The following is a 144,179-nucleotide window of genomic DNA, read 5'->3' on the forward strand; positions in this document are numbered from 1 at the left end:
AAGTTAGAAAAACATCAAACTTACTAACCCTCTGCAACATGTACACGATGTACGTTTTCGTAATATTGTTTGAGTTGAAATTCAAACAAAACTTCCATAAAATAAAAACAAAAATCAACTTAGAATTTAATTCACTATCAAAAAGCTCTGAAAGTTTAAATAAATAAAAAACTACAAGTGATGTTTTAATTGAATTGTTTTTAAGATTTCTAAACTGATTGACTTAACGTTTACATGCAAAGGTTTTTGATAACTAAACTTGTTTGAAACAAATTTAGAATGTAATCTTTAATAGTATTGTTACATCATAATAACAAACAAAATTGTAGAAATTATAAAATCACTTAAAATTTTCTTACAGCATTAAGCTTAAGTATTTGTATATCATACAATGACTTTATTGAATAATATTGAAACTTTTTTGAATTTTCCTCTGACAGAAAATGTCTGGATAAGTGAGCGTCCGGATATTTGAATAAGCACTGTACAGTGCTTTCTTGCTAATCCGGTCCTTGATAATCCGATTCTTTGCTAATCTGGCCGGTTTTGGTCAAGAAGTCAACTTATTTACTTTAGGTTTTTTAGCGTTTAATTTCATTTTACTTCAAAAAGTATTCAATTTACATTTTATAAGTATGCAAGCAATATATTGTTACATCATAATAAAGTATCATTTGTATAATCTTAAGTTTTTTTTCATACTTTTCCCGCTCAGTTGTAACAAACTTGTTTATTATTCACTTGCAATTTTTCTGTCTTTGCTAAGCAAGTTACACTTTAATATACTACAATCAACATATCTGGTTAAAAAATGGATAAGACATCAAAGAAACAAAAACACGTTCAACTAACAATTGAAAACAAGTTAATAGTTTGGGAAATGGCAAACAATAATGTGCCTAAAGCTGTTATAATGAGCCAGTTTAACATTGGTAAGTCAACTTTAAATGACATTTTGAGAGGCAAAGAATAGTTCAAAAAGTTTAAAGCCGAAAAGGAGGAGCTGGGACTAATTGGAGCTGCTAAAACGGCAAAAAAAATAGAGGGAGGCGTCTTTGACAAGCTAGACAGCGCCCTTTACATTTGGTTTTGTCAGGAACGTGAAAAGGGTTGTCCAATAACTGGCCCAATACTATTAGAAAAATATAACTAAGATAAGATAATTTGTAAAAAATATATTTTGTTCTTATCTGGCCAAAGGCAAATCCGGCCATATTTTCAAAAAAATCTTCCCCAACTTGGCCGGATTAGCGAGGAAGCACTGTACTATATTTTTAGTATAGTTTAGTACAATTTAAAACATTTATACAAAGGTGTTTCAACCTAGGCTAGTTTAGTTTTTTTGCTTATACATGTTTTGGTTATAACCTAGGATGATTATATTAGATGTCTATTTTAATCATAATTTTAGGCTAAAAATTTAGTATGTGTTTAGTCTAAAACGATGATTTGTTTTAAACTAACTTTATAAATACACAAATAGAATTAAATTTATTTGTTACAAATATACTAATAAATCTTAAATATTTGATTGCTTTTATATTATTGAATTGTAATAAATATAAAGTATTGTATTGATTTTATTGATTTATATTGTAAAATGAAAGTGATTGAATATTCAAGTTTTATTGTTTTATGATAAATAAGTTTGATTTTACTTTTTATGTTTTTATAAATTGTCATTTTTATCCTAAAGTTATACTTAAAATAGACCTGGAATAAAATAGAAATTCAGTTCAATGTTGGTACGACATAATTCTAGGTAATTACCAAATTCAATTCTTACAATGTATTTATATAGCTTGTTTAAAACAAAGTATCTTTTAAGATTAAACATATTAGGCTTTAAACATTAATTTTTAGCCTTAAATTATAATTAAAAAAGACACAGCGTACAATATAATTTCAACTTGATATTGGTGCAACATCATTCTAGGTAATTACCTAAATTTTAGCACATCTAAGGAAGTCGCAGAATACATGTTTTTTTATCGTAAAAAAAAACACCAGTCTCAAACTCTACTACATGTTCAGCTCAGACAAGATATTAAAAGGTATCCAAATAGTGTATGAATCAATTAAAAAAAATTTTTTTTTGTACACCAGGTCCATGGACCAAACTTTTTGACCCTTTTTTTTGTTGTTCAATAAACTACCCTTTGCAACAATAAATATTTTCTGGGCTAAAGTCTGTTAAATCATGTACATTACCTGTACTTTTATATTTTACTTTCAACTAATCAAAAAAAATAAAAAAAATCTTTTAAGTAAGATAAAACCCTTTGTTGGTAGCACAGCATTTTGAGAACACTCACAAGGCTTAAACCTAAACAACAAAAGCCACAAAGTATATTTCTTTATTATTGCTCTGTAACGCCACTGGCTATAAATAATATAGCTCAAATTTTTTTTTTATAACCATCTTGTATAGTATAATTATAAACACATAACAGGGTCATAATTTAAACAAATCTGCAGCCTTGAATAAAAAAACACTCATGTTCTCAGTTTTCAATTTGAAAAGATCTTGCTGTTAGTTTTAGATTAAAAAAATAATTAAATAAATAAAAAATCTAAAGTACTATTTCAATAAAAATTTAAGCTGTGCAGATTCATTTAGTCTATGTCCCTGGTACATACTGTTATTGTGTGGTTTGATGGTGTAACAGCTTAAGAAATTTCTTTTATCAGAAAGTTTTAAGATCAAAACCCACTGGTCACAATATAAGATAAAAAGTATGACCAAAATATTCCATGTTAGTTTAATTCAAAGTTTAATGTTGCATACCAGCAATTTATTTCAGTAGTAACAATAAAACTTTTCAGTTTGCAAAATGCTTTTTAAAAGTTTTGGTCTACAAGGCAACAATTATAACAAAAAAAGAGTTAAGGCACTATAATGGCAGTACATGAGGTAACTTTAAAACCAGGTGGTATAATCACAATAATACCCTCAAATATAACAGCATAGAACTATCCAAATATTTATAAGATATAAAAGCAATAAAAATGATTGAAACATTAACTAGAGCACTCTCATTATACTGGAGAGATAAACAATTCTTAAGAATTTGCTAAACATGCATCTATGGAAAAAATAGAGATATTAAATGCAAATAGAAGAAAAATTTTAAATAAAAGGAAATAATTAATTTGCCTCTGTCTAAATTTTAAGAAAATTCACTTTAAAACTTATTTCCATTATGAAATCAATGTACTTATGATAAATTTAATCACATTAAATTTCTATAAATAACTGTAAAGCTAAATGCTTGCAAAACATATATCTGCATAATTTTATATATCCCAAGTCTACAACTAATTTCTTACAAAATTTTATTGAACTTTAACATGCATAACATGTATATTTATGCCATAATCTCTGAATACCTTTTTAATGCCTAAAACTATCATTAATAATTAGTCCAAATGTTAAATATGTTCATCAATATTAATTTATGAGTTTTTCTGACCATAATTAATAATTAATAAACTTTACCGCAAGATCAACAACAGCAACAGCATCCAAGACATCCTACGACCGTTTCGTCCTAATTAGGACTCATCAGGCAGGCATAGTTGCAAGAAACTGCTGTGTGATATTAACCAAGTGGCCTTAAGTACAAAGAACAGAAGCGACCGTTTGTGAGTAAAGTTGAAAAGATTGACATAATTTCCCACCTGCACAATTCCCACCCAATCAATTCCCACCTGAATCAATTTCCACCCAAATCAAATCCCATCCGATTAATTCCGACCTAAGTAATTTGTCACTTTTGAAAGATCTTTTTTTTTAATGTCATTTTCATACAGATTTCATTTTTGCACAAAATGGGTTTTATTTTTGCACAAAGCATCACTTTTAAATTAGTATCCACTTTTGCATGACATCACTTTTGCACAGATGACATTTTTGCACAATTTGTTTTATTTGATAATTTATTTTATTTATTTTAAAACTTATTTAAACTTATTCACATTAGATTCAATGTAACTTCTAAGATATTCTTACTTAAACATATAAAAAAACTTTTAAAATGACAGGCTAAAACTACTTGAACTTATTTATATTCTTTTTTAAAACTAATTTAACAAGTAATAACCTTAAAAAATGAAATTCAAACTAAGTTTAAAATATGTTATAAATTTTGTAGGTTAAATTCAAGGTAAAATAAAATTTTTTTTTTTTGCTTTTATTGTCAGCAGTTAAGTTGTCTTGATAAGCTATAAAGTTATCAGACTCTCTTTTGAAAAAGTTCTTGCTTTGACAGTGTATAATTAAGTGTGGATATTTGGACCTACTCTATTTTTACTCTACTTAAAATAGTTTTTAACTAGGTTTTAGTTATATTTAATTTAATTTTATTTTTATGTAAAAGTTATATTAATATATTTCAAAGTTTAGTGTTACATTAATACCTAATCATTGTTAAAATATGTAAAATTTATGGTTTACTATCATTTCTAACTCGCTATCATTTCTAACCCGATCATTTCTAACCCAATCACTTCTAACCCGATCATTTCTAACCCGATCATTTCTAACCCGATCACTTCTAACCCGATCACTTCTAACCCAATCACTTCTAACTCGATTACTTCTAACCCGATCACTTCTAACCCGATCACTTCTAACCCGATCATTTCTAACCCGATAATTTCTAACCCGATCACTTCTAACCCGATCACTTCTAACCTGATCACTTCTAACCCGATCACTTCTAACCCGATCATTTCTAACAAGATCATTTCTAACCAGATTATTTCTAACCCGACTTAACCAGATCATTTCTAACCCGATTATTTCTAACCCGATCATATCTAACCCGATCATTTCTAACCTGATCATATCTAACCCGATCACTTCTAAGCCGATCTAACCCGAAAAATATTAACCCGATCTGTATCAATATGTTTGTTTATTATTGTTTTAAAATTAGGGTTCGTTTTTAAAACAAACTAATCTCAACAAAGTTGTTTTTTAATGAAATTTAGTTATTTTTGTATAAATATAATTTTAATGTTCAGATAGCTTTTGTTAAAATTTAATTTTTTATATACATCGCTGTTGGAAGTTTTTTATTCTACGCTAGACCTAGGCATCAAAAGCTGAGCCATTTAAATTAAATGACACTTAACAAAGAGACGAAAATTTATGTACCATAAAATCAAAAACTATAGTTTTATCTAATATTTATAGATTAACAGCAAAAAAGATTTATACTTTAGTATAATACTAATTGACTTATTTATGATTTGAAGGAACAGGTTTTTAAAATATTTGGTTTTAACTCTATTATTAGAAAATTTAACTTCAATTCTTTTATCGATAGTGAGTTACAATAAAACCACACACAGTTGCACAATCTTTAATTTTAGAATTAACTTCCGATTTATTTTCAACAAAAAACATTCTCTTAAAAATTCAGCAACACATATTGAGACGATTTAGTAAATTATTTCAATGATTTTATTGTAGCAATCAGCAAAATAGTCTATATTACGCACTTCTTCAATAAAAGAAGCTACATAGATACTTTTATAAAATTCTTTTAGAACATACTATAATGTCAGAATTCAAACAAACTACAAAAGTTCATGAAAAAAATTTATTCTTGTTCAAACATCAACCGGGTATACACATCCTGACTTTTAAAGTTAGGTTCTGTACATTTGTGCAACCGTTTGGTATTTCATTGATTTTTTATCTATTATTTTTTTCGCTTTGCCAAAGCATAATCGATTCAATTTAAATAAACATTATTGGAATTAAGGTACAGAAAATTGTAAAAAAAAATTAAGTGCATTGACTAACCACTAAATTTAAAGTCCAAAACACATTAGGGATACAGGCTAAATAAATATCTATCGAAAATATTGAAAAACCTTTTATTATTTACATAGAAAAGGCGCTGCTATTAAGAGTAAACTATAGAATGAACCAAATTCTACATACTATATCAATGGTTTATAATGGTTTATTTTGGTTAGGTTTATGAATCAATGGTTTTGTTTTCGTGGTAATTAATTATCAAATATTAAAATATTAATAAAGTTTAAAAACGGATTATAAATTAACTGTAGTTAATTAGTTTTAAAATGAAATTCGGAAAAGTATAAGTCTTTTTTCTATTCTAAAGATTAAATATTAAGTTTTGATAGTCGTCAGTGTAACAAATATAGTGAGTATTGCAGCAGTTAAAGACTATTCTCTACTTTTTTTTGAAGATATTCTTAATAGTTAATACAAATTTTTAAAGTATTGAGACCAAATTGGCATGTTGCATTTAAATTTAGGGCGAATTTATATGAAATTTATATTTTTAAGAATAATATTATCAGTATCTATGGAACTTGAAATAATACACTTAATGAAATTTAGCAATCGTGTTTAGTATGGTGGTCTCATTTAAAATTATCATTATAAAATTTTAAGTTCTTAAAACGAAAATGTGTACTGTTTAATAAGTCAAAAGTAGAGGTAGACGTTTTTCAACATTTAGAACCCGTCATTTACTAGAACTTAAATTTAATTTTCTTTCTTTTAGCCATTGGTAAATTACATTTAAAGATTAAATAAGACATATTATATAATAAACTTAACTATAAAATTATGTCGGAATTAAATTAAACCTATGTTAAGCTACTACTAAAATTGAAGTTTATATTAACAACGTTTTTTACGTAACACATTAAAATCATAATATTTTAAGAAACTAATAATAAAATACTTAAACAATTTTATTAAGAGTAGTTTGTTTTTGAATGAAATCTAGATTAAAAAATAAAATAAACAAGTAAAATGGGTTAGAAATGATCAGGTTAGAACTGATCGGGTTAGAAGTGATCGGGTTAGTAATGATCGGGTTAGAAACGACTGGGCTAAATTGGGTTAGAAATAATCAGGTTAGAAATGATCTTGTTTGAAATGATCGCGTTAGAAGTGATCGGGTTAGAAATGATCAGGTTAGAACTGATCGGGTTAGAAATGATCGGGTTAGAAGTGATCGGGTTAGAAGTGATCGAGTTAGAAGTGATCGGGTTAGAAGTGATCGGGTTAGAAATGATCGGGTTAGAAGTGATCGAGTTAGAAGTGATCGGGTTAAGAAGTGATCGGGTTAGAAATGATCGGGTTAGAAGTGATCGAGTTAGAAGTGATCGGGTTAGAAGTGATCGGGTTAGAAGTGAACGGGTTAGAAATGATAGCGGGTTAGAAATGATCGGCTCCCAAAATTTATATTTAATACAATTTTAGTTTTTTTTTACCAATATATTAAGATAAGTTTTATCAACTTAGTTTTATCAAAATTTTAAAATAACATTGGCCTTTATATAAAGATCTGAGTACAAACTACCAGCCAGTTATTATAGAATTAATAATATTATTTAACTTTTGAGATATTGTTATTTTTGTAAAAAGTTTCTGATACAAACGTGTAGACTGCAAATTTTTTAAAGTCATTTTTCTCAGAAATTAAAAAAATACTATAAATCTATCTTCTTAATTTTTTGAGTTAGAGACCTCAAACTTTCAGGAAATGTTCCTTTTATAGATTAAACAACTTTGAATGATGCGATTTTAAAAATATCTAAAAATAGAAATTAAAAATTGATAAGAAAATTAAAAAAAAAACAATAATGAATCCTGCATTCAATCATTTTTAAATTTAATAATAGACTTTCTGTGAAAATTTGAAGAAGATTGGTTGAAAAATGAAGGAGGAGATAGGTTTTTTAATGAAATAGTCTTTTTTTGCGTTTTTGGTTTGTGCCTTCCATTAGGAACCTATTGAGGTCACCAACTTCAAATGCTTATATCTCAAAAGTTAACTTGATTTTTTTTAACCAGTTAGAAATTTTTGTTAGCTCAGATAAAACTCTACAAAATAAGATCAACTTGTAAAAGTCAAGATGGACCCCCCTATGCCCTTAACTTATTTCTAATGTATTTTACTATCAATTAACTGACGCAAGATCTGTTTTGTTCACCAGAACAATGAAAAAATTGTTTTAGAGAAAAACGTTTTATGAATAAATATATTTATATTCTATATTATGGTTGTCACACACTCAAGCTTATTTTACTTGAAGTTTAACAAACCCCAAGCTGACTAGATAAGTTTGAATTTTTTGTAAAGTTCAAGTTTGTAAAGTTTCATTAAAACCTTAAACTAGGTTTTGTTAGATTTAAAACGAGATTTAATTGATTATTTTTTAGATATTTAAGACTTTATTACTAATAAGGTTCTATATATAATATACTTTTATTTTTGAACACATTTTTGACTTTAAAACTTTTAAAACAGTTATTTTATCTTATTTATCCAACAATTAATTCAGTAATTATTTATTAAATTTTAACAAAAAGTCTAGATTTTAAAAAATTGACGGGTAAAAACTTATAAAATTTGTCAACATAATTTAATGATGTAAAAATTAAGGTTTTGGAAAGCTTACATACTATTTTTATAACTATGAGTGAAGTAATTTAAAAATAATAAGGCTATTTGCTAAAATACTTTTTTTATGTTGTCATCATAAATTACTTAATAGATCTACTTTAATTTTGAATAACAGGATGGTTTTCATTATTATGCATATTTACAAGGTTTTGTAACTATATGACAAAAATAGGGTTGCGACACACTTAAGATACTCAGGCTAGTTTGAAATATTTAAAAAGCTCATGCTTGTTTAAATTTTTTTGTAAAAGACATATCATTTTAAATATTTTATTTAAATTATAGGCTGTTTTTTATTTAAAGAGTGGCAAACCTACAAATTAAGATAATTAATCAGAATTGCACTAACTATAATTAAAAACTATTTATTTTCTAGTCTTTAGATCTTGTTCCAAACCTATATATTTTTTGTTTTACTGTCAAGTTTTTAAGAATATTTAGTGTTGAAGTCTTATACATAACTTCAATGTATATTGTATATGTTTTTTTTCAAATTTATTAACACCTCAGAGCTCATTGAGAACAGGGCTATTTACAAAACAAGCTTAGAAATAAAGTAAGTGTTAATATTAATGTTTATAAGAATACTTAAACCCATTTTCATTGAATAGATTTTTTATTTACGTTTATGAACAATGCTTAAAAAGTGGTTTCGTAAGAAGAAGCACGAAAAACCTACTTCACAAGGACTATATGTCAGCAGAGAGTGTTTAACACCAAATGTACAAAGTAAGTATAAGTCTAAGAAACAAAAAGTCTGCTAATAAGTGTATTAGTGAAAGGTAAAATAATCAAAAAATAATTTTTATAGTAAGTTCTGTTATGAACTTGAGAGAAAAAAATGCAAAAACTTTAAGATTAAAAGTTCTGAGTAGTACTTGTTTCTTTTATTTTGAAATTCTGTTTAGAAATCATAGTTATACAAAAAAAATTATTCTAAAGCTTTATATTAGAATAGATTAAAGCGTCTTTTACAGTCAAAAAATTGCCACAAAATATAGATAAAAATGATCTGTTTCTTTTCTATAATTATATTTAAGTATTTTATATTTATTCTTACAACACTTTTTTATGAAAACTAGTCTAAGTTTTTTATTATAAGTATTAAATATTTTTAATACTTTTAAAATTTATTTCAAAAGTTTAATCAAGAAATTAAGATCAGATTTTTGTAAAATGGTTAAAATATCAAGATTAACACTTCATTATTTAGTAAAAGGGAACCTTAATTAAGTTTGTTATAGTTTTTTTGAAGTTTGTATTTTTCATAATAAAATGAATGAAATGTTTTTGGTTTAACATTTTGATATTTGTTTTCAGTAAATAATATTTATAAATAATTTTTGATTATGATATAAAACTTTTAAAATATTTATTAAATTTTTCAGCAGCATAAGTCATGTAATACAAAACTTAAATTAAATATTTTACATTATTAATGGTAAATATTGATGCTTTATTATGATTATTTTTCTAGACTTTAAATTTTTTTAAAGATAAGTAACTAATATATTATTTTCTCACAGTTAGTTCTGGCTCTGAAACCAGATCTGATTCAGTACTAAGAAATCGTTCTAAGTCCACATTCAATATACTTAATGCTGATTATGCTGACAATAATATGGTAGCAAATGGTTTTGTCAGAACAAAGCAGTTGCCTAGTCCACCAAATAGGTCTTCGAACTTTCACAGCAGAATTAAAAAAGAGCCATACGTAAACAAATATTTGAGTGCCAGTAACTTAGAACTAAGAAATGTAAATTCAAATATAGAAAATGTAAGCTTATTTCCAACAAACGATCATAATATCAAAAAGAAAGATTTGAAAACTAATATATCATCTAACTCAAATAATAATGTTAAACTATCTCATTCAAATAGTCTTCAGCCTAAGCTCTTTAGCCATCGTAATGACAATATTTTAGATGCTAAAGCAAACCGTAGAGAGCCTGTTTTAGTAAAAAAGCAACAACTTGCTCCTAAAACTAAAAAAGATATAAATAAACTAAACGGCAACTATATTTCAAAGTATTTAAAATCTGATCAGCCAATTTTACCTCCAAAAATTTCTTCTCACAACATAACATCAATACAAGGGGGAGTTGCAGTAAAAATGAGAGCACCTAAACACAATAGACCCAAAATACAGCCACCTGTTAGACGTTCATACCATTCTGACCAAAAACAAAAAAATTCCAGAATGTCAAGGGAAATGAATGATTTTGAAAACCAAAGAAATTCAAGATGCTCAAGAGAAATATCAGATTCTGTTTCTTTAAGGTATTCACAAGAATTTAATGAAGATAAGCGTTTTAACTTAAGACATCGAGGCCAAACAAGGCATAACTACCCAATAGAAAGAAGAAACTCATCCCACAGTACAAAAATGTTTATGTTTGCTGATGAGTCTAGCTCCAGTTTTGTAGAACAAGTGATTGGCAATAGACCACAGCACATTAAAAAGATACATCGCTCATCTTACCCAAATAACTTAAACAAAAATCTTAAAACTAATCTAGAAGATCCTGAAATGCACAAAAGACAGACCATGTATGATCATAATCTGCAACAGGTAGTTTGTATATTTTATAGTACACAATCATTATTTATTATTAATAACAAAACTGCTTGAAACACTTTTTTTCTTTTAGTTTTAAATTTAAATGAGCGTAAAAATGATACATGAAAGTTTGTATAGTTTTTGTAAAAAAGGTGACTGTTTGGAAGTATTTTGTGAAAATATTGTATTTATTAAAGTTAAAGTACAAAAAGTACATTTTTAAGATTGTCAACCTTCCACCAGTTGAATGTTTTCTATATTCTAGCTAATTATAACTTTTAGTCACATGCTGTCAATGTTGCTTGTGTTCTAACTAATTTTATTAAAGAAGTTATATGAGTTTGGGAAACCCTGTTGTAATTTTTATTAGAATAAAAGTTTTTTTGATTGTTTCAGATAAATATAACGAATTGAAAGTAATGTACTAACAGGGGAATTTTTAGTACTCAAATGGCTTTAGTACTACATAATGTTAAGGGCATAGATTAGCGGGAGTTAAATCACTTTTTTAACAATTTGATCTTATTTTGTTAAGTTTTGACTAAGCTACAAGTCTTTTTTTACAGATATTTAAAGCTAAAAATTGTTATTGAGATAAAGCCAATCAAAGTCAGAGACTACAATAGGTTCCTTATGTGTGGCGCACTCTAAAAAGGCAAAAAAGACTATTTATTAAAAATCTTCTCCTCCCATGTTTTTTGAGATAATTGCCTCAAACTTTTAGGAAGTGTTCCTTGCAATATTTAGAAATTTCTGTTATGACGAAATGTAAAACAAAAAAAGTTATAATTTTTTTTTTTTACATTCAGTTTTGACAGAATTTTCTAAATATTGCAAAGACACTTCCTAAAAGATTGAGGTAATTATGTAAAAAACGCAGGAGGAGATAGATTTTCAGTGAAATAATATTTTTTCACCTTTTTAGTTTGCGCCTCCCATAAAGAACCTATTGTAGTCTCAGACTTAGACCCGCTATATCTCAAATTATTTTTAGTCTTTAAAATCTGTAAAAAACAACTTGTAGTATAGTTAAAACTCAACAACATAAGATCAAGTTGTAAAAAAATGATTTGCCCTTCTATGCCCTTTATAAATGGAATGCACCTTAAAAGTAAAAAAATATCCTTTTTTAAAATGTTTTAACTATTTCATTTCACTTATATTGTGTCAATTTTGAACTATAAAAACCCTTGAGTAGTTTTAGAAACCCTTAAATAAATTTCTAAAAGGTCAGTTGCAACTCAGCTATAACTGTTTTTGAAAAGTCTTCAGGTACAAACAACACAGTCTTTTAGTCATTTAACAAAATTCTTGGCTTTAAATCATGGTTTATTTTAATGTACTATTATATTACTAAATAGATTATAGTTTTTACTACTTTAATCATTTTAGGGAAGTGTTCAGCAGCGTCCTAGTAGTTTTCATAAACCCTGTGAACCACAAAATTTTGTGGTACGCAAGCACGTAGGACACTCAGATCCAATAGATGTAAAACAGCGTCGTAAAAAGAACATTCGAAATAAAAAACAGCAGATTATAAACCATCACAACATGGTAGTTGATCAACATGGAAATGAGAAACACAATAACATGTTTGACCATCATTGTGAAATGAATACTCACCAATCTAATTACAAACTTAAAAGGTCTAGCCAAATGAACATACATCAAAGCCATCACCAAACAGAAGTAGTTATGGGAGGTCGACAAAGAAGTGAAGATTATGATATTGAGCACTTAACCACTCACGAAGTAATTCCTCAGGCAGTTTCTGTTTACCATAAAGAAATTTCGCATCAGAATATAGTTGAAGATTTCAATATGGGCAAAGTATGCTTTTTTTTAATCAAATAATTTTTATAAGATAAAGTACTTTACTATTGCTTATTTATCTATAAAATTTAAATTATGTGTTTGTTCAATCATTAATGAAAGTATGATATTATTTTAAAGAAAGTATTGTTATAACCAAAGTAAATTAATAAATTATATCAGGTTATGGTTGTGCACAAAAATATACATCATCACCATTTCCATCCAAATGAGCATAGTATGATGCAAATAAGTCAAAACTTTCGATCAGAGGATGCTATGGTTAAAAGTTCTCACAATATGATTACGAGGGGTACTCAGCCTTTTCAACATGATTATGACCAAAGTAATTTTGTTATCTTACTGTTAATTCTTTATTATCATTACAGACATTTTCGAATAATTTTTGATAAATTTAGACTGTTACAGTTAAATGTACCTGTTTTAATACTATTCTTGCAGGCATAATTGCCATTGGGACATCTTTTTGTATGCTCTGACTTTTTTTCAAAACAGAGTCGCTATAAATGAAACTTTACTAAATCTAGCCATTCTAAAATTTCTTACTTTAATGTTTTAAATAAAGAACTTTTTGAATAAAGAACGTTTAATACTAAATTTGTTAAGACTAGACATATGACTATATAAGTCTAACAAGTTTTAAGGGCATAGGGGGTGTGAAACACTTATTTTCACAATTTGATCTTGTTTAATATAGTTTTTACTAAACTACAAGATGCATTTTACAGATTTAAAAAATTCAAAATAATTTTTGAGATATAGTTGGTCAAAGTCGGAGGCGACAATAGGTTCCTTATGGTGGGCACAAAATAAAACGGCAAATAACTAGAAATCACTAAAAATCAATCTCCTCCTACGTTTTTTGAGATAACTACCTCAAATTTTCAGGAAATGTTCCTTGCAATATTTAGACAATTCTGTCAGAACAAAATTTAAAAAAGTTGAAAAATAAAAAGTTATTATTAAAAAACAAAAAAACTGTTTTTTTTATTTAGTTTTTGTTGAAAATTTGTTATTTTTCAATTTCTTTGAAATTCTTTCCGATAGAATATTCTAAATATATCAAGGAACACATCCTAGAAATTTGAGATAGTTATTTCAAAAAACGTAGGAGAAGATATATTTTTAGTGAAATAGTCTATTTTTGCTGCTTAAGTTTACAACTCCTATAAGGAACCTATTGTTGCCTCTGACTTTGACTGGATATATATCTAAAAAATTATTTTGAATTTTTTAAATCTGTAAAAATCATCTTGTAGCTTAGTAAAAACTATATAAAATAAGATCAAATTGTGAAAAAAGTGTTTCACCCCACTATGCCGTTAGGTTTTATTTTGCTTATTATTCAGTAAGTTGTTATAAATTAAATTAAATAAATACATCTTAATTATTAACTTACCATACTCAAGCAAGAAAAAATCTTAAACGTAAAGAGAAAATGTTCTAAAATATTTGGTTCAAGTATACTTGCTCTGTTGACCAGTATAATGCTCATAATTTATATATATTATAATACATTTCAAGTAGCTATCAACTATAATGCAGTTTTTATTTTACAAACGAAAAGATGAGGTTTAAGAAATAAAATTTTATCATTTTAAGTGATATTTAATTTCTATAACTCCTAATAATTTTTTTTTTGTTCATAAAACAAAACTAAAATACTAAGAGAGTTTAAACACAATTTTTATGTATAAAAATATTTTAATTAATCAAAAAGCTGTTACTACTTAAAACATAGTTACTTTATTATAGACTTAAAGGGGGATATGTCATCACCATCTTTGGGCATTGAAGAGCTGCCTGATGGATGGAGAACAGAATATAATAAGGATGGTGCAGTTGTTTACTTTAATTTGCACACAGGAACTAGACATCTTAGTCATCCTTTAAGTAATGACAACCTACCTCCAGGATGGGAAATCGCTACTAGTAAGAATACCAGAAAAACTTTCTACGTAAATCACAAAACAGGACTTACTCAATTTAGTCATCCACTTCTTCCGAAAGAAAAGTAATTCGATGTTTTTTTTTCACACGACAAGTTATAATCTAAAAAGTTGTAAAAACTGGTGTAATTAGGTGCGCAAATACTTTTTATTTTCAGTTAAAAAAGTGATTTTACTGAACGAATAAATAATTACCAAGAAATAAACTTTTGCTCTTTAAACGGGGTAAACTGTATATACATTTTATCGTTTTGATCACAGTTTTTTTCACTCTACTAAAAACTTTAACATGAAGTAAAAGTTTAGGTTATGAAAACAAAAAAATATGTCATGCTAAAGTTTTATTTATCTTCATATTTATAATTGCTATTAATATTTGACGTATTTTAAGCTTACGTTTCATAAAAAAGTAAAAAAACGTTAACGATAATGTAAACTTGTGTATAACGAATAACTACAAATTATTAAAATGGTTTAAAAACATCAACAGAGATAAAAGTGAAGATAATTCTCAGCTTCCTTCATTACCTGCCGATACTGATAGTAGTTTTAACACCTGGAAGAAGAAACAAATTATTCCACCAAACCCATACACTGATGTCCTTAAAGAAAACATTTTTTTTAAAGAATACATGCTTAGTAAAATGTAAATGATTTGTAATTATGTAAAAACTATTACTACGTTGACATAAATAAATTAAGTAATTTAGATTATCAAATAAAACTAGTACTACTAATAAGTTATTTTAAATAAAACAAACAACTTATTACTTTTTTTAATATTTTTTCTTTAATTCTGGGTTAAGTTGATTATAAGCTTTCATTATTTACATTAATTAAAGAAATTATAAGCTCTGGTTTAACAAAAAGAGCATCATAATAGCATTGGCTTTTCATTTTAAATTAAATAGAAGGAAAAAAAAAGTTTTACAAATCAAAAATTTCACTTTCCAATTATTAAGTTAAAGCTTCAGAAGCTTAAAAAGAATTTTAAAATAGATATGTATAATAGTTTTTGCAAAAAATAAAGTTTTTTTTTTATAAAAGCACAAAATTCTGTCTCTAATAACATAGCAAAAGACTAAGTTGATTTTGCAGAATTGTTGTTATAGGTTTTATTTAATCATATTATTGTATTTCTTCTCTTTAGAATTATTGATTAGTGTTCAAATAATAACAAAAACGTTTTAAAGCACAGGTAAAATAGTTACTGGTCTTTTTATTGGTGTTTAAAAAAAATAACAATCAATTTCCTAACTTAGGACACTCTATTTAGAGGTTTAATCGCTTCAAGTAAAATTATTTACTTTTTTTTAGTTATTATGTTTTCTGCTGAAAAACTTAAGTAAAATTTAAGATGATACTTAAAATTTTATAATAAAAAGCTGTTAATGTGAATATGTTGTCTATAAAAAGGTTTTCAATGACTCAGGCTAATTTGAAATTTCAGAAAAACTAAGGACTGTTTGAATTTTTGTTGAAAAACTTAAGTTAAATTTAATTTCTCCTTAAACTCAGGCAAGTTTTTATGACTTAAAACTCAGAAAAGTTTTCTTGAAATTAGGCGTTTTCTTCTAAGTGAACGTCCTTTTTTTGCTACTATGATTTATAAGTATTTAGGTTTGGTTTAACGTTAAATTCAGTTTTCGGTTTTCATTAATTTTATAAACTTGTTTTAAGATTGGTAATCCTGTTAAAAATGTTTCATACAGTTTTTGTGAATTTCTTGAGCGAATGAATTTTAGAAATTTTAAGATACTTGTTTTAATAAAAAGATTTGAAATCTTTAAAGTCTTAATAATATTTTTGTGTACGTTTTAAAGATTAAAATATGTTTTAGAAATAGTGAAGGATCCATAAACTGGGATCGAATGAGTTATAGAAAATTGGAAGAATTTTATGATACAGTATCCATGCTAATGAAGCGAGATTTTGAACAGGTGGTGATGGCTTATGAAATTATTAGGCAGCTAGTTGGTCAGGCTTTTAGGTACAAAATTGATAACCATAATGATGATCATCCACCAATACACGTTGCTTCTATACAAGGAGTAATTGAGGTATGTAAATGCATTTTTTGCAAAAAAATTAAAATTATATAAGTACATATTTTAACAATTATTTTTAGGAAACAAACATGTATCTCTCTGTTGAAGTAAAATATGTTGATTAAAAGTACGTTTTTATAGTTCAATTTATAAGTTAATTACAATATAATAATATTTTAAAAAGCTAATTTTAATTAGCTAAAATAAACTATTAGGCCACGTCATTACAGTTGGTTATAATCCCACCTAGGAGTCGACTAACAAGGGTTAAGATAACTTCACGGGATATACAAATATAAAGTGATTTTTTTATATTAGGTTAGAATTAGGTAAGGTCCAGCGCCTGGTTAAAACTGGTGCCCATTTAAAGGCTATACGATAAACTAAGCTTTCAAAAAGTCAGGCTAAATTAGAGCATTTCAAGAAAATACATTTAAAAGGTCAGCCTTTTACTTTCCAACAAGACTAAGCACCAACAAAAGTCTCAAAACTTGTAAAAAACATTTTTTTTTAGATTTTTGAGTAAAGAGACAATAGCTTCCTGTATTGAATCTAGTACATATTTAGGTGTGTTTTATGTTAAAAAAGGATCTTATTAATTCAAGTGTAAATTTTAAAAAACATCTTTTTTGAAAGAATAGTCTATAAAACACCCAAGAAAGATGCGTACCTCGGTCGATAATTTCAGGAATGAAGTATACATACTCTAAATTATAAAGGATTGACTTGACATCACAGTAAAATTTGATAGTTTTAAATTATTCTTAATAACTATAATTTTCATTGAGTTTTAATTTTTGTTTGGTATTTTTTGCGGGTTAACTGGTTTTGAATTAGCCTCAGAACTTATGCCGAACCTTGAAAAATGATCTTTTTAACTAAAAAATTTATCAAAAAAATATAAGATTAAGCACATTTTGATACAATTATTTGTTTTAATTATAAAACCGTTTGACTTTTAAAATTCCACTTATTGTTTAAAAAACATGTGAAATGAAAAAATACGACTAAAGTTTTAGGCATACCTATTTTTGTTTAAATGTTAATTGAAACTACTTTTTTGTTTACAACCAATTCGCAATAGTTAAGTTATAACAAAAAATTATTTTGTTTGCATGTAAATATACTAATCTATAAAAATCTATAAAAATGAGTGTTTTAGGTAAGTTTTAACAAACACTAAATGTTTTTCTAAAATATGTATAAAATAGTTATTTAGATTTAATAGTAATTTTAACAAAAAATATAATAGTTCATTTATTAAAACTTAATTTATAACTTTAAGTTATTTTCACGAGTGATATACAAATTAGGATCCGGCCAGATAGTTTAAATTATCAAAATTAATTGATGCTAAATACACTCCTGATACAATTTGGTTTTTTGTCTATTTTTATGTTCTAGCTGGATAATAATTGAATGATATTAGATTCATAACGCTTGGTTTATTGACTTTAAATTCAATTAACTTTTTAGAACATTGTATAAGCTATACAAATATTAATTATTATAAAATAAAATAAATCAATAAAACTTAAAGAAATACAGAAAACAGATATTAAAATATGTATTTTACTATGTCGTGAAAAGAAAGAATAAAATATCTTAATCAAGATGATTTATCGATCCAAATAAGACACAAGTTGAAAGTTTATGTTTCAATTTTTAATTTATTAGTTTTGTAACTACAGGGTTGCCACTTTACCTGGAATTTGACAATTTATGCAAAAAAAACCTGGAATTTGGGAAATTTCAAAAAAAAAACTTGGAAAAATCTGGAATTTTGAACAAAAATCACTAAAAAAACCTGGAATTTTAGCAATTTTCACATGTTAAGTAGTAAAATTTCAGTTTGACTCAAAAGTTTATCATATAAATAGAAAATTTTTGTCATCATAAATTTTTTTTTATTAATAAGCATATTTAAAGTACCTTTATAGTATCGTTTCAATGTTTTTATACTATTTAACACAGTTTCTTACCTTAAACTTAACTTAAAACTAAAAATAGACCCAAAAATGTGTGCTTTTAGAAAACATGGAAGAATTTTGGAAAACCTGGGATTTTTTTTGAAAAATCGAATGGCAACCCTGTAACTATTATAGTAGGGGTGGGCAATGAAAAGCCCGCGTCTGTCCCCCTGTGTGAAAAAGACTGGCCCGTAAATGCTTACAAACTTTAAATGGAATCCGGCTCGCGAAAGGTAAATTGTGGCCCGAGATCATGAAAAATTTTAAAAACTTGCACAAGATGTTACGGAGCTTGAATTAAAAAACAAAATAAAAGTCTAAACTACACATTTTGAAGTTACACTAAATAAAGTAAAAAAAAAGTCACATAGAATTTGTAATTTGTCAGAATGAATTGATTAACTGAGTAGTTTTTGAAATTGAAATGCTCCGGCCCGCCAAGTACTAGATATTTCCGCGTCTGGCCCGCCAACTAAAACATTGCCACCTATATTCTATAATAACAAGATTTATATAAAGTTTTTAAATCAGTCCAAAACACAGTAAATTTTTTATTTGTGATTTTCTTCTGCATCAGTAACTAGAAAAGATCAAAAGATAGTTAAGAAAAATCTACAAATTTTTTGCATTTCAGTTTGGTTCAAAACGTTTTGAACTTAACTAGTATGCAATAAATTTGTAAATTTTTCTTAACTATCTTTTGATTTTTTCTAAAGTAACAAGAAAAGGTTTACAATTGTTTGTAAATTTTCTAAAATACGTCATTTACTCTTTGTATAAACACCTAGTACTGTAAATGTTTTGCTTAGACATTATGTTTATTTTTTTGGTAGGTTAGTGTGATTACTTTTTAAAGCTGTACTTGTTTTATTTCGACAAAAAACTTAACTTAATGCTATTTCAAACTAATAATTACAAAAATTTTCTTTAAATCATGATCGTAAAAAAGAACAAAGGTATATAACTATTTTTTACATAATAAAAAAACTCATTTAGTTTTTGACATTTAGTCAATCTTGTTGTACACAAACATTAAGCACAGGTTTTTCATAGTCAAATGTTTTGGCAATTGAAAAATTTATCTACTTTTTTGTTTTTGAGCTAGAGACCTTAAATTTTCAGGAAACATTTCTCAAATACTGTATAACATTTCACTTGAAATAAAAAACATATATATCAAAATGGGTTGCTTTTTAAAATTTTCATTGATTATTAATTTTTTCTTTGGGTAAATGATTTAAAAAAAATTGAGCCTATTGTAGAAATTTAAAGAAGATTCATTTAAATTAAAATAAAAATTTACCTGTTTAGTTACCGTTCCGCAAGGAATTTATTATGATTTGTCTTCTGTCATTTTAACTTTTAAGCTATATAAACAATGAACTTCATCGCACGATTTACAACAACAGCATCCGAGACAATCCTACGACCGGTTTCGTCCTAATTAGGACGAAACCGGTCGTAGGATTGTCTCGGATGCTGTTGTTGTAGATCGTACGGTGAAGTTCATTGTTTATATTCGATAGCATAAAACCTCAACTTGTTGATGATGGCCGAAATAAATACTGACTAAAACTAAGCTATAAATATTGCATATATCATCTAGTAATTTTTTTACTATCATAATCTTTAACTATTTGACGGTCTGTATTTTTTAAATTTCAAAATATTTAAGAGATATGGATAAAAAGTTTTAAAACTGCCTAAGGATGGTTATCTTTTACAACTATGAATTATCGCTATTAAGTAATATTTTTTTAAGTTATTTGTTGTCATAGTCTTTATTACTCGTATCTTTTGGTACACTTTTTTTTTTAATTACAAGTTATTTTTCAGATATAGCCCTTAAGTTTTTTATAATAATTTAAGTAGTTGTAATTTGTAAAACTCAACTAACTATTGAATTCACCAATTTTGATCCCCTGTATCACAAATATTTCTTTCAACTTTTTTAAGCAGTAAAAAAATGTGTTGAGATAAAATGAAAGTTATCTTGTATTCACAAGCTTTATATGTTCTAACAAAACAGGTTAACTTTTTTATTAGTTATTTATTATTCTTTTCAAAAAGCCAACTTTGTTACAGACCATTGAGAGCGAATTTACACATCACTACACACAATGTCGAGTATTCAAACAAACTCTCGAAAATGCAGAAAACAAAATGAAGAAAGATCCTTTTACACCTTGGTAAAGCTAAATTGGTTGATTATGTATTAGTATATTTGAAAATTATGTACATATTTTTTGATTAATTAAAATCAGTTTTTGACTATACTGTTTTATTGTTAAGCTTTTTTATTCAAAATTTGTTCTTCCATTAACTTTTTTGGTTTTATATAAACAACTTTAAATCATTTTTTTAATTTTTTTGCCTTTAAAGGAGAAACTCAACTTGTCTAGAATATTAGGTTTTCTAGATATACATTTAAATCAAAAAATCAAATTTGTTCAAGCGTTTTCACTTTAAGAGATTCTCATTAATAAAAATGAAAAAAGTTTTTATTTCACATCATTTGATAAGTTGCACTTGAATAACCTTTAAATATTTCTAAACGCCATATACAGTTTAACTATAATTTTTTTGAATTATAGAGTTTTTAGTTTCGAAAATAGCGAAAAATAGTAATGAGACTTTTATTAGGGCTCTTACTTTAGTTCATTTTGAACATGTTTAAAGTAAAAAGTTTGAGGTTTAAATCCATACACAATTGTTCAAGCATACATGTTTTATGTTATAAATGTTTATCGCATTCTTGCTGTTTTTAATAAAATTAGTCTGATTCGTTTGTATACTTTATTTGATAAAACTCAATAAATAACAAGAACTGCTATAAACAATAAATTAAAATTTTGAAATAAACTACATTGCCAAAAATGTAGTAGCAACACAAAAACATTTTAAAGAATTTATAAACTTTTGGAATAAAAATCAAAGCGTCACAGTATAAACAAAAAATGCACTAAAACTACATTAAACATTGTCCCCTAAAACTTCTTGTTTTGTATGTTCTGTCGTATAATCTTCGGAGTTCTTTATTGACTTATCCGTACCGTTTTCAGAAATACTAGGCTCTGCTTTTTAATACATTAACTTTAATTTAAATTCATTATTCGTTTGATATTTAACATAAACTTTAAATAATAAGTATTAAGAAATTAACTGTGATAATAATAAACTTAATAGCATATAAGGTAGTGTTTAAAATTTTAACTTAGTTTTACAGAATTATTATATTATAATTGTTCAAATGTAGGGTAGTAACAACATATTTTTTGATCCTGTACTTATTCACAAGTTAAAGTTCACACGTGTTGTAGTTGTTCACATATGTTCACTGTTCAAGTGTAGTTTTAAATCAAGACTAACTTTCTAAAATTTTTGCTTTTTCCACGTCAAATATGGTTATATCAGTTAATTTTCCTGCTTTCCATTTCGACACCACTGTAGTTTCATCCTCTTCTTCATCTTGCATTGCATCCTCCTCTTCCTTAAAATTTTATGAGAATTTTTATCAATGAAAACAATTTGTTATTACTTTTAGTGATTTTTCGAGGAGTTTAATACCAAATTTTTATACACTTTATAACAGAAATGACTATAAAAGTTGTTAATACTGTGTTAATAATAGTAGGTAATCGGCTTAAACTTGTAAAAGATATTTTGTGTATCAAATACTTTTAAGAGCTTGAAAAATCTGTATTTATTGAATTCATTTTAATTTACTTTTTACTTAATCATTTAATAAACTCTCAGAAGCTAGTTTAAAACTAAAAAAAATAAAAGTTTTTTGGACACAAATTATTAAATGCCTATTTAAGAAAAAAAAAACTATTGAGTACATAAATTATATAAAACTTAACAAAGAGTATACTAAGGATAAAGTTAAACAAACTTTTAGAAGATTAAAAACCTGTACTTATTTATCATTACTCAATAAAACTTCTATACACAGTAAAATATTAAATGCCCGAAAACAATTTTACAATCTAGCAAAAATTTTTCAGCTTGAAAACTAGTAATAGTTCTAAACTTAGTTGCATCAATGTCACTGGAAAAATTTGTGCCAGCAAAATCTACTATTCATCTATATATTTATTTTTGACTAAAATTGATCTCGTTTTTAAACTCTATTCAGCAGTTTTAAAAGTAAACTTAATAAAACCGAATTTTGATATTAAAACTAATAAAAACAAGAATTACTTTAAAGTACGTTTATCTTCAAATTGATATCACAAACCTGCTCAACAGGGATATACTCCCCATGTTGTTCACAGCCAATATCAAATATGTACTTTCCTGGACCTCTCATCTAGAAAAAAAATTAATTTGAGGTTGTAAAGAAAAACCTATTTTTGGTTAAATATATATTTATGAAGAGTTTCGTAGATATAAACTAACTAACATAAACAAAAGTTTTACTTTCTTGATTATTAAAGCTAACAGATTCAATAAAACTTTTGTTTTAGTGTTTGCAAACAGTTGAAAAAAACAATACTAATTTCAGCTAACAAAAAATTTATATTAGTATAAAACTAATAAATCAATCATAATTACTAAACTCGAGTAAATGTTAGAAAACAATGAGATCAATATAAAAAAAACTGATAATTCAATAGTTACAGCGTTTTTAGGTATTTCAGATAAAAATATACACATGTTTCTTATTTAAGGAAAAACAAACTGAAGAGTCTATCCAGGAACCCTGGTATCTATGGTTGGTATGCACAAGTTCTCCTGCACCTTCAGGACGTCCCATTACCCAAGTACCCACGTATTTTGAGCCTAAACAAAAATTAGAAATAATGTTATACAAAGTACAATGTATTTTCCATAACTTATGAACTTTTCCATAACTTATATTTAAACTATTTTGTCTAGGAGTTTGTAAAACATAGCATTTAGAAAATTTTAATTTAGACTCGATAAATTTTGGGCAACATAGAACTTCTATAATTTAAAATCTTCGAAAAACTCAGTTTATTAAAAAGTTAGATGTACTACACAATAAAAAAAATAAGGTTAAAAAAATTAGTTACACTAATAAAATGAGGTAGTAACAAATTAAATTAATTTAGTATTTAAAATAAAATCTCACCACTATCAGCGTACGTATAAGTTCCCTGACCATTTCTTTCATGTTTAGTCCATTCACCTTCAAACACGTCACCATTTACATAATAATACTTACCTTTTCCATGACGCTGGTCATCTGTCCACTCTCCTAGTATTATTTGAAAAATAATTTCAAAAGCTCAAACTTATAAACTGTTATTATGAATACTACTTTTGAAAACTGTATCTGATAATTTTTTTTTGAGTTTAATACTGGATAAAGTATAGTAGTCAGTGATTATTTTGTAACTAAAAAATAATTTGTGTAAAGACTATTTTAAATTCCTTAAAAAGTTTAAATTAGATTAATATTCAAATAAACATACTAAGTAAAAGCTGTGTGTTATCAATATCAGTAATAAATCAACAAAGTTATATTCTTTAAATCATTTTAAAGTCGTGCTAGATATAAAATTAGGTAGGTCCACATATCCATTATGAAATAAGAAAAATATGTTTATAATGCATACAGCTCCTGCAGAGGTATAAAACAGATTAGACGATTCTACTGAAGCCCTGTACTAGAAAGTACTAAGTTTAAATAGATGCCAACTATACTATCAGCAGCCACAAGATCTTCGACATATGTTACAGATTTTCAGAAAACAAAGAAATATAACTTAACTCTTGGTAAAGACTCAAGATAGTTGGAATACTTGACAAGGCAACATGTACAGACAATGGCCCGAATGATGAGAACTCACTTTTAGGGTTTATACTATACGAGGTGAACCTTTTAAGCTAAAGGAGTTTTAATACTTATTAACTAAACAGCTACAGTTTTAGATTAATATGTAATACCAGTTCAAACAGAAATGTTCAAACTTTTGTACTTTATTAAAATTTATTGGCCATTTCGACACAACATTTGTCACTATTGAAATACAAGTTAGTAAAATAAAGTTAAAAAACTAAAAGTACATGTTCAACATAACAAATAAACATTATACTAACAACAAAATAATTACACTAAACAAGTTAAGAAGTTTAACATCATATAAAGAGTATACTTATATAAAGCTAAGTTTCTAAAAAAACTAAACAACTAGTCAAAATTATTAATGCGCGTGTAATTAACGGATTAATTAATTGTTTATTCAAAACAGGCTTACACATTATAATCATCTTTGCTTCGTTAAAGCAAGTTTTAGTTTATTAATAAATTATTTTGATATCTAAACAGTACTGTTAATTTTTATTTCTCACACTTTGTACAATTATTATGCATCCTGAAACAGCTGTTTTCACTCTCCGATCTTTCTACAAATAGTTTTACTATGATTCTAATGTATTGGATGCTTTTATCCTTTAAGCATCAATATTCATAGGCTACGTACGATTTTTATTCATGATGTGTTGTTTTTTATTACTAAAGTACTAACAAATTTTAGCTGTGGACTAAACCTTATAGTTTTCAACAAATTTTGAAATTAAATATTCTAATTTCTTTTTTTAAACAATATTGGTTTTTCAATGTAAGGAATTTAAAACAAGTTTCTAAACTTTGTTTAACTTAATTTTTCTTTAGGGCTATTTCTTGTTTTAGTTTCAAAACTTTTTAATACATCTTCAATGAATTTTGTAGATTAGAGAATATTAATATATTTTTTAAACTTCAAAGGCTTCTTGTTTTCAAAATATTATACCTACTTTTCCATCTTGTATTTTGATAATGACATAAGTTTATATGTTTATGTTTAAACTAGTATCTAAAAGTTAAAGTACCTCTCTAGTACTATATCATATGCAATAGTTTTTATTGATAAACTACTTAATAACTTTTGGTATCAGTAATTTATTTTTATGTATTATTATACTTTAGTACTTTTAGATAATATTATACCTTCAATTAGAAGGAGAACACTTATTTTGATACCCATATCATTTGACAAGCTGCTTAAAACTTGAATCATAAACCATTGGTAGTTTAAATTTCGTTTTAGTCCACAAACTAAAACTTTGAATTCTGATATATTGAAAGCAATAGAATTAACTTAATGTACTGATAAAAATTATTAATGATATTAAAACCCACAACTAATTTTATAACATTGGTTATAAAACTTTAAAAAGTTATATATATATAAAATAAATTAAACTAAGTGTTAAAGATGAAATACTATTTAAATCAAACAATACGAAACGCTTTTTTTTTAATACTTTTTGAATAAAAAAAGTTTTGAAGTTTAGTAAAACAAACTTATATAACTACAAATTCTTAAGTACAAAAACCTTCATATTTAGATCCATCTGGATAAATAAATTCACCGCTCCCTTGTTTCTTATTTAGTAAATAATCTCCTACATAACGTGCTCCATTCTTAAATCTGTATGTTCCCTTAAAAAAATAGCTTACTTTATAAAATTTATCTCTAACAACAAATGAACTGTTACTATACAATATTATTTTGTATTTTCAATAAGCTTTTGTATTTATTAAACTACTTTTACCGAAAATTATGACTAATTCAATAACCAACATAAAAGTCAGAAAATTATGATAATTAACAAAAAACATTGCATTATGGGAATTAAAGTTCATAATTTAAGCTTTCATTTAAGAGCCAATGTTAATTTTTGTATTAAAATACCTTGATTCTCCCTACGGATTCAAAAAATGTATTTTTTCATACTATTAGGTAATTGGTTAACTAGAGTAAAAACTTTAAGCTAAAATGATTAAAAATACTGATCCACAAACTAGGATATGGTCAGATTCATATCTTTTTCTATTAGGTTTTTTTAAATTAAACAATAGGTTGTAAGACTTGTTTTATGTGAAAGACTTTCCAGTTTATAAGACTTAGATCGTTTTATTTGCAAAAAAATACTAAAATGTAAGTTTTTAGTCATGATATCTGCAAAAACTAGCAACCCACCGGATCTGGTAGATCATAAGTTAAAATGTAATTAAAGTAAAACAAAGTAAACTTAGATTAATTGTTAAAAGATAGTTATAAAATTACTAAAATTGTAAACTATAGTTTTTTACAATGTTCAAAAGTAATGAAAGAATAAAAGTAAAAACAACTATGATTAATTAAAACTAATCAATAAGTTTTTTTCTATACAATTGTAGAAGCCTGACCCTTTTCTAATTAAGCTTTTGTGATGATTATAACCGATTTATTATGTAATAACTTTATTTTTAAACTTCAGTTATATATGTAGTAAAAAGTTTTGACATATTAATAATATAGTACAGTGCTTATTCATTTATCCGGACAGTTTCAGTTGAAAAAAAAAATTAAAAAAAAACCATCATTAACAAATAAAAACATTTTTATGTGATAAAAATATTTAAGTTTTCACGCTGTAAGAAATTTTTGAGTGATTTTATAAATTCTGCAATTTATTTCTTGCACAATTCTAGGACCAATAAAAATTTTGTTTTTTATAAATTTTTTTAATGTAAACAACTGTTTAAAAGAAGTAGTTCAAAAATTGTTATAGATTATTCTGAGAATGTTTTAAAACAATTACTCAAAAACTGAAGGAAGAGATAGATTTTAGTGAAATAGTCTATTTTTGCCTTTTTTATTTGCGCCTCCAATAAATGAACTGAACTCTCTATCTTTGGTTGCTTAAATCTCAAAAGTTACTTTGAATTTTTAAAAACTGTAAAAAAAAAGTAGCTTGGCATTTTATGTAAAAAATAAGAATAAACTTCAAAAAAAGTGAATAACCTCTCTATGGCCTTAAATTTTGAGATATAGTCAGTTGTGCTAAAAAATTCCTATACAAATGTCTGGAGGAGAATTTTTTACAGGTAATTTTCTCCAAATTTATAAAAAATCACTAAAATCTATCTTTTTAATATTTTAAGCAACTGACATTAACTTTCAGGAAATATTCCTAGTATTATAAATAAAAATTGTTTTTAAATGAGTTGAAAATTTATTTAAAAAAAAAATTACAACCAAAAGAAAACTTCTTTGTTTTAGAAAAACTTTTTTTTACTAAAAATAAAATAATTCTACAATATAATTGTTCATTATCAAGTTAACATTAGACTGAGAAAGTTTGAGATTGTTTACTAAAAAACTAAACAAGAAAAAATATTACTAATGGAATATTCTTTTTTATGTCGTTAAACTTGGTTTTTCCATAAAAAATCTAATGAACTCTATGACTTTGTACCCTTATACCTCAAAAACAATTTTTTTAAAGGGTAGAAAGCAACTGTTAGCTAGCTTAAAGATCTTTAAAATTAGACTAAAATTAAAAAACATGCTTTAAACCACCATTGGCATGAGCAGAAAGGGCTCAATTATTTAAAAAATATTTTTAGAAGTTGGATATAAATTTAAAACTTACATATTTTATACGTAAAACAGAACTTAAGTTTCATAAAATATTTTTAGATTTTTTTTTACTATTTATTTAAAATAATTTTACACTAAGTGGACACTTATATCCAATAGACTACTAGATAAAAATAAGACAAATAAAAATTATGGACAATAAAATTATGGACATAAACTGTATATAGCAGAGAAAACTAAGTTAGACAGTATGTAAAAATAAAACTGTACATATGCAACATTCTTTGTTTAATTACTTACTACTTAAACTATGTGTTCTAACAGTCTAGTTAAGTAGTAATGTATGGAGTTGGTTAAGGATTACATTCTAACTTAGAACTAGAGTTTTATTTGATAGAAAAAACATAAAATTTTAATTAAAATAAAATATCAAACTATTTTTTTTTTTTTATTTTAATAGCAAATAAAACACAAAACAACTAACATGTCCATGTCGTTTGCCTTTTTCATATTGACCTTCATAAGTATCACCATTTGGTAAAACTGCTTTTCCATTTCCATGCCTTTCACCTTCTTCATTTCGGTCTCCTTCATATTCCTTTAAGTTATACAATTTTATAAAGTTTATGTGATATCCTTGAAATATTTTATTATATATTAAGTCATTAACAACACTATGTAAAAAAATTGATGATTTTTTAAAAATTTAGCTTAGTATCACTATTTTTTAAAATTGACATACCTAAGATATCTAGAAAGGCTAAAGAGATTTCAATAAGTTTTTTTTTTATAAAGTACCTGTTTTTAATTTTTAGATACTAAGTAATGTGTTGTCATTATTTCTAACACTAAAAAATCGATAGGTAACACAAACAATAATTAATCAAAAACTTTTTGGGCTCCTAATAAACTAATGGACCAAAATATTATAACAATATAATTAATCAGCGCATTCAATTAAAAAACTATTAAATTTTTTGATATTTATTTTATTAAGAATCTTTTTGTCAATAAATTATATTTTTAAATTTTTAAGGTTGTTACTACACTTTTTTTTAATGTTGCAAAAAACATTTCCTAAAAACTTGAGGTATTTATCTCAAAAAATGTAGGAGGAGATAATTTTTTTTTATTCACAGCTTTAGTTTTTCTTCCATAAGTATAGTATAAAAAGTGTTAGTTTGTTTAGTTGAAAAAAATTAAGAAATACTTGAGATTAAACAAAAGTTATAGAAACTTTAATATTTCAGTGTAGAAACAAAATAAGAAAACTTTAAGTGATTTACTAAGGATCATAAGCAAAAACTAAGTGAAATATTATTGGTAAGATGCTATCGATATTTAACAAAAAACATTCAAAATTACATAGTTTTTAAAGTAAATGTAAAGTGTCTTATTAGATTTTTTTTTGTTTATATCTATAGTAACAAAGTTCATACAAATTTTAGTGTTAGAAATTAAAATAATATAAAAAGTTGAAGTAACATTATGTACTTGTGTAAAAAAAAAATTCTCATTGCAAATAGTAATAAAGTCTATTTATTTTGACCTACTATTAATTAAATAACAAACATCAAAACAAAAATAGACTAAATAGAAATACTGACGTTTTGTACATAAATACCCTAATTTTTTATTATTAGTAATTTAGGTTATGTTTTAAATATAGGTGATCACACTTTTACAAATTTATCAAAGTATAACTATAACTATGATACTAGTCTTAATAAAATTATTTATTAACTAATTACTAAAGCTACAAGATCATTTAACTTATAAAGAAGTTTAATTGAAATGCCATTCAACTACGGTCTTTATCCAGGGTTGCCAAATGTTTTTGGCAAATTTTTTCCAGCTTTTCAAAATTTCTTCCAGGTTTTTAAAATTACATGTTTTAGGGTCCATTTTTAGTTTAAAATTAAGTTTAAGGTAAAAAACTTAGTTAAAAAGTAAAAGGACTTTAAAAAGATTTTGTAAAGTTTCTTTATATATATTTTTCAAAAAAAAATTTGATGATGACAAAAAAAAAATATCTATTCGATAGATTTTTTGTGTCAAATTGAAATTTTACTACTTAACAGGTAAAAGTTGTTTAAAATTCCACGTTTTTAAAGATTTTTGTTTAAAATTCCAAGTTTTTTTCAAAAATTCTCAAATTCCAGGTTTTTTTTTAGCCTAAATTGTGATATTCCAGGTTTTTCCAGGATTTCAGGTTTTTTGGCAATTCTGTTTATCTTGGTTTTAATTTTTAAACTTTTATATACTTTATATTCTGTAATACAGGGTTGCCACTCTTTGGGCCAAAAAATCTTCCCTGAGTGACCAAAAATTTCCCTGAGTAACCTTAAATTTCCCTGAGTTTCCCTGAGTATTTTTCAAATCTTAAAAAAAAAAATTTCTCTTCTAACACAAATTATTAATACCTCATTCTCATTTTTCTTCTTTTATAATAAAAGGAAGGTCGTATGTGTATGCTTCTGCATTAAATTTATGAAAAAACTGTTTTCAAAAACTCAATCTTAAAAGGTTTAAACCAATTAAAAATTAAAAACTAAATTTTTGCACAACTTTGTGTAAACTTGTTAGTTAACTTTCTACATAAAAGAACAAAGTTTAATTTGTTTGACATTTTAATTGAAAAATTTAATTATATTATAATAATAATTTCACATGAAGAACTCACTTAAATGCATACATAATAACTTCATTATGACTTGTATGTCTTTCCTAGCAACTGTTCTGAATGCAGTAAATAAAACTTAAAAGCTTAACATTATTGTTAAAAACCTGCAAAAAGAAAGTTTAAAGAAATAGCTAAAGAAATATCTCATATCAAAGTACAACTTAATACCTAACAACTGATACAAAATAATCTAAAATTAAAAGTTTTTTATGTCTTTTAGATATTCATACACCATCTATTTTAAATTACTGAAAACATAATTTTGATTTTAAAACAATTTCACATTACCTAATAAAAAAATCTTAGTACTGTTTTTTTAAGTATGCAATTTCTAAATCAATAGTTTTAATTTTATTTTCAAGTTTATTTGCGTTGTCCTTAGCAGCTATTCCTCTTGCTAATAATTCTTTCATTGCTTCTAAATCAGACTGTTTGTTGGCATCTGCAGTATATTTGTCATAGTCTTCATTCAAACATTTGAGTTGCTTTGTAAGTTTACTTTTTTGTTTTCCTAACTTGCTCAAAACATCACCTTTATTTGGAACATTTTTAGCAAAGCGCTGTTGCTTAAGATATGCCAAATATTGGGCCCTAGAAGATTTTACAAATTTTAACAATTCAGAACTTAGTTCAACTGTGCTTGGTTCTAGACTGTTTGCATATAGATGATCTTTGATTTTTCTTTGAGACCTTATTGTCATCTCTCCCATATTAGTTGATATTACTTCCTTATATAAGCTAAAGCCCCGTTCAACACTTGCCTGGCCATTGTGAAGCACAAAAACAGCCTCAAGGACTCTTGTTAAATCTTTATACTTGCTTGGGATATCGAGTGTGTCAAAATAAAAGGTGTCTAAACTGTGACTTTTTTCAAGAAAATTTTCAAAAAGTATTTGAGTGTTAGAAGAACTTAACAAATCAATGTATTGATTAATGCTGTCATCACCCTCTTTTGCTTTTAGTATCTTCATGCTGACAAGTTGTTGGACCAACCTTGTAAAGTTTCTGACACAATGGTCTTTACAAACTACATAAGTAACTAAATTAAAAAGTTTATTAGAACTTTTCAATGAATGTTAACAACAACTTTCATTTCTCTAAACTGTCTGATTTTACTTAAGTAAATATAAATTTAAAACTTAAAAAAACCATAATGTTAATACTAAGAATATTGAAGAACTAGCCGCAAGGCTAAAAAATTCTAAATAACCACTTAAATAATAAAAATTACTACTTTTGAACAAAATATTGAAACTGGATTAACTAAACCTCATTCTAGATCTAGAAAAAAAATTCCCTGAGATTTTCAAAAACTTCTCTGAAATTTAGAGAAAAAATCAAAACTTCCCTGAGTTTCCCTGAGTTAAAAGAAAAATGCCAAAATTCCCTGAGTTTCCCTGAGATTCCCTGAGATTTTCTACAGTTTGAAAATTCCCTGAGATTCCCTGAGTTCCCTGAGTGTGTGGCAACCCTGGTAATATCAAACCAGACAAACTAATACTAGTACATAAAATCTGTTTTACTGTTCCCTTTACAATAATAAAAGTTTTTTGAAAAGTTTTAGATATTAACACTTTTTTGATAACTAGTTTAAAACTCTTTATTAAGAACTACTGTAGTTTGAACTAGTAACAAAAACAGTTTTAAGTAATAAAGCTAATAAACACAAACCATATAAAGATTAATTAATTTAAATCAAAAAATAAATGTAGTGTTTTATTATTACTTTTTGATAGTAAGACACTTTGGCAACATAACAATAACTATTGGCTTTAAGACAGTTTTTTTACAGTAAAAACTATAGTTTAATGTAACTAATTTCTGTACGTTAAACTTACCCCAAGGTATGGTCCTCCATCTTCCTCGTACCCTTCTGATTCAAGATCTGACATAATTTACTTTTTAATGAAACTTTAAAATAACTTGATTTATCAAGTAATTTCTTATTCTAAATACTATGGTTGTTAAGTTGCTAAGAACAACATGAGTAAATTTTTTGGTTATTTTTAAACCTTTGTAAAATCAAATGCTTAGTAAATACTATAGCAGGTCTGCTTGAAAATACATATTGGGTTTTAATACTAATAACACATTCTTAAACTTTACAAGAAGTTATTATCTTTTTTAATAAAAAAAAATACCTATTCTACAAATAGATTAATAATAAAGATATCATTTTTTTAAATTACCAGATTGACTTAAAAGGTTTATTATTGTATCTGTATCTTAATAAAATAATGGTAAATGTCGAAATCAAAAAGTTTTTATGTAGTTTAGTCGTAACCGTTTAATTTTTATAGAAAACTATTAAACAAAATATACTTAATTTTTTTAATTTTATGCAAAAAATCTTCATTTATTGATCAATTAAATAGTGTTTGTTTTTAAAATTTACATTCTGTTGAGTTATCTGTTGTTTATTGAACGATAAAAATCTGTTTTTGAAATATTTTCTGTAAAGACTTGGTGTACCAAAAATATTTCGTTTATTGTACACCGAAGACACAGTTTATTTTTTTGTCTTGTAATCATTACAACTTAATATAAACTTGAACTGAAGACTAACATTTTTTTGTAGTCTTACTTTCATTATTACACTAGTCTTTAAAGTTGTGGCGTTCAATTATGTTTTTTATCGACAATAAAAAAATTGCTTAAAAAGTTAGGTTTTTTATTTAATGAAAAACTAAAAGTTTGAAAAATATTGAATTAAGATATTAACGACTCAAAAGCCGTCAAAACTTTAGCTAGTGCTAGACTACTACAACACTATTAACGTTTTTTAGACATAGTTTTTAAAACTTTTTTCGACTCTAATAAAATCACTTTGACTTTGGTATAGTTACAATTAGTAGTTAGAAAAGTATAAAGCAAACGATTTACGTTACGTTAGGTTTTTTGTTTTTAATTTGCTTACATAGAACCTTTGAAAACAGTCCTCATAAAATTAAATCGTTTAAAATGTGCTATTGGTAACTAAAAATAGTTCAGTTTATTTGAAAAGCTAAACTTTATGATAAAATAAGACTAAGTGAAAATTAAATAAACCATGCAAAAAAGTTTTTGCTATCAATAAAAATTTAAACCTTAAAAAAAGCTTATCCTTAAGAAATAAAAGCTTTTAATTTAATTATGAAATTTTACAAGTGCATTATTAAGGTATACAATAAAAAAAATAACTATAAGAACTGAACAGAATTCTTAAAATAATACTTGTAAACTTATGATTATACTTAAGTAAATTTAAGTATTATAATAAAAATACTTTGTTAAAGTTGTATTCTAATTTGTATACAAAGCTTTAAAAATAAGATTGTATATAAAAATATAGACTTCAGCAATTTAATACTGTATTAATAACAATAAGTTTTCATTTCAGTCATTTTTACACAAAACGTTTTGCTACAAAGTTTAATCGCTTTAAAGGACAAGTCTAATTATATTAATTTGTTACGTTGATTTCTTTAATAATAATATATATGTACATAGTTTATTGAACGACAAAAAAAAGACGCTCAAAATATTTGGTTCTGGGACTTGTGTACGAAAAACCATTCAGTTATCGACACGCATTTATACCGTTTAGCGTCTTGTCCAGGACAGTTTGGCAAGGTCGTATTAAAGTAAATTTGTTATAAGTAAAATTAAGTTATTCTTGTTTTGATAATATTTTGTTTATACTAAGATTTTTTCAATCAGCTCCGATTAATCTAAGTATCTCTAATTGCCTTTTATGGGCTAGTATACTTAAAGTTCAGTCTGATCTGCATGTTTGCTGAGTCAAAAAAATCTTTTTTTATGTTATTTTATATTTTTAAAACTAATTTTTCTATATAATTTTGATATTATTGAGTAAGCTGAGTTAGGGATAAGGGTATAAATAAGGGTATCTCAAAGTGAGCCATATAGTCACCTTGGGTGAAATTAGCAGCAAAGGAAAGAAGGGCATGAAGCCATAATTTTTAACTTACACCAAATATTCTAGAGTTGGTGGTGAAGAGCAAAATAAAAAGGTCTTAGGTGTCTTTAAGGGTAGTTTTTTGATATATTTTGTCAGAGGGAACCGTGCCTTTTTTATTTCTTTAAAGGGGACGTAATAAAAAAAATTGTTTACATTTTAATTCCAGGTGACACGTTTTCATTTTATTTTTACTATTATAGCATATCCTATTTACCTACTGAGAAATTAAATTGGGATTGATAGCTAATCTGCTTTCGACAAGCGATAAATGTTCGTTGATTACGAATATTCCTATACCGACAAAAACGACACTTTTTAAATAATTGATCTGGTTTTAATCGTTTTTTTCAAGCTTAAAGTGTTAGAAAAGAACATTACGGCCTGATTTGATTATTTCGTATATGTTTTCGAGTATTTATTGTAATACTAATACTTTAGGTACACTTAGTGGACAGCAAGGCTCAAGTTACAACATTTTTGTTAGAGTTTTGCATTTCCAAGAAAGATTGAATCTTATGGAATTCCTTCTACCCTAGTCAAACAGACTTATATTTTTTAAGATAAGATATGTAAAAAATATATAATAATTTTTAAAAAGTTAATCTGCTGACCGTTAAAGCGCTTAACTGTTATTTTAAATATTTTGATAGTATCTTACTTTCCTAGATATCTATTTACAACAGTCTAAACTAAAACATGTTTGTCTACTTAATAAACCTAAAAATTATTGTGTTCTTTTAGGTTATAATATATAAATTTGATATTTATGTAATAATCGTATGCATCAGGGTTTACTAAAGTCATATTTATAATCGCTTCCTTTAGAAGAATTTTGAAATAACATTGATCTCTATATTATAAAATAACCAATTTTAGTTTAACCCGTTTACTAGTAATTGCCCCTGATATTGCCTAGTTTAAAAAAACTGGCTTAAGTCTTACCTCAAGGTAAAGTATAAAAATGCAAGCTAAATATAATATTATAATAATTTAAAATGTAAAAGATCTATGATTGCCAAAAACTTCAATATTGCCCCTTTAGTAGTTATTGTCCCCGACTTAAAGAATCGATCAAACGGGGCGATACTGTTTTAATTTTGAAACTAATTTGTATAAATAAAAGTTATGCATTTTTTTCAATTGAGTTTTTTCAATACTAAATTCATTAACGATTAAATAAAAACTATTATACCGAGACAAATAAAAATATTTTTTAGTTAAATATTTTTTTCTATCTAAATAAAACTAATTTTCAATGAAAATTAATTTAATATAGTTTTATTAAAAGTTGAACTAACTTTGAACTTTAAAAATAATTTTTTATGCCAAAACTATCAGCAAGCTTAACTAAATGGTATAGCGCTTTGTTGTTGCTTGTAAAACTTTTCTGTTTTATTTAAACAAAAGTAAATAAGTAAAAAAAGTAAAACAAAGTAAATAAGAATTTTACAGTTTTATTGTATACTTAGTAAAGTAAAAAAAAAACATTTTGAAATTTATTAATACAATCCAGTCGAATAACTCTTTAAAGACTATATTTGAAACTATTCAACAAAAAAATATATAATTAAATTTAGCAGCATGTCATATAATAAAATACATAATTGAACATTTTAAACTAAATATTTAAAATTTAAGACTGGTTTGTATTATTGAAAGCAAAACGGTATATATATTGCTTAACATCAAGGAAAAAAAGAACAAATTTAAAATAAAAATAGTTTTTTTTAAATACTTGTTTTATACTGTAAACTTTAAGGTTAATGTGAAAAAAGTATCTGCCGATACTAAAATTACAGTTAATTAAAAAGTTATAAAACATAAAAAAACTAATTCTTTTTATTTTGAAGCATTGTAATTTTTTTTGTTAAGCTAAATTTATAAACTCTTTAATCGGAAATAAACTTTAATAAAAAAAATGCAGTTTTTGAGCTATTTTTAATAAAATTTATTAAAGTTTATCAACTCAGGTAATCAGGAGGGGGAGGGGGAAGTTCAAAGGACGTGGAAGCGGTAGGTGAAGTGTCAGATTGAATGCGGGCTTGGTCACAAACATCCAACAAGTTTTTTACGTCCATTGCTAAAACTTGATTTGCCGCCATCAAACCTAAAAGTTATTAGAACTTTTTATCGTAAAATTTATATATTTAGTAACAGTAAAGTAAAACTTGCAAAAAATATTTTCTTTATATAAATGCTACTACTTTCATACACTAAATTTATTATATAATAAGTTTTAAAGGTGTAGGACAATTGTTATCATAACATGTAGTAGATTGTTAAACTTATATGTTGAGTAAAATTGAGGTATAACTCCTAAAAGTACTGTAACTTTTAATGGTACTATTACTTTTGATAAATTTTAAAATATATGTAATATAATAAGTTCCTAAGTTGCAGGAGAATTGTATTTGGAACTTAAACTTTAAATTTCAATATAAAAGTTAAAATAAAATCACATAGTTTTAATAAACTTTAGAAACTAAAAATGATTACAAGCTCTTCTTACCAAACTTATAGAAAAATATTGATAATAATTATATTTAAAAAAATAATATCTATGAGGATAATAATAATAAAAACAAATTATAAAGTAATCTTTCTTTATAGTACCAACATGTGTTTCTGTGTGTTAACTAATCAACACACTGTTGGGTTCTGTAAAAAAATAATTACTGTAGTATGAGAATAGAAGCATAGAATAAAGTAGGTGTATACATGTTTTCATTAAAATTAAAATAAAATAAAACAATTTACTAAAATTTTTACATGTTAATAGTTAATAATAGATAAAATACTTAAAGTTAAATCCGACTGTTATAAAACTATACAATATTCGACTGTTATATAACTATACCACTACTTCATAGATAATAATAATAATAATAATAATAATAATAATAATAATAATAATAATAATAATAATAATAATAATAATAATAGTAACAATAATAATAGTAAGAATAATAATTAAAATAACAATAGTAATAATAACAGCAATAATAAAAATAATAATTATAATAACAACAATAATGACAATATCTATAATAATAATGAACTGTCGTTAACTTATTTAGTAACATTAATTAGCAATCATTACGATTAAACTGTAACCAAATAATATTACATTTCTCAAAAGTTAAATTTCAAATATTAGTTTATATTTGCTTAGTTATGGAAGCATATTAGTGTTAAAACCAAAGTTGTTTGTTCAAACAATAACCGGTAAAATCTTTACCGGTAATTGTTGATATGGCAGACTGTTAAAGAAAAAACTTAAAATAACTTAAATTACGAAATTAGTTTTGTCAAAATGAAAACTTTCATAGGTAAAAGTAACTGTTTTCGTTTAAACAAAATGTACTTAAGCGTCTTTGTTTATAGATTTTATATGATTGTTAATAATTTAATTAATACTTTTTTATTTCAGTTAAAATACTTATCTCTGTGTGAGAAAACATAGTTGTGATTCTCGTCATAATGATTTATTTATGTATATGTACATAAACAGCTAGGTTTCTACGAAAAAAAAACAACTAACGACGTTTTAGTGCCTATAAAGTATAAAAAGCTCTAGCTAGTCTCAATACCAAGTACTACAACTAATTTTTATTGATAATAAAAACAGTTTTATTTAGCGATTATAAACCTTCCTATAGCTTTTAATATTTTATCATCATCTAAACGTCGTTAGTTAGTTTTTTCTGCGGTATATACTATAGTTTATTTAAAACAAACTTGTATGTGAGATTATTAATATTTAACAACTAAAAATAAAACTTTCAAGAAGACTTTTTACTACACACAAAAAATATTAACCTTATGTATAAAAAACGAAAAAATTGGCGAAAGTCTTTAGAGCCGAAGCTTTGACTTTTATATGCCGTGAGACAAGCTCAAGTTAACATAAGGTTTGGTCATACCAAATCGATCATTAAAACACAAGCCTTCGGTAAACTAAGAACCGTTTCGTCCTGATTACGACTCATAAGTCAGTCACAACCGAAAAACTTGCAGTCATCAATCTACCTGCAAGCATGAAGCAACTTATACATTAAAAAAAACAAACATTTTTTGTAGTCCAAATTTTGGCTGGTGTTCATAAATTTATTAACGAGACGCATTTGAGTTATTATTTGAGACAAATCTTTATTACAAGTTTTTTGTGCACTATCTATTTCTTTGTGGAAGTCCTTGTTTAAACGTTGTAGTATTGAGGTAACAGATGTCGACAGGTTTTTCAGTGAACTTCCTATTTCCTTTAGAATTTTTTTTTTTAATATTTATAAAAATAAGTTGAATTCTATGATCCAACAAAAAACGTTTTATAAATGTTTATTAGAAGTTTAATTTTTAATTAATCAATTACTACTTATACTTAGAAACGTATAACGTTTTTGTTTGCTACATTTTATTGTAAGTTTGTAAAAAAAAATTACTTAAAAAACTGCTATTTTATTTAGTATTATTCAAAACCTAGCTGTTTAAGATAAGTGGTCTAACTTATTAAAGTATAAAATACACAATTAAAACTTTCTAAAATTGAAGAAACAGGTAAAGTGTTTGAGGTATTTAACAAAGGTTGATGTGGTGTTAAAAATATGAATTGTACTTATTATTTGTAGCAGTATACGTTTTGAAAAACTACTTGTGTAAATAATAAAATTTACATTGTAGTTTACTTATAGAAACTCTAAAATATAAGTTAAATTAGTTTTTCAACAACCAAAACAAAATAAAATTTTAAACTTTTTTGCAAAACATAACATAAGTTAAACAATTTTTTTAATTAAAACAAAGATAAAACTTAATAAAAAAAAAATAATACGTTGTACATATTTTTTTAAATACTTATAATGAAATCAAACCCATTTGATACTTTAAGCGTATAAATCAAAAGAATATAAGTTTTATAATATTTTTTAAGAAAGTCTATTATATTAGTCCTATAGTGAATTTTATATTTTTAAGAGTACTCGAACTTTTAAAAGTATGACATAAGTACAAGAAAAGACTAAAAATGTTTAACTTTCTTTAATGCATTGTTTTTATCAATTAACTTTTTGTTAAGTAACTTTAGCGTAGTATTTGTAGATATTAAATTAAAATACTTCTTTTAGTGTTTACTGTTAGATTTAAATTAAACTACTTGAATTAACCTAGAATTTTTTGAAAATGTAATATCTAAATATAAAAAAATATAAGGTAGAACTTTTAGTACTAAATACGAAGTAGGTCTTTTTTATTTAATGTTTGTATTCAGTAATAAAGTATACTTTCAGTAAATAAATTTTTAAAGTTCATAATACTGTACGAAATATTGTAATCTTTTAAAAATTTCAAACAAGTTATGCGTTTTTAAAGTTTTTTTTATGTATCGTTACAACTTAGATTTCTTCAAATTATGCTATTTTTATAAGTTAGTTTGATGTTTATTGACTTTAAATTTTCATAAAACTTAAAAGAAGCAGTATAAACGATTTTTTATATAGTTATAGTTTAACATATAAAAACTATTGATATAGAATTTGAGGTCAGTAACCAAAATTTCAAGTATTGTCCTATAGTATATTACGTCTAATTGTTTAAACATAAAAATCAGTGTGAAAAAATAGTTATTCAAATTATTTCAGAGTGTATTGTATAGCAAGCACCCATAAATAAAAGCTAGACTTTTTGTTTATGTTTGTCACACTTGTGATTGGATTTTTAGGGGTAAATATTAAACTTAGATTATCTTCAAATATAAGTTAAACAGTTCACGTTAGCAGCTAAGTAATATTATAATGTTCATGGCTGAAACAAGTGTTTGTGTTTGATAAATAGTCTAATTTGTTATTTTACAGAGTCTTAACAAAAACAAGATATTTTTAAAAACTCACTTTTATAACTTTGTCTTTTTGAAAAAATAAAAAGTTAAAGCTATATAGCTTTTAAGTTTACGCATATTAAAAAGTTCTTATTGTAAAACTTTAAACTAAGCAAACTAAGTTAGGTATCAACCTTTACATATTCTAATATTTGACTACTCTTGGCTTTTAAAATGTTATGATTCGCTTCCAGTACTGCTCTGACAACCTGCATTGTTGTTTCATAAATTTCATCATTGTTTCTATCAATTTTCATTGTGGGTGTTGGCTTAACTTCTTGAAACTCCATCTTATTAAAAACGTATTTAACTAAGTTTAAGCATTTAAAGTGTTAAAAATACCAACTAAAATGTTTTTATTTAAAAAAGAAATATTAAAAAATAGTAGACAGTTATCTATAACAAAAATGTTATAAAACAACTTTAGGTTTCTGCGTTAAAAGTAGGTGTTTACTTTAGGAAGAGACTGAATAGAATTAGCTTTTGTATTTGGGTTTCTAGGAGGTTTTGCTGGAGGATTAGAAGATGAGGCAGGAACTGAAGAAGCACTGGAAGACGCTTCTAAAAATTATTCTGTATTTGCCGACATATATAAGACATAACAACAGCCAAATAATTACAACTTACCAGAAGATACATTATCAATCGACGAGTTTTCACTGCCGACATTGTTTGGTGGAGGAATTGAATTGCTCGATGAAGTCATATTTGAAACTAGAGCGTCTTTAGTCTATAAAAACATTAGAGTGTGTGGAGGTTTTTTATTTTTATATAATTCAAAAAAAATTTATATTGACTGAACTAATAGTAGATAAAAAAAGATTTGAATAACAAAACGCAGCTTTAAGATTGTTAACTATAAAATTAAAGATTTTCAAAAATATTGTTTTCAACAAAAACCAAACTTTAACTTCTTATTAAATTACTTGAAATTTATTTTATAAAAGCTACCGCTTTAGTTTAAAGCTTTTCAAATATGTCCTGGACAAGACATTAAAAGGTATCCGTGGTGTACGACTCAATAACCAAAAGGTTTTTCGTGCACCACGTCCTAGGACAAAATATTTTGAGCGTCTTTTTTTGTCGTTCAATAAAATATATTTTAGAAACTAGTAAAATTTCCTTACCAACAAACTAAAACTAACATTAAAAAAGAAAGTATTTTAATTCCTATTAACCTAATAAAAAGATTAAACTTTTAATTTTTCATTTAAACTAATAAGAAAAATGCTTTTGCAGCATGCTTTTTAATACTACTTAACCACGTTAGTTAAAGAAATAGTCTAATAAAAAAACTTAAAAAAGTTTTACATTCTTAAAATTTAATATATACTTATCTGAAACTAGTAAAAATACTTTGAAAATGTTATATACTATAATCTACTTTCATTCAGCTAGTACACTTTGCATTTAAACTGTTTGTTTATTATGTTACTAGTAAAAAAAAAGTTGATTTTCTCAATTTCTGTTTTTAAAAGTATACAATAGTTTTAAGTTTAATTTTTAATTTAACTTATATTTAAAAAAATACCATATTTTTTTCGTTTTGTTTTAACCAATCATCGTTGGCTTGTTGATGATCTTTTTGTCTTTGGAGAGTACTTTGAAGTATTTCTTCTTCTATCTTCATTTGACGCAATCTTTCTTCTGCCTCATGATTCAGCATGTCCTATAATCACATCTTAATTTTAAAATCCGTTTTGAAGAAAAAAACATTTTTATCAATTACAAAAAAAAACCTATACAAAAACAACTGTAACCTTACATGTTTTAAAGTTTATTACTAAAAGTTTGAACCAACTCAATAAAAAAGCATACTTTTTTAAATATTAAAAAGCCAAACCTTAACATTAAACAAGTTAAAATGCAGCTACTTTTATAAACTACCCTTATAACAGATAATTGAATCAGATGTCTAGTTCAGTTTTGTAACATTTTTATAAAATACAAGTTTATAAAGTATATTTAAAAAAAAATAGTTGTACATACCTCAGGGCTCATTATTTTCGGAGCAACTTTTGGAGGTATTTGGGGCATTCTTGAGGGACTGGCTGATGAAGGTTGTGAGTTTTTGGTAGAGGCTGGGTAAAGAGTGCTGAGGCTGGATGAAACTGAAGAATTGAGTCGAGGCAGGACGGAAGGAGGGGGACCCGGTGGTGGTGGACCAGTAGAAGAAGCACTTTGATTCATACGAGGTCTTCTTGGCTAAACACGTATTATATATTATTTAACATTAAAATCAAAATAAAAATCAAAATTAATTTTTAAAACAAGCTAGATATTTAAACAAATACTATTAAAATGTTTAAAAAAAACTTTAAAAGATAATAGGTTACTTACAGCCATTTCAATAATTAAAAAAGTAAAAAGAAACTTGTAAACTACACATTTTATCATAATTTTTCAACCATGAAATATAATATTTGAATTTTTTTTATTGATCGAAGATATGCTTGGTGCATTTAGTGGATTTGGGCGAAAAAAAAGTTTTTGTTTTGCTTTTAACAATTACGTTCCTGTACACGACTGCTCCGTTCCCACCGGTGTCTTTGCTTCCGTTTATGCACGGTAATAGAAAGACATATAAAGTTTTCTTAGTCAAAATAAAAGTTTCTAAAATACAGACGATTAAACTTTAACTAAACATATTTAATAAACGTAAAACTACTATTTTCTAAACTTAATAAACACAAGTAATGAGTAATTGTTTTCAAATTTTAATTTTTTTTAATGTGAAATAACTTCTTAATTTTGTAATGAAGAGTTTTTTCTTTTTAATATCTTATAAAAAACAAGGTAGTATTTAATGATTTATGGATTTTTAAACTCAATAATGTAAATATGGTACACGTTTTAATTACAAAAATAAAACAAACTTTATTTAATGCTAAGTTAGAGTGTAAAATGCTAATGAACGAGCACGTCAACAAAGCTAACATTTCATTTTAAACTTTAATAATTACTTACTAAAAATGATAAAATAAACTTTGGGAATTTTTTAGTAAAATCACTGCCCAATGCCAAATAAAGTTCAACATAAAAATGTTAGCTTTTTAGATTAACAAAAAATTTAATCGAATAAGTTTTAACATATACTTCAAATAATACTATACCACTTATAAACAACTTTGAAACAATACGTGGTATATTAAAACACCTTTTACTACAAACAATTAAAATAAATAACTTTTTAAGCCTATAAAGTTAATTTTGAACTCAAATGTGTGTTTATATTTTTCTAACGATGCTTATGACTAAGTAAAATTTTGTACAGGGAAGAAAACTACATACAGTTAAACAAGTAGTCTATTAAAACTATTAAGCTGCGCTTATCTTATTTCAGAACTTTTAAGTAAATAATTTAGATATATGTTAGCTCTTCTTATTACCCCTTATTGTAAACTGAAACTATTTTTGAGTAGCATACATCTTAAAGAAAGATAAATAATAAAACTTTTTTCCTATTTTTGCTCTGATAATTATACTTAATAACAGTTAAAAATATACTAGTAAACATCCAAAACTTGTAACAAAACAATTGCGAAAAAAATTATACTGTAAATTAGATATAAGATCACAACTTATTACCAGATAAAAACTTTAGTTCAATATTCACTCTAAAACTACAAGGATTTAGTCTTTTGTTTAGTTTCAGTGAAATCTTGTAAGTGTTGCAAAGTAAATTTTAAACCTAGTATTTTAAACTTTATTTAAGACCCTTTTAAATACTGCTACAGGGTAAGGACAGTTAGATTCGTATTTTGATATGATAAATTTTAAAGAGATAGTATAACACATTATACAATTATGCACGGTAGTTGTGGTAGGAACGGGTTAGAAAAGCACGGGTGACACTTTAGAACAGAGTGACACTTTACCACGGAGTGACACTTTAGCACGGAGTGAAATTTTAGCACAAAGTTTATTCTGCATTTTATTTTATTTGCTTAAATCACATTAGGTACTGTGTTGTTTAAAAATCTAAAAACGAACTATGCAACATGTAAAGTAAAAGTTAACTAGATTTAATGAGTTACAAATTTAAGCTTTAGTTAAATCTAAAATAAAAGTTAATTTAAAAACTTTATTAGTTTGTTTTTACTATTTAATTCTAGATGAAAATGTTTTGATATTTTTACTTTAAAGTTTTCGACATAAAACTATTTTAATAAAGCTAGCAATAAATACAAGCTCTAGGGTTATTTAAACGTTGTTTTAAACGCTTTAACTAATTTAAATAAGGCTTAAATTTAAGCGTAAATTTTAAATAATAAGTGCGTAACATAGAGATTAAAAACTTTCTTATTTCATTTTACGCCCATAGTAACAAAATTATTTACAACTTTTTAAAACGATATTTTTAAAAGTGTTAGAACTAATTTTCACAATTATTTGTTTGTTAAGTTAATTATTTCAGATAATTAAACATTATTTAAACGACCATTTTAAAAGGTTTAAAATTATTACGTACAAAAATGTCACTCCGTGCTAAAGTGTCACTCCGTGCTAAAGTGACACTTCGTTCTAAAGTGTCACTCTGTGCTAAAGTGACGCCGTGCTAAAGTGTCAACCCGTACTAAAGTGTCACCCGTGCTTTTCTGACACCTACCCAGTTGTTGTACAAAAGTTGTAATTTTGTTCTTAAAATATTGTAGCGATGGAAAACAACGCATATTAATAATGTTGTCAAGTTATACATTTCGCACAACTTTTGACTTGATACGTGAATGGTTATTTCTATGTATAAAGTTTATGACGCATTAGTTCTTTACTTGATAAAATATAAAACCGTTTTTTATCATTAGCCTTATGTTAGTGTATAAAAAGTGACCGTTATAATTTTAGACAATTATTATGAATTTCAAACTAGTTTAAAATTGTAACTTTTGACATTTTAATATTAATTTAAGCAGACTGTATGTAAACCAACCATAAGTTTTAATATAGTTGAAATTTATGATCTAACGATTATATGACTTGCAAAAATAAATGCATATGTAAAAGCTTAATAGATGTTTTAATGAAACATTTTTAACTAATAACAGTTTTTAGTAACAAATTTAACTTCTTTTTATTTAATCTTTTATTAAAATCTACTACAACATTTATTTTTTTAAATAATATTTTAAAAGTAAGCAATGTACTTAATTTATTAAACCTTTGGAGGAGCTTCATCAACTTTTGTAGCAGGTTGATTCAGTTTAGCAATTATCCCTCCTTGCTCTAATCGTCTAACTTCTTCTTGCTGTGCTTCAGCATTCGCAAGTATAGATCTGTTTACAATTTATCTTCATTTTAATTTTTAATGTTACCTAGTAGTAATCAAAAAACAACAATGTCCGGTTTGAACTTTAATTGTACTATATAGTACAAATGCTTAACTGTAGATTTACTAAATTAAAAAAAAAGCCGAGGATATTGCCAAAAAAAATATTTAAAATATTGACAAGATGTGTGGACATACTGTATAACGTGTAAGCTGTTACTTAAAAAGTTGACAACTAAGTAAAATGACATCATAACAATTAGTCAATAGCGCGTATTTAACAAACTTATTTACTCACGCATGTAAAGTTTTCAGTCTAGCGCCTTTTTATTGTTAATTTAGTTGTAGCATAACATTAAAACGAAATTCATAAGCTAACCCTATTTTATTTTCAAAACATGTCGTATTTTTTTCGCTTTTATCAGGTGCTGTAAAACAATATTCGTTTTTTAAAGAATCTTTAAATTGTTTAGTTTTATTTTTCTCCGGTCTTTGTAAAGTAAGCATTCTTGTCGTCTCTAAAATTTTGTCAAGCTCATAAAACTGGTTATTTGGGGGATTGTTTGTTGTACTTGATATTTGACTCCTTATATTTGTACAAGCTTTAGGAAAGTCGTTTACAGATTTCCGAATATTTTCTTTGATTGAATTTTCGCATGTCTCGTTTTTAACTTTAAAAACTTCTGTTAAAGAATGAATGTCAAAGCTTTTCCTAGAAGCAGTAAGGACCGTGCTTTTATCATCGCAGCTCTTTAAGTAGGGACGCCTCGTCAAAACTTCAGAAGATCTTGGTAGGCTAGTTTTATGAGCAAAGTTATTTTTTTTAGTCATTTTTCGTTTAATTCTAGAAAAAAATGTTTTGTTTGAGAATTTTTCAGTATCGAGTTCTCCTTTAAAAACACTATTATCGCGTTTGTTATTGTTTATACTATTTTCTAGCGGTTTTAAAAGCTCGTAAACTGCTTTTACTTCTGGATCAACTTCATGATTCTTTTTTATGGGTGTAGCTGGAAGCGATGGCAAAGGACGATCAGCATAAATTTTTGAACTTTTTTTCTTTTTTATTTGTGTATAGAGAGGTTGTTTACTTGTAATTGAGTAATGACTGCTAGTAGGCGCTGAAGAAGTGGAATAAGATCTGTCATCGGATATAGGTAAGCTCCAGGGAACTGATACTCCTGTGCCACTTCGCTTCAGTACATCAGAGATTGACGAACTGCGAATTTGACTTCTAATCTGTATGATAGACTTAACGACGGGAAGCAACTGATCGTTCAGTTTTGCGGACAAAGAATCCACTTGAGCCGACAGAACACGGTTTCTTCGCTCGGAGACGTCTAACCTAGCGTTCATTTGACGGATACGTTTCAACAAAACTACCATCATTTCTTTTTCAGTGACAATAACTTGATTTAGGTTTTCATACATATCGCTTTTAACAGACGAAGAAGCTGAAGTTTGAACGGAATTTTTTGTATCTACAAGAAGACTTGTAAAGACATCGTCAGGAGAAAAGTTGTCAATAGAATCGAATTGTGGTGACAATAATTTTTGCTGATCTTCTTTTGACTGCTTAGTTGAGTCAGTTGCAATTACGCGGCTGTCTACCATTTTTATAAGAGATTTTTTAAAAGCTGTTCATTAATCCATATCGTCTGCTCAAACAACCGGCAAATGTGTATAATTCTGTTGAAGTTACTGATACTCTTTCACGAAAGAAATGAATTATGTCACTCACTTAAAAAAATCTAGAGCCTCCCTTAAATCAAACATTTAAACTATATAGAGAATCCTGTAAATAAACATTTGTTTAAATCATTATTCTTTAAACATTAAACAAATTTAGTACAACATCTAGCATCTTTTATAAGAGCGTTAAAATAATAGTTGTTACAAAATTTAGAATGTTTATATTTCTAAACAAAATAATATTTAAAAAAGTTTAATTTAGTTATTCTTTCAAAAAATTTATTTTACAAACTAAGTTTCGGTCAAAGACCTCTTCAGTGCTTAAATAAATCTTATTCAAATAGAAAGGTCTAGAAATAGAAAGGTTAAGAGGTCTTTGACCGAAACTTAGTTTGTAAAAAAAATTTTTTGAAAGAATAAATATATTACTTCTCCTCCAGCAGTTGAGATCTCTCTATTTGTTTTCTTAAAACCAAAACATATTATAAAGTTTAATTTAGAATAAAAACAGTTTATGTAAAAAATTATAAACGATAAATACAGAAATGTTAGACAGTACTGTGCGATTAACAAAAGTTAAAAAAAAGTTATACCTATAATAAACTAAAGTATCTTGATAGTTTTCTTTCTATGTCAAAACGAAAAAACCTTCGGTCTTAACTTAATAAAACTTTTTAAAATACTAAAGCATAAAAGTTTATAATTATACTTTAAAAATAAAAAGTTATAAGTTTTTGCTCTTAATTTTAGACTATTTGAAATTAAATAAGCCGCACATTTGAAAATGACATAACTTAGTACTATTATAAAAGCGAGAGATAACCAAAACGAAAAAAAAGTGCTTAGAAAGGTATAAAAAAAAACACAGCACCAACTAGAGATTAACTGTTTTGAAAAGTTATATGATAAACATAAAATAAAATAAAAACGAACTAAAGTTAATTAATTCAAAAAAAAATTTAAGTTTAAAACAAAAGAAAAAATAACAACAATACAATTATCTTCCAGTTATTAAGTTTTTCATTTCAAAAAAGTTTGTTTTTAAAATTATTTTTCGACTTTAAAAATTAAAAAGTTTTTTTTTAAGTGTTATTAAAAATAACAAACTATTAAATTAAGTTTTACCATCAAAGCTATAACTTCTAAGTAAACAAAAAATTAAAGTAACGCTTGAAGAAAAACTAATGAACAAATGATATTATTCAAACACTTAGAAAATAAACGAACAGAGCAATTAACATTTCAAACATAAAAGTTCTTAATAAATTATATTGAAACCAAAATATCGAAAAGTGTAATTGACATTTACTTTTTACTAAATACTCATAAAAACATGTCAGTGAATGCTGTTTTCGTCTTGTAGACACTTTTAGTTGTTGGCAAGTTTTTCTCAAAATGTTTTGAAAGTTATTAAAATCAAACTTTAGCTTTCTATATTTATTACTAACGCCAATAGTTACCAAAAATATTGAAAAACGCCAAAATAATATAATAAAACAAACATAATAGAAAAAAGACCGAAATTAATTACTTTTATGATTTTAGTTTGGTGATAAAATTATGTATGCTCGACCTTACTACACCTTTTTCTACTGATAATGTTTTCCGTTAAAATTACCAACGAGAATTTGATAACAATTTACCAACTCAATTAGGAAATCAGTCAAAATTAGGAATCAGTCAAGATTTAAAATTATTTGTAATATTTACTTCATTACCAAACTAATTATTTGAACGTTTATATCTTAATAAAACTTAGGAATACAACTCTGCTTTTGCTATAGAAAACTATTTAAAATTTATACATCTTAATACTAACCCAAGTGAGTTGGTTATTTCTTCGAAACGTGGCCTTTTTTTTGAGTCGTAGTCCCAGCATCTATTGTATACATTATAAGTAAACACTTATAAATAAACGTTAAAAAAACGGTTAAATTTTAACTCAGCTAGGCTTAAAGTTTGTCAATTAAAACTTTATTACTTTTTTGTTTGAATAAAGTTTTGACACTGATCATAAAAACTAAACTAAATCAAGTTTCTTGACGTTTTAAAAAGAAATAAGTATTATTTCTTCTAGTAACAACTTTTCTTGGTTGTCAGAAAATTTGTTTAATTAAGTTTCCTTTTAATTAATTTTAGTTTAAGTAACAATATTAGTAAATTATTAACAATATATTTGCAGAAAAAATGCTACCCTGTGTTTTCGTAGATAACTAAATAATTAACCATTATAAAATTCAAAAGTTTGATAGCAGTCAAAAGTGTATAGATAATAAAAAAATATTAATAAAATGTAATATATATATATACGTATTTTAATACAATACGACAAGTTAGAGACTTCATTTTATATTTAATATTCTTATTTCTTAATTTTATCATTGTGTTTAATGTTTTGTAACGCATGAAATTTTTGTTTAAAAGTATTCCAACTATCTTAAAAAATAATGTAAAGCAAACTAACGCAAGCATTAGCTGATACAATGGAGGTGGACACGTAGATGGCATAGCTAACCTCTCGCCAGACTCAATTTTTCCTATTACATCGTTGTTTTTGACGTTTTGAAACGGTTTTATACCCATCATTAAAATTTCCCACGTGCAAACGGCTGTTAAAAAAACATTTGTAATTTGTTAACAATTGTGATTGTTTTTTATTAACGAGTAAAAAAACTTTGCAAACCTTTGACTATTACAAATACATTCAATAAGATTTAAAAAATCTAAAAATAAGCTTTACATAAATTATTGTTATACTTTAACACTAACTATGTACATTTATTTTACAGCTAATAAACTTCGTATTTAGTTCCACTTTTTTACTTGAAAAGTTATATAAAAATTATATCACAACTATAAATGTTTATTATAAACCCACCAAACATCCAAACATCAGTTGCTGTAGTAAATCTCCTGAAATTTATCGATTCAGGTGCCATCCACTTTATGGGAAGTTTTCCTTTTGATGCTATAATTTTTATTTTTATTTTATCAGATTGGTTAATATTTCATTTAACTATAAAAAGGTAGAAATTTTATTAGTCTTATAATTTGCAGATATTTAGTGTTTTTATGTTTTATACTTTTTAGATTAACTTATTTGTTTTAATTAAGCTTTTTTTTAATTATTTCTTAAAGGTTTTTAAAACTTAATAAGATTTTTGAATCTTTATAAGATTCAAAAAAGAGTTTTTCAATTCCATTTTCTATGTTTTATTTAAAATTTAAGCAAATATTTAGCCTTGTATACTAACTTTAATAGTACTATAGATGATTTTCTGTTATTATAAGCTAGTAAAAAGTTTCACGAAATTGAGTTAAAGTTTGGATAGTTGTTATTAAAAAGTCTGCCTGACTCTAAACTTTAAAGTACTGTCTAACACTGTGACTTTTATAAAAGTTGATAGCTCTTTCAGCAAGTTGTGTTAAAACATTTTTTTAAGCTCTTCACTCACTTATTTTATAAAAGTGTAGTTTTTATTTTTGAGTTGTATATTATCTCTGATAGTATTAAAAAAAGGCGTTATAAACAGTTATATGCTTTAATGTAAATTTATAGTGTATATTTAAAATCCTTTTCAAAGTTTCGTCGTCTTTAAAATTAATCTACGTGGACTAATATTTTTGTAATCAGAATTTCTACTTATTCTGTTAAGTTTGCTTTAGTTAAAAGAATTTGCTTAAGTTTGATAATGTTAATTTTTTTTGTATGTGCTTCATCATTGTTACAGTTTTAAATGCTGTCATTAGAAAAATCATATTGAAAAGTGTACACTGAAAATTCTACAATAAGTTTTATATGATAGGTAAAAAAGTTAAACTTGTAAGTTTTAACATTAAATACCTGTAAATTTATACGAGTAGATATATTTATAGTATAAATACTTTATTTAAGTCAAGCAAAAGTTTATTGATTTTTTATTTTTAGAACTAAATGTTATAACTATTAAATAGATAAAGGCTAACTAAACGTTTAAAAAGTATATAAAGAAGCTTTTATTCATAGACAAAGAAGTTAAAAAAAAATTCTATTCATTATAATGTTAATTAACTGTTGAACTCTTATACTATATATATCACTAGTTTTATCTTCGAAACGATTATTATTTACAAAACTAATTCATTATTAAACTGTTTTCGAAACTGTTGTCAAGAGCTGTAAAGGTAGTTTCGTACTTAGTTTTAGAACAACTTAAATAAAAAAATTATGAATTGGTGAAAAATATATAGCTATACACCTAATGCTCGTCAAACCCAAGTTTTTTCATCAGCTTAATCTAAAGTTTAATAATTTAAAAGAATCTTTGAAGTAAAATCATAACAATTTTTTTTAATATTACAATGGAATTACGAATTCAAGATAAATTTAATGAATTTTTAAAATGATCCAGATATAAAAGCTTATTTGCTGATATTTTTTTAATTAATAAATTATAAGAGTAATACTTTTGAATGTTTTAAAATTTTGTCGAAATTGAATACGTGCAATTGCATGAACTGATTTTATATCCTTTTTAAAGGATTTAGTAGGGAGAATTAAAATACAAACAATTACTTAATTTCACATTTTTAAAATTAAAAATAATTTTTTTTTGTTACGCACCAGCTTTATAAGAAAAAGTTTAAAATAATTAAATAGTTTCTAATGTTTTTTCTTATAAGAAAACATTTTCTCAGAAGTATTTTTCTTTAAATAGTTTATTTATTCTAAAAAAAATAAGCTTTCACCATCAGCTACACGATTGTGATTTTTTATAACCTCATATATTAGTTCTTAGTTAGTTTTGTACTGTATAGTGCAGAAAGATTTGAAATTCAAGTGATATTTTAACTTCACGCTTGTTACTTGTAGTTAAGTACTTTTGTTTGTTATTATTTACTTATTAGTTTTAATCAAAAAAAATTAAGTAGAATAAGTTGTTTGTCAACAATACTCTCTAATATTGCTTTACTATTTAGAAAAAAAAAACTTGTTTTTCTAAAAACTATATGCTTGTAAGAAGTATACTGGCTTTTTTTTTCTATTTGTTGGGTTTGAATCTTAGATTAGTTACACTCTAAGAATATTTTCACAAGTTATACATTACTCTTTATTTCAAATATTAATTAATAGTCGGCTGTCTGCAAAAAAATAAAATAAGTTTCAAAAATAAGTTCTGACCACTGTTTATGTATTAATACTCTGATATATTAATTATTTAATCGGTAGGTAATTCAGAGTTCTGCATCAAATTTATTACATAAGTAGAACTTACACGACTTAGTATACACCATAGTTTATTAGTTTTTTATGTAGCTTCTGAGTAAGGTTTTTTTAACCTTGTATTTTTGATTTAAAAAATTAAGTTTGAGTTATTAAGTACATTTTCAAAATAAAATGTTAGTTTTTAAAACTTATAAGTTTAGAACTTCTATTACAATAGTAAATATGAAAATGCTTTCCGTTGAGTAAAACATTGTTGTATATTTTTAAAATAATATTTTTTTTCGTATTAATTTTTTCTTTTTTTTTCTAACTAAAAACTAACTTACCAGTATAATAGTTCTGATCTTCCATGTATCTAGATAAACCAAAATCACCTAGTTTAATACAAGTTGAGGAGAATACTAGGATATTGCGAGCTGCTACATCCCTAAAATTTTTAAATTCAGCTTTTATTGCGCCAAAGTTGTAAATTAATGAAGTTAAATGATGGGAAACATTTTTTACATTGACACTACAAATCATAAGCTTGCCTATCATCTAAACAAAGTTAACCTGTGCACAAAGTTTTTTTGTTCAAGGTAGAAAAGGGCTTGGCTAAGCTGGTAAACATATTTTATGAGCTGTACCATATCTAATTCGTGTTTTTTACTCTGTAAGAACTTTCGCATCTGTTATAATGATCAAATTTTAACTAGTATAATTAAAAAAGCTAATATATTATCTTTATCTAACACATTTTTAATAAAAAAATTGCTTAGTTAAATTGCTATTCTACAACTTAACAATTTGTATTGCATAATAGTTTTTCATTAAAAACAAATTTAAACATCTAAATAAGTTTTAAGAGATTATGTTTTTACTAATTTTTGATATTCTAAACTTTTATTATAATAAATATACTGGTTTATAAAGTGCTAAATATTTATCTAAAAACTATCTATCAAAACTTTTATTTCAAGTTAAACAAGTATAGTAAGAACTTTTTGAACTTAGCATTATTGTTGAAGTACATTTATAAGTTTTCAAGGTATGTATTTTTAAGAAACAGTTAAAGAATATTTAACTTTATTTCGAAATGTCAAGTGTTTAAAACATTAAGTTTTAAAAGATATATACATAGGTTAGATTTTTGTAATCAAAAAATAAAAACGGGTTAAAATAATTAAGAGCTCGTAAAAATTAAAAATACTTATTATAACTTGTATCAAACAAATAGACATATATAGACATATATAGAATTATATATATTAAAAAACTTTTATTGTTATCATAAATTTGTAACATAATTAGAAATATAATATGATAACAAACTTCTCCAAACATGCAGTACTCCATAACAATCCAAACTGGCTGGGAGCTACAAACTCCAATTAGCCGAACAATGTGTGGGTGATCAAATTGTCGCATTGTATCTACGTTAAGTTAAAGGAGAGAAAAATTATAAAATATTTTTATTTTTATTTAAAAACACCGTTTTTTTTTTATCGAGATACAGAAAAAATGTATATCTTAAAACTAGTACTTTTTACTTAACAAGGGTATTCCCTAAAGTTTGTTATTTTAGGATGATATTAAAAAATATTTCAACAAAGCTTAGAACGCTATTTAGTTTGAAAAAACTTTAAGGTCACGGGGGGAGGTAAACACTTTTTTTTTGATCTTAATTATTAGAATTTTAACTAAGCTATAACTTTTTTCACTACTTTTTATTATTCAAACGAATTTTTCAGAAATAGCCGTTTAAAGTAGGAGAGTACAATTGGTTCCGTACCACAGGAGGTAGCTAAAACAACGAATAAATAAAGCCCACCATTTTTTTTTCTTTTGTTATTTTAGATAAACAACTCAAATTTTCTAATTTTTAGTTAATATTCCATGCAATATTTAGAAAAATCAAACTTAACATTTTTTTTATTTTCAATTTATTTTCAAAAAAAGAAGTTTTTTTTTTGGTAATAAAGTTCTCAAAAAACATAGATGGTAGATTTCTAGTTATATTTATTTATTCGCCGTTTTAGTTTCCTCCTGCCGTATGAAACCTATTGTACTCTCCAGCTTTAACTGGCTGTAGTACCTCAAAAATTAGTTTAAATACAGCTTTTGTATAAAGCAAATTAGAGCTTAAATTTTATACTAAAAATAAAGATAATATTCAAAAAACACTTTAATCCTCACCCTACCCTTATGGCCTTAAACAGCTAATAGTTGTAATAATTAACATTATAACTAATTCATTTTTGAAAACTAACGAGCTTCTTCGAGCAGTCTTTCTGCAAGTCCCATGCTTTCTTGACCAGGTTGTATTTTGCATGTTTTTATTGCAACTGTTGTATCTCCCTCTGCCGTTGTGCTGTTTGGAAATGAGAAATAATTGTACAAAAACAAACATGTAATAGTTTTATGTTCTTTAAATAAGTATGTTGCTTCCGGCAGTGTGGAAGCTTATGTTGAGTACCTACGATTGAGAAGCCGAGTTTGTCAAAGCATAGTTATCTTTAAAAACTGTCTAACAGTTTTTTTAGTTTCTGAATAAATCATTGGAAATTTTTTGAATGCATTTCAGAATAAAACATCGATATGTAAAATTATTTCACCACCATATTTGAATACTTCAATATCAAGAAACTGGTTACAAAACAAAGATTTTAAAACCTGTTTTAGCTTTAGATAAATTATCAATCAAACTTTTATTACAATTGCTTTCAATTTTTTTAAAACTGTGCACAGTAAAGAACAAGTAAAAAGAAGCTGTCAACATTAAACTATAAAGTAAACGATAATTTTATAGAAGTTCTGCGTGTTTTAACCTTATAACTGTTTGTCTAAGTAAATATCAAAAATCACAATATGTAAAAACTAGGTATCGGAAATTGAAATTTTAAAATAAAAAAAAGCTAGAAATTAACCTATTTTAGAAATATTTCTATTATTTAACCACATTTCTGTGCGGAGTAAACAAATTTTTGTTTCTCAATAGTGTTAACAGAAGAAAAGTTTTGATACTTACTAAATGTATGTATAATATATATAGCAACGTGTTTGTTTTTTTACGTAAGACCTTTTAAATTAGGTTAATTGTTCTTTCGTTTTGCTAGTTTTAAGCTTGAGAAGTACTTTAAATTTTACAGTCTAAGGAAGGCCAATGCATCAGTGTAAATACATTTCATATTTAGTTTAGTGTTTTGAAGCACATATATAAAACCCAGCGAGTAACAAGACTTATCGCTACAAAAGTATATAAAGTGATTTCTTTGCAACAACTTTACTTAGGTTTATAATGTACTAAGTTTAATCATAATTCAATATGCTTTGTTAGATTGTGTTTTAGTTTTTGTGCTGTATATTTATAGACTTTATTCAATAATAAAGTTTAACATTTCAATTTTCAAGTAAACATTTTTGGTTAAACTAGTATGTTTATTAGCCCATTTTAATTATTGTTTATTGTTTTGTATTCATTATAAAGTCTTATACATTTTTAGGTAAATTAACTAAAACACCTCTAAAACAATCTAAGACTCTCACTCCGGTTTTTTAAAGGATTACATTAGCAACTACATAGACTAAGTAAAGCTTGTCAAACACATACTGCTTATGCTAATAACTTTTTACTTGTTCACTAGTTTTGTGGCTCTACTTTGCTTTATACTTTTAATAGTTTCACTTTTTTTCTTAAAGTATTTGTGCTTTTTTATTTTTTGTTATTATGTACTGAATGGTGTAATTTTTTTATCACTTTAAAATATATTAATAATAAACCTCAGTGTAACTCACAGTTAAAAATAAACTGTCTTAGACTTATGTTAAAATACGTTTTTAATCATTACCTACTTCATAATAATTATTCAAAGATAAAAAAAACAGTTTCTTAAAATATTTTTTATAAAAACTTAACAATTTAACTGGTTTTAATAACAAACTTAAGTGTTTAATATTTTTCTTATGTTAGTAAACTTTTTAACAAAGTTTTAAATAAAGTAGTTTAAAAGTATGTTGTTTCTTATACTAATGTTTACTAGTTTTTAACCTGTAAATTGCTTTATGAACTTTTCCAAATTGACCATCTCCCAAAGTTTCCAAAATGTTTATAAGTTCTCGATTGATTTCATACTCACATCCTTAGTATCAAACATCAAATATTAAGCAAGATAAAGTCCAGATTTATAAGTTTTTCAAAACAAAGTAAATAAAAAAAAATATTGAAATATAATCCACTGTTATATATGCTTACTATTTCAAAGGAAAATTTGTATCATTAATTATGTAGATAGAAAGAATTAACTTAAACTTCAGTAACAAAAGCATTTTTGCACAAAAATAAAAATATAAATTTAGATGTTTAGGAAAAAAAATTAAGTAAAGAGTAATTTATATCATTTTTGTTTAATACTGAAGAAAAACTTTTTCAAGAACTAAATGAACTAAACTAACGGTTAATCTTTAAATCATCTTCAGTGATTTCAGCGTAATCTTCTGTATCTGAAAAATTTATTAGTTTACTGAAAAATAAACCAATAGTTTTTTCTTATTAAAAAAGAAATTTTTTAGTTTTACATTGTTTCGTATTGGCATACCTAAAGATTTTGATTGAATTACCAGTTGATCAGATGACAACAAAGACGTATTGTAAATTTTTGAAGAGTCTACAGAATTTGAAGTTAGCAAATTATTTAAATTAAAACTTGAAGTTCTAGAGAAGACTGACAATTCAGACTTAGAGCCTTCAAAACTATTTTGACCTATAGAGGAAATATTACTTAACGTTCTTGCTCTAACTGCATGATTTGGAGAAATTTTATTAGATAATAATGACGTCATACTTGCAAAACTACTGTTTTTCCTAGATCTTTCTTCTTTGTAAAGCGATTTTTGCTCATGTTCATTTTCGTCTAAAGAAAAATCCTCATCGTAAACTGTTTCTTTTTTCTTGTAATTTAACATTTTATCAATAACTTTAGTAGTACTTTTTATGCACGATTTTGCATACATTTCACTTTTGTTTAAAAAATTCTCTTTTGAGAGCTTTTTTTTACACTGCAACGTATGAAATTTTGGAAAATTCATAGTATTGCATGTTAAAGAAGAGGAAGAGCAAGACATTTTTGAAGGAAGATCTGGAAGAGGGGGAGGAAATATAGTTAGATCAGGAAGATTCACTTCTTCATAACAAGATTCATCTTCTTGCATTAGCATGTGGCGGTTGTCAAAGAGATCGCTAACTGGTCGACTAATATTTGAAGATATTTCTTTTATTGGAAAGCGGGGCAAAGTAGAATACTTTATTGGTTTCGTCGGCGGAATTGGTAAACTATCCATAAATGTATAAATTGATTCATGAGCTAGCTCTTCTTGCGTTTTTTCGTCAGCTTCAGGCTCGTTGCAACTTTCGTGAACGTCGCAAACTGATTTACTCAAATTTTTATTTCCCGTTTGCTGCAAGTTTAGGGTACTGGAAATATTTCCCGAGTTGCTTTCAAACTCGTCGAGTAAGTTTTTCAACAAGTCGTCCATTGATTGAACAGACCTCGTCCTTGACTTTCGCTTAGACGAGCGAGTACGAGTCTTGTTACTTAATGAATTTGGTTGCATTTTATATATCGAAACTTTTAGTAGAATCTTAAGTCTGAGGTTTACTGTATTATTAATTTAACTGCGTACAATAAATAATCCTATGTTATAAAAAAACATACTTTACCTTAAGTCTATGTTACAAATAAACTTCAAAGTTAAACAAATAAAATTGTTTCTAAACAATAAAGTACAACTTTAAAAAAGAAGCAACTCTGTCAAACTTCCACTAAAATGTTTAGCTACATTTATGTACGTAAAAAAGTCGTAAGCAATTGAACAACAAACTTGAAAATAAAATTCTCAAAATTTTTGATATTTTTACTTCATTGAATTAAAGGAAACGTGCCAAACTCTTTCAAATAATTCACGTCATAACGTAGTTTTTTTTTCAACTAATATGACGATTTATCAGACATGAGTGCAAAATTATTATCTTCTCTTAAAATAAAGCTTAAACAATTCTTGTGGTAATATTTTGTTTTAGTATCTAGCAGGTTAAAAACACACATTAGGAATAATGTTCAACATTTTGTACAAAAAAAACTTTTTTTTTGACATTTATCAGCTAAATCTATCAAATTTTAGATTTAACTTTTAAAACTTAAACAGTTTTATGGTAATAATGTTTTGTGTACTTTTTAACGTATTTTAAGAGTAACAATTAAACTTCTCAACTTGAGTTCACGAAGATAAATACGAATTTGTTCTAAAACAATGTTTCAGTTAGTTAATCATTCATTTTAATAATTTTATATAGTTTCAATTAAGCTTTTATTTTTATTTTTTTTTCAGTTTGAAAGAGTATTTATTAAGAAAACTATCATTGTGCTAAAATTTTCTATTTTTAAAAGTCGTATCAATTTTGTTAAAGTACTATAAATATTTTCTTTTATATCACAATTTTTTTTAAAACCATTCTTTATAAAAAAATTATAGTTATCAAAAAATAGAAGTAAGATATAGTTGTCGGTTTTAGTAAATATGCTTTATTTGCAAAACCACGTTTGATAATAAACTCAAAAAACTGTATACATTTTTTTTCTTAAAAAAACTAGTAAATCTTACCTAATATTTTCAATTTAAGATTATGATTTCAAACTTATAATAGCTTTTTTTATTTTTTGAAATACTTTTTTGTGTCAAGTAAAGATAAATGAAAATATTGGATTTACAAAAAATAAAACTAACTGTGTGAATTATATTTTTTTGTCATCTCTCCCTTGTTTTATCACCTTTTCAAAGCTTTTTCAGCCAAAAATTAAAGACATGATATTTAATAGAGAAATATAATTTTACTATTAGTTTAGATTTTCTTGTTAGTTTTTCAAAAAGTATATTTATTAACGTCATGTTGAGAAAAAAAGTTCAGTATGTAAAATAATTTTTTTAGAAGAATCATTGCTTCAATCAAATATAGTAGCTTTAAAAAATTAATGACAACAATTGTTTCATTAAACAGTTTCTAAACTTAGTACTAATAACAGTTTTACTTTAACCCAAAGAAGGATACCTGCAACACTTTGCTAACAAATGATTCATATAAAAACTTTGAATGTAGTTTAAAGTCAAATGCGTAAACTCTTACAAATATTATTTTAAAAAAAACTGTTTTAGGTTTCATTTTAATACTAAGTTTTTAACTTTTAGTAAGTGTTTAAACATTTTTATCAATTTTATCTTTTCTAAAACCCTAACCAGTGCAATCATACTTTAGTTGGTATGTTATTACTAAAACAAATAACTATTTTTTACACTTTATTTAGGTTTTATTAAAAAGGATCACTAAACGTAGATAAATAACTTATTCAAAACTTTTTTTCCGTCCGCAAACTATCAAAAAGTAAAATATTATTTTATTAATACTTTGTTTATAAGTTAGCCATGCTTTGAAATACTTGTTGTCAAATGTATACTTGATGTAAAGAATTTAAAATATTTAAAAACAAAAAATTAAAAAATAAACCACATTAATATGTAGCTAGAAAGATTAAAAAAAAATAGTACATATAAGCTACGCTAATAAAACTGTCTTTTTTTGATGACCAGCAAAGTCAAATTCAAAAAATTTTGAATCAGTTTTATATTGTTTATTGAACGACAAACAAAAGCGCTCAAAATAATCGGTCCTAGGTTCTGGTGTACGAAAAAACCTTTCGGTCATCGAGTCCTACACCACTTGGATACATTTTAATGTCTTACTTTAAAAATCATATTTAATTACTAAATAACAAAAACTTGATCCAAAGCGTAAAATTTTTTCGAAAATTAAACCTTACAAAAGGCTTTTTTTTTTATTAAGACCATTTAAAAGACTCTGTGACTTCTATACTTTTTAACTATATTAATTGGACTAATATTGAGAGTATTGAACAATAATTACTCGTTTTTAAATCCTAACATACACGTTTATATCGTATATCAAACAAATAGTTTTAGTTTGACAACTTAATTGTTTTTAAAATATGTTTTACTTTAATGTTAGCCTTTATACAACGTTTTTTTTTACAAAATGGTACTCATAAAACTCTATTCAAACTGAAAGTAAAAGTTGTTTTAGTAACTAAAGTTTGTAAATCTAAATCAACTATATTTTAATAAAGTACATTAGTGTTCGTATTAATTATAGTTTTAATTAATATTTATGTATAGATACAACTGTTTTAGTATATTTTAAATACCCTAACTAATATAAGTAGTTCATTTTTGTATAGACTGGTAGTTATTAAATCTAAAGTTTCTGTAATTAAAAAGTTTTTAAATAAAAGTAAAGAAAAAGAAATAGATACGATTTGTTATAGTTATAAGTAGTTTATACGTGTTTATATCAAATACTTAGTTTTATTTTCAAAACAATCGGTATAAAACACTAACTTTAGTTTAAACTTCTATTGCTCTTTGTCACCACCAGTTAGATTTATATTTAAGGCTATTTTTGAATAGCTTCAGGCTAAAAATGACTATCAGATATTTTTTCTTTTAGGCTTCACTATTTTTTGTTCAATAACTAGCCAAAAAATTTTTTAAATTAGATTTATTTTTAGCTAATTTTAAATTAGACAACTAACAAGTTTAGAAGACTAGATATTTTGACAACAGGTTTTTACTAAGGTGTATACTTGATAAGCAATGAAAAATCAATTTAAATTTCAATCAATTTAACTGGTTTGTTAGTTTTACATTTAAAATAGTCGATTTTTTTATATATAATAATTTTCGTTTAAAAACTTAGAGTAAACTAATATTATTTTTGTTACTATGAGGTGTAGAAAATTTTAAACTTTGCTTGCATAAAAGAGTACTAGCTACATTTAACATTTAAAGTTGTTATTGAAAAATCTGAAACAGTTTAAACTTTTTAGAAAGAATATGAATTCGAACATTAAAATATTATCAAAGAAAAATACAAACAATGAGGGATCATTTAGCAGTTCTCTTAATTACAATATCTTGCGCATTTAGTTGTCCTTGTGACTTTTGTGGAAACACAACCTACTGCAGCAAAATGTCCCATACAATAATACCAATAGGATTACCAAAAAGCAGTATTACTAGGCTTCTACTTGATAAGTATTTTTGCTTTGTTGCAATAATTATAAAGCTTTAAGCTTCAGAAATGCTGGCTATTTTAGTAAATCTTTGTTTTTTTTCTTGTCTTTGATTTTAAAAGTAAGTTTTTGTTATTTGTACTTTATAAATAGAAATTTCTAACATCAAAACAACCTGATATATGTGAATTTTTTTCATAATAAAATTTTGTTTTTATATTCCAGTAACAACATCACAGAGGTTGGAGGAAGTGACTTAAAGCAAATGTTCCAAATAGTTGAACTAGTACTAAACAACAACAAAATATCAAGACTGAGTGTAGACTCGCTAAAAGATTTGAAAAAATTACTTTAGTGAGTACTTTTTGTTATAAAGTCTTTATCATTATTTGTTCTTTTATAATTATCGCTTCTTTAAAGTCTGACAAAAGATAAAAGAAATAAAGATAATCTATTTAAACAAAATAAATTCCTCGTTGTTGTTTTGATATATTATATTCTATTATCTACAAACTTCTTTAAAGCTTGCATTTGGACAATAACTTTTTGTCTCATATCGAACTCGGCACTTTTTCTATGCTTATAAGCTTGAAAAGACTGTTTTTAGAAGGAAATCAACTTACAGTACTACCAGGTCGTTTTTTCATTTTATGAATTTAACGATATTAAATATACTCTGGCTGGAAATATTATCATTTGTACATTGTATCATTAGGTGACATACCGAAACTCTACCAGCTGGAGAGGCTTTCAATTAATCGTAATCGTATAAAAAGTATTGATTGGACAAGTTTTGTTCGAATGAAAAGTTTGTCGCTAGCTAAACTATGGCAGGGCAATCCTATCAAATGTGATTGTAACACTCTTGAACTGATAAAGTTTGTTAATGTAAAGTTAGAATACTTTAATTAACTAACACATTTTCTGCATGTTATTGTGATAAAAATAAAAGGCACCTAGTTTTCATAAAACTTTACAGGTGGCTAGATCTAAAAGAAAAACTATCATCACCCGGAAAAGCAAGTAGGTGCAAAGATTATTTTCTAAAACAAAACTGCAAGGAAAAAAATATTAACTCGGTAAAATATTAAGTTAAATATCTAGTTTCATTTTTTTGCAAATTTTCGTCAAAATAACTTTACAGGTTTTTCATGAAATTAACTTGAAGCCGGTGTACAATTCTGGAGACACTTTAAGATTAAATTGTAATATCACAAGAAATTCGCTTTCTTTGATAGTTTGGCGCCATCCAACAAAGGGCTTATTCTATCCTTATAAAGACGGGAGAGTTAATGTGATTTTTTTTAGTTTTAGAATCTTATTCTAGATACTTTTAGTCTTTAATATAGTTACCTAAATTTTCGCTTTTTTTTGCATTTAAGATATTATTACTTATGATATTTGGAACTTTTTATAAATCTAGCGAATATAGTTTTAATTTGAATTTTTTAAGTTACCTTATGAATAGTACCAAAAAACTTAAAAATATAACTAAAAAGTTTTTTTGAAAAGAATTTAAAGTTTGCATAAAATGTTATTTTTAAGTAGTATAAAAATAAAACAAGCTATCTTTAGTGGTTTAGTATTATTCTAGCGAATACGTATTAAACTTTTTATTTTTAGTTTTCGTTGGTATAACTCGAAAAATTTCTAACTATTTGTATTTTGATAGATTTATAAACTTGTTTTTTAAAATGTAAGTTTTCAACGCAATTTTTTAAACCAAGCGTGCTTCTATTTTTGATTTCAAAATGTTTTAACCTGTACGTTTAAGTCAAACATTTTACCTTTGGTCAATATTGTGATAATCAAGTTCTACTTTAAATCATTATTTATTTAAAAATTTAATATTTTTAACCTACCAGTAAAGTGTAAAAATTAGAACCATTGATACTGTTTAACAACATAATCGTAAATGATTAAAATGATAAAACTAGAAATAAAATGTAAAAATTTTACTGAGAAAAAACATTAGAAACGTAAAAGTAAAAAACGTAACGTAAGCTAGAAGGTAGTAATAAAAACTAGTTTAAATTATAAATATATAGATTAGGAAGTAGCAGTTAGTAAAGTATGTATAAGAAATTTAAAGTGATCATCTAATGAAATAAAAAACTTAAAATTTAGAAATGAAAAGTTGTAGTCAAATGATCAAGTTATAAATGAATCCAAGTAAGAAGTATACGGATTTCATATTTAATTTTTTACGTTAACTTTTTTATTAAATAAAAGTTTGTTTGATGATAAACAGTGTTTAAGAAACGGGACACTGTTCATTTCATCGCTTAACTACGAAGACAATGGTCGGTACACTTGTTACGAACTTATGGCAGAAATGCGTTCACTAAGTAGCAGTCATTATACTGTTAAAGTTCGCAAGACCAATTCAAATCACACAGTTTCACCAAAACGGTTAAAAGTTTACGTAAGCAAAAACAATGGTATTTGTAAATATACAATAGTCATAAAAAATTTGTGCGACGAAAGGTTATTTATAATCAAAATGTATTCAAATTTGATCTAATTAGTTTTATTTAACAATATTACAAAAATACTTTTTCTTTGTGCTATTTTGAGATTTTTATGGAGGCTAACTCAGTTTCCTATCTAATTAAAAATTAATTGTTAAAGTTGAAATTGATCTAGTTTGGCTTTATGTTGTTCAACGAAGCTTTTTAAAGATTAAAAAACACATTTTACTCATTTTAAATTATGGTTTTAAATACTTTTTACTTATCGGTACAAATACTATCATTTATGTTTTATTGAATTTTCGATAGGTCAGTTTGGGTTCCAACAAATTAATTTCATGCACTGTAAGTGGCAAATTGAAGTCAAAAATTAAATGGTTTTCTCCCAAAAATAAAACTATTTTTTCACAATCGCCAAGTATTAGTTACGAAAACACTAATAAGTATGAGTTTTTGAACAAGGGAAGAACACTCCAGATAAATAACATATCAAAAGAGGATGTAGGATATTACAAGTGTGTTTCTAGTAACCAGCAAGGCAAGTAAACTAAAGTAAACACTTAACATCTGAATATAACTATTTAAAAAACAGAATTTTTGTTGATATAACAATAAACTAAAAATGATTTTTAAATTTGTTTTCAAACATTGAAAAGTATTTTTTAAGTTAAAAATAACCCATAAATTTAAAATATAGTTTAAAATATTCTTAAAATAATGGAAGTTTTTAAACAAATCTAAGTTGATTTTATAATCAAAAACTTTTTATTAGGTATATCTGAGTCGTTAATAGAGCTAGAAGTTGGCTCAGAAAAAGACTACTTTCTTGTAAAAGTATCGGTTACTTGTGGAGTGGTAGTAGCTTTAGTTCTATCTGGTGTAGGAGCTTATTTTGTAAAAAGAAGTTATAACCGTAAAAACAACCATGTTTCCACAAATGAGACCTCACAACATAAAAGTCATTCTCTCCCTAATATTAATGCTGACATAGATGTACAATGTTCTTTGTCATCACAACAGCTCGAACAACCTTACCAAACTGAACCACAAATAAAAGGGTTTCGTTTATAAAAGCAATATGAGCAACTAAAGACTCAATATATAACCATAAAATAAATGTTACAGTGTTACTTACATTCATTTTTTGTAAATAAAATTCTACTAAATAAAACTTAACAAAAAAATTATCGATTGTAAGTGTAGATAAAACTCAAAATATTGTTTTATTTGTTAAAGGCTACTGTGTATAAAAATCTTCAATTTATTTTGCGTTTATTATTATCAGTATAAAATAATAACTTATATTTTTTAAATATTTTTTATTACTTTTTTGCCTTTTAAAAACATAAATTTTATCCCTTAAGTTTAAACTAATTAACTTAAAACTGCTTTTGAACCTAGAATTTTAGATATATTTTAATGAAAAAGTAAAAATTTTATTTCATTAAAGTTTTTTTTTGCTGTTTTTAAATTATCGATTTTTAATTTTATTTAAAAAATCAGTTTTAGCTATTACCTAAATAAAAATTTACAAGTATTGAGCACAATTTCAATTTTATCTTTATGTATTTTTTTTCTGTTTCGCAAAATATAGTTTTAAGAAAGTCTTATAACAATTTGAAAAGCTATTATTTCTATAAAAAGAGTATAAGTTTAAGCTGTCAAAAAAATTACTTACTTAATTTAATGATAAACACATTTAGAAAAATCGTTTACTATTGCTAATAAAACATTATAACTAACCAAACTGAATGTTTTTTTATTAAACTAATAAAAATCTTCTTGATAGGACTGTACAACATGTCTTTATATAATAAACTAGCAAAAAATACCATTGTTAAAGAAATGCAAAAATATTCACTACTAGTTTGTATTTATAATAAAAATATAGCTTAATCCGGAAAGTCTAAAAAATAAATGTGTTTCAAATCATTTTGAATCTCAAAGTTGTTTATTTTGAAAACTTTAGCTGTATAGTGTAAAATTGGTTTTAGTGATAAATCTGTTTAGTTAAACTTACTTTACAGATAACATCAAACTACTATTTATAAAATTAAGCTGTACTTAAGTCAAATAATTTTATAACTATAAAAAACGTATGAAAATAAATTTTTAATTTATTTAGACACTTCAGCTAATACTTTGTTCTAAACTAGTTCAGTTATTTTTAAACAGTTTTTATTTTGAAAATTTTTATATCCTACTTTTATTAAAGATAAAGTTTAAAGACTGACTGAACTAAAGTTAGTAAAATACTTAACATCTTTCTTATATATACCTGCGATTACTTATTTTCACAAGTAAAAGTTAACAGCCTAAAATAGATATACCTAAATATTTTTCCATAAATACTGAGGAAATATTTTTAATTTTTTCAATTTTAAAGATTTTTCAGTTATGCACTAAAAAGTAAAACATTATTAACAACATTAAGAACAATCTAAAGAACTTTTAGTGTTGGAAAACTATAATTTTTAAAAACATCATCAATGTATCAACTATATGACTTAGTGTAAAACATTTGCAAAAAAATTGAAAAAGTAAATTCAAAGAAAAAACTTTGATTATCCTAAGCAACACTTATAAAAGTTGCAAATAAGTTTTTACATAATTGTTTGTTCCATTAGCAAAACTATGCGTTTTTTTAATATTTTTAACTTTAGGTTGTTTTTGAAATATCAAACAAATGGTTAATAATAACCTGAAAATGCAGAATTTCCGCTGTAAAATTGCTTCGAATTTCTAATTGATGATAAATTTTCTGAATTATGAACTTTTAAAGAAGGCTCAAGAGGAATATTTGTTTGAAAATTTGTTACTGACTCATTTGGTGGAGTTGGAGGAAGCTCTCTTCGCGGTAATTGACCCTTGAAAAAATCAGTTTAACAGTTGGGGCGTCGCATGGGTTGGAGCATTGCAACAAATGCTTCATATTAAACAAATAATTATTATTATATTTAATTTTTTTAAATATATACTTTCTAATTAAACTTTTGTTTACAATCGATTTGTTTTATTTGTAGTGTTTATGTTATAATTTTTTTTTTTTGTTTTTACAAGTTAAGGTGTTTTTTAAATATTTGTAAATTTTTCGCTAGCCCTAACAAAAGTACCATGCGTCGCTACTATTAAGTAGTAATCTGAGCTTTTTATATATAGTACCCTTAATATAACTATTACGCTATATAACTATTTTTTAGCAAGCAAAATGGTTAAAGTAAACATTGTGAGGCGATGTTTTGACTTAAACATTTTAAAAAAATAACTGAATTTTTTTTAAATTCCTTACAAGTTAAATGCTAAAATGCGTAAAGTTTATTCAACCAATATGTTTTGTGCACTACATGTGCTGTTAGAAAAAAATTGATTGTTTCACAACTTTCTTTTAAAATATAATAATTACTATTTTTATACATTGTCACTTTATTGGAAATGATTAATAACTTGAAAATCAATTTTAAAAGTATACAATTAAAAAGTTATAAACTAACTTAACACTAATACCTATGTAGCTAAAAAATCTAGACAAGACTTGGTGACTTTAAGCAAAATGTTGTATTAACTTTTAACGACTGCAAAATTAAAGTAACTTAGAGAATTAAAAAAAAAAATTTTTTTGTTCAATATATAAAATAAATTAAATTAGTTCTAAATATTAATGGCTATGACTCACTACTCTCTGGATGAAAGACTTGTCAGTACATCTCGTCAACCTGCAATAACCATCAATCAGGTCTGCAATGTTGTCAGTAACATACCATTCTGGTGTTGTTATTGTTAGTGGCTGTAATTTTTATGTTTATTATTTATGATTTGTCATTTTTACTACTTGAATTATAGACATCTTGCCTAAATAGTTTCATTAGTTTGTTATATAACCAGTGTTTGATTTTAAATATACAAATCATTAATTCGATTTCTTAAATGAAACTTCATCTAGTTTTAGACTTTGTCACAAGTAAAAATAATTAGAACTTTAAAAAATTATTTTTAAACTTTACAAAGTAGATGATAGTCTTATATTTATTTAGTCTTTTATACTACTTGTAAAAATATAATCAGAACATAAAAATAATATTGAGTTAATTTTCCTTTTAAAATCCCATAAAAACAGTTAAAGTTTAAAGGTTATTTGAAAACTTAAAGTTTTCTTATTAACCCTTTATCGTTTGGAGCGATTTTGATAAGTCGAGTAATAACTAGTAAAGGGCAGTTTTATAAATTATAAACAGTCATAGAATTTTTACTTTTCAGCTTGCAATTTTAAGAATTTTAGAACTTTACTCAATTTCTACCCTGGAGTAAGATTAAAACAAAAAAGAAGGTTTTACTTAGAGAAAATTAGAAATAAATAAGCGTTTAGTATAGATCAGAAGGGTATAATGTTCATGTGTGCAACTGTGGTAACAATTTTTCAATAAGTACAATACCCTCTCACATCTTTAAGCACTCGTGACGTTACGCACTCTCGTTTAGTTACGCATTTTAGAGTTCTAAAAACTTTAAAAAGTTTTTTTTTTTAATATTTCACAAATTAGGTTTATTGTATATATTAATTGAATGTTTTTTAAATGCTAACTCACCTTTCTATATCTTTAGACTTTGTAAACTTATGTTCCTTGACTAATTGAAAAACATTTAGTTATTTGTATATCAGCAATTTAGTTAAGAATAAGAGATTAAGTTAAAATTCTAAAAAAAATATGACTGTGTTAAATAATTAAATTTTAAAATACAAATATATAATACAGCACTCTTACCCTATAAACGAAAAAACATCTAATAAAACTTTTTAGCAAAAAGTAGCAGTGATACTTAACTTATATAGAGCTTACACTTAACACAAATCTCAATTCTTTTTTTTCAGTAAAAATATCACTAATTTTCATTTGACGCTTTTTTTAGTTTAAGTTCATCTTCTGTAACACTTGCTTTGCACAGCAAGCGTTGAAATTTTTCGCACGTTGCCTTCAATTCTTCGTAATGCTCACCAGCACCAGTTAATCAAACATTTTTCTAGTATTTTATATATTTATGTTTAAAAGAAGAAATCCATTACAGCACCAAGTGCATATTTTTGTAAAAGGCTATAGAAACAAATTTTAATATAGACACCAAACAATTTCTTTATTGTACACAAATGCTTAATTTTAAATTGAATTTGCTAAGTGGAATATGATATAAATGTTAAGTATCAAATAAGTCACATATAAATAAAGAAAAAGATAAAATCTTCTTATCATCAAAATTAGTAAAATTTTTCTACAAGTATTATTATTTTATATAAACTTAAATTCTATTTTTTTAATATATGCATAGTTTTATCTTTTGTTTTAATATTTATAAATAAAGTAAACAAATTTTTAAAAGTGGAAAATTCCCCAGTATGCTTTTAACTAGAAGTTTTATCAAAAAACAGCCATTATAGTGAGTATGTTTGATACCTCTCGTATCTTTACGATATCTCATATCTCTACGCACTTTTTCTGTGCGTAAATAAGCGAGAGGTTACTGTAACAAAATAATCTTATTTTTAATTTCTTCCGATAAGGGGACAATTATGAATATGAGATTGGGAAACCCTGATATATAAACTAAAGTTTTCTAGCTTGCTTAATACGAGTTTTTAAAATTAATCTCTTTTGTAAATAATTGAGCTTTTAATTTTTTTGCTTCTCGTAAGAAACTTATTTAAAAAGAATATTTTTCTTTTTATTGATAAATATTTTATTTCAAAAGTAAATCATTTTTTATTTGCAAACAGTAAATTTCACTTTAGATTAAAGCTTTGCAATAAAGTATTAACAACTATTTTTAATACTTTAGAGTTTGAAAATATACCAGCTGAATTAAACTATTTTATAAGTTAAAAATTTTACTTAAAATGTTTATTAATGATAGCCTCATTATACTCTCATAACATTATACTTTCATTTAAGTTTAAATCAACTGTTGACTCTTTTTACTACAGTAAATTTTTCAAAGGGCTTAAGATTTTGTAGTTTAAAAATCTAGTACTTTATTAACTTGTTTCTCTAAAAGTACTTTTTTTAGAACTAAATGTATTTAAATTCTATATATTCTCTTTAAAACATAATTAATTTAATTTATGACAAGTTAATTACTAATTCGAAAATCTAGATGACTTACCAAGGTTGTAAATCCTTAAACAGTGTATACAAGACGTTTAATCAAAACTAAAATATTTTGGATTATAAGTTAGTTCTAGTCGGTTATATCAAAAACTTACAAAATATATACTTCTAAATATTTTTTCAAATTACTATATTAGGGTTTTGGGGAAAAAACATTTAAAATTATCTATTTTTAAAAGTTACACTTTCACAACTATTTTCATAACAGTATAAACGTTTTGTAGGTTTGAAATATTAAATATATTTTCAACAAGTTTTTATAAAAAAAAACATACACTTAGATTTTTTATAAAAAACTTTCAGTTTTAAATATTCTAGTTACAAGAAGTAGTCGTGTTTTTTAGTATTTAATTTAATCTAACAAAAACTTTAATTTTATGCTAAAAAATGTTTCTATGTACGCAATTAGTTCGGAATTAAATTCTGTAGAGCTCTTCATACTCTGTAGACAACGAAAAGACATAAGTTTAATAAAGTAGTAAACTGCGCACAAAAAGTAGTTGTTTTAAATAAATTTCATATGATTTACAAGTGGTTTAGATAACCATACAAAAAAGTTGATAACTAATTTAAAGATAAATATTTTTAATATTTTACTTAACAATTTTCTTATTTTTAATTAGTATTATGGTTTTTTATATTAAATTAATTAGTCCAAAGTTTTCGTAAGTTTATAATTGTAAATTTAGTTTTGAAATAAACCTCGTTTGCACCATCTATGTAAATAGTCAGTATGCCACTTTTCGTTTGGTTATTTTGCTCTAAAAATGTGTCTATTTTCAACGTTATAACCTGAAAAAAAACGTACAAATTTTTTAAACTCTACTTTGCAATATATTCAAGATGTATGGCATGTTTTATTTAGAATCGTTAGCCTATGTTTAAAAAATAACAAAACTAATCAACTATGTTTTATACTTTTTTAATAACATACCTGGTCAAAGTTAGCAAGTACGGTCGGTGATGCAGCTCTGTCGGTCCAGTAACTGATCCCATGCTCAGGACCGACTACTAAGTCAATCTGTACACTCCACCCTGACTATTACGATTTAGTAGCGTTAATAAATTTACAGAACAGCGTAAATTTTTTAAAGCTTATAAATTTTTGAGTATACGTTAAACTTTTATAACTATATTTATGTCATTTTAGTTTAGAACAACAGTTGTTAAACACAAAGTTATTAATATTTATTTGATTTTTTTTGCATAAATATTTGTTTTACACAGGCTATGTATTGAAATAGCTAAAGTTTCAGTAGTATGTACTCAAGTCTTTTGTAGTTTTCGTTAAAACTAGTTTCAAAGTAAAAAAAATGAAGATTGTATAAACTCAAAATTTATACTATAACTAGTTTTTTGCAACTAAGTAACCTCACAATTATCTAGTGGCATAATAGTTTTTTTTTAAGTAGTTTCCATAATACTAAAGTTTTTAATCAACTCTTTTTAAATATGTTTGTCATGTTAAGAATATTTTAAAATTTCAAAATATTTCAGTTTTAATAGTTTTGTTTGTCACCTATGAGTTCTTTCATTTTTAAAAACAATTACTAAAAAAGTAAATCGATACTTTTTATTTTGTGTTTATAGGAAAGTTGTATTAGTAAATTTTATTGATATAATGGATTAGACTATTAACATTTTTCAACTAAAACAAAATTAACTTGAGTATAAAAGTTCAATAAAACTGAAAGTAGTAGTATTAAAATCTTTTTATTTTATGCTATGCAAAATAAATAAATAAAAGTTCAATTAATTTGTAGATATATATATAGATATATGTATGGTATTTTTCAATGGTAATAAAAACTAAAACACGGCTATTTATACTTTTAAACATTTTTTTCTTTACTACTTAAATATAAAAGGGTGTGTTGTTTACTTGTGAGAATTAAGTTTAACGCTTAAATGACAAAAAAACAGTTTGCATTTAAACAATGCGTAAAATAATTATGTTAGTATATCATTTAATATTTCTAATTTAAATAAATGAAAAATAAGATTCATTTACAATTAAAAACTTGTATATGTTTTCAATATAGGTTTTACAAAAAATTATATGGTTTAAGTTTTCGAAATGTATAATTCGTTGTTAGTATTTTTTTTAGTTTGTACTAGTTATCAATGTTACAAGAACTTTTTAGTTTATCATATTTTAAATGTTTTAAAACTACTCTAATAAAGCCTCATGTTTAAACCACCAAAAACAATAAAAAACTGCTAGCGTAAATTAAATTTAAAAAATGTATAAATAATAAAAAACAACTACTTACTCCTAACGAGCATCTAAAAACTTCTTGATCGTATCGGGTTAGTTTTTTCAATGACTCTAAAAACTCTCCAATACATCTTATTCCATCATACGACTCAATGGCTTTAAATTCTTTAGATATAATTTTTCGTAAATCTCGATTTTTGAAACTTTCAACCTTTGAAACAGGTATAAACTTTCGTAAACCGAATTCCCTCCTTTAATTAATAAGAACTTCTTTATATTTAAGTCGTACACAAAATTTGTTATTTTTATAAAATATTTTCACCGTTTTAAAAATTATTTACAATGTAGTTATGATAAAATTTATTTTTTTTTTAGTATATTTTTTAAGTATTGCACGATTTGTACTTTATAAATGGTTATTCAAGTGCATTTATTGCTTTTATTATTCTTCAATTTATGTGTCATGTGATGTACTTATAAATTTCTGAAATAAGGTTACGATGAGATTTAGTAAAAAGTTGTCTAACATAGTTTTCTTACACAAGTGTACCATACTTAGAAAAAAAAAATCATGAGTATTTTAAACGTGAGATCATATAAGTATAATACTAAAAAAATATTTTGATTTATTTATAAAATAGTTTATCAAATGTTAATTAACTTTATAACAAAACAGTTACATATTTATCACATTCAAATTATATAGAAGCTTAAAATCTATTATTATTTTTTTACAAAGAATAATATAAGTATTTAGTTTTGAATGATGTATATGAAAATTAAAAATGTATATTTTGTGTAATCCATGAATCTCAGGAGTTAGAAAACAGACTTAGTTATCAACTATTTATACAATACATTAATAGAACTATATAATACTAATTGTTTAGTAGTTTATTTACAACTAAACCGAAGTAAATGCTACGTAAATAAATACATTGCAATTTATTTACTTGCATTTGGTAATAAAGTTACTACAAATTTACGAAATTTTAGTGTACGTAAAACTAGTGTATAACTAACTCTAAATATTATTCAAGATTAACAATAAATACTATTCATACATTTGATATTAAAAGTCACTAAGATAAAATCAGCTTTAGTTTCATTTGTAAAATATTTAATTAAATTTCTTGACTTAATAGATATAATTTTTTAAGTAAAATACAAGCTTATCGTTAATTATCAAACTTAAAGAAAAAGTATGTTTTATTTATTTTACTATTCGTTAATAAGAATTTGCTAGTATTAAATGCTGTTATCAGTTGGATTTCTTTGTGTCAGTCAATATAATAATAAAGTCAGTTTTTAAAATGTTGTGCTGTGCACACTTTATGTTATATTAGTTTATATAAGATTCAACTTGATTATTTTTTGGTTCTATCTTAAAGTTATTTGCTCTGTTAATGAGAGATTTTCAAAAAAAAATTTAACGTAGAATAAAACAAAATTTAAACTAATTAAAAGTCTTTGAAAATATTACATCAGAACAAAGTATTTTTTTAAATAGTTGAGAGAGTAACAAAATACGCAAAAAATATTGAACATTTCACTTAAATTTAGAAACAAACCAAATTGACTTTTTACATAACCTAACTAGTGTACTAAACTTTACGAACTAAAAACTTTTGAAAACAAAAGTCTAGCACAATTCTTACAAAAACCTTAAGTGCATAGGTACACACTACACACTAGAAAATTTAACAGATACCTTAAAATAATAAATAAGATACTTAGACAACTTTCTAAATGTTTTTTTCTTGTTTTGTGCTAACCTACAACTCGTTTTTGGACTTAAAAATTACGTGAATGAAGTACAATATCAAAATTGTTTTGTATCATTGATTAATAAAGTTTTCATTTACCGTTTCTTATAGTAAATTAGTTTAGAAAAATTGCCAAATTGTTAGTTTTATTATTAAAATAGAGTCAACCGCATTATTTAATACAAACTAAGTCTTTTGTTGTATTTTTACATCTGTTCAACACCTTCAATTTTTAATTTGGTTTTTAAAGCTTAAAAATATATTCATGTTTTAAACTTCTGAACTAATATACTGTCCTATCGAAGGATAAAAAATGTTTTAGTTTTGCAAATGTTATAAAAGTATACCAAAATTAAAGTATACCAAAATTTTTAATGATAGAGCCATGTGACAAATAGAGAGCTTCAACTTAAAATGTACAAATTATGAAAAATATTTTATACATAGTGATATTATAAATATTTGCAAAACTTAGTATATCGTTCAGTTCCCAAAATCATAGAAGGCTTAAATTACTTAAACGGATATTTTTGTTTTTAAACATTTCTGCTTTATTTTTCTTTTTTAATTACAAATTGTTCAAATATCTTATCATATTAAGTAGTCACTGCATATTACAAAATTTTTTTAATCTACTCCGACATTTTACTTCCTTTTAGAACAATATGGAATTTAAGATTATATATTTTTTTAATTAAGCACTTTATATAAGGTTGCTACTTTCAAAGGATTAATTTAATTTTTGTTTAAAGCTTTTGAGGTTAGAATAACCCAAATAATGTTAATACTTGTTTAACTTGTGTACAAACTTTACATATAAAAAGCGAAAAAAATCGAAATACTTCTAGTATAGTTTTACATTTAAACTAACGAACTCTTGGCATATATGTTTTTTTATCTCGTTTTTTTTACAAATTAAAAAATGTTAAATTTAGATCTTACTCGAGAAGCTCAAAGTTCGATTTTTTGTCGAAAACGTTACCAGGCATGTGCTTGAAGTATCTTCTCATTTCAAGACATCCGAGTTTAATAACAGTTTCGTGATCTATTTTTTCTGCAATCGTACTCAGGTAGTCACTGTATGTCTGTTTTTTTTTATTTTCTTACAGAATATAGTTCACATTTTTGTTAACATAGACAGTTATCCTGAACATTTATAAATACTTAATTATGTATAAAAATATTAATTGGTAATGAAAAATAATAATTGTTAATTTGAATATTTATTTTTTTAATAAAACTTACTTGGCAGTGGTATGATGTAAATGTCTGAGGGTCTTCTTGACTGAGGTCATAAACATTTTTCGGCAAATATCTTATTCTTAGTTCGTATCTGTTTTTTTTTTTAATTTTTGCAGCTTATAAAAAATCTGAAACATCCTAATTGTTTAAACAGGACGATTGAAATAACTCATATTCCTTAAATATATAAAAACTACTTATTCACTCTTTCATTGTGATAAAAAAAAGATCTCGTACCTAAATGTCATGCATATAAAAGTATTAAAATTATTTTATAAAGTTTAGTTCTTAAGAAAACGAAAAATTATACATCATGATTGATTTAGTATGTTTATGATATCTTTAAATAGACGCTTTTATACTAATTGTACAGTACATACTATATTTTACCATAAAAACAAAGTTCTAATTTAAAAATAATAATAAGCGTACAATATCTGCATTAGACTGAAAGTACTCAAGTAATCAGTATTGTTTTAAACAAAATTTTAAGTGTATTCATAAACACAATATTTTTAATTCTTTATCTACCTAAATCCCTAAAGAAATAAAAAACTTGACCAAAAAATATTTTATTTTAGCTCGCGTTTAAATTAAAAAACAAAAACTAGATTAAACTACTGATCAACTCATGAAACTTATCTTATATAAAACAAGGTACAAATGTGGATTTTTTAATACGATGAAATGTAATTTTAAAACTACACATTACTTAAAATAAGTTTGATATTGTATAAAAGTTACTATTTCGTACTTGCACTCGTTGGCCGGATGAAGGTTTTCGTAGTTATCTTTTACTTCTAACATAGTCAAGTTTTCATGAAGCCAATAGACCAAAGAGGTTTTTACATGCCGCAATCGGAGAGCATAACTTGATTTATATTTTACTCCATTTGGATATATACGATCCAAAACTGCAGACACTATACCCTGTTTTTTTCAGTGATAACTGTAACTTAAGTTTGAACAAAATTTACATAAACAAACGTAAACTACTTTAAGATTTCTTGAATAGTAAAAATAATTGAAGTTTTATGAGGTATTTAAGTACAGTTTCTTAAAATTAAATAATCTAATGATCAACTTACTTTGACTTGTATTGAGTTATTGTATTTAACAGTACTGACGTTTCCTCCTGGTTGTACTATCTTTATAAGACTAAACTCTTGTTGCTGATTGCTTGTGTTGCTTGACATCGAATCTGTATCGGTTCCTTGTAATCTTTCAAGAAAAAAAGTACGTTATTATTTTTCTTTGATAATAGCCATCTAGATATTTTAAATACTTAAGTTGTTTTTACTTGCAAAACATAACATTCAAGAATATTAATATATTGAATTGTAACGCTGCCCCTGTAGGCTAAACAAATAAAAAATTACAAAGCTTTAAAAGTTTAGAGTGTAACAAGATATATCTAAAATATTTTATTTCAAGTGTAATCATTTGTTGATTCTTTTAAATAAATACTACGGTTGTAGTTATTATTTTAACGATTCTAGATAGCAGGGGCGTAGCGTGGGGAGGGACACTGGCGCATGCGTACCACCCAAAAAAGAAAAGAAGTAAAAAAAAAAGAATGTAATATCTTTATCCTTTTTTTTTTCTGCTTAATTTGCCTTTTTTAAACTATGTTTTTCTAGTATTCGAAAAGTTAAACGAAATTTTGAATACCAATTAGTGACAAGGGGTAGGACTTTTTATGGGTAGTTTTTTTTCGAGCAATATTGGTTACTTTTTCATGTGTATAATTGCAGCAATTTTGCAAAAAAAGGCTCCAATATTTTGATGACGTCATACCATATTTTGGGTAGTTTTGATTTGAAAGTTATACAAAAAAAGTTGTAAAAATACGTCGCGCTGAAAATTAAATTGAACAATTTTACATCTAAAAATTTTACGATAAATGGCTTCATTAAAAGTCGTACTGCTAGTTTTTGGAGCTTTATTTTTGTAAACACAAGAACAAGCGTCTATGTTTATAAAAAATACGCTTTCTATGTAATTTTTAATTCTAAACAAATTCAACCACATGTATAGAAAAAAAAAAACTATCTTAAATATTTACTAAGTTTAAATGAAATGTAATAAAAATTATAAAGTGGGTCGTTTTTAATTTATGTGTAATATTCTTATGAGTCATGAGTACTTTATAAACACATTTAATAAGTTATAACTACAGAAGAATGCTAATTAAACTGTAATTACTAGTAATTTGAAAGTGTATACTTGAAAGTTATTTAACATTTAACAATAAGACTTCTTCTATGTTATGATTTTCCTATTAAAACATCTTTGACCAGTTAATATAATGATTAAAGCCGGTAATGTGATATGTATAGAAAAACTAAAATAAGGCATAACTAACCAATTTAGTTTTACATTTAAAGAGACTACTCGCATTTTGTTTAAAAACAAAAACCTAGTAAAGTATTAATTTTTTGTAAGCATTTAAGTAACTTAACACTACAAATACACCTGTTTGTAAAACTTTAAATTTAATTAAAAAATACTTAGGGCTTAGGGAGGGTGAGGTTAGTCTTTTTTCTATAACTTGATTTTACTTTGTTGAACTTTAACTAAGTTTTGAGTCGCTTTTTACAGAAATTTTATATCAAAGAAGTTTTGTGAGAAATAACCTGTTTAAGTCAGAGAATACAATAGGTTCCTTATGGTAGGGGTAAACTAAAACTACTAAAAATGTTTCTCCTCCTACGTTTTTGAGATCAATACAACAAACAGATTTAAAAAAAAAAAATTCTTCATGTTTTCAGAATTACTTTTAAGTTTTTAAGGCAACACGTATATTGATCTACTTAAAGCATAAAATAATAAATTTAAGGTAAAAGACTATCTTAAATAGTAAAACAGTACTAAAAAGATACTATAAAAATACTTATGTGTTTTTATTTTAATAAGTTTATTAATAAAAACAATAACTCAAATATATGATCTATATCATATTAAACTCATCACTAAACTTATCATATCTAATCACAATTTTATTATTTTACGTGCAGAAATAGTTTAAAAATCACATATTTTTTAGTGATTTTTGTTTGAAATACCATATTTTTCCTTTTTTTTTTAATTTCACAAACTCAAAGTTTTTTCAGTTTTTGTTTAGACTGTCAAGTTCCTGGATTCGAGGTGTTTTGGCAACCCTGCTCAAATTTTAAGGAAATATGTCTTCCAGACTGTTTTTTTTTCTTTTTATAAATACTGGAACGGTTCCAGTATTTATAAAAAGAAAAAAAAACAAAATAAAAGATGACAATAAAAACCTACTGTACTCTCCTACTATAGTGTTAGATCTCAACAATTGTTTTAGTATTAAAAATCTGTATAAGGCTACTTGTAATTTACTTAAAAATCTGTAAAATAACATCAAGTTGTATTAAAAGTGATCTACAATCTTCCTGTAACTACACTAAGTTTTTTTTTGAAAATTCATTTAATATTTTCTAAATTTGACATATTCTTTTAATTAGAAGTCTTATTTACTTTTCTATGAAAAAAAGTGATCAGAATTTTAAGTTATTCTAGGATTTTATACAAAAAGTAAACATCTAGGTTTGATGACCACCCTTTTAGCTTTATTTCAAAATAAAAAAATGCTAGGTTTAGTTGAATTACATAACTTATGTATAACTAGTTTAAATTTTTTCTATGACTTAAAGTCATCAATAATTAAGTATAAAGAAAAAATTAAAACTAATAACAACTTAATTTGTTTTTGAGTTTGAAATTGTAACTTACACAAAAATATTACAGTTAAAAATTATATTTCTTTAACTTAAAAAACAAAGGGAAATACTTTGTACTATTTTATTGTTTTTATTCAGGTATAATCATTTTCATATTTAAAAAAAATAAACAAAGTGAATTTATCATAGTCCTAGACAGGAATTTTGCTTTGTTTACAAAGTTTAAGCTTCAAAACTACCCAAAGTAACTACTGTTGTCATCAAAATATTGGGTACTTATTTTGCAAAATTGCTGCAATCAAAAGTACCCAATATTTAAAACTACCCATAAAAAGTCCTACTGCCGCTGTAGTATAACCTTATGGCAGATTTTTCTACAAAAAGTTTACAAAAATACGTCACGCTTAAAGGAAAATTAAACAATTTTACTTCTTTTTTTTTATTCTACAATAAATGTTAAAACTACTTCTAGTTTTCTGATCTTTAATTTTGTAAACATACACAAAAAAGCGGGTCGGTCTATGAGAAATAAACTTTGTTTGTGATTTTTATTTTAAACAAATACAATCAGATAAATTAAATATAAAAAGTATACTTTTAACTATTTTACAAAGTTGTAATAAACTGTAATAACAGTTATAAAGTTGGTCTATTTTAACTTCTGTGTAACTTTATTTAAATTATGTGCAATGAGGTGTTGTTATCACTGTTGTATTGTATATTGAAGAGATTGATGTTTTTTTCGTAAATGAAACAGATACTTTCGTTTTATTGAATATATTTATATAAGATTGCAAAAACTACATGTTATCAAATATTAAAAAGTTTTAAAACTAATTCTGTTTCAATTCTGACAAAACTATTTAAAACATACGTTCGCCCTAAACTTGAGTTTAGTACCCAAATTTGGTCACCCCATTTAAAAAAGGATATTAACAAAATTGAATCTGTGCAAAGGGGTTTTACCCGTCATATTTGTAGTCGTTGCAACATATCTTACACGTCATATAATGATAGAATGATTAAATTTGGCTTGAAATCACTGGAATATAGAAGATGGGAATTTGATTTATTGACTCTTTACAAAATTATCAATGGCAAATATAAAAGTTTTTTTAACCAGTTTTTAAATTTTCTCAAAATAAATATCAACTAAGAGGAAATAATTTGAAAATAAAATGTAAACATGATTTTCAAAACAGTCAGTGGCAAGGCGCATTTTTTCACAAAGCAAAAGCTATGTGGAACAGACTACCTCGAATATAGTATCTTGTGAGAGGGTAGAACAATTTCGTTTAAAGCTAAAAATATTTGATTTAAATACGATAAATACCAGTAAAATTCACTAATTTTTCACTGTAAACAAAAGAAAAAATATTCGTTTCCCTACGCCTCCCCCCTACAAACTATTAGTTTACTTATATATTTTGTAGTTATGAATTTTGCTTTATAAGCCATGATTTTAGACAAACTTCTTTACTGTGTGTGTACTAAGTAATATATAAGTTTGAATTTTTGAATTGAATTTTCAATTTAGTTCATGTGTTTATCATATTGTGTTTAACTTTGTGTTTTCATTTAAATTATGTTTGTCATTATTGTTTGTATATAATTTATCTTAAAGTTTTGAATATAAGTTTATTTTCTTTTTCTCTTTTTGTGTGTCCTGTTTAAGTGGCTCAGGTTTTAATGCCTGAGTCCAACATTGCACAATAAACAATATAATAATAATAATATTCATTTTTAAAGATATAAAGTTTGCTGTAAGTTGTAAAAACAATTTTTATTTAGTAAGTTTACATTTGTGCAAGTATAAGTAATTGTAATGTTATTTATACTTTTTTTAATCGTTTAATTTTGTAATATATAAGTATTTTTTAAAACAGTTACTTCGAACTTATTGTACTTAATGAATTTACTTCAGTTATATTACTTATTAAAAGATCTTTTAATAGCTAATTACAAAAGTTTTAATTTAGGGGATTTTTTGAGAGAAAAAATTTGCGCACCCCCTGACCAAAATACCACGCTACGCTAGATAGTTATATAAAAGATTTAGTGATATTATTTAAACATACATGTAACAAGGCTTTATAATCATGTACGATTAGTTGTAAATCTGAGTATATTGCTTATAAAATAAATAATTTATTTCACTAATATGAAACCTGTTTTATTAATATTACGTTTAAAAACACTTTAAGACATTTTTCAGTTTTTCATTGATCTGATTTATATAAATATTAAAAAGAAACATGTAGTTTAGGAAATTTTCAAAATACGGCTATATTGTAGTTTAAAACGAATACCTTACTATAAGCTAAGATTATAAATAGTACATGCAAACTATTGAGAAAGTTTTTTTAGTTTTTAAATCACTTTAAAATTTGTAAACATTTAATACTAATCTAATACAATTAAAAACTAAACAACTAGCTTAGTTTTAATAATCTTATTGTTTATAGAACAAATGCATCAGGTAAGCCTAACATACTTAATAAAACAAAAATCATTAATAAAGGCTTAACAAATTAGAAAGTTTATCTAAAACATTAGCAATGAAATTTTATAAATAAAACAGCTTACAAGCTTTGTCTAAGCTTAACAAATATTTTTTCATATCTCTATATATCATTTAACTTTTTTACTTGTAGTTTCTAAATGGAAGAGGGGGCTGCTGTGACGTCATATTTATTGAACTTTTTCTTTTTATTGTTGACCAACTTGGATCTTCTCGAAATCCTAAAAAGTGTGATTATAACTGTTCAATTGGAAGATTAATAGTTTCAAAAGAAGCAAAAGGCGTTAATGAAAGATAATATTTTATTTTTATGTTTTTGTTTGACAAAGTTTGCAATTTCTAATAATCACATTCAATTTTTGTTTAAGTACTATTATAGGAAGGTTTTTGAACGTATTTATATACCATTTGCAACTTAATATCAATAGATTATTCATTTTGTTTTATATTTCATTACACAAAGCTTTTCAAAACTAAACTAGTTTTATTCTCAAGTGATAAATTTTAAATGAAATTTGAAAAAAATTTGATAGGTGAACAGCTTAAAAAATAACTTTAAATTATGACGTATGAATAAATTCAAATAAATACAATATATAGAGATTTAGCATATAAAACTAAAGTAAAGGTATGTTTATTGATAGATTGTTAGTAATTTGTTTTTCCATTTAATGCTACTTGCGTATTTAAAGTTTTGAAACGATGTAAGCAAAGCGAACTCTAGAGCCTGGAATCAATATTGATTGAGGAAGAGCGACCTAATTTAAATACGCAAGTATGTAGCATTAAATGGAAAAACAAAATTATTAACAATCTATCAAAAACATACCTTTACTTTAGTTTTATATGCTAAATCTCTATATACTGTATTTATTTGAATTTATTCATACGTCATAATTTAAAGTTTTTTTTTAAGCTGTTCACCTATCAAATTTTTTTCAAATTTCATTTAAAATTTATCACTTGAGAATAAAACTAGTTTAGTTTTGAAAAGCTTTGTGTAATAAAAAATAAAACAAAATGAATAAACTATTGATATTAAGTTGCAAATGGTATATAATTTTCTGGTTAAATATTGGTATATGTAATTTTTATTTTGAAGTAAACCTTCCAACTCTTTTTTCTAATAGACTTTATTTATAATATTAAACAGAAAAATTATGTTTTTTTTTATTACCTAATATTTGGTATCCGTAAAAAAGTCAGTTTAATCGATTTTTTTAATACTGCTTAATCTTAAATTTTACTTCATAATTTTACTATTTTCTTTATTAATTAGGTTTTACACAAAAGTATATCAAAATGCTTTATTTTAACAAATGTAGTTAATAAGCTCCAAAACTACTTGTAATCTTAATTAATAATAATAAAAACGATATAGGTCTATTGAAGTATTTTATATCAAACTATTGCTTATAAACTTTTAGGTAGTATATTATAAACAATATTTTGCATTTACTTGCCTGAAATAACAAAATTAAAAAAATAATAGTAATATTTTCAAATTGTAAAAATATCATAAAATACAGCTTTTTTATAACGGAAAATTTTTAAACATGTAAACTTATCTTTACTATTTTAAACAAACTAACTAATTAATTTACTTGAAGTTACTGTTTAATAAAAAATAAACATTAATAGTATAGCTGAATAAACGAAAAGTTTTTATTATTCTAAATCTTCCAAAGTTACTAGTTTTAAAGTTACTTAAATTTAACTTTTAAGACCGCTCAACATATACAAAACAAACTTGCTTTATCTAGTTTAAACTTGTAAAAAGTATACTAATAAATTTAAAAAGTATGTATTGTTAAGATTGATACCCTCAGTACTCTAAGCATTCTGGTTTTATTAAAGTAATCTAAATGTAAAATCTTCCTTAGCTAATAATTTTTTGTAAAACTTAGTGTACAAAAAACTGCTATACAATAAAAAACAAATACAAATAGCTTCAAAATCTAGTGAAACTAGTCTTAACAGCCATTCAAGAACTTATACAACTGTAAAACACGGGGACGATCAAATATGCACGAATGAATACTTGACACCTACCCATAAAATACAGTAAAATTATTAAAAACTTCTTTCCGTAGCTTCTTAGGTACAATAAAAATATTTAAACTTGATTGCAATAATTAAATCTTTACGCCTATATATATACATTAAAAATTGGTTTCTTAGTTTTAATAAACCACGAATTTAGTCAAACGACGGTATAAATCTGCTAAAACACATCAAGGTTTTTTTATTATCAGTATCCATAAAATTAATAACTACAGATCAACGACTTCGTAACTAGAAACAGTCATTTTTAAGTAACCTTAGTAAACTCAAAACATACAAATATTTTAAATAACACCATCTTGAAATCAAATTTTAATGATTTTTTTTTGTAATTTTAAAGTTTCTAAAAATATTAATGCTTTTAAAATAAGTCATTTAAGAAACTTTATATACAACTAAAAGTCACTTAAATAACATAATTTTAAAATAAATATTTACAAAAGATTTTATCTTTCATATTCAAGTTTGAAAAAACTTAGTTTTTGATTCAAACAAACCTCTAAGTAAACTATTTTTTAAATAAATATCTTCTTCAACAGACAAAACTATCACATGTTTTGTAATACCAAAATTATTGTTTTTTAAACAATCTGTTTTAATTTCAACTTTTTGAGATAACATGCTCTGAGAGGAGTCGTCTGCAACTGCCTGTCTCCGACGGCGTGACTTTTGTAGTTTATTTCTTTTAATTGAATTTCTTATAACAAATTTTTCTTTGACAGAAATCTTTTTTAAAGGGCTATTTTTAGTGGATACTTGAAGAGGATGTCGTTGAGTAGCTTCATAGTCTTTGTTTACATATTTAGAATTTAAAAAATCACTTTGGTGTTTTTTAGGGCTATCAACTTGATTGGGAGATCTAGATGGTGACACTGCAACACAATTATAATTTTCAAAATTACTAGGTGAGCTGATTATACGCCTTCTGCATGGAGAGGCTAGTGGTGAGTTTTTAAATAGAGGACTTTCAGAAAAATTGACAGGGGACCATCTCGGTGAGCTTTTTGTACTACTAACTTTAGAACTAAAGAGTGAGTTTTCAAAACTGCGAACTATTGGACTGTAAACAGACTCAGTGCTAGAACAACAAGTTGGTACAACTTTTTTGATAGTACTGTATAAAGAGTCTACTTTAAAAGAGGTATTTTTGGGAAGCGTTGATGATCTTCTCCTAGATTGTTTATTTATTTTTGCATAAACTTGATCATCTGTTGGCTGATACGAATCTTTTATAATATCTTCGTACAGTGATTCTCTCATATCTTTGAAATTTATTACTTCATATGTACATTCTTTATTTAAAATATTGTCGGTAGATTTGCTTAATAATCTAATATCCCTTACTGTTGCATATAGGTCGTCATTTAAGTTTTGCTGCCGAGGAATAACAGCTGGAGGCCGAAAATATTTTTCATCTGATTTTTTATTTAATTCATTCATTTTTTAGGTGTTTTGCTTTTGTACTATGTAAAATTTAATTACTTAATTGAGTGCATGAAAAATAACATGTTAGTTTGTCTGAAAAATACTATAAGATACACTTTTTTTAATTCATACAACAAATAAGACACTTTTTAAGTCTTAAAACATCATATTGTTGTTCGAATTTATTTAAGCCTAAAGTAAGAAGATAAGTTTCTAAAATATTATTTATTGACCATAAAAATAACTTTTAAATTTTTCTAATCACAAACATATTGAAACTTATTTTAAAACTGAACTTCAACACATTCAAAATACTCTTTTACTTAAGAGTTAAAAATTTTTTTAATACCAGTGTAAAATATTAAAATGAATTATTTTTTGTTTACAATTAGCTCACAACATTTAAAATAAGAATTTATCTCATAGACATTTTTTAATTATCTGAAACAATGATAGTAAAATCATTTTTGATTCGAATCTGTTTATATACAATGATAAAACTTCAATGCCTAATAAAACAAATGAAAAAATAAAACATTGTAAAACATTTATGCTAAATTTATGACTTAACTAAATATCATCTTTTTTCAATTTTAAAAAATGATTTTAAACGAGCTGAAGTTTAAAATCTATATTAACGAAGTAAAACTAAATTAGATTCAATTTAAATATCTTATAATAAAATTTTACAATTTGCAATGACAAAATTTATGAATCATCGTACTTATATTGTGGTTGTAATAAAAATATGACGCTAGATTAACTATACAAACGTATATTATGCCACCAAGTGTTAAATACATTTAATTCGTATTTATAAAATTTTGTTACAAATTTTACGGTTTTAGGAAACTTAATGACTTTAAGAAAAGAAAATTAAGTAGACTTCTAAACTAATACTAACTAATTGTAAATTTAATTTTTTTTTTTAACTTTGAACAACGTACTTGAAGACTTGCTATTTTTAAAAATATTAAGTGTATACTAAACTAAAAATATATACATGCTCTTTACAAACTTTTTTCGTGATTACAGCACTAATTGATTGTTTTGTTACTTTAAACTAAAGTATTAATAGTTTAAACGAATTACTAAACGGTTAACATATATACATATTTTATAAATAAAAACTATGTTTTAAAAGACCTAAGTTAAAAATATTCTTGTTCTATAACTGAATGCTTAATGATTATTAATATAATAAAACATATTTTTCAAGATAATTTTTAATTAAAGGATTCATGAAACAAACAGTATTAAATGAATCAAATATATGTAAACTGAACTGTCATATTTAAGAAGTGCTTATTTTAAGCAGAATGTTCTTTTAAGGTATGTAAAAACTAATTCTTAAACTTTTTTTAGAAAATTTTTCATGATGTTGTTGAAAAAGTGCTATCTTTGTATTAACTTTTTGAGAGTTTTGAAAATTTAGAAATATTAATAAACAGACCAGAAGTTTTTTTTCTTACACCGATTAGTTGAAATACCAAGTTTTTTTATGATTTAAGTATTTAAGATGCAAAACTAACCGTCTCCTATAACTAATCTAGAACTTCGTCTCGATCTAGTAAACTTATTACAGAACAAAAGTTTAAAAAGCTTGTTGCAAGACGTAAAAGTCCCACCAAGTTCATCACTGTGAGTAAACCTTCTTGAAAGCTTATGCTCTTTTGAAGAAAACATTTTAAACAAAAGCATTTATCATTTAATTAGTTGAATTCGACCATACTTTTTCAAATTTCTGAAACATAAGTAGATAGCCGTATCAAAAGGTTCATTTTTTTCAACTTAAATATCAGCTAAAATTTGAATAAAAAATATTTTAATGCTTTTTGCTTGCTTGATTACAAATTAGTGTAAAAAATAAAGCTTATAACTAAGTATAACTAAAGCTTAAACCTTTATATATAATTATCAATCTTTATAACACTATCTGTTTCGCTTATTAAACAAAAACTGAAAGTATTCGATACCCTCAGGCTTCGGATTACTGTTTTTTAGTAATTATAACATATCTTATAAATATCATTTTTGTAAATAGTCAAATTATTTACTGTGCATAATTAAAAATCTTAAAAAGTTTTTATTCAATATTTTATTTTTGGTTTTAATTTTCTTACTTGAAATGATTTAATAAGGTAATTTCATTAAGCTATCAGAATAATAATTGTACATTTTTACAACGATATTGCAATTAAAAATTCAAATTTTTAAGAAGTGTATGAAAAACTAATAAAACTTAAACTAAAATTAAACTTTTGCTAACTAAACTTTTTTAGCTTATAACTTTAACTTAACTTGAAAAAGTTAAATTAAAGTAAAATCTTGTTGGTATAAAATAAAATTATTAAGCCAAACTGGTAACAAAAATGCAAGTTTGTAAATTTATCTAAATTTACCATGTCTACTTTTGCTTTTTATATAGCTTGCTTAATGCTTGCATACAGCTTTATTTTAAATTTTTTACAAACAAAAAATTTAATAATATTCCTTTCTTTAAGATGTTACTACAATGCCTAACACAACATATTACTCAATAATGAATTCTGAAAAAAATAATGCTTGAGAAAAAAGAGCGATATCCCATTATATTTTTGAGGTTGACAAAAAATTTCAATTATTTGTTTCGCTTGAACTGCATTTAAAACTAAACCATTTAGTTTTTTTTAAACTAAATTAGGTTCTTATTTGTTTTTGTTTATTAATATTTAGAGTATTTAATCATTATGTTATAAGGTTTTTACTAACATAGTAAACTAATGAAAAAAAGTCTTCAAGTTTAGACAACTTAAATGTTTATTTATTCCTAATATTGGTAATAACTAAGAAATTACTAATACTTGTTCTACTTTTAATTAAAATTTATTCGTATTGTTAAAACTGAAACTTTTTAGTCTTAATCAAAGAGTAAAAAGTTTTAAGTACTTGGATAACTATCACCAATGCAACACTAAGTACTAAACTTTAAATGCATTAACTATTATCATAATAAATAACATCGCTGTAAGAATTATGTATATACCGTTTCAAAGACAAATAGTTTACTTTTTTAATCATATAAAAAAAATTACTTGAATCACTTAAAAATCAATAAATATTTAATCTTTAAGCTTTTTGTTATAAGTTTAACTTAAAAACTGCTACATAAATTAGGTTTTCAATAGCTTAAGTATTTTTATATATTAAGAGTAACTTCTAGTTGCTTATGCTAACACGTCAAAGAATATTATAAATTTTCATTGAAAGTTTATAGTAAAACAGCTACATAAAACTAAACAGTAATAATATAAAACATGTTTAAATTGTTTTAAGTAAATTATTAGATAAATTGATACCAATAATAATAACATATGCTTAAAAAAACAAACAGCTGTTCAAACGGTAGCTTTTAGTATTGATGCAGGCTAATAAAACTTTAGTTACTTTAACTTAGTATACATTTCACCATTAATAAAAGTAAGAAAACTTGAAAATTACTGTACAAACATGTAATATATGAACAACTAGTCGAATTTTACGTAAAAAAGTGTAAGCAAAGTATAAATAAAAAACTTTGTTCTCATTTTTTAACTAACCTGATTTTTTAGTTGTTGGAGTTGGTTTGTTTATTTCTGAGTATATAGCTCCTGTTTGAGTATCTTTTAAGTTCTGTTTTCTAAGACTTAACGGCGATGTTGAGCTTGCAGAGTCTGTAGCAGACTGTCCAATTGATAATAGAGAATTGTTACTTGCAGATGACGAGTTTAGGTATTTAGAATCTCTAATTTTCTTGGCAGTTGATGGATCTAACTTCTCGCTCTTTATTCTTCTAATAGTGTCTTTCTGTCAGTAATCACCATTGTTAATCTAAGCTAAAATAAATTTTTAAAACACATGGAAAATAACTATACTGAGTGTTTATAGTTTTTATATTTTACCTAATGTTAGAATATATTAAATTAATAGAAAAGTTTTAACGTGTTAAAAATTTTAAAGTTTTTGTGTAGCTTTTTTAATCACATATTTATGTCATTTTAGTCATTTAAGATAATGTTTTTCGATATAACTAAAAAAAATGTTTACTCACATGAGTATTTATTGGAGTTTTGCTGTTAAACGGTTGTCTTTGACTTTGAATTCGTTGAACTTTGTTTTTTTTTTCCTCTGAGAAACAAAAAATACGACAATAGTAACACAGCATAACTACATTATAATTTCTAAATAAACTTTGATATTTTTATATTAATAGTATATAAATAATATTTAATATATTAATATTAATATGATAATATACAAAAAGTACTTTAGACTGTCTGAGAACCTTGATATGTAAGAACACTTAATAAGTTTTGAAAAAAATTTGTAAATGCTTTGTGAAAAAAAAAAAACTTAAACTCTATTTTAATAATTAATTGTATGTGTATATATACAAACTTTAGTTCCTTTCTTGTCAAAAAAAACTAGATAAATAAATCATACTAAAGATAATAACCTATTAACATAAGGTGCTTTTTTATTTTCATTAATAACTATGATAAATGAACAGCTTAAATTTTCATAAACATAATACTAAAACATATCTGTTTATTGAAAGTTCGTATGCATAAAAACTATTATACTTTCTTAACTGCACTTGTAATGTAAATACACTTTTGATTATTTTTTTTAACTGCATATATAATTGTGATAGGTGATTTTATAAACAAAATTTGAAAATCTTTTTCTCAGCTCTAAAATCTTATCGATTATTTATCAAGTTTTCAAAACTACTTTATCTATCAAGATATGCTTTTTGTAAGTTGTCAGATAAAGCTTAAATACACCATACGCGCTAAACAAAAATAGCAAAAAAAAACAAAAATAAAACAATTTTGAAGTGAATAAATTATAAATTTTCAAAAATAACAAAATAATAGTTTTTTAATATTTTGTGCGGTTTAGTTTTTCAAAGTTTTTAATAGTAGATTTGTAATTGATTACGTCTACATATTAAACTAGCCATGAGGGTCTAGTTTTCTTTATTTTAAAATAACATCTATCAATTCAAACTAAATGTAATTACAACACTAAAACTTTCAAAATATAAACTAGTTTACATTGCTGCGTAACAAATCTGCCATAAAAACTATCAACACAAACAATTTGAGAAGAGCTGTCCATAAAATTTATTCTTCTCTCACTCTAACCATTCTCTTTATAAGTACTAAACAAACATGTAAATTTTAATATTTGGATGTACTGAGTTAAAAACTTAAAATTTAAACTCAGAAAACTTTTAACTACTTTAGTTGCACTTAATTTTTGTTAGTAGAACTTTTGCTTACACAGTAAATACAATGCATTAAGTTATAGCTAAAACGGGTAATTAATACTTTTTAATCTTGAAATAACAATTAAAATTGGTATGCTCCATTCTGAAAGTATCAAAAAAACACTTTATAGCTTACAACTTCTGTAAAATTATTTTCTGTTATTATTACTTAGATTTCTTTTATTAAAAAAATACATTTTAATTAGAAAATTTAAAACTTTAGTATCACCACAGCTTCCCTTCAAATCTGTATAACTTTCTTGCAAAGCAATAAAACTTTCTTGTACATTCTAAAATATCTTTTTTTAAGAAAATATTAATTATTAAGTTTAAAATAAAACAAAGTTAATAATAGGTATTTTACTTTTAAGGAAGCTATTAAATTATGAGCTTGTTTGAATGCTTACAAAGCAAAATTTTGCTTGACTTCTGAAAATTACAACTATATACTTTATTTGAATAAAACAAAGTTTTTATTGTTTTTAAGCTTATTAAAAATAACTTAAGTTTTCAAAATCGGTTGTATAAAAAAATATTAACCTTAAGTATAAATTCATATTTTGCATAAACTGTCGTTACTAAGCGTTAAAACTTGTTGTACTACTAAAAAATTTTTGTACCTAAGTTTTGTTTGTAATATTTTAAATAATTTATCTTATTTTAACATATTTTACTATAAATACTTTAAGAACAATAATAAGCTATGTGCTGTAACAAATAAAGAACAGTTTTGAATGTTCTAAAAGTAAAATAAAATACAAACCAGTAAGATGGTGATTTTTTTTCCGAAAAGTGAATCGTGAAACAAGACCTGAAGATTTTTTTTTCTCACTTTCCGCTTGAAGTCTCAGCTGATTGGCTGCCTCTCGTTTTGTCTGCCAATAATAACTTTGTTAATTATTTTTACTAATAAGAGAGAAGTATCCAACAAAAAAGGATTAAAACCAAAATTAAGCATGCAAGTTTTGTATTGAAAAAGCATTTATCCTTAACAGCGTTTAGTCTGAACAAATATAAAGTAAGTAAATCCAACTCACAAGATTTTTTTGACTTAAATAAGAATTTTAAAACCTTAAAAACTGTAAATAATGTCTAAATAAGCTTTGTATAACGAAATTTAAAAGTTGTAAAATTATTATGCATTTATTTATAAAACAAACATCCATTTCAGGTATGTAGTCACCAAAACAATGCTTTAAAATACTTCAACATCGTAAATTTTATAAAATGGTACATATAAAAATTAAAGTTAAATTTTTTAAGTATAAAATAACAAACTATTGTGCTTAACAGATTAATTATAACCTTAATTTTTCAAAACAGCCTTTATAAATACATTTAAATTTTGTCTTAATGATGTAAGACTGAAAGTAATTTTTATAACACAAGTCTATAAACATGTTTTCAAAATTTTTTTGCGAACTGTTAGAAAAAGACACTCAAAAGTTTCAAAACTGTATAAACTTGTACTGAAATGTTAATTCAAAGGTATTTTTGAAAACATCAGTTTTAGCGTATATCAAATCGAATAATTTTTATAAATTATTTAAAAAAAACTAGTGTAAATTCAAAAATTTATAGCCTTTAAAAGTATTTTTGATATGTTTTTTTTTTTTTGAAGTTTTTTCACTTTAAAAACTAAGCTCATGCTCTTGCTAAAAAAACAAAACACTATATTTTTAGAAATAAGGTAAAAAACATGGTTAACATTAAGATGTTACATTTTACTTTTTTTAAATGCCCCTTTTTCTTTAATACTTTTGTATGTTATTTTATGTAAATATAGTATATATACTGTTTTATATATACTTTTTTACACTATATTTTTATTTAATACCATTTTTAATCTTTTTTTCGTAATAGTATTGTTATTTTGTATTAATTATTAGTAACACATTTTTACTATTTAAAAAACAATGTAGAAGAAACTGTAAAATTTTTGAAGAACTATACAAACTGTATATTTAAATTTGAATACGAAAAGTTGTTATTTATACCTATTTTTTTATTTAAAAAAAATGTTTTATTACCCATAGTATGATAGTTTTTAAAAAAATCCCTATATACTTTAAAAACCGGAGTAAGGGATGCTATTTTTTATTAAGTCGAAAAAAACATTGAAATGAGTTTTTTTACCTAGAAAGTACAACTTAACTTAAAATTTTATAGAAGATAACTAAACCTTAAAAGGTAATAAATTTTTATTAAACTAAATACAAATGCTTATAGGCTAATGTATATTTAACGCTTTTTTATTAATAATATTTTAATTATAAGATTATTCAAGGTTATTACTTAAAATAAGACCATTCAAAATAAGATTCAATTAATAAGATTGTCCTGAACAAGACATAATAAGGTATCCGTGGTTTGCGACTCGATAACCGGAAGGTTCTTCGTGTACCAGGTCAAAAATTATAATAAATGGAGTTAATAATTCTAAAATTCTATTTTTGCTGCTTTAAGTTTCTAAAAATGTGCACCTCTAAAATCAACAAACATAATAGTTTCAAACTAATATACCTATTAAAGATAAAACAAACTAAAACTAAGATAATTTAAAGTTTTTGTACTCAATTATTCATGAACTATTAGTTCAGTATTTCAAAGTAATAAAGACTAAATAGTTAAAAAAGGTTAAACAAAAGTTTAAAGCTACAAATCTGAGAACTTTTTATAACTTAAACAAAACTGAAGTACATTTTTTAAATTAAGTTGTACACGATGTAAGATATCACGAAAAGTTTTAAAAAAGCTTGATTACTAAAACTAGTTTCATATATCTTCTAAAGTAAACACTTTGACCTAAGTTATGAAACTAAGTTCTCTTAGATTTAGATGACAAAATAAAAAAAGCAAACGTTAGTTTGAACATTTAAATGAATTAGAGATAAAAAACAAGTAATTTTAGATAAATACGTAACGAACAACTAAACTTACTTTATCGTAAGATTTAAGAAAATTATTTTGCAGCTGTTGAATATTTGCACTTTTAATGTCCGAATTATTTAGATTTCTCTGATCAATTATATCGAGTTGTGGTAAAAGTGTGTGCTTGTGACGATGAATTGGTGATAGTTTTACAAAACTCTTTCTTCTTTCACTGTTTTAGTTTTACTTTGTGTTAACTGTTTTATAGAGTTTATACATTTTTTAAACTATAAATAAATTAATTTCTAAGTAATTTAATGCGCAATACTTATTTTATTTTTTTAGTTATTTTTGCTTTTAATATTTTTGTTTAATAGCTTTAGAAAAAAAATGTAACTACAACAAGTATCTTGTGTTTAAAATCAATTAGTATTTCCCTAGTTTTTATTTCTTCTCTTAGCTATAGTACTTTAAAGCTGTCTAGTTATTCTTATATAAGTTTTCTTGTAAGTTTAAAGTAAAGTTTTTGACTATAAACTAAGAAAAATTTTGTACTAGATAAAGAAAACTCTATTATTTATTTTAAGCTTTTAAACTAAATCGACATTCTATTTTCTTATTTAAAATTTAATGTAAAAAGTATTTTTTAATTTTTTTAAGAAAGTTTTTTTTTTTTTTTCAATTCATAGGTCTTTTTAATAAAAAAGTTTGGACAAAACTACACAAAGTAATATTTTCACATAATATTTAATTTAATAAAAAAATATAGACCTTTCTTCGCTTTTCTTAGTTGTAATAGCATCAATTGGTAGGCAATATATATCATCACTTGAGTCTTTAAAAGATTGTTTTGCCTCGTCTACCACTATAAATAAAAATAACTTTTAAGTTTTTATAACTTTTTTTTGTCTTTATCTATTTAACTTTTGTTTACTTAATTTAAATTTTAGAGTTTTCCAGCTTACTATGGATTTATCAATTTTAATTTATTTCAAATGAGGCTGAAACTTTTACGTTTTGACTTTAGGTGTACTTTTGTTTTTACATATGGGCATTTTCCAACTATGAGTATACATATTACGTATTAAAAACAATACTTTAACCATATAATTTTAAAAATAACAGTTCTTAATAAATTTAAGATTATTTTTAAGTTATAATTTACTTGACATCTAACAAACCGTAGGATATTTCACTAATTTTACGTTTGTTCAGCTTTTTTTAACAACTTTGTAGGCATGCTATTTTTTATATTTTAATGGCCGTCGTGTCTACTTTATAAAAGTATAATCATATAGTTAAAAGATACCTTGGTCATATAGCTGGCTGTCAAGTGGCTGATTATATATTTGGTGCTCCTCTTCAAAACTTTCAAAGCTATCTGAGTCAAAACTGTCTTGATCAAAATACCTAGACTCTCGTGTTGGACTTTCTCCAAAAGATGTACTATTTGGAACTTGTGAGTAAAAATTGTTAGATTCCTGTAAGTTTTTCATTGTTTTTTAATTACATTGCTTTAAAATTTACAATATTTTTTATGTAAAAGATTACTAAGTCATACGAACACAAACTTTGACTGTCTTAATTTTTGTTGTTGTTCGTCCATTAAATATATTATTATGATATTTTTAATTTTTCATACTTATATATGAAATTTTATTCTTTTATAATTACTAAACTTGTCTCAAAGATTAGTAAATTTAAATAGTTATAAACATTAAAACTTAAATTAATTACTAAAATATGCGTTGAACAGTTAAGGTTTTATTCTTACTTAAAGTCCTAATACTTGTTATAATAATTCTAGTTTTACTGCTTAAAACTAAAAAAGTCCAAAACTAACTTCTGGTGATAATGATTGTCTGTAAGGTGACTGGTGTTTACCTAAAAATATATTAAACTATTTCTATTTAATGTTTGAAAACTACTACTTTCCATTAACTGCTTCAAAAATTTTTATTTTAATAACAATCTTTGTTTAGGTTGTTACTTAACAGTTAGAAAAACTTTACTACATACTTTTTTATTTTAGAAAGAGTTTTTTTGTTTTTATATTGTTATTTAGTAACAAAAGTTATAAACCTTGAGTTTATTTTAGAACTTAAAATTTATTTAAAGTAGCTATTTTTCTTGAAAAGCTACCTAGTTTTACAATAGCAGTAAGTAAAAATCTTCTTTTTATACAACATAAAAGCGTTTATTTTACAAAAAATAGATATTGAAACCACGAAAAATGTGCACATAGTGACACTTTTGCACAAGTGGTTTTAGGTATAAAGGACAACTATCAGAAATATTAAATTATGAATAATAGATCTCTCGGTTTAGATTAATGTGTTGGAATACAATTTAGGGATAACAATTTTTTTTGGTTCTAGATAAATAAAAAATAGTATTTTTATGAAGTTTATGTTTTTAACATCTATTTTCTAGAAGACTAAATTCATTAAAAACTTACGACGTTTCTCTATGTCTTCGACCAATTATGTATTAAGCAGTTTTCTGAACTAGTTTCAGTAAAACATTCAAACATTATACAGACAAACTAAACGTCGGAATATATTTTTTTTTATCACAAAATTTTTCTAAAAGGAAACATACGGTTTTATAAAATTTATTTTTGACTTAGAAGTCAATAAAAATTTCATGTAGATGCCAACTGTAAACTTAATATAAATCCAAGATCTTGCATATAAAATTTATAAATATTTAGCGGTTCTAGAATCTACAATATTTTGCACAACATTCTTCAAACTAAGACAATTCAAAAATAATAAAGTATGGCGTTTACAACCACTAGGTTTACAAAAAAATGTTTCGTTTTCTATAACACTTAGTTTAAAATATTTTTAAAATTTCTTATCGGTTATGTACAAAATCAATAAATCTTATTTTAAATATTCTATAACTAACTAGTTATTGGTGGTCTTTCAGAATGAGTCCTTCTCAAACTTGATGGTTTGCTACTTCGTAAAGATGATGATTCTCTGTTAAAACATTTTTATAAGAATTCGTTTACTATTATTTTAATTTGTCATAAAAATATGAAAGTTTTTTATTTGTAAATGTGTTTTTGAGCACACAGATTAATTGCTAAGAAGCGTAAAGTCGTTTTTTAAGTCAAAGTAAATTTTTAATTTTTCTATTTTCTAAAAAAAAAACACTGTTCATAAACAAACTAATAGATGTTATATAGGAATTAAATAAAATCATAAACCAAAAAGCGATGACTTGTAAGAAAGTTTTTAAACCAAATAAGTCTTTAACTTTTATATTTATGAAAAATCAACAAACGTTTATCTCAAAGAAATATATGTGAACTTAAGTTTGAAAAATAAGTAACATGCTTGCTTAAAAAGTGATGTACTTTAACTTAAACAATTCAACAAAAAAAAATTATTGATTCTTAAGTATAAACTAAAAACGTCATAAATTTAATGAAACATAGGTAGAAAGTATATCTATTCATTATTTAAAGATTGTTTAATAGAGATCCTAGCGAAATAAGTTTACCGGGACATAAAGTTGTAACAAAATTTCTAAAGTACACAATACTCATTCTTTGTTAAACTAACTCATGTTATATATACAACACATATAGAGTATCTCTTCAAATTTCATAGCTCCGTTGACACACAGAAAAATATGTTAGTTTAATAAAGAAATAGTACTGTGTAAATTTGTTATTAAGAAAAAATAAATATTCAGTTTTTCACTAACAGTTAATTATATTATATTAGTACTACCTTATTGTACTAACTTATTTTGAGTTTCATGTAATTCGGTTTTTTTTTTATTTAGCTAGCTTGAAATCATACTTTTGTCATTATAAAAGTAAAATTTTATTGAGATAGTTAATTTTTTTTAGTAAATAGGTATAGCGAATGTATTTTTTTATGTTTGATATTTTTTTATAATCATGATTTTTTAACTTCTTAAACTTTTTTTCGGTTAAAGGAAAAAAATATCAAAGCATCTGAAGAAATATTTTTGTATGTGTTTTATCTTTACAAAAATAACATGAACCAAAAAAAAAAGTAATGTTATGTTTTTTTCATACAAGTTATAGTATTTAATCACACCTTAAAATTTTTACACGTTACCCTTTTGTTGAACTGCATCAACAATTTGCATGACTTAGGCAAACGTTTTTGTATTTTTAAAGTACAAGTTAGCATTATATTACAATTTTAAAATTACCTTCAGATCATGTTTAATAAACAATTTGTTTTTAAGTTAATTTTTTTAATTTAACCTATTTTTAAATTTTCTATTATGTATAACTAAACTAGATTTGATGTTTTAGCTATAGTCTCCACAGCTGAGATGTTTTTAACAGTTTGCAATTAGCACTACACTGCTCTGGACAACGATCAATAGAAACTTCTGCTACAGACTACCACCCTTCTTCAATTTTACTAGAACTTTAAAAAATGAAACAAGGGTAGTAGCAAGCCGTGAGAACAATTTGGTGCTACCAGTGGTAAGCTTCAGTAAAAAGTTGGCAATTAAAAAATTTGTGACTAAAAATCAGGGAGATAATTTAAACATAGCTAATTAGTATTTAAGTTTTTAAGTATTGCATTTGGTAAAAAAAAGTTGAACTATTTTTTTTTTAATTAACTATTTTCTGTTTTATAAATCTAACCGTAAACGATTTAAAAGAGACTTTCTAGGCTTAGCCCAAACTTTCTTTTCTGATCTATTAAGAGGTGAACAAATTTGTTGAGGTAATTTATTAGGTTTGTTTTTATTATTTCCCTTAGAAGTATAGGAAGAGCTTGCTTTATTTTGACATGATTCATTAATGTCTTTGATCTGAGATTGCTTAAGTTTCTTGTAGCGATCAAGAAATAATCGGTGAGCACTTTTAGCAAGAATTGTGTGTGAAGTCACAACACAAAATGTAATTTCATAACAAAACAAACCGTATTTAAACAATTTCCGTTGGCCAATTTGAGGAGATAGAAAATGTAAATAAATTAGTATTTTGAATTAAATGTTTTAAAATTCAACAACGTAAAATTATGTAACTGAATCTAATAAAATGTTTCTTGTTATTGTTGTTATACATAAAAGAGAAGACTAAGTCAAGGTTTGTATATTTTTGAAATATACTTGATATGCAGTACATATATATTATGTATAGTTAATAAAATTTAACCATACTATTAAGTATTTAAAACATTCTTTTCAACTGATTTATTTTAAGTAACACGTAAAACAATACTATTTTTTCAATGAAAGAAAATAACTTACTTAACTTTTTTTTTACAATTGAATTTTAGTTCAAAACTTTTCATTTTGAGCTTTTCTTATAACTTTCTTAGATAGCTTATGTTTCTTAAATTAGTTATAAAATATAATATTCTACAACGCATGAAAATTTTATCTGTCATCATGAGTCATAAGTTTATTTTCATAACTAATTAAAAAACATCAGATTTTATACATAAAAATTGACTCCTGCATGTAAAGTTTCGTAGAAAAGCTTATAAGAAAAAACATCATAACTTTTTTATTTCATTTTTAAAACATTAAACAGCCTTATACTTCATAGAAAAGCGAAAAGGTAGAAAAAAAATGTTTAGCACTTATGTAAAATATAAAGTCTATACATTAGTATTATTTACAAAGAAAATATACTAGGAATTAAATTTATTGCAGGTAGTCTTGTAAAGTACAACTATTTTACTGCTTTGACCACTTTTCAAAAACATCTTAATGTCTTTTTATTTTTGAAAAATTACAAATGTATTTATAAAATTTTACTTGAAACATATAATTTAAAATAAATTTATTAATTTTAAGAGTAACTAATTAAAGCTTGAACTTACAGTTTAGACTCAGGAGGTGATGATTCTCTTCTTTGGTTTATCAAAGGAACTTCAAGGTTTTGTTGGTTAATGGAATAGCTTTTAGCTAAATGTTTTTATTAGTTTAGTAATGTTTAAAACTTTATTATGTTTATTTTCGACCTTAAAAAACTGATACTTCTATATTTTACAAAAATAGCAATAATAGTTTACAATAAATGTTACTAACTAAAATAAAAACAAATTCTATTTAAAAACGATAAAACATTGAAATTTTAACAGTTCGCAATTTTATATTTTTTGCATACTTCAAGTTAGTTAAGAAATAACAAAATAAAAGGAACTTTTGCAAAGACTTAAATTTATAGTTGTAAAAAATTGCAAAAGACGCATATTCTGATGCCCACGCAAAACTGTCACAAACAAAAGCTCACTATAAAGATGTGCAAAAATCAACGAAGCCTAACGATTTTCAAGCTTGCGCGAGCGCCACCATTAACGAAAAAAAAAACACTAGTAAAAATATTCGCCTTCTCTTATTTGGAAATAAACTCTTTTTAGATACGCTCTACTGGTTTAGCTTTGTTAAACAAAAATTTTCTCCTAAAAAAAAATTAAGTTTTTAAAAGTTGTATTTTTCATTATCTAAACAGATTATAATTTTTAGGCTGACAAAAAGCTAGTTTCATTGTAACTTTTCATATAACTAGTTTTTTTAAAGCTACTTTTATATGAAACATAAAATAACAACATATAGTGTAACAACATGTCCTGGACAAGACGTTAAAAGGTATCCGTGGTGTTCGACTCGATAACCGAAAGGTTTTTTAGTGCACCAGGTCCCAAGACCAAAAAATTTGAAATTATTTTTTGTTGTACAATAGACTATAAAGTATCATCTCTAAAAATTACTATAAATATATAGTAAAATTTAAGTGAAATTAAAACACTAAAGTTTTAAAAAGTTGTTAAGTTTATTTTATAAACCATGTGTAAAAAGGAATATAAGATTTTTCAAAACAACTTAGTTTTATCTACGCTTCGGCTTTATAATTAAATAAAGTTATGGCACTAAATTAGACAAAAAGTATTCAACAGAAAACACTAATTTTCTTTCATTTTGTTTTCATACTTAAAGATAAGTTTTATTTTACAGTGGGATAATTTCTCTTAAGCTCATTAAATTTGATCACTCGCTATATTCAATTTGCATTGAAAACATTTCTTTAGCAATTCTCTAGCTTTTGTTGTCTGCTAATCACTAAAATAACAACAATGCTTAAATTATTTTGTTTTTTTGTTAAGTGCCAGTATTAAAAATGAACTACAACGTTTAATGTTAAACTTAATAAAAATAGTCAAGTACTTTGGTCTGCGTATTACGCTAACACTGGACCAGCTTAAATTAATCCAGACAAGTATTTAAAATTATTTAATCCATAGTTTTAGATTTTATTTTAATTAACTTTTTTTTTAAACAGAAAACGATATTTACTTTTTCTTAAATACTAATAGTTTTTTTAATTAATTTTTTTTTTTCAAAGGACTAAGTATTATAACTCATACTGTTTAAAAAAAAACTTTAGTTGAAGTCTTGTTTAGGTTTTTCATGTAAAAATTATAACAAAACACAAGAATTTTTACAAGGTTACAATGAAACTTTTAACTTTATTGATAAAACCTTTTGAAAATTATGCTACAATATAAATCAACTAGAAAACTTTAAGCATTATATTTATATAATATTATGAAAAACTTAATTAAATACATAAAGTATAGAGTATTTATTAACTGTTTTGTATTTGAGTTTATTTACATTAAAAATTAAGAAACTTAAATTTATGATAAAAAATAACCTAGCATTGTACAAAAGTATATTGTTTTAGTCATTTTACGTTTTAAAGTAATATTAGTATTGTCATACTGTTAACATTATAACGATTTTAAAGTTCTATAAATTAAAAACCAACAAGATTCATTTTTATAAGCGGTTTAGCTAAACGTACTATAAATATTAATCACGATAGATTTTTTATTATTTCGTTTACAAGTTTTCTAAAATCTTAGAATAAATTGTTTAAGCAAACTTCTGTAGGGTAACTTTTGCATTAAAGGAATTTCAATTGATAAAACTTCCTTAGCAAGTTATATTTTTTCTAACATGAAAGTTGGATAACTTTGAATCATTTTAGTTTATTTTAACAGATACATAATGTATTAAGCTTAAGAAAATTAAACCTGTTTTTACTCAAAAAAACAGTATCAAAAAAACATTCTTACTTTACTTGTTTATACTATTGTTAACTAATCTCGTATAAATAAACCATACTAATCTAGTTCTAAACTTAGTTGTAAGTTACTTAAAACCAAAAATAGTTTCAAGATGAGGAAAAAAAATAGCAACAAACATACTTGGTGAATATTCAATTTCCTCTTCTTCAAGTTCTTCTGAAAGTTCCTGAGTTGGAAGATTTTTAATTTTGCAAGTTTTGGCACCTGAAATATAATTTTAAAACTTTGTATTATGTTTTTCAGATTATAACTTTTATGCCAAATTAAAGACTATAAGTATTTAAAGGAATTGTTTTAAAACTAAAATTGTTTTGTGGTAATTTAAAAACTTCTTTGAGTTGTTCTCAAATATTTTTAAACGATTAAAAAGATTAAAGTTATGTTATTTTTTATAACTAATTTCACTAAATTCTTTGTTTGTATTTTTTACTTACAAAATTTCAGTTACAAAAATGAGTAAAGTTAAAATAAAATTAACTTCATATACTCTTAAAAACCAAACAGTTTAAGATATTATACTTCATACAAGATGCAACTTTTTTATACTTTTAAAATTGTTCCTTGTTGCTCTAAGCATGGGCAACAATAAAACTTTAGTTTTGTGTAGTATAGATGATGATAGTATTCATAAATAAAAAGTTGAGGTGGGTAACATACAACCCAAAAACACTTTACAAATATTAGTGGAATCTAGTGTGATTAAGTCAAAAACACATAACTTACGCAAAATATTGTTTAGATAAAACTAATTTGTAACAACTTGACCTAACAATAGCTTTTAACCTAGATTTTTAACTTTTACGTACTACAAATGATTTTTTTTTTTCTTTAATTTTTAAGTTTCAAACTCTAAATAAAAGAATTTCTTTATTACCTGCAATATTTGAGTTTTGAATCCTTAACTTAGTCTAGCTTTTTTTATTAGATAAAATATTGAGTTATGTATTTTAATAAAAAATTATTAGACAATATTTCTGCAATACTCTGGCCCACTAAGTACTAAATTTTGTTACATCAGACCAGCAACTAAAAAATTGTCCACCTCTGGCCCAGGGGCAATCTATGTTATTTAATTAGTTTTAAAACATGTTTAACTCTACAATTAGAATAAATTTAAATCACTTAATGTATTATTTACTTACTTTTTATTTTAACTAATCTTTCTCAGACTTGGTTGTAAAGAAATATAATTTACCATCAAGTCACGTTTGGAAATATCAATATATTTATCCTATTTTATTTATAATTTGCATTAAATAATTAGTTTTGCAACTTACTTGATGTTGTGCTTTTTTTGAGAATTCGACAAAAGTAAATTAACGAATTAGAACTGCTTTTATGAAATTCAAAAACAATGTTTACTATATTTTAGCTTTAACTGATTTTTCGCTTTCTGAATACTAAAAAAATTGGCTTACTAATTTTTTTGTTTATGAACTTTAGATAAATTAGTTTTTATATTAAAAAATAATAGTTTGGTTAAATTAACAGTAAGAAATTTTTTTGTATTTAAAAATTTTTCACTTACAAATTATTCCCCAACGCTTTTTTTTCATCTTTGAGTTAAAAACAAACTTTTTAGTAATAACTACTACCTACACTAAATAGTCTAAACAACATAACACAAGTTGTTCTGGTTTTAAAACTTTAAATGCATTAAAATACTTGCTTCATACAAAACTAAACTTTTTGTTATGTTAAATAAATTACTTGTTTTATACATCTCAAAATGACCATACTTTGGTACTAATTAGAGTTTATAATTATATACTTGAAGTAACAATTTGTTATGACGACTTTTAGGTCACTAGCTATACGTAAATTTGAATTTGCATACTAAAAGAGTATACTTTTTTAAGTTTAAAAAATTTATAAAGATTAAATATATATCGGTGTTTATTTCAATTTCGTGCTAAAAATAAAATAAACGTTGTCAGAATTTGGACAAAATGTTTTTCTTTAGTATTTATGTAAACATGTTTAAAGAATATTAAGTCGAAATTTCAGTGCACGTATGACTTTGTATTACAGAAGTAAATAGTTACAAAGGTTATTAAAACTATTACTGCATTACATTGGCTTAAGGAAAATACCTGTAAAAGGTTCAAACAAGTTTTCAGTCTATGAGAATTTAGTAAAATAAAGTCATGTTATTTTTTTATCAATTTAGTTTGTAGTACGAAATGAGCAGCTGATTGGCTGGATTCGACCTACAAAAAACGAATTTTGGCCCCTAATGTATCTATTCTTCTTTCAACCTTCAAATTTGAATACTGACTGAAAAGTATTATGATCTTTCTCTAGTTTAGTATTTTTATAAAGCAACAACAACTAATGTTTCTAAACTTGAAACACCTTTAGTTATATAATAGATAACTAAAAAGTTGATAATGAATTTTATACAAATTTCAAACTATCTTCACGTAGAAAATAGTTAAGTTTGAAAACCTTTTTTCAATTCATTATAAAATTTTCACAAGTATTATAAAAATACTTACCACAAAATGAAGCACTATCTTCTTTAATATTCTTAATCCATTCTAAAAGTTTTTCTGCACTTAGTAGCCAATTTCCTAAAAGTATTAAAAGATCGTAAATATATCATTTTGACCTAAAAATTATTTTTTAACTAAGTATAGTTTTAGTGTACCAAAGTTATAAACTTGATTTACTTTAAAACTTACTCGTAGCTCTAAAAATAAACGTACAATTATTGTAAAGTAAGATTTGAAGAAAAAATATACAGTTTTTTTAACGATTTCATTAAAACTTTACTATGGTTTGATAAAAAACAAAAATGTTTTTTATAGTTATAAATTTTTACAATATTGACTTTTTTACAATACACTTTTAAGTAAAAAAACATATATATATATATATATATATAGAACGTAATTATTAGATTATTAAAGACGTAATTATTAGATGTAATGAATGTATTTCGTTCATTCATTAACAACAGTAAATTTGAATCAGTTATTCTTTTCAAAGAACGTGAGTGATTTGTTTATATTATGATTTGTTGTTTTGTTATGTATTTTAGTTTATTTTACTTGATTGAGACTTAATAATTACAAATATTATATAATTTTATAACAGTCGGATTTAATATTAAGTATTTTACCTATTATTAACTATTATCTGTCAAAATTATTTTATTTTAATGAAAAACATGTATACACCCACTTTATTTTATGCTTCTATTCTTTCATTACAGTAATTATTTTTTTACAGAACCCAGTCGAAATGTGTTGATTCGTTAACACATAGAAAAATATGTTGGTACAATAAAGGAAGATTACTGTACAATTCGTTTTTATTATATATATATATAAATATAATAAAAAAGTTTATTTCAAGATATTAAACTCAAAGGACTTGAGTTTCGTGCCTATGCACTCATCAGCTTCAAAACAATTTTAAAATAAAGCACAGAACAAAAAACACAAATGAACGTTTAAAAAATTTTCGCATAAATAGATTATGACGTAATTTTGAAACTATCAAAAATCATGCAAAACGGCTTGTGCAAAAATTAATTTACCAATCAACAATAAACTGGCAAAAATTCATAAAACTTCAGTCAGTGAATATATATTACGACAGATAATTGAAAGAGATAGAGATAAAATTAAGGTACAAATTGAAATTAGATTATTTTAAGATGAAATTAAAACTTGTTAAACTTAAGAAGCGTTTTTTTTATATGTCTACAAGACGATACAAACTCGCTTCTTTTATTTAGGCATCTCTTATCTTTTAGTGCATATACAACGGCTGTTGCTTCTTTGAGACACATCTTACATATTAGGCTATTGCCGTCAGCTATGGGCTGTGCTCTTTTTATAACTTCCCAGGATATTTCAAAGTCAATGCCGCTGCGCTTTAAGCCACAAACATACTTCAAAAGTTCAGTGTCATTTTCATATATGCCGCCTTTAAAAGATTTTTTATGATTGGCATACCTGAATCTAAACTGAGTCGAGCACAAGCCGACATAGAACCTCGTATCAACGCCAGAGTTAACTGTGGCCTTGTAAACGATGTTCTCTGAACGGAAATTGCCCCCTTTCAAATTGTATTTACAACTACCAGCGCAGCCACATTGACTTCGAATTCCTGAGTTTTGATTTAAAATTTTTTGGTTGTGTGCCTTAATGATATTCTTTAAATTTGCCGTACACGAATAATTTATTTGCATATTATGTTTGTTGAAAATTTTTGTTAGCGGATTTTGTTTATTGAAGTGTTTTTTGACTAGATTTATAAATTTTCTTCCAATGTTAGTTTTTACCGAGTTGCTAAAAGGAGGGTTATACCAGAATTACATTTCTTTTTCTTTTATGTTTTTGATTATTTTTTGGTTGTTGCTCAGGTTTTTCAAATTTAAGTTTATTATCGTATCCGCATTTTTTCATAATTTTTTCATATTCATCTTTTGTCTTAAGAAGATTTTCTTCTTTACTTGATCGTTTGTTTAGGCGTTGATTTATCATGTTCTAATTTGTTTTATAATATTTTTGGGGTGGCTTGATTCTTTGTTGACATACATAATTTTAGCATTTTGTTTTTTATACGGCATATAAGAGATATCATTCAAGTTGAGCTTCACATCTAGGAAGTCAGTTGTCACTAGTGGCAATTCCACAGTGACTCTCAACCCAATAGATCTGAAAAAAGCGTGGGTTTGTTTTTTTAGCTTCTCAACTTTAAAGCCAGAAGAGTTGGGCAATACAGCTAGACCATCGTCTCTGTATAACCCAACTCTATTTAAACCAAAGATATCTTTTAACCCGTCTAACAAGAAAAGTCCAACAAGTTCGCATAGTTCTGCGTCCATGTAAGATCCCTGTGCTACGTCAAAAAGTGAGTTGGTGGTATTTACTCTCTTTTAACGCCACAGAGCTCCTTGTTCGCAGAGTACCGACTTGCAGGCATTTCTTATCAGGCTTAAGTCCTCAGCAGGTACGATAATGTAATTATTAGCAAAGTTCAGTGATTTAATCACCAACTCTTCACTAATAGAAGGATAATAGTCGACCACATCAAACTTAAAAAAGCTGTACTTCTGTTCCTCTAATCCTATGAACCAACTTAAGACTTGGTAAAAAAACAAACAGCTAAAAAAACAAACCCACGCCTTCTTCAGATCTATTGGGTTGAGAGTCACTGTGGAATCGCCACTAGTGACAACTGACTTCCTAGATGTGAAGCTCAACTTGAATGATATCTCTTATATGCCGTATAAAAAACAAAATGCTAAAATTATGTATGTCAACAAAGAATCAAGCCACCCCAAAAATATTATAAAACAAATTAGAACATAATAAATCAACGCCTAAACAAACGATCAAGCAAAGAAGAAAATTTTCTAAAGACAAAAGATGAATATGAAAAAATTATGAAAAAATGCGGATACGATAATAAACTTAAATTTGAAAAACCTGAGCAACAACCAAAAAGTAATCAAAAACATCAAAGAAAAAGAAATGTAATTCTGGTATAACCCTCCTTTTAGCAACTCGGTAAAAACTAACATTGGAAGAAAATTCATAAATCTAGTCAAAAAACACTTCAATAAACAAAATCCGCTAACAAAAATTTTCAACAAACATAATATGCGAATAAATTATTCGTGTACGGCAAATTTAAAGAATATCATTAAGGCACACAACCGAAAAATTTTAAATTAAAACTGAGGAATTCGAAGTCAATATGGCTGCGCTGGTAGTTGTAAATACAATTTGAAAGGGGGCAATTTCCGTTCAGAGAACATCGTTTACAAGGCCACAGTTAACTCTGGCGTTGATACGAGGTTCTATGTCGGCTTGTGCTCGATTCAGTTTAGATTCAGGTATGCCAATCATAAAAAATCTTTTAAAGGCGGCATATATGAAAATGACACTGAACTTTTGAAGTATGTTTGTGGCTTAAAGCGCAGCGGCATTGACTTTGAAATATCCTGGGAAGTTATAAAAAGAGCACAGCCCATAGCTGACGGCAATAGCCTAATATGTAAGATGTGTCTCAAAGAAGCAACAGCCGTTGTATATGCACTAAAAGATAAGAGATGCCTAAATAAAAGAAGCGAGTTTGTATCGTCTTGTAGACATATAAAAAAAAACGCTTCTTAAGTTTAACAAGTTTTAATTTCATCTTAAAATAATCTAAATTTCAATTTGTACCTTAATTTTATCTCTATCTCTTTCAATTATCTGTCGTAATATATATTCACTGACTGAAGTTTTATGAATTTTTGCCAGTTTATTGTTGATTGGTAAATTAATTTTTGCACAAGCCGTTTTGCATGATTTTTGATAGTTTCAAAATTACGTCATAATCTATTTATGTGAAAAAATTTTTAACATTCATTTGTGATTTTTGTTCTGTGCTTTATTTTAAACTTGTTTTGAAGCTGATGAGTGCATAGGCACGAAACTCGAGTCCTTTGAGTTTAACATCTTGAAATAAACTTTTTTATTAAATGTGCCCTTAAGGTGGGCTCAGTGTGAAAAATTTAATTTATCAAGTTAAATAACTTAATTATATATAAATATATATATGTATATATATATAACTAAATAACTAGGAAATGCAAGTCATGATTTAAAAACGTTTTTTCATTAAGAACTTCAAAATAATGTTTCTAAAATAAGCCTGGAAGTTTAATATACGTTACGGTTTATAAATAAATGCTACTGTAAACAGAAAATAATAGTTTTCAAAATCTAAATACTTTATAAATTTTTCGTGAAGAAAAATAAATGAAAGAATACACGCTAACTATTAAATTCAATAATAATATCGTTTTCTAAGTTCTTTTTTTTTTAAACAGTTACTTAAATAACGAAGAATTACATTTATTTTAAGTCTTTAAATCTATATAAAACATCACTAAAATTACTCTAAACTATTTGATATCTTTCATGATGAGCCTGTAAATTAATTTTGATATTTTTAAAATTTTATTTTCAATGCAACTTTGACGTATCCAAATTCGTTGACTTTAAGATATTGAGCTGTATTTGCTACACTAAATAGACAAAGCCAGGATATTGAAGTACAAAAAGTTTAAATTTAAATAAATTTGTACAGCTATTGTCAGCAGCAAATCAGCACCAAAGTAGGTAGGCTTTTTTTTTAGAAACTTAGTTAGCATTTTTATAAAACTAACCTTTATATAATGATAAAAACATTTGATAATAGATTTTAGTTTTATTTAAAAGCTAGTTTTTCACGCAACATGAATCTTTTTTTATAGCTGTTGTCAGTATATTGAAGTGATCTATTTAATTTCAAAAAAAGATCCGGGCCGGCCGTACTATTTTTTTTAGATCCGGTAGATCAACAATTTTGGCAAAGGAATCAAAAAAAAATCAGGGATGTTTTAAAGTAAACTTAGGAAATAAATGGATGTCTGCTTTGCATTAACAAAAAAAATGAAGAGGATTTTATTCGAATAAAAACCAAAGCGCATTAGTGAATAAAATTTACTAATAAATGTAAAACACACAATCAGTTGGATTTTCTTGATGTTTTAGTTAAAAAGAAAGAATATAAGTTTATAAAAAAATTTTATAGAAAGCTAACTTTCACTATTAAAATTTTTCTAAAACAATAGTCTTTAAGTTATATATTTTATTATAAATGTATTTTTTGGTTAGTTATTTAGTTAGAATACAAATAGACATTTAAAGCCATTAAAATACTTACAGTTTATGAAATAACAAATAAAAATTGCACTAAGCATTAAATTTATTTTTTTAGTAGTTTGTATTCTGTTAAATTTTTATCAAAATAATTCTATATTCATGATCGTCTGCTTTAAAAAAGTGATTATAAAAGTTTGAAAATGAAACAGTTTCATATAAGGCTGGAATAGTTCGATATTAGTGACTTCATGGTGAACTAAAACCTTAAGATAAACAATGTTCATTTCAAGATCACACTTAAAACATTTGAAATCTGCCATAACTTGCCATAACTTATAATTGTAGCAGACTATAAAAACTATACTTGAAGAATATTCATAAGTGTTAACATCATTACCTTCTCTCTGAAAAAATAACAGGCAAAGACTTTTATTTGGTTTACAATAAAAGTATTTTACTAAATCAACGATGATTATTAAAATATTACGGTAAAAAAAAATGAACGATTTAAGTAATTGTTTTAAGTCATACAGCTAAACACAGACTTCAAAAGATTTTAGATACAACATTTTATTTCACTTAACAGTAACCAGCCGCCTAAGCTGTACTGTCAATTTGTATCCCAATTTTGTGCCTAAAATTTGTGTTCTTTTTTTATTTTACATTGGCATTCTAATATGTTTTGTTGAAAAATAAATTTTAAAGTTCTAACTAAGTTTAAGCATAATAAGGAAATAAAAGAAAAGTATTGAGAATCAGTAGAATAGTTGTAAACACACAAAGTTTATTCTTTAGAGCTATTTTATACGCCATGATACAACATAAACACGTCCAAATTGAATACCCTATGATTAAAAGATAAATATATATAGTTTTATAAAAAAACATAATAAAATTTACGAAAACAAAGAACAGTGCAGTTGACAATCTTTTAGAGATGGATGCTCTTAAATATATTTTTGTTACAGTACGTAGTTTAATTTTGCACACAATATGTACTAATGTGTGTTTTCAATTATGATTAATAATAGTATGGCCAAACAAATAAAAAGTGGACTTTAATAAAGTCTAAATCAAATTTACTTACACTCAAAACATAATAAATTACGAAGATCTTAACTTAATGTTCTAAAAATTAGGATAGTGATAGTTGCAACACAATACGAAGCAAAACAATGAAAGAAAATTCACTATACAATTTTGTCAATGGGTTAGGACAAAAACTGCAATACAACTATGATTTAAAATAAAAGTATTTCAGCTTTTTTTAAATTTACCTTATTTAAAAAATTGTGACCTATTTTTCAAGTATTTTTATGTCTGCTTTTCTGTATTTCTTTTCTCGTTTAATAAATAAATATTTAGTTAATTGTTAAGTCTAGTAATGTGTTTTACTTCTAGGTTTATTCTTTTGAGTTTTAGGTTTTAACTGTATTTTATTTTTTATCATATTAGACAAGTTTTTTAGTACATTATGAATAAAAATTTCCTTAAGTAAACACATACCTTAGTTAATTTTCGTTTAATTCTCTTTTCTATTCTTTTATTTTATTGATTGTTTTATTTCTAAAGGTTTAAAAGTTTAGATTTAAAAGTTTGAATTTTGAGCTCATAAAAAAGTGTTAAAGCATGTGGTGTACGACACGATAACCGAAAGCTTTTTTCATACACCAGGTCCTTAGACCAAACTTTTTGAGCACTTTTTTTTTATCGTTCAATAAACAATTTATATTTAAATTACGTTTAACATAAAGTTTTTAAATAGGAAATCTCTTAAAATACCGTAATTGTATATGACAAATATAAATTGCTGAAAAGCCTCGCATTACCGTAAAATTTTGAAAAAAATATTGAAAGTTAAACTATGTTATTTTTAGAAAAAATTTTGATAAAAAACAAAAAGTTTGCTAGGAAATTTTAATAAAAAAAATACATTAAAGCCAGAAGGAATCATAAACAAACATGTTATGACATAAATTAAAACATTCAGGAGCTGAATACGGGACAAAAATTATTTTGAATTGATAAGCAACACAAATATTAAACTACTTTGTTTTAAAAACATTTACGAACAAATAAAAATAAAAAGTTTAATTCGTTAATTAAAGACAAATGTAAAAAATTACTCAAAAAAAAAGTTTAAGTACCTTAATCATATTATTTTTGTTTTGATTTTTTTAAGTGTAAAACATTTGGATAACAATAATAAATAATAAAAATTTAGTTAAATTCAAGTTTGAAATAAATGTAAAATGGCAGCATTAATATGAAGTGGATAAAACTAAGCTCTTCAACGTATATCTAAATATTGATTTAGCAAAAAAACTATATGGTAGCTGTCTTCTCTTTACATTTACTATTTTTAACGATAAAAGACATTAATTAAAGTTGTTTAACGCATGTTTGCTTTTGTTTAACCATTGTCTAAGTTATAAAAACTGTTAAACTTTTGGTGTTTGTTCAGTTTATAGTAATACAATAAAATTGACAGAAATCAGACATAGTTTTCAAAATAAAACCAGTTTAACACGAAACTTTCTCACGAAACCTAACTATTTTAGCATAATGTACTTTGTGTTTATAAATAAAACTCTTAACTGTATGAACTAATCTTTAAAAAATTATAACTGTACCTGTTGTATATACAAAAACTAAAAATGGTTAAGAACCATTAAAAAACCACTGTCTCAGTCTTTTACAAAACACTAGCATTGAAAGGATCTTTCGTTTATTAAACAAATCATATCAATTCTTGTTCAAATAGGTTCAAATATAGTTTTAAATATTTAGTCAATTATATCATAATAAATTGATAAGAATTGATATATGTTAATTTAATAAACGAAAGATCTTTTCAATGTTAGTGTTTTGTAAAAGACTGAGACAAAAGGTTTTTAAACGGTTCCTAACCTTTTTTTTTGTTTAGTCAAATTCTAAAACTGTCCAGCTTTTTAAATCAAAAGAGGCAAACTACCTTTAGTCTATCATTTTAATTTCTGTATCTCTTGTGTTTGACTTTATTATTTTTCTTTAATTGTTTTTTTATTAGTATTTCATTGACCTTTCTAAATAGCTTTACATTATAATTAACTCTTAAATAAATTCATTTTAGGAAAAACAGTAGTTAAATATAATATATTAAACTTTATAAAGTACTCTAAGCTTTTATATTCACTTAACCAAATAAATTTATTTATTATTTTTTAACTATATTATTTGAAAAAAAATAACAGTTTATTTGAAGTACCATAGTTTATGTGAAAAATATCGATAAAAACATAAACAACACGAACCAGTGCTACAAAAAACTAATCGTGTTTCTTTTTTTTCCGATTCGCCTCTATTTTCTGAACACTTAATCGGTTTCCTTAAAATAGTCCCAGTGTCTTCTTCGTTTAGTAGAGAGTTTGTTTTTTCTAAATTAGTATATGTTGCTTCATCTTCAAATGAACTTGACGTTGAATTGTAGCAAGATTGACTATCTAAGTGTGGTGACGAGCGCTGTGAGATGTTACCACTAGCTTTTGGAGAATAAAAACTTTTTTGTTTTTTTCCCTTATCCGCCGAAAACTTTAGCATTATTTATCATCTAAAACTATCATTAGAAAATTTGATAAATACAAGTGATAAAGTTTTTGTTTTATGCAATCTAGTTTAAAAATAAAGAATGAGCGATAGTACATTATATCTAGTTGAAATTAAAAGCTAGAGTAACATTTGTAAATTACGTAAAAAGTAAAAAGACAATTTCTTAATTTAAGTAAGGATAAATTAATTTCAAAAAAAAATTGTTATTGTATATGATACACTTTTTTATAACTTTCAATTAATTTTTCAAGCTTTGTATCTACTACTAAACTGGTCGAAAAACTATAATAAAAATAGTTATATTGTCTTTATATTACAGTAGCACGATCATGTGTAATTTATTTGTTTTAAAATAGACAGAAGGGCTGTAGTGTAAAATTTTTATTCTGTATTCATTTATATGACTTTATTGTTATACTATTTTATCCCTTGGTGACGGTTTTGGCCAGTTTAGTAGTAGATACAATATTTAATATAGAGTGATTGAATTCTATAGTCAAACTAATATTTGTTAAAGAGTGATTAATTTTCAAATTGCTGCTAAGTGGGCGATTATGATAAAAAAAATTGGGTAACCCTGGTTTATATGTACACTTTTATACAGAGTAAAAAAAAGTTTAGCTATTTAAAAACAACAACATTATATTTTACATAAGCAATTTATAAATACTTTTGATTAAGTTTAAATATTGAGCTTTATAAAATGATTTTTATATACAAAAGATTTAAACATAATATTTCTATAGTTGTCCAAGAAATATATCTTACTAAAAGCTGGTTATGTAAAAAATTTCATATAAGTTAACAGAAAGTTAGAAAAAATCTATTTTCTGAATTCATACTAAACTTGTTTTCTTAGAACTTTTAAAATGTTCTATATAAAAAAAAAATAGCATCAGGATTTCCGCACTCTTCATTGTTTGTTTAGAATTTAAACAATTTTTTTTTTAATGTTTTAAAAAATTGTCTAAATAAATTGAAAAACTAATTTTATTTTGTTTAGGTTACTTTTGCAGCCAAACTTAACCAGAACATCGAAAGCAGTCAATTAAAATTAAAATAAATAATTTATACATATCAAAATTAATCTCGAACTTTTAAAGCTAAAATGTATTATAACTGTTATGTAATCGGTAAAATAAAATTCAAATACATAGGAAGGTCGTATTGTATGTCGTATTGTTTATATAATGTTCATTGAACGACAAAAAAAAAGTTCAAAATATTTGGTCCTAGGACCTTATGCACGAAAAACCTTTCGGTTATCGAGTCGCACACCACGGATACCTTTTAACGTCTTGTCCAGGACATTGTATTGGTGTTACAGTACTTGATACTTTGAAAATAAAGCTGAAAAAATTGTATTTAGAAGAAAAATATACAAGAACGAATAGTACTTCTTTATTTTCCACTATTTTATTTTAATATATGAATCTCAAAAAGAAGCATAAAATTTACAATAAATTTGAGAATTTTAACCAGCTTCAAGTTTTTGTAAAACAACTTTGATAAAACTTGTTGCAAAAAACCCTCCACTTTTTTATTAAAATATACTTTTATGAAAAAAACTAGTAGTTAAACTTATGTGTTAATAAGAGTAGTTTAAAGTTTTTATATAATAAACTTTCTAAAGTTATGTCATTAAAAATCTAATAACTAAACTTTAAAAGCACTACTCTGACTTTAAGATTTAAGTCCTTTTTAATAAAAAGCTCTCCAGCTAAAACTTTCTAAAATAAACTTCAATTTTACTTTTTTGATAAACGTATTTAACTGCATTTAAGTTAAAACTTGAATTTGTATTAAACTTCTTTATTTAGTTAGAAATTTGCATATTTTTAAAACTTACTGTAACATTAATTTGAAAGCGAGTTCTAAAGTATTTATAAACGTTTTTTTATATATGAGCTTTCTACAAAAAAACTACATGAAAGCTTAATTTTCTTAGAAAAAAAAACAAATAAAACACTATAAAAAGTTTTTATTGCTTCATCAAAGTTTTAATGTAAATATAAATAGCAAATATAACCTTAAAAAATATACAAGTTGTAACTGTTATATAATATATGCAAGTAACGAATCAACTTTATTGCGTTAAGTTTTTCTACTTAAACCTTTATGAAAAATGTTTTAAAGAATAAGTTTCATAAATCTTACAATTTTACAAACTTAGCTAGTTTAGCTAAACAAGTATTTATTTTTTATAAGTTGTACTAAAAATACCGAATTCTAAAGTATTATAATATTTTTGAAAGATTAATTATGTAACACATTTTCTTTTTTAAACTTATATAGCTTAAAACTAACATAACTAAAATTTTTACTTCTTTTTCTGTCATAAAATAATAAAAGTATTTATACTGAAAACATACTATATAATCGTTTTAATTAGCTGATTCACTTCGTTATTTTTTTTTTAAATCAAGTGATTATAATGAATCACCGTCGATCAGAAATAAAACACCAGCATTTTACTACTAGTAACACTCATGAAAGCTGAACCCCAGCTAAAAAATTTAAACATTAGTTTACGTCACTGTCACGTAGGTTACGTCACATAGAGGAGAGCTGCAGGTAGCAAGCAAAATTTAAAAAATACATATTTTTATTCATATAAAAACTAGTAAGTTAACTTTTTTTCAATACAATCATTAATAATTGAATGAGTTTAAGTCTAATATGTTTTTAAATACGTATTAAATCAAATGTTGTTGTTTTGCCATATCTGAGAAATGCAGATATATTAATAAAAACAAAACACTGCAAAATTGTGTTTCTATGTTGTATAGTTTAAATAAAGTTTTGCGATAACTCGTAAAGACTATCATTTTAAAACTTAAATGAAATTAAAATAAAAAAATATTGTTTATGTTCTTAAAAATTAAATAATTTTTTAACATTAGCAAGCTAATTTTAATAAAAATGTAGAATATCTACATGCTAAAAAAAATTCAAAAAGTTAAAATACGTAAACTTTATCTTGTACAGTTTTCTACTTACGAACCTTCAAATAAATATTAATTGTGGCAAAGTATTTTTTATTAAACTATTTGCTTTTTAGTTTTTAAAACTATCGACTTTAATACAACTGTTTTAAAATGCAATGAGCACTTAAATATTTAACTTCAACACAGATAAAACACAAACTTAAGTTAAAAATTAAGGTAAAAACTGAAAAATTAAGGAAAAAAACAATCAAGGTTTTTGTACAAATCGTTTTTTTTTTGTAACTGCCATTGACGCTTTCCGAGTTTCTACAATTTAAAAAAACTCAATGAAAAACTAAATTTTATTTTTAATGTTGCAAGAGTTTTTTAGAATTGTTTACAAGTAATATTTTTAGAGTGTTAATATTATTATAATTGATTATGTTAATTTTTTTTTAAGTTTACTGAGTAAAGAGTTTGATATAAATATGGTTCTACTACATTAAAAGTATTTACATTAAAGCACATAAACAGTTCTCTGCTGTACCTAAAGCAAAAATTTTTGAAAGCATTTACATCCGTTTACTAAGTTTTTGTTATTATTATTATTATTATTATTATGCTTGATGAAACCTAGATGTATTGTGCTGAAATGGCTAATTGTCCCTGCTTTGTGATGATAGTAAACTTATAATCAAACTAATTATTTTGTAGCACTGCAAGTTTAAATTTGTAATAAGCACTATGACGTTTGCTTAACGACCAATTTTTAATACAAATGCTGTTTTTTGTAGTAGTAACGGTCAGTTACAGATGAACTCTGATGAATGACACATCATTTCTACCACTTTGAATTGAATTGAATCTTTGAGTGGAATTCAGTTAAGCGTTTGAACTTTTATAAATGTGTTGCTTTAAAAGAAAGTACCAAATTATTAAATTATTCTTTAAGTTTATTAACAACTTTTTGTACAATTTCACTTGATTTACTACATCTTTTTTAAATAACATTTCTTATAAAATATTGTATATTAAACTTTGCTGTGTAACTTGTAACCAGTTGTTTTTAATTTAAGTTATTATTTAAATGGTTACTATACTAATAAAAATAATTAAGACTAAGAAGAGCTTAAGACAAAAAAATAAGTTAACGGGTCTTGCAGATGCTGAGCCATCAGTATATATTCCGGTGAAAATAAAAAAGAACTTATTTTCGTAAAAAAAACGAGATGTAAATACGTCTAAATTTTTAGAACAACTTTTATAACTTACTAAATGTTCGGTAATAAACATTTAATAAATGAACGACAAAAAAGACGACCAAAATTTTTGATTTTATGAGCTGGTGCACGAAGAACCTTTCGGTTATCGAATGACATACCCCGGATTCCTTTTAATGTTTGTCCAGGACAAGATGGACGATCCTTATACCGCATTCAAAAATATTAATTTCGACTACTTTAAGAATATTAAAAATTGTTGTAACATGTTTGACTTAAATAACAAAATTGAGGCTATGTGCATTTTAAATAGAAAACCTACTCTTGTAGGCAAAACTAGTTTGATTATAGTATCGCTTTATTTACTTTACTTTTTTTTAGGTGTATTTTAGGTGTTTTTTTTTGTTTATTTTTTTGCATTTAAATAACTGTGATCATATTTAGTATATTGATTAATCTTATATGTAATTTAAGTTCGTTTTTTATGGTTATTAATGTTTTTATACTAATTGAAAATTTTCTTTATATCGATTGCTAGTTAACTACTGATGATATAGAGTGAAATATATCTAAATTTAATGTGTTGTGTGTCTTGTTAAATACTGTTATATAAGTATAAGATGTAACGTTAAAAGGCATTACATCCTAGAGATCCTGATTAGCTAAGCTTATCGGAATATATACCACAGATGTCTTTGTGTTAAAACTTTATTCCGACTAACGGCGTTTCACTGCTCTCAAATAAATTTAAGAACAGATCTACGTAGTCTGCAAATTCTAGAATTTGCCCAACTTGCAAAGAGCAGTAATTGCAGCAGAAGATAAAGACCTACTTCTGAACAAGCGGCAAGATTTATCGATTTCACAACCTACGATTCTACTTTAAATAACTCTGTCTACTTATGCACTTATTTATTTCACAACATTATCATATACAATCACAAACACTAAGTTTAATACTAAATGTTTTTAAGCTAAAAAACTTATTGATTAATTTGTTAAATTTATTATGACGTAACATTTCTGCACAACTTAATTTATGTTTCTTTTTTTTTTTTTTTCGCCTATTTTTAGAACTTTTTTGAGGTTAATATATGCTTTTATTAAATCAGTAGTTTTTGTAGACAATTTTATGTTTTTAATCCAAACTTTGTTTTAAACCATAATGTTTGTTTATATTAAGTATTCACATATATATAATACATAATTATACATGTTTTTTTTTTCTAATGTGCTTTAATATTTTATAGACTCTGTAGATCTGTTCTTAAATTTATTTGAGAGCAGTGAAACGCCGTTAGTCGGAATAAAGTTTTAACACAAAAACATATGTGTTATATAAATATATATATAAAAGTTTATTACAAAACGTAAAACCTTACAAAACTCAAGTTTCGTGCTTACGCACTCCTCAACTGCAAAAAAAGTTCAAAATAAAGTACAAAACAAAACATTCAAAAGAAAGTTTAAAATTTAAGCATAAATACATTATGACGTAGTTTTAAAAATCCGGTAGGTCTTTTTATAAGTATCCTTTTACGGGTGACCTAGTTGCAGCAATTTATTTTTGCAAAATTGTTCAATTTATCTTTTTTAATGACGTCATCAAAATACTGGAATAAATTTTTCAATTTATCCTTTAAAATTTAACATCTATAACAGTCTAAACAAGTTTTAAAAGTCATTTTAATTAATTTTGAGTTATAAGAAATTGATAAAATTTATGAATAAGTATACGTAAAAAGGCCTTTTTTAAAGTTATACAAAAAAGTTGAAAAATACATTATATCGATATAAAATTGAACAATTTTTAAAAAGAATACTCATAAAAAGAAAAGACCTACCACCCCGGGTCGGTATTTTTATGGGTATCCTTTTGCTGCAACTAGGATACCCATGAAAGGATACTCATAAAAAGACCGACCTTTATGCTTGGTGTACAAAAAATCCTTTCGGTTATTGAGTCATACACCATGGATGCATTTTAATGTCTTTTTCAGGACTTTTTTTTTTATAAACAATATTAATTATTAATCGTAGTTGTAAAAGTTAACAAGCCAAAACGAAAACTGTAAACTTAACTATCAAAAGAAGGTTTTAGTGTCATAATTTTAACAAAGTTGTTAATGTAACTCCAGAAACTAAGTATATAACTAATTGTAACAAAAATATTTTTTTTTACTTTTAACTATGTAAATAAATTACATCTAAACTTAAAATTTATTTATATTTCGTATAAAAGCTAACTTTACTCTTTATTTCAAAAAACATATAGTACAGTCACCTTCCTCTTGAATTCGCACTCTTAAGGTATTCACTTTCCGTTGAGTAAGCACGTTTTACCCAAAAACGTTGTGTTAAGAAAACTTTGTTAGCTAAATAATATAAATAAAAACATTATTTTATTTAAATTTTGTCTTGTTTAATTGATATATACAAAAAACACAAATAAAATATACAAATACATTATTTAATATAAAATACAATCCTAGATAACTGTAACAAAAATAATAATATTGATGTTTACAACTAAAAGACGCTAAAAGGTATCAAAGTGGAGTGCGATTTGATAACCGAAAGGTTTTCACGTGCACTAGGTCCTAGGACCAAATAATTTTGAGCGCTTATATCTGTCGTTCATTGAACAATGTTTTTTTTTAAACGGTTTGTTAAAAACTTTTTTTTTATCTAACGCTTATCAAAACTTAGATGTTTTAAAAATAACAAGCAGTGTTTAGAAAGCAGTGAAATACTTGAAACTTGAGTAAAAAAAATATTTAAAAGCAAAGTTTAAAAATAATACTTGAGGGTAAGTTAGCATTCAAGGGTGGGTGACCCTATAGGGTAAGTTATATTATATGAAATTATAAAAATTAAAAGGAAACTAGCCCTGAAAATATTTTTTTTACTAGTTTTAATTAGAATATATTTAACTTAAGTTAATCTCAAATCAAATTTAATTGTTCATGTACTAAAAACTATTTTTCTATTTAAGAGTCAATGTTGAAAGTTCTCTACTTAGTTATTTAAACATTAGTTTATAAAACAAAGTTTAAAGATATATAAAGCAGACTAATTTAAAATATTCATTTAAATAATTCAATAAAATTATGTTTAAAATGAGTATGTTTACTTGTTTTAGATAATTTTAGATGTTTTCATAACAATAGTGACCTTTAACATATTAAAATTAGCTATTTTTATTTTTAAGTACACACTTACCGTTAATTTTGTACTTTTTCGTTTTGTTCAAAGTGCAAAATTAAGAGGAATGTGACTGTATTTACTTTTATGGTATTATATTTTTTTAAAATTATTAGCCGTTTAAGCATCAGATGTTATTATTATTCTAATAAGCGTTTTTTAAAAAGGTAAATTATATTAAAAGCAGAGTAATTTAAGTTTAGCTGTGAGCTACTTTTTTTTCTCGAAAGTAAAAATAGACTAAAATTAAGATGACAGGTTGTGGGTACGAATATAGTGGTAACTGGTAACTGATTACAAAATTAAAGTTTCTTTAAAAATTACGTTTACTTTTTTTTGACATAATGAAATTTGTAATTTTCAATTTAAAAGACTAATAGTTACATTATAAATATATTTGATATTCACAGTTTTATTAATTTTAAACTTTTCTGCATTTTGTTTTTTAACCAGAACACAACTTATAAAGGCGTATTTTTTTTTTATTAAAAAATAATAGTTTTTAGTGTTTTAAATTTCTAAGAGTATTACATCTGTTAAAACTCAAGTGCTACAGTAAAACATAAAATATTAACTTTACCTTTTTTATCGCAATATTTTTTCTATTAAAACTTATTTATAAACTTACTACTACATAACAGTGAAGCTATTTTTTATAACTTACATCAATTAATAAACTTTACAGCTCATTATCGATACTAATTTAGGTATTATTTATAATAAAATTTCACGTAAAATTTTTTTATGTTTTTTAAGTCTATTTAATCTTAAACCACCAGACAAAAGTTAAAGTCTAACTAAAACAAATATTGTTTGTTATATTATTGTTGCAAACAGTTTATTTACCAGCTTTAAAAAACTTAGTTACAAAACATTATTTGTAATGTTACGTACATAGCCAATTTAACTATAATTTTTATTTAAAGCTAACTGAATATAGAGAAGCATAAATATTTATGCACAGTAGTTAAGCAAAGTCGAATATGATAACGAAAAAGAAGATAAACTGTTTTCAGACTTTAAAAGCTATTCACAAAAAAAAGTTACGTGTATATTACAAATTTAGATATAAAAATTATATATATATTATGTATAAATATTAAATGATTTAGCTAGATAAAACTTTTTGAAGTGTTAAGTACAGAGTATATAGTACAACTTAGTTGTTGAAGTAGTTAAGTACTTTTTAAATAAAAATAACTGTGTTCGAATTGTTTACAATCCTTTTACTTCTTTTGCAGCTTGTCAAAACAATAAATATTTTATTAAAACGATAAAGTTTAAGTAAAAATATTTTATTATGACGAAGATGAAAAATAATGTAATACGAAAAAGTTAGCCTGTTTTAACAACTAATTTTACATGTATTTTTAATTGATACTGTGTTATTTTCAATGGTGTTAATTTAAGGTTTTTTGTTTGAAGATATTTTTCGGTTTAGTTTTTTCATTTCAAATATATTTTTTTACTTTTTTAAAGCTAAAAGCCTTTCCTTTGTATAAAGATATACTTTTACCTAAAAATTCAAATTTGAACTTTTTAAGATGCAGAGCTTGCATGTACTATACTTTTTGTTTAAATTTTTTTATTCACAGTTTTTCGCATATTAAGTTGTAAATTGTGTTGGCGTCTTTTAGTTCCATATATATGTAATTTTTGTAAGTAGGTACTGTCAGTGAAATTGTAGAATTAAAGAATTTTTTTTTTGATTTACTACGTTTGTTATTTGTTAATTATACTTTTTTATTAACCCTTCAATGACAATAAAACCTTTTAATTGAAAAGCTAAAACATATAACAGCTTAAACATTTTAATACTATAATGCTTAATGATCTTATTTATATGTATTTACCACTTTCAAATAAAGTTATTAAAAATTTCTGATTAAAAACTAAAACAAAATAATATTTTAGGTATACCTAATTTATCTGTTTCTTTTTTTATTATTTAGGTTTCGCTCCTAGAGCTTAGCTTTTTATCTGCTAACAGTGTCAAAATTTATGTTGCAGTTTAGTTCTTGCTTTTTGGATTATATTTATAGTACGATTTTTTTTTGCCAGTGAATAGCTTTGTTAATACAATTAACAAAACATGTTTCATAATAAATAATGTATTATAGAAATTTATCAATTAAGACATATCAATACAGTTTATTAAAAAAAAAAAACTTTTGTTCATTGCTCAACAAAAAAAGTAATTAAAAATTTTGGTCTCAGTCCTAAGGACCCATGGTGTACAAAAAAAAAACTTTTAGTTGTTGAGTTATGCTTAACGTTTCTCATTATTTAACAGTATTTTTATCTTAATTCAGGATTTTACAAATACAAAAGTATTTTTAAGCAAAACATTGTTTATTATAGAATAATAAGTGACGTAAAAACTTATATTTCAATTTGAATTTATAATCAGCAAAGATCTAATTTTACTAATTTTGTAAAATTTTAGAACTATTACTCATTATTTAATACTATTTAAAAAAGTAATTTATAGCTATTTAAAATATTATGCATAAGATCAACTTTCAAAATAACAATAATTAACTTGATAAATGACTTAACACTAAGTTCTTAATTAAATAAAAAATTAACATTTAGTTACAACTTTTAAAACGGCACCATTTTATGGTTTTAATGATTAAATGTCAAAAAATACATACTTAAAGATTCTGATTACAAATGTTTGAGGTTATTTTTAAAAACTAAACTTCTCTGAAAAAATCAATAGTTTTTTGATTGTTGCGAACATATTAAGTCGACTTTTATTATAATTTATGCTATAAACAATTCTAAATCATAAACTGATTTTTTAGAGCTGCTTTAACTCAAACAATAATCTTAAAAGCTCAATTTGTAAAAAAGAAAACTTTTCCTTTATTGTCTTATTTTTGGGTGTTTCAATAAAAATTCCATTCATCAAACCAAAGAAAAACTTTGAGTTTTATAAATAGTTGCTGACTAATTTTTATAGTGAAAAAGATTTTTTATTGCTTTATAAAGCAATATTATTTTTTTTTTAGCTTATAATTGTTAAATTTAGTCATTGATGAATCATTGATTTTTTTTTCACTCTATTAACTAACAAAATTTTAGATGTTAGAATATTTTTATTTGGTGATGGTGCCTGCTTAAGCACTCAGCATAGTTTTCTTAGTTTAAAAAACATCACTCTTACTTTTCTATAAAGTAAAAACAATTCATAATGATCCTGCTAAAGTAAATATTAATACAAGACATCAAGTAAAATCATTAAATGATTTCCCAGCTGTAAGTTATTTTAAACAATTCTAATTCTTCTTTTTTTTTTTGCAGAAATCTGAAAAGTTTTTGCTAGTGAAAAACTAAGTGTTTTTTTTTAGTAACAAACTAAGTTCAAGGTTGCTCCACACTCACGATAATTCAGATTAATTGAAAATTTAAAAAACTCAAGCTAAACTATTTTGAGAAACTCAGCCTTTTTGATTTTTTTGCAAAACTTAAGCTAGTTTGATTATCTTAAACTAGTTTTTTAATTTTATTAAAGAATTATTATCATTTACAAATTACTCTTTATACAACCATCAAATAATTAATTTAGTTTTTGAGTCAGTCAATAGTTAATCAGTTTTGTAAAAGTTTCCAACACAAATCTGTGAAAGAGAAATAACAATAAAATTTTAATATTAATAAAATTTGCTAGGTATATTGTGCATAGAAGAATATAAATTAAAGGTCTCTAGCATGATGTCGCACCAATATTGAGCTGAAATTTTATACTTAGTCTTATGTTCATGATATCTTACATTATTTTAATTTTTAAGATTGAGTTATTTAAATTAGGATATTTCACTAAATGTTCAGTTGTAGTAAAAAAAAGCTTAAAACCTAAAGCAATTTTTTTTTTTGGTATAAAAACATCAGAACTCACTCTTCCCTCTGCAATGATAAACGTTTTCTGAAGGTCAAGCAAGAGAGTTTGAGCTCATTATGTGTCATTCCAGCTACCCTATATTTAAATTTATCAAGAAAAAATTTGCCTTTTAATTAAAAATAAACTAAATCTGTCTATAAAGTATAAACTTTTTTTTTTAAACCAAAATAAAAACTAGTCCTAACTCTATATAGAAAAAATAAATTCTATATAGAAATACTGTGAGTGGGAAAAAAGAGATAATGTTTGTTTTAAAAAATGTAAATATATTTATTTATTGTTTACTTTATATTGTAAATAATAGCAATTAAGTATTTGAGTTTTGCTAGTTTATTATAAATAAACTTAATTCTGTTTAAACAACAACAAAAAATGGTTAGAACCATCAAAAAAATCAGTCTCAGTCTTATACAAACGCTTTGAAGAGATCTTTTATTTATTAAAAAACAAACATTTTTAATTCTTATTCAAATAGAATCACTAAAATTCAAACCTGTCCAGTCTTTAAAATCAAAAGAGAAAGACTACCCTCATCCCATTTTAATTTCTTAATTCTGTTTATGTATTTATGTAGTTTGTTTAAAACAAAGTATTATTTTAAACCAGCAGTTGTTAACCTTTTTTACATGTTTAACCCGTTTTAGAAGGTTGTTACCAAAATTACCCCAAATATACAAAAAAATGTTTTATTTTAAGAAAAAAATAACTAAGTTCTTCAAACTTTAAACTTAAAAAATATTAAAATTTGTAAAATTTAAAGAGATTATTTAACTTAAAAAAAATACAGTTCAATACGGATGCAGACTACTCAAATTCCGACAATTCAAATTCTTAAAAAATTGAAAGGGCCACAACTAAATAATTAATGTCAAATATAAAAAGTACATATGTAGGTCCTATTGATATCTACAAGCCATTTTTTTATTTTTACGAAACATTAATATTTTATGAGATATGACTTAAATTAAGTAAAAATCATTATTTTTTTAGTAATTTTAAAATATATTTAAAAATATTTAAATTATGAAAAAAGAAAAAGTGGCTTGTTTGATATTAAATAAGGTGTACATATGTGATTTTTTTTCTAATTTATATTACTTATTGAGATATAGTTTTTATATTATTTTAAGAATTTTAATTCTTGGCATTTTAGTTGTCTGAATTTGAATTGTCATGTAACCTTAAATACGGACTTATGAATTAAAAAGACAATTAATGAACATTAATTCATATAACTTGTTATGGAGAAATTTTACCATTTAATACAAGGGAATTCACCCCTGGGAAGAATTTACCCAGGTTAAGGGCATAGGGGGGTCCACCTTGATTTTTACAAGTTGATCTTATTTTATAGAGTTTTATCTGAGCTATCAGACAGTTTTAACCGCTTGGAAAAATTCAAAGTATTTTTTGAGATGTAAGCAATCAAAGTCGGTGACCTAAATAGGTTACTAATGGAAGGCGCAAACTAAAAACGCAAAAAAAGAACATTTCACTAAAAATCTATCTCCTCCTTCATTTTTTAAGCAATCTTCTTTAAATTTTCACAGAAAGTGTATAATTAAATTTTAAAAAGATTGAATGCAGGAATTTTTTTAATTTTGAAAAATAAAATTTTTATTAAAAAAAAACCACCTTTTTTTTTTGTTTTTTTATCTGAAATTTTTGTTTTTTATATTTTTGAAATTCCAAAATTCAAAATCTTTTAAATGATAAAAGGAACGTTTCCTGAAAGTTTGAGGTCTCTAGCTCAAAAAATGAAGGAGAAGATAGGTTTTTAGTGATTTTTAAAATTTCTGAGAAAATTGATCCTGAAAATTTTGCGATCCATTGTTTGTACATATTGGAAAATTTTTATAAAAATAAGATTTTTTAATTCTATAAAAACTGGCTAGTAGTTTGTACTTCAAGCTTTCATATAAAATCCAATGTTATTTTTAGTAAAAAAAAGTCAGACCCCCTATGCCCTTAAGAAGTGCTGTTTTAGACTAAACATATTAGGCTCAAAACATTTTAGCCTAAAATTATGGACAAAAAAGACCAATTATGAATTTAAGGCTGACTATATAATCTCAGCTTGATTTTGGTGCAACATCATGCTAGGTAATTACCTAAATAAACAATAATTATAATACTTCTGTAACAAATAAACTGCAGTAAAATCAATTATAAGCTTTGTAATAAATAAAACAAACAAATGATAAGTTAATTTCAAATTGATTCCTATTTCATTGTCTGCTTTTGGTTTAGGTAAAGTATTGTTTTACTATTTCCTTTGTTTTTGTCAGTCAATTTTGTGTTTAGTAGATATATTTGACATGGTCATTTGCAAGCAACTCTTACTCATCAAATCTAATATTCAACAGAGTTGCCAAAAACCCTGGGGTCCTGGAAAAACTCTGAGTTTGACAATTTAGATTAAAAAAACCTAGTATAAGAGAAATTATAAAAACTTGAATAATATTTTTACATATAAAATGATAAAATTTTGATTAATATTGTGAACAATTTTTACATCACTTTTCTTTAATGAACTAACATTTGTTTCTCTGTTTTTAACAAGTTACAGGGTTCCAACTTCAATATAAATCCCTATAATTTTGCAGTATTCTGTAAAATTCTTAAAAAAAGTTGAAAAATATGTGAAAATCCCTATAAATTACCTTTTTTGCTTGATGAATGAAATTTAAAAGTCAAAACAGCAACATGGTGAAAATAAACTAAAAAAAATTAATAGTTTAATAATATTTAAAAGTAAAATCTTTATAATCTCAGTACAGAACTGTGGCTCTATAGCGGTACCTAGTGGATTTTTTTTGTTAAAAAAATCTATATAAAGATTGCTTATTTAACTAAATAATAGCCAAAAATCATAAACTTCTTATTAATACTGTTTTTATAAAAGATTAATGACATATTTTACTTCATTTACCTTAAAATATGTTTGTAACGTTCAAAGTTCTTTTTTTATTTTTTGGATAATTTCTGTATAAAATTGCTATATTTTATGGTTTTTCCTATATTTTTTTATTTATTTTACTGGGAACCCTGAAGTTATCATGGTTCCACTAAGTTCATTAAAAGATAAATTATCTTAAGGCCATAGGGAGTTAATCACTTTTTCTACAACTTGATCTTGTATAGTAAAATTTTAGCTAATCTACAAGTTTCTTTTTACTAGTGATGTACCGGACCCACAATTTTAGGTCCGGCCGGGCCCGGATCCGGACTTTTTTTTCATTCCGTAACCAAATTCTTAATACTCTAAGTTATTTGTATTGTAATGTAAGTAGTATAAAAACTACTATGTACAATAATGCAATTTATATAACTAACTACTAACAAAGTATAAGTGTGTGAAGTTTATCTTTTATGTGTTATATCTAACTAGATCCTTTTGAATTTTGAAAAATTATAGTTTGAAAAAAAATTAGACTAAAAAATATTAATGTGCTGCTAATATAATTAAATAAAAAGAAAGTTTATGATATTTTATTAAGGTCTAGTTAAGATTAACAGTTTAAAATAGTAGCTGATATGTTTGCTAATTTTCTGAAAAATATTTACATTTAAATTTTATTAAAATTGAAGAACAAAAGAAAAACTTGAAATTGAAAGAACAGTAAAAAAACCTCAAATAGAAAGAACAATAAAAAACACTAAAATATCTATTTTGCTAAATTGTGGTGAAGAAGTAAAAGCTTTTCCCCAATATTTTGAAGTAAGCGATTGCGCTTATTTTCATACAAATGGAGTGAAGATGGAGGTGCAGACAGACATTTTCTTGCAAAGCTTGCAAGATAGGGGTATTTTGCTCGGTTTAAGTTCCACCATTCTAAATCATTGGCTTCTTTACATGACTTTTTAAATTTACTTTGGTTGAGAAGCTGTTAATCTCAGCAACAACCTTGTCACTTTTTATATTTTGTTGCTTGTTCTGTGCTTCTTCTTCTTCTTCAGTAGAGTAAAAGCTAAGAAAGTCATTTGGATCAAACGTTGAAGATTGTGACTTTGAACTCTCTTCTTCTTTGAACTTGAAATTGAGATAGATTTCTAGTAAAATATTATTTTTTTGACTAAGCCTCCCAAAAGGAACCTATTGTACTCTTTAACTTTAAACCTCAAAAATTAGTTTAAATATTTAAACTTTGTAAAATACAACTTGTACTTGTAGCTTATTAAAAAAAAAATATTTACTTGTGATTATTGAAAAATCATAAAATAATTTTTAAGTAATAAACTATATAAAACTTTTGGTTTAATTGTAATTAAAACTCTACAAAGCAAAGATCAAGTTGTAAAAAAAGTGATTTACTTCCATATGGTCTTAACTAGTTTTACACAGAGAAACATATGTTAGCTAATAAAGAGAATTACTGTGCAAGTTTTTTCAATATTCATTACAACAAACTTGCTTTGCTAGGATCTGTATTATTAACAAACCATTAGCTTGTAATTTTAAATATTTGAAGTTTTGATTAGATATTTAAAATCTATCATACACATTTTTATTGTATCATTTAGAAGTTTATTTATTAATGTTATAAAAACAATTAAAATAGCATAACATTATCTTTTCAATATTTTTATACTTTTTAAGACAGTTTTTTGCCTTAAACTTAGTTTTATACTTAAAATTAACAAAGAAAAATTTAATTGAAAAACCCTGAAAGAAATTTAAAAAACCAATAAAAACTTTCAAAAAACCTTGGCAATTTGAAATCAAGCTTTTGAGGTTGTAGTGCATACCTTAAAATGAAGTCTTTGGCAACCATGGTTGATAAGAGAAATATATCATGATAAATTTTATGAGAATATAGAAAAAACTACTAATAATTTATCTTCTTTTCTATTTTTAATGTAAATTACTTCAAATTTTTGATAATATTCTTTTTTATACTACAAAAATTTTGTGTTAAGTGGATTTTCGAAAAGAAAAAGTATGACCAAACAAAAAAAAATCAAGCTCAAAATAATCTTTCAATTTTTACATAAACATTTAATATACTTTAATACATTTAATGATTGCAGGGTTGCCCTTTTACATGAAAAAACCTGGAATTTGAGAAATTTTGAAAAAAGCCTATAACTTTGAACAGAAAACCTGGAATTTTTTAAGTTTGAGTTTTTGGTTACTTTTATAAAATAGATAACATTAAAATAATTATAGTTTTTATAACTTATAAATATCTAGTTTTAGCTAACTTCGCTGTTATGGAAAAAATAATGTTTTAACATTAACTTTTTGTTGATATTGTTAGTGAGTGGAAGTCATTAAGAAAGAAATAAAAACATTACTTCGTACTTGTAACAAAAATGTTACAAGATATTTACAGAAAAATATGAAGTGAACACAAAACTCTTTAAGTTTTTTCAACAAAAAATATAGTAAACTAAACAATGCACATTTTCTATGTCGTCATTATTCTATTTTAGCACAAGATGAATTTAATATACTTCAGACAAATTATTTTTTTTTTCTTGAATTTTTTTTTTAAGTTTTTTAAAGCTGAATAAGTGTTATTTAGATTAGTTACAATCTATGTATATTTTAATGACATATCAGTTTCACTTGCTGTTTTATTTAGTTAAAAATGATTAATATAAAATCATTCAACTGGAGCAAAATATTAAAGTTTAATATTGTATAAGTATGTTGAGAAGAAGTCAGTTTTATTGCAGTGAGCCTTAAGTCAAGACCTTCCAGATGTAGTTCCAGAATTAGCTTTATTACTATTTATATTTTTATTATAAAGTTTTATTTGTTAACAATGTTTACTTTTTATAACTAGTTTCTGATTTCAATTTAAATAGTTAAGTATCTTTTCATTCAAAACATTCTTAAGCATCTTTTTATTCAAAACATTATTAAGCATCTTTCTCTAGGATTTAAATTGTTTTAAAAAATTACTTTTAAACTTAAGGATTTTAATTTTTTTTTTAAATTAAATGTTGTTTTTTATTTTTGTTTTATCTTTACCTACAACTTAGGTTCTATTGATTAATTTTTTATAAAATTTATTAGTAATATTAAGACCCTGTAAATTGAAAAATATTTGTTAAATCATAGATAAAAAGAAAAAAGGTATATTTATAACTTTTTTTTTGTTTTTAAAGGAATAAAATATATGAGGAGACTGTCAGCTTTTTGAAGGACATTAAATAATTTAAAATATTTACACAAATTTTGTGAGGCAATCGAATTTATCTTTATAATTTACAACTAATAATTGTTTAGTTTTTTATACAATAAGGTTTTTCAGAATCATATAGAAGTAAATTATTTAAAGTTTATCAATTACATTGCCAAAAGAAAAAATAAAATTAGTAGGTGCCTAATAATAACTTACTACTAAAAAATATCAAATAAAATAAAAACTTTCAAAAACCTGGGGGAAAATCTGAGAAACCCCGAAAAAATATTTAAAAAAAAATAGCAATCCTGTTAATAGTATCTTTTCAGTTTTTTGCTAGTCTGTTTCATTAATTTTTTCATAAAATCAGGCTGACATATCAATAGTAAGTTAACAAATCCCATAGTCAGTGTCATCAATACATTGTCAGGGTTGCCACACACTCACAATTTTTTTTTTTGAGAAACTCCAGCTAGTTTGGTTTTTTTCCTAAGTCTCAGGTTATTATTTTTTTTTAGTTTTAGTATTTTTAGGTTTTCAATATTGATTTACAGTAATTTTTATATAGATTTTGGCTCAAATTTTGGTATTCATTATTTTATAAATTTTACAATAGGGTTGATCACGCCAATTCGATCATCAGACCACAAGTTTTGGTAGACTGAGACCGGTTTTGTCCTTATTAGTACTCATCAGTCAGTCATAACCGAAAAGCCTGTAGTCGTTAATCTACAAACGGTTTATCATGCTTTCACATGAATCAACCATTCCCTAGCAATGATCAGTGACGTCAGCATTGTCATTTGCCGTGCAACCTTTAAAACATTGTCCACTAAGCAAGACATCTGGCACGCTCGTTTTAGTACAATCAACAAAAAACATCGGCAAAAGTCAGCAGAGCAGAAGCCTTGACTTTTGTTTGCCGTGAGACAAGCTCAAGTTTAACAATAGGGTTGATCACGCAAATTCGATCATCAGACCACAAGTTTCGGTAGACTGAGACCGGTTTTGTCCTTATTAGGACTCATCAGTCAGTCATAACCGAATTGGCGTGGAATTTTTGAGAAATCATGTTTGAGGGGCCATAGCTTCTTTTTTTTAAGGGGTTTTATAAAAAAAGTTTGGGAAACCTTGATCTAGTCAGTTTTGTTAAACTTCTTGTTTTGTTCTGATTGTAACTTGTTAGTCATTGATCATACTAGCAAATGGTAGCTTTGTGGTTAATCATGTTTGTAAACTGACAAATGCAGATTTATTGAGTTTCAACTGGCAAATGAAAAAAAAAATCGAGCTATTAGTCTAAGAAAAGCTTGTGGTCTGATGTTCAAGGTGGTATGATTAAAACATATATTAAAATTTAAATAGAATTTAAACTTGTTTTGAAGTTGTATATTAAGAACTCTACAATGATAATGTTAGTTTGAACAAAGTGCAATTAGTTTAAGTTTTACTGATTTTTTATTAGTAATTTGAAAAATGTGTATAACCATTTGTATATTATTGTTAATGTCTTTTTTTAAGTTAAAAACAAATCAGCACAAGTTACTCAATCATTTTTTTAACACTGTAAATTTAAGTTTTTTCATTAATATTATTTAGTTGTGATTTTTTGCTACAATTTTTAATTAATGTATAAATGCTTTAAATTTGTATTTGAAATAGTTATACTTTCACATTACTCAATATCAATTTTCCTCACCTATTTGTTTCAATATATGTGTATATATATATTACTACTGGCTATTTGTTTTAAGTAATTAAACTTTTATCTGAGTTTACTTATGTTTTTTGTACGGTTATTTTGAATATACATGCTAATAAAAATTAATTTATAATATAAAGAATGCTAGTATACAGCTTAATTAAAAAGTATTTCAGAAGATAATCATAACCAGTTTCAATGTTAACTGTAGTTAAAACATTATAACAGAATCAAATTTTAAATTTCCAACTTGTAATCTTGTACATATAACTCAATGGACAATAACCCTACCAATGAATTACCACAACAAGCTGCTAGTCAGCAGCAGACTTATCAGCAACAAGGTCAAATTGATTCACAGTTACTGGAGTCCCAGTTTCAGTCGATGCAACTTTCATCAACTCCCCATTCAGCATCCAATCAACAACAGCAGTCTTTACATATGAATATTATGTCCCCAGCACAGCCTCAAATGTCCTCTAATATCGAATCATTGACAAATGTGATGTCATCACCTCAAAATTTGCAGCAACAAAATATGGCACAGCCGCAAACTCCAAGCATGCCTGCACTCAATATGACTGATCTGTCTCAACAACATCAGAACAATCAAGTGGGTACTCAGAATCAGATGAATAGCCAACAACAAGATTCGTTTCATGGAAGTTTTTCATCTAGCTTTATTAATAGACCAGAAAATATGAATTTTCATTCTTTGTCTAACCCCCAGCAACAACACAATGATACACCTAATTTTGTTGACCAACAAGCTTTTAGAAGTGTAAGTACAGCAAACATGTCTATGCAAGGAAGAAGCAATTTATTCAACAATCCCAATATGTACTCAAGTCAACAAACAAATTCTGGATATTCAGGCTTTGGAAGTTTTATTAGGTCTGGACCTTCATATCAACAAAACTATCAACAACAGGTAAGAAACTCGCAGGAAATGCAAGATCCAAATTTTGGTCCAGTGTTAAGAGTAGTAGTAGATAACTTCTTATTTAATGTCCCGCTTCAGCAATTTCGTGAAGTGTTTGGTTCATCAAGTGTGCTAAGAATTGTAACTTTTTGGAAATCTAATCAGTATCAAGCTCTCATAGAATTGACATCGGCAGAAGTAGCAGCAGCTGCAAAAGAAAGGTTACAAGGAACATACCTTAATAGAGGTTGTAACATTATGCGTATTGAGTTTAGTCGTCTAAAAAAGTTAAGAATCAGTTGGAACAATGAAAAATCCCAGGATTACACAAGACCAGATCTTCCTCGTGGACAAAGTTTTATTCTAAACTCATCCAACAGTATGTCAAGATTTAACTCTGGGGGTACAACACATACCACCCCTTCTCCAGCTGCAATGTATCAACTCTCAACTATAAGTAATAACAGCCCACCAGTTGTCAACATGGGTATGGTACCAAATCATCCCCAGCAAGCCTCTGTACATTTTGGAATTACCAGCAGAAATCCAACAGCTATCACAAACTCTCCAGTTAATTACTCCCCTCAACAAGTAAATGCTACCCAAACGTTACCTAGTCTTGTATTGCATGTATCAAACCTTGATGAATGTGCTGTTACTCCGTCAGTTTTGTTTATTCTATTTGGTGTCTTTGGAGACGTCAATAGAGTTAAGATAATTTTCAAAAAACGAAACACTGCTTTAGTGCAGATGAACACGTCTGATCAAGCAGTACTGGCAAAGCGTTACCTTCATGGTGTTAGATTTTTAGGTAAGCAGCTACAAATAGCTCACTCTCATTACAGAGAAGTTCAGATGCCAAAGGAAGGTCAAGATACTGAAAATTTGACTCATGACTACACTAACAGTCAAATGCACAGGTTTAAGGTACCAGGATCTAAAAATTATGGCAACATTCATCCCCCATCGTCTGTTTTGCACTTAAGTAATATTCCTGAAGGAATAACTGAAGAAAAAATTACAAGTGCATTTAATGCTCACCGTCCAGTTAAAAACTTCAAGTTTTTTGCAAAAGAAAAGAAAATGGCATTAGTTCAGTTAGAAACTGTAGAAGATGCAATTTACTGCCTTGTTAAAATGCACCTCTATAAAATCTCAGACTCCCACGATCTTCGTGTATCATTCTCAAGGGGTCACATTCTCTAAACAAGCGAACTGCCACATCGCTCTACTGTTTTTGTCATTATTCTGCATTATAATATTGATTTACTCTTGAAATCCAACTCTAATTATTGTCCTAGTATTTATTTTTACAATAATGATGTGTAATGATTTACAATAATATTTGTGTTATAAGTTTTCTTTCTTTTTCTAAATAAATTTATTTTCTAAGCTTCAAAATAAAGTAATTTTATGCCATTTTAGTTTTCACACTAAGTTTAAGTTTTTATCAAAAGGTGTACAATGTTTGTAATTTTAATAATTCACTTTTAAATTACTGATCACAACAAAGCTAGAGTTATAATTACTATACATATATTAATTTACAGCTAAGGTTTTATAACTTATGTGAATATTTTAAATGATGCAAATCAAATCTTCTAATTAACTCTTTTAAAAATTAGTTTATAGTATGTAATCTGAAATACTTTCTTTAATGTTTTTATATATCAGATTAACAAATTTGAGTCTTCGTTATCATAATCTATCTTGTTACCTAAATAGTTTTGAAAAATATACCATGTTAAAATTTGTAGTAATAAATTTAAATTATTTACTATCTAATTTTAATAGGTAAATTTTTTTAATGATTGGAGCTCTTTTAAATTAGTAATTTTTTGTAAAGTTTTAGATCACAAATTTGTTCTACTTAAAAAGTTATAAATTTATTCATCAAAGCTCAGTATTTTTCTTGGTTATTTACTTTCTAAAGACAATTTATTTCTGTAATTCATTTCTACCATAACTTAATTTTAATTTACTCATCTTAACTGTTATTTGTTTTAAATTTATCTGGTTTGTCTTATCTTTGTTTTAAGGCCGTTATAACAATGTGATTATGTGCAAAAAGTATTATTTTGTGATTTTTTTACAAACCTTTTCTGGTGGGCCTTTAAAAATCTTAAGCTTGATTTTTTTTCTAGTTGTTATTTTATGTAAGTCAATTGGACTATAGCTTTTTAGTTTTATTAGACATAAAATAAATAACATATTTAGAATTTTTTATCAACTTGTAAATATGCGAGTTCTTAAAGATAAAAGCAAAAGTTTTTTTTTATTAGTAATGCTAAAGTAAAGACTTATTTTTCTTAATGTTATGTTAACATGTATCTATACAATAAATGTTTATATTCAGTATTTATTTTAGAATAAAATATGCAAGATATTTCTTTCAATAAAGTAGCCTGTTACGACTAGTTATGGAATTATATTTGAAAAATTCAACTTTAAATTATATGGCTAGTAACATTTTTACTTGCTTTATTGTCATTTATTTTGAAATCCATTTTATAAGCCTTCTGGAACCAACATTTGAAGCCTCATTATCATTCAGATAATGCTCATGTTTAATAATTCTAATGACTATTTATTGAAGCTATTTTCGGTTTATTTTCTATAACTTTGTACAGGTTTGACTTTGTTATAAATTCAAGTGAACCTTTAACAAGCTCAAAAAACTACCAAGTTGTTAGTCATGATATTCATAATTTTTCTAAGCTTATAAGTTATGTATATTTTAGTTTTAAAAATACCTGTTTTTTTAAACTTAATTTAAAAATGTAATGCGTTGTATTATTTATGTTGTAAATATTAATAAAAAAAAGTATTTTGTAATTGTTGAAACATGTTGTTTTTGTTTTGGTATTTATGTTTATAAATATACATTTTTTTCATTAAAACTACGAAAATGACTTTTTAAAATCATTCTTAAAAACCTGTGTCTATTAAACGACCATGGATTTGAAGAGCATTTCAAATTTTCTCTTTTTCCTATTTAGCCTCACTTCATCATGGTATATCTTTCTTATTATTACTGTTAGAACCAAAAGAAATTTTATGTACAATAGAGTTTTTTTTGTTTTTTATACAAAGTAAAAGTCATAATGTATTGGGGTTTATTTTTGACGCAGAGCCCATTTGAAAAAATGGTCATTTTAGCATTTTTTGTTTTTTTTTTATAAAGTTCCAAAAAAATTAATAACATTTAATTATTTAAATTAAAGATCTAGGTAAAAATATAAATATTTTTATTTGGCAGCACTTATGACTACACTATTTATTTGCCAAATTATTACTTAAATATCGAAGATTTGATTGTTTTTTTTTTTATCTGACTTTTTAAGGTTATATCATTATGCAACATGTTTCTTTTTTTCTCACTTTGATCAGGGTTGCCAAGAAATTCTGGAATATAAGAAATTAAAAAAAAAACTGGAAAAACCAGGAATTTTTAACAAGTTAAGTAGTAAAATTTCGTTTTGACTCAAACAATCTATCATGTAGATAAAAAACATTTAAAATAGCTTTAGAGTATCTTTTCAATGGTTTTATACTATTTAACACAGTTTCTTAACTTTAAACTAAAAATAGACCCAAAAATGTGTACTTTTAAAAATCTGGATAAAATTTCCAAAAACATTTGGCAACCGTGTTAATGTAGTTTAATAAATATGTCCCTTAAAAGTTTACCTATTTTATGTGTATATCACTTTTTTTCGTCCATAATTTCAAAAAACAGAATATTTTGCATTTAAAGTAAATTCTTTATTTACAACTAAGTGTCATACTAGGGACAAAAACATGATATAATATTGTCAACAATTAATCACCAATAATATTAATAATAGTATTTAAGAATATTAATTATTATAAGATCGATATCAATAAAAAGAATATTGATATTTAAAAAAATTATATAATTATTACTTTAATAATAACATTAATAACGATACAAAAATTAATTATAGTAATAACAATCATATCAAAAATAAATAAAATAATTTATTATAATAATAATATTTATAACAGTAATATAAAGAAAAATATATATAATGTTATTGATATCAATAATATATCATATTTTGTTACATGCAAAAGTATTCTATGTTTTTTGGAAATATGGATGAAAAAAAGCGATGAACAAATAACAATGGTAAACTTTTAAGGGACGTATTTAATAAACTACATTAAATTAAAAAAAAAAGAAACATAACAATTATGATTAAACTCTAAAAAGTAATATAAAATAAAAAAACAATCAAATCTTGGATATTTGAGTCATAAATTGGCAAATAAATAGTGTAGTCATAAGTGCTGCCAGCAAAAATATTTATATTTTTGCCTAGATCTTTAATTTGAAATTAAAAAAAAAAACCTATAGGTAGAACAAATAACTTTATTATAAATAAAAAACCTCAATTTTTTTGGAGTTTTTTAACAAAAAAATACTAAAATGACCATTTTTAAAATGGTCTCTGCGTCAAAAATAAACCCCAATACATTATGACTTTTACTTTGTTTAAAAAGCAAAAAAAAACTTTCTAATGTACATAAGAAATTTTTTTGTTTTAACAGTAATAATAAGAAAGATATGCTATGATGAAGTGAGGCTAAATAGGACGAAGATATTTGAAATGCTCTTCAAATCCATTTTTATGTTTAATAAATTGGTAGTTTGTTATTTAAGTTTAAACAAAAAAATTGTACACACAGGGTTGCCACAAAACCTGGAATTTGACAATTAATACCAAAAAACCTGGAATTTTTAATAATTTTTAAGGGTAGCTGTCAAATTTGCACGAAGACACTTTTGCATGAGCAAACAATTTTGCACGGGTTGAATTTTTATTCTTCTATAATTTTTTAATTAGTTTTATTTTTTAAACTAGTTTTTTTTACTATCACTGTTACCCCTTACCCTCAGTCAGTAACTTTTTTTTTCGTTATGTTTTTTTTATTAATTTATCTTTTAGTTTTTTTTTTCATTTTTTTTATACTCTCGTGCAAAAATGACCTTCCGTGCAAAAGTATCTTCGTGCAATTTTGACCCGTTTCTAATTTTTACATATAAGGTAATGAAATTACCAAGTATACCAAACACAAAAGTTTTTTTTTGTACTATTTAAAATCTAAAGTTAAGTATCATTACAGTCTTAAATCATTTTTACGTTGTCTTAACAATATTTATATAAAAAGTGGACAAACAAATATTTTGCTACCAAAAACCTGGAAAAAAACCCTATTATAAAGCTAGAACTTTAGTATTAAGTTTTAGAAAATTTTATAGAAACAATTAAGACGTTTTATAATACTTGCAAATTTAAAATTTGCAAAAAAATCCTTGACTGGCTAATGTTGTAAAATTAAATTTACTAGCTCATAACTAAAATTTAAGTAATGGGTTGAATTCACATTACAATTTGATTTCGCAAAATTACGTTTGTCTACCGATTAAAAAGATCTATTATGTTTTAAAGTGTGTAAAACATTACAAATAAATGCTAAGTAACAAAATCCGTTAAAATAAATCTATAAGTCTATATAATAATAGAAAGGTAAAACTGCTTGTAGTAATATAAATTTATTCAACTCTCTTACAATTATATATTTTGTTAATTTTTGAAGAACTTAGAATTAATGTAAATTTTCAGCCAAAAATTTAAGCATTAAATTCAAAGCTGTATGCTACATACAATAATTGTAAAATATGAAAAACTTAATTGAAATTCTAAATTTAAAGTTTGGGATGATAAAAAGTAATAACATATTCTAGTATAAAAGGCAAGCAAATACAACAGAAAGAAGTATATAAGCGCAAAATACTGAAAAAAACTAAATTGAAGAAAGTTAGTTGTTTAAGTTACATACTTTTGAGTAAAAAGACTACAATCGCTCAAAAGTACACATCTTTTTTGGCTGACAGTTGTTCGTAAAATTTAGTTCTATTAACCACATCTATAACTACTTTCATAAACTCTACAAAATGAGGGAAGATTTAACCTTTACCAATGAAGTCTGATAGAATTGTAAGATTTTTTAACACTTATTAGTTTTTTTCTTACATATTGTTAAAACAGTAAAGTTTATTGAACAACAAAAAAGCGCTCAAAATATTTGTTCTTAGGACCTGGTGCACGAAAAAAACCTTTCGGTTATCGAGTCGCACACCACGGATCCTTTTAACGTCTTGTCAAGGACAAACAAAACTAGTAATTGACAAACCTTTTAAATAATACTTTTATAAAGGTATTGATATAAACCAGATTCTCTACAAAAATGCTAAGAATGTGAATTTAAAATGCCAAAAACTTCTAGACCTCAAAGTTTTGCATAAAATGTTGTAATAAAAGCGACGGCTTCTAATAATTCAAAAACCCATAATCACTCTTTAGCATTCACGTACCACAATTTTGTTAATTAAAGAAAAACAAATTTTAAACAAAAGTTTACGTAACGCAGCAAATTTAGAAGAAACTTGTATACTGTCGAAGGTTTAAGTTACCTTTTAGTGAAGTCTTTTCTAAATAGTTGTGTTGTTTTGAACTCAAAGTCGGCTCATATTGCGTTGCGTACAGCCTGAAATAATTTTTCTTTTCAGTCCATTTACTTGTCTCCGTATTTCAGAATTTTTTCTCCCTTATTAGTTTAAATTTTTTTTATTCAAAATGACCTTACTTTAAAAGCTCTTCAGTATTAGGTACTTACAGGTTTTTTTTCATCTTACTTACTAAGTAAAGTATTTTCTAAGATTTCTACAAATAATTTTTCATATGTTTTTACAAAAGGATCACTCATATTTATAACTTTTATGTAAAATACTTTATCAAACTTAAAATGAGCCCTTCAAAATAAGTCAAAGTAAAAAGGCTTTTCTTAAAAAGACTGTTTTATATTTTGTATACAATTAAAATTTTCTGCATAATTTCACCCAAAGGAACTTTGGTAAATAGTAAAACAACTTTAGAATCTAATGTAATACTTACATTTTTTAATTACTTGTTATTGTTTTTCAAATGGTGGTTTTTTGGTATATGCGATTAATCGAATTTTGATAAAATGTACAATCGTGTATTTAGTATGGGCACTACAATCTGAGTAAATAACTAGTTTTAAGAACAGTAAATGTAATTTATAATTAACCTGCCTAGTATCTATTAACTATCAACTCGTCAGAAATAATCAAGGTATAAGATTATTATTGATCATTTCTTTGAAAATATAGTCCTTTGTAAAAAATGACTTGATTTTTCTTTCCTTTTTTTAATGCTTTTAGGAAATTAGTGGTGTGATTTAAGATGTAACTAAAGTTTTAAGTGTAACTCTTCTTAAACGTAAGACGACAACAACTATCACGAAAAAACCATTGTCGGTTTTTACGATTATATTGTTTGCATACTTTTACGTAAACAAATATTCTATTTTATTTAGTTTGGCATAATTGTTTACTACTACTTATCTATGGTCTTCAAAATCAATTTATTTTATTTTTTATCACTAACATATCTATCTACCTATGTATTTTTTCCCACGCACATTTTGTCTATATACACTGTTAAATAAAATGCTGTGTTTTAATTTCAAATATACAATCTTTTTTATCACAGAAGACTATCCGAATGGTTTTATGTGCACCAAGTCTTAGGACCAACCATTTTGAGCGCTTTTATTTGTCGTTCAATAAACAATAATAATTTTTGTTATCATTCAAGTTTAATAATAATTTAAAAATATCCTGTTCTACTTGTTTTATGTCATTAATTGATTTTTTGTTTAAGAACTAATATGAGCAAAGGTTACCTGAAAATCTAAACAAAAAACTAAATGTTTTCTTTGTCATGTTTTCTGTGACATTAAAACGTTATTATTCATTTGAGTTAAATGGATTGACTTTAGAATGTTTTCAAGTATAAGAAATTTTTACTAGAACTTCATCTTGTTTGCTTTTTTTAAAGAGTTTTTATTTTATAAAAATAAACAAAACTCTTACAAACTTTCATGTATGATTTTACATATGGAGTAAAAATTTCTTTAGCACATTTAAACTCATAGAAATTATTAAGCTTTCAGAGCACAATAAAACGATGGCACTGATATTATCAGGGTTGCCACTCGTTTTTTCAAAATTTTTTCCAGATTTCTTCCAGGTTTTTAAAAGTAAATATTTTTGGGTCTATTTTTAGTTTTAAGTTAATTTCTATAAAAGAAACTGTGTAAAATAGTACAAATACATTTAAAAGATGCTGTAAAGTTACTTTAAATGTGTTTATAAATAAAAAAGATTTAGATGATGACAAAAAAAAATTATTTATATGATAGATTTTTTGTGTCAAATTGAAATTTTAGTACTGAAAATGTTAAAACTATTTAAAATTCCAGGTTTTTCCAGGTTATTTTCGCTTAAATTGTCGAATTCCAGGTTTTCCAGGTAAAGTTGCAACCCTGTAATATAAAAAATTTTGTACTCATTTTTGGAAGACTTACCTTTTTCGTAACACTTTGTTTTATTTAAAGATTTATACAGCATTGATTTCTATATTTAATCATCATCAAAGAATAAAGGACACCACTAGCTTAGACAAAATATCCTTTAAAATTCATAATAATTAATTTATAAAATTTTAACATCGTAGCTTTAATAACATTAGTTTGAAATGTGTCTCCATTTGTAAACCATTTTTGTGTTTTTTATGGTTTACAAATGGATATGTTAATAGAAAATTTTTGCAGTTTTATAAAGGATATTTTACTAATTTATAACAGATAAAGACATTGGAAATAAAATTAAATATTTTTGTAAATTTATACTAAAATTTTGGAATTTTTTTCTGACTTCTAAGGACTTTTAATTAATTTTTACCATTTTAAGGCTTTGGAAAACAAGAAATTTTGTATATATAAAATGACAAAATCTGACTTTTTTTTAATTTTATCAAATTTCCTGACTTTTTTTCAAAACCCCCCATTTTTTCCTGACCGAGTGGCAACCCTGTTTATTGCAACCCTGAGAATATAGATAAATTGCCTATTTACTTGTCATTACATAAACTTTTACGACCCCTTATCAGTTATTTCCCCTGATAGCTAAAATCTCACATTTTATAGTTAAGTAATAAAAACTTGTGAAAGTATCTTTCTATAATACATTAATGATTATAAAATAAACAATTACTAGTCAACGCTCTGAAAAAAACTATTTAATGTATACTTAATTGTTTTCACTGAAAACAAATCAATGATATAAATAAGTTATCACCATAAATTTCGCTAATAAAACTTTAGTTTGTGGTAATTTCAAGCATAACCAGCCGCACACACAATTATACACTTAAGGCCATAGGGGGGTAAACCATGTTTTTTAAAAGTTGATCTTTTTTAGTATTTTCCAAGCTTAAAGATGCTTTATAGCGTTTTGAAAAATTCAAATTATTTTTTGAGATATGACTGGTCAAAGTCGGGGCGCATAATAGGTTCCCTATGGAAAGGGAAAACTAAAACAGCGAAAAAAGACTTTTTTATTTAAAATCTATCTCCTACATTTTTCAAGCAATCTTCTTCAAACTTTCACAGTCTAATCTTTTTACCATAACAAAAGCTTTCATATAGAAGCCAAAAAATGTCTACCACCCCCTATGGCCTTAATTACTAAATAAATATTTTATTAGTAGAACATATCAATATTACCAATTTGCTAGAGGTTGCATAAAATTGGCTAGAGTTTAAATTAACATCAGCTAAGCCATAGTTCGCAAGTTTATGATTATAAACATAACATTTATATTTGTCTACGCTACGTAGATCGTGCCAATAAGTTGATTCAACTGTTTACTTTTTTATTAACATTTATATAGTTATTTAGTAAATTATAGTAAAATGTGCACAACTCAAGCATAAGTAGATTAAGATATCGAGATATAACAAGATACAGTTTTATACTTCGGTATTGCACTGTTTAACAAAAAGAAACACTTATGACCTCTGTTTATTTTTCTCTTTCAAAGAATTTAAATTATTCATTACTCCACCCTGCTGCCACTTAAGCTAATTTGGTTATCAGTTTTGTATACTTAGGCAATTCTACTTTGTGTACTATAAATTTGTTTTTATATTTAAAACGAATGAAGAGTATTAGTAAAAAAACACAATTCTAATTTTATAAAAAGTTATTTATATTGTACACATAATTAAATAAATTTTTAAAACATACTTTTTTTACATTTTTATGGTACAAGTTTGATAACTTATTTTTAAATAAACAAAGACAACAAAACTTTCTATAGAACTTTATTGCAAAAATAAGTGCTTTTAAAAATTGAAAAACACACATCATTACAAATCAGTCCAAGACTTGAGGTTAATTTGAAAACTTAACATGTATAAAAAAACTTATATAGATATTCAAGAAACCATTAAATTTTATAAAACTAAAACAAAAGTTTATTACATGTTTACAATTCTATAGCACCAATTTTAGACTCAAACAAAAAAAAACTTAAATTTTGATGTGCAACTATATTTTAATTCAAAAAATAATTTATAAGACAGAATTAACATATATTAACTTTATGTGGTCCTGATGCTTCAACAATGAGATTTGCAATATTTATCCACTTTTGAAAAGAAGTACAGCAACTTGTCCAAGATAGAAATAAATAAAATGTTTAGTCTCATGTGTCACATAGCTCCCAAAGTTTCGTCCACAGATGCAATGCCATGTTGGGTTATACTTTTTGTCAAACTCTTTCTTGATGTATGCAGCTATGTCCTTCTCAATATTGTATTTTTCAAGAGCCTGTTGAGAATTAAGTTTATTAGAAAGAAGCATTATATTTAACTTAATTTAAATGATAATAGAATAAATTAATAAAATTTTATATTTTGAGTAAACTATACATAACAAATAAAATCTTTCAAATAATAACTTTTTAAGTAGGGTTAACAAAAAATTTAAATCAATTTACATGGTTAATCTGCTTTTATAGCTAGTTTAAAATTATTTTTTATTATAATAATTGACTTTTATTCAATAACTGACCAACAACATCCTTTTTACAGTTAATATATGAAAAATGTTTTACAAAACTATAAAAATAGCA

At 25.0% G+C, this 144,179-nt stretch overlaps 6 protein-coding genes across 12 annotated transcripts in view; 3 read left to right on the plus strand and 3 right to left on the minus strand.

The window, feature by feature from the left end:
• The first annotated feature begins 9,071 nt into the window (after positions 1 to 9,071).
• LOC145849260 (uncharacterized) lies at positions 9,072 to 21,607 on the plus strand. 2 transcript variants are annotated; one of them, XM_082954405.1, is made up of 8 exons: positions 9,072 to 9,191; positions 9,989 to 11,034; positions 12,415 to 12,852; positions 13,018 to 13,180; positions 14,611 to 14,869; positions 15,295 to 15,450; positions 16,645 to 16,864; positions 20,908 to 21,607. In XM_082954405.1, exons 1-8 carry the CDS (start codon positions 9,098 to 9,100, stop codon positions 21,013 to 21,015), a joined length of 2,484 nt encoding a protein of 827 aa, XP_082810531.1. In that variant the 5' UTR covers positions 9,072 to 9,097; the 3' UTR covers positions 21,016 to 21,607. The 2 variants fall into 2 exon arrangements, with proteins under 2 accessions (XP_082810531.1, XP_082810533.1); XM_082954407.1 differs by having other exon boundaries at positions 9,109 to 9,191; positions 9,993 to 11,034.
• LOC145849261 (radial spoke head 1 homolog) lies at positions 21,605 to 32,827 on the minus strand. Its single transcript, XM_082954408.1, has 8 exons — positions 32,724 to 32,827; positions 28,687 to 28,800; positions 26,170 to 26,275; positions 23,921 to 24,046; positions 23,507 to 23,607; positions 23,063 to 23,134; positions 22,192 to 22,312; positions 21,605 to 21,899 (listed from the first exon to the last, which is right to left on the minus strand). The coding sequence occupies exons 1-8, from the start codon at positions 32,775 to 32,777 to the stop codon at positions 21,796 to 21,798; spliced, it is 798 nt and encodes a 265-aa protein (XP_082810534.1). The 5' UTR covers positions 32,778 to 32,827; the 3' UTR covers positions 21,605 to 21,795.
• A 3,545-nt stretch (positions 32,828 to 36,372) lies between these two features.
• LOC145849181 (focal adhesion kinase 1-like) lies at positions 36,373 to 112,855 on the minus strand. 4 transcript variants are annotated; one of them, XM_082954282.1, is made up of 39 exons: positions 112,776 to 112,855; positions 104,329 to 104,403; positions 101,951 to 102,034; positions 99,560 to 99,644; positions 96,636 to 96,709; positions 95,566 to 95,606; positions 95,032 to 95,203; positions 94,494 to 94,587; positions 93,792 to 93,954; positions 91,615 to 91,726; positions 89,628 to 89,704; positions 89,137 to 89,383; positions 82,197 to 82,290; positions 76,933 to 77,065; positions 76,599 to 76,774; positions 75,848 to 75,935; positions 75,545 to 75,687; positions 72,892 to 73,087; positions 71,553 to 71,657; positions 71,321 to 71,410; positions 68,137 to 68,247; positions 67,165 to 67,330; positions 57,308 to 57,355; positions 56,904 to 56,994; positions 55,126 to 55,226; positions 54,188 to 54,288; positions 53,429 to 53,544; positions 53,203 to 53,303; positions 50,549 to 50,638; positions 50,135 to 50,279; positions 49,490 to 49,549; positions 45,874 to 45,988; positions 42,705 to 42,920; positions 42,247 to 42,384; positions 41,343 to 41,445; positions 41,170 to 41,276; positions 40,850 to 41,005; positions 38,916 to 39,105; positions 36,373 to 36,953 (listed from the first exon to the last, which is right to left on the minus strand). In XM_082954282.1, exons 13-39 carry the CDS (start codon positions 82,235 to 82,237, stop codon positions 36,808 to 36,810), a joined length of 3,273 nt encoding a protein of 1,090 aa, XP_082810408.1. In that variant the 5' UTR covers positions 82,238 to 82,290; positions 89,137 to 89,383; positions 89,628 to 89,704; positions 91,615 to 91,726; positions 93,792 to 93,954; positions 94,494 to 94,587; positions 95,032 to 95,203; positions 95,566 to 95,606; positions 96,636 to 96,709; positions 99,560 to 99,644; positions 101,951 to 102,034; positions 104,329 to 104,403; positions 112,776 to 112,855; the 3' UTR covers positions 36,373 to 36,807. The 4 variants fall into 4 exon arrangements, with proteins under 4 accessions (XP_082810408.1, XP_082810409.1, XP_082810410.1 ...); XM_082954283.1 differs by lacking the exons at positions 99,560 to 99,644; positions 101,951 to 102,034; positions 104,329 to 104,403; positions 112,776 to 112,855 and adding an exon at positions 98,371 to 98,462; XM_082954284.1 differs by lacking the exons at positions 89,137 to 89,383; positions 89,628 to 89,704; positions 91,615 to 91,726; ... (7 more) ...; positions 104,329 to 104,403; positions 112,776 to 112,855 and adding an exon at positions 87,091 to 87,259.
• On the plus strand, positions 61,541 to 66,035 carry LOC145849182 (uncharacterized). Of its 3 annotated transcripts, none has more exons than XM_082954286.1 (10): positions 61,541 to 61,609; positions 61,807 to 62,014; positions 62,218 to 62,346; positions 62,517 to 62,626; positions 62,708 to 62,870; positions 62,972 to 63,071; positions 63,137 to 63,286; positions 64,244 to 64,417; positions 64,773 to 65,001; positions 65,236 to 66,035. In XM_082954286.1, exons 2-10 carry the CDS (start codon positions 61,857 to 61,859, stop codon positions 65,532 to 65,534), a joined length of 1,512 nt encoding a protein of 503 aa, XP_082810412.1. In that variant the 5' UTR covers positions 61,541 to 61,609; positions 61,807 to 61,856; the 3' UTR covers positions 65,535 to 66,035. The 3 variants fall into 3 exon arrangements, with proteins under 3 accessions (XP_082810412.1, XP_082810413.1, XP_082810414.1); XM_082954287.1 differs by having other exon boundaries at positions 61,544 to 61,609; positions 61,811 to 62,014; XM_082954288.1 differs by lacking the exon at positions 61,541 to 61,609 and having other exon boundaries at positions 61,884 to 62,014; positions 62,232 to 62,346; positions 65,236 to 66,034.
• A 19,492-nt stretch (positions 112,856 to 132,347) lies between the features above and the next one.
• LOC145845329 (polypyrimidine tract-binding protein 3-like) lies at positions 132,348 to 135,924 on the plus strand. Its single transcript, XM_082952698.1, has one exon. It carries the CDS (start codon positions 132,439 to 132,441, stop codon positions 134,290 to 134,292), a length of 1,854 nt encoding a protein of 617 aa, XP_082808824.1. The 5' UTR covers positions 132,348 to 132,438; the 3' UTR covers positions 134,293 to 135,924.
• Positions 135,925 to 143,353: 7,429 nt separating this feature from the next.
• Positions 143,354 to 144,179, minus strand: part of LOC145849159 (dynein light chain 2, cytoplasmic) — a 1,110-nt gene continuing 284 nt past the window's right edge. The window contains exon 2 of the mRNA XM_082954255.1: positions 143,354 to 143,875. Coding sequence (XP_082810381.1) covers positions 143,687 to 143,875 — 189 coding nt within the window. The 3' untranslated portion in view covers positions 143,354 to 143,686. The remainder of the gene's footprint in view (positions 143,876 to 144,179) is intronic.

The sequence above is a fragment of the Thalia democratica genome, chromosome 1 (assembly GCF_965202585.1).
Source record: "Thalia democratica chromosome 1, ktThaDemo2.hap1.1, whole genome shotgun sequence".
Lineage (NCBI taxonomy): Eukaryota > Metazoa > Chordata > Thaliacea > Salpida > Salpidae > Thalia > Thalia democratica.

Coding starts and splice junctions, on each gene's coding strand:
- LOC145849181 (XM_082954284.1), bottom strand. CDS start 87,259: ATGCTTTTGTTTAAAATGTTTTCTTCAAAAGAGCATAAGCTTTCAAGA. Junction 68,248..71,320: donor ACATAGATGGTGCAAACGAG/GTTTATTTCAAA, acceptor TAAAAATTACAG/CCACTAACAATAACAACACC. Junction 67,331..68,136: donor AGTCTTTCATCCAGAGAGTA/GTGAGTCATAGC, acceptor GATTTTTTCAAG/GGTCAATTACCGCGAAGAGA.
- LOC145849260 (XM_082954405.1), top strand. CDS start 9,098: ATGCTTAAAAAGTGGTTTCGTAAGAAGAAGCACGAAAAACCTACTTCA. Junction 11,035..12,414: donor ATGATCATAATCTGCAACAG/GTAGTTTGTATA, acceptor TAATCATTTTAG/GGAAGTGTTCAGCAGCGTCC. Junction 15,451..16,644: donor GAATACATGCTTAGTAAAAT/GTAAATGATTTG, acceptor AATATGTTTTAG/AAATAGTGAAGGATCCATAA.
- LOC145849182 (XM_082954286.1), top strand. CDS start 61,857: ATGAGGGATCATTTAGCAGTTCTCTTAATTACAATATCTTGCGCATTT. Junction 63,072..63,136: donor AGGAAAAAAATATTAACTCG/GTAAAATATTAA, acceptor ATAACTTTACAG/GTTTTTCATGAAATTAACTT. Junction 63,287..64,243: donor ATAAAGACGGGAGAGTTAAT/GTGATTTTTTTT, acceptor GATGATAAACAG/TGTTTAAGAAACGGGACACT.
- LOC145849261 (XM_082954408.1), bottom strand. CDS start 32,777: ATGTCAGATCTTGAATCAGAAGGGTACGAGGAAGATGGAGGACCATAC. Junction 26,276..28,686: donor AAGGCAAACGACATGGACAT/GTTAGTTGTTTT, acceptor TATTTTTTTAAG/GGAACATACAGATTTAAGAA. Junction 23,608..23,920: donor TTATACGTACGCTGATAGTG/GTGAGATTTTAT, acceptor ATTTTTGTTTAG/GCTCAAAATACGTGGGTACT.
- LOC145845329 (XM_082952698.1), top strand. CDS start 132,439: ATGGACAATAACCCTACCAATGAATTACCACAACAAGCTGCTAGTCAG.